General features: G+C 37.0%; 8 protein-coding genes across 16 annotated transcripts; 6 read left to right on the top strand and 2 right to left on the bottom strand.

The window, feature by feature from the left end:
- Positions 1 to 9,239: 9,239 nt before the first annotated feature.
- them6 (thioesterase superfamily member 6) lies at positions 9,240 to 12,873 on the top strand. The gene is made up of 3 exons (XM_082173912.1): positions 9,240 to 9,332; positions 10,596 to 11,100; positions 12,624 to 12,873. Coding segments are annotated over exons 1-3 (618 nt in total). The 5' UTR covers positions 9,240 to 9,330; the 3' UTR covers positions 12,735 to 12,873.
- A 1,952-nt stretch (positions 12,874 to 14,825) lies between these two features.
- Positions 14,826 to 18,424, top strand: LOC309501726 (protein THEM6). Of its 3 annotated transcripts, none has more exons than XM_082173914.1 (4): positions 14,891 to 14,924; positions 15,213 to 15,262; positions 15,363 to 15,867; positions 17,610 to 18,424. In XM_082173914.1, the coding sequence occupies exons 3-4, from the start codon at positions 15,367 to 15,369 to the stop codon at positions 17,715 to 17,717; spliced, it is 609 nt and encodes a 202-aa protein (XP_082030040.1). In that variant the 5' UTR covers positions 14,891 to 14,924; positions 15,213 to 15,262; positions 15,363 to 15,366; the 3' UTR covers positions 17,718 to 18,424. The 3 variants fall into 3 exon arrangements, with proteins under 3 accessions (XP_082030039.1, XP_082030040.1, XP_082030041.1); XM_082173915.1 differs by lacking the exon at positions 14,891 to 14,924 and adding an exon at positions 15,048 to 15,066; XM_082173913.1 differs by lacking the exon at positions 15,213 to 15,262 and having other exon boundaries at positions 14,826 to 14,924.
- A 1,244-nt stretch (positions 18,425 to 19,668) lies between these two features.
- ftr67 (finTRIM family, member 67) lies at positions 19,669 to 28,923 on the top strand. Its single transcript, XM_082173370.1, has 7 exons — positions 19,669 to 20,350; positions 20,431 to 20,526; positions 24,547 to 24,780; positions 26,294 to 26,447; positions 26,571 to 26,630; positions 27,628 to 27,714; positions 27,857 to 28,923. The coding sequence occupies exons 1-7, from the start codon at positions 19,754 to 19,756 to the stop codon at positions 27,910 to 27,912; spliced, it is 1,284 nt and encodes a 427-aa protein (XP_082029496.1). The 5' UTR covers positions 19,669 to 19,753; the 3' UTR covers positions 27,913 to 28,923.
- LOC309501330 (uncharacterized protein) lies at positions 21,081 to 24,540 on the top strand. Its single transcript, XM_082173369.1, has 2 exons — positions 21,081 to 22,203; positions 22,495 to 24,540. The coding sequence occupies exons 1-2, from the start codon at positions 22,174 to 22,176 to the stop codon at positions 23,857 to 23,859; spliced, it is 1,395 nt and encodes a 464-aa protein (XP_082029495.1). The 5' UTR covers positions 21,081 to 22,173; the 3' UTR covers positions 23,860 to 24,540.
- A 138-nt stretch (positions 28,924 to 29,061) lies between the features above and the next one.
- On the top strand, positions 29,062 to 39,274 carry ftr87 (finTRIM family, member 87). Its single transcript, XM_082173368.1, has 7 exons — positions 29,062 to 31,975; positions 32,064 to 32,150; positions 33,798 to 34,031; positions 34,229 to 34,388; positions 34,507 to 34,566; positions 34,683 to 34,736; positions 38,405 to 39,274. Exons 1-7 carry the CDS (start codon positions 31,400 to 31,402, stop codon positions 38,953 to 38,955), a joined length of 1,722 nt encoding a protein of 573 aa, XP_082029494.1. The 5' UTR covers positions 29,062 to 31,399; the 3' UTR covers positions 38,956 to 39,274.
- A 1-nt stretch (position 39,275) lies between these two features.
- eef1da (eukaryotic translation elongation factor 1 delta a (guanine nucleotide exchange protein)) lies at positions 39,276 to 51,399 on the bottom strand. 3 transcript variants are annotated; one of them, XM_082173371.1, is made up of 9 exons: positions 51,272 to 51,399; positions 46,194 to 46,314; positions 45,780 to 45,851; positions 42,001 to 42,066; positions 41,467 to 41,554; positions 41,087 to 41,187; positions 40,777 to 40,974; positions 40,483 to 40,677; positions 39,276 to 39,403 (listed from the first exon to the last, which is right to left on the bottom strand). In XM_082173371.1, exons 2-9 carry the CDS (start codon positions 46,305 to 46,307, stop codon positions 39,365 to 39,367), a joined length of 873 nt encoding a protein of 290 aa, XP_082029497.1. In that variant the 5' UTR covers positions 46,308 to 46,314; positions 51,272 to 51,399; the 3' UTR covers positions 39,276 to 39,364. The 3 variants fall into 3 exon arrangements, with proteins under 3 accessions (XP_082029497.1, XP_082029498.1, XP_082029499.1); XM_082173372.1 differs by lacking the exon at positions 45,780 to 45,851; XM_082173373.1 differs by lacking the exons at positions 42,001 to 42,066; positions 45,780 to 45,851.
- Positions 51,400 to 58,776: 7,377 nt separating this feature from the next.
- ghrhra (growth hormone releasing hormone receptor a) lies at positions 58,777 to 79,419 on the top strand. Its single transcript, XM_082173108.1, has 13 exons — positions 58,777 to 59,076; positions 59,684 to 59,792; positions 63,547 to 63,654; positions 67,025 to 67,125; positions 67,550 to 67,647; positions 67,811 to 67,943; positions 69,862 to 70,015; positions 71,310 to 71,370; positions 71,563 to 71,632; positions 71,749 to 71,840; positions 72,961 to 73,090; positions 73,214 to 73,255; positions 74,787 to 79,419. The coding sequence occupies exons 1-13, from the start codon at positions 59,035 to 59,037 to the stop codon at positions 74,940 to 74,942; spliced, it is 1,296 nt and encodes a 431-aa protein (XP_082029234.1). The 5' UTR covers positions 58,777 to 59,034; the 3' UTR covers positions 74,943 to 79,419.
- Positions 77,623 to 114,899, bottom strand: adcyap1r1a (adenylate cyclase activating polypeptide 1a (pituitary) receptor type I). 5 transcript variants are annotated; one of them, XM_082173070.1, is made up of 15 exons: positions 114,695 to 114,899; positions 112,329 to 112,432; positions 108,002 to 108,107; positions 96,733 to 96,840; positions 95,632 to 95,732; positions 94,827 to 94,924; positions 93,675 to 93,807; positions 89,371 to 89,524; positions 89,080 to 89,140; positions 87,879 to 87,948; positions 87,665 to 87,756; positions 86,643 to 86,726; positions 83,536 to 83,665; positions 82,469 to 82,510; positions 77,623 to 81,146 (listed from the first exon to the last, which is right to left on the bottom strand). In XM_082173070.1, exons 2-15 carry the CDS (start codon positions 112,422 to 112,424, stop codon positions 80,922 to 80,924), a joined length of 1,500 nt encoding a protein of 499 aa, XP_082029196.1. In that variant the 5' UTR covers positions 112,425 to 112,432; positions 114,695 to 114,899; the 3' UTR covers positions 77,623 to 80,921. The 5 variants fall into 5 exon arrangements, with proteins under 5 accessions (XP_082029196.1, XP_082029197.1, XP_082029198.1 ...); XM_082173071.1 differs by having other exon boundaries at positions 77,623 to 81,133; positions 114,695 to 114,898; XM_082173072.1 differs by lacking the exon at positions 86,643 to 86,726 and having other exon boundaries at positions 114,695 to 114,897.
- Between the last annotated feature and the right edge of the window lie 6,997 nt (positions 114,900 to 121,896).

Raw genomic sequence — 121,896 nt, 5'->3', positions numbered from 1 at the left:
AAACATAGGCAGAGTGCTTTGTAGGAATTATTGTAACACCAAACTGAATTGAGAAACCAAACTCGTTTTTACCCTGGAGAAAGAGGTGGGCCATGACTAAAACAGCTTTGAAGGATTACAGCATTGAAAAAAGTCATATTTTGGAAAGAAAACATGAGCAATGGTGTATAGACAGATGTTTTCTTTTTGCTAATCTTCAGGGGTTTTGGGGAGGGATGAAAACAAGGGCTTTAGCATAAACAGCAGAACAGAAAGGCTCAGACACACACACACACACACACACACACACACAGTCAGACATCTGTCTCTATACTCTCTGCTCGAGGTCAAAGAATAAGCAGATTTGACTGATTAATGTTGTGCACTTTTATCTCTCTCTGTGTGTGTGTGTGTGTGTGTGTGTGTGTGTGTGTGTGTGTGTGTGTGTGTGTGTGTGTGTGTGTGTGTGTGTGTGTGTGTGTGTGTGTGTGTGTGTGTGTGTGTGTGTGTGTGTGTGTGTGTGTGTGTGTGTGTGTGTGTGTGTGTGTGTGTGTGTGTAAAGGCCCGTTCACACCAAGAAAGGATAAAGATAACGCTAACGTTCTGTTTATAGGCCATGTTCGAAAAGCAGAAGCTTCAAATAATAGCATAAAATAACTTCCACTGTAGTCTGAATCAATGAGTGTGCACATAGCATGAGATCGTTGTGATTTATTGATGTATGTCATGATGAAACAAAGAAAGATGGTCAAGTTATTCTGATACATATTTCATGATTTATAGGGGAGCGCACAAGCCTACTGAATGTGTATGCGCAATACCTTTTATTTGCAGAGTACTTTTATTTATTTATTAAAGAGATGCAATAATAGAATACAAACAACATATCACATTTAAGATCAATATAATTAGACAAGGTTATACATCTCATAAAACATTAATTACGAGTGTACAAAGTAAACAATAATAATATTAGCATTACTTTTACTTTACAATACGGTATTAGAACAAATTGAAGTCGTTCAAATGAAGGAATATTTCCAGCCCATAGACGATTATTTAAAAATAACTGGTTTGATCATCATAAACGTGTCATATCCTCCAGGTTTGAGTGCAATGATTGGATACATAATGCTGCACATTAAAATGGAAGATTACACACATGGTAGGTTAAGCATTTATGAACTGCTTGAAATACTGATGTTTATTGTCAAGTTCAACCAAGTTAGTTACATTTTCTTGTCAAAATTGGGGACCGTCCATTGACAATAATGCAGGTGGAAATTCGATGACGCTACTAATCGAAGCCGGTGTGACGACATGCAGACTGTGATAAAGGTCTATTCTAACCGCACAGAGCATTAAAGGTGATAGTATGCCCCTTTTCACAAAATGTAATATAAATCTATGGTGTCCCCAGAATGTGTCTGTGAAATTTCAGTTCAAATTACCCCCAGATCATTTATTAAAGCTTGTCAAATTTGCCCCTTTTTGGGTGTGAACAAAAACGTGTTTATTGTGTGTCCCTTTAAATGCAAATGAGCTGCTGCTCTCAGAAGACTGCCGATCCTTTACACGAGCTTCGGATACAATTACAAAACACGCAAATCTAACTCGTCCAGAAATCTCCGAAATAACCAGTAGTGGAGTGCATCCTTACAGAGAGACTCAGGAAGAGGTTGCAACATTTAGACGCACCTGGACGTTTCTGAATGGTTAGTGGATAGGCTATACATTTACGGTGGCCGAGAGAGCTCAACGCGCTGCAACTGAAGAAAACACATGCAAATAGAAAAACACCTGCAAATTAAGAAAACATCTTCATCAGTTTCACAACACATGTGTGCTCCAAATACTCACAACACAACCAAATACAGAAACGCGCTACAAAAGTTCACAACACAACCAAATACAGAAACGCGCTGCAAATAGGACAGAACACATGTGTCCGGGGAAGCCAATAAGTGACGGACCCGGCTGGGACGTGCTTACAGCTGTCTACTTTTATTATTATTAATTTTTTTTTGCAAAACATACAGAGATGACACGTTTATGACATACAACTTTGTATACAATATACAAAATGTATTTACAATATGTTCAATGTCATAAGAATACTAAAAAGAACAATGAGCTGAAGACTAAAATAAATAAATAAAAAAAGAGAGAGAAAAGGAACATGAGGGAAAGACATTAATCTATACATCAGTTACATTGTACACATTTTGTCATGTTATGTTAAAATAAGTTTCATAAGAAATGTTAGAATGCAGCTAGGGTCCAAATATGAGACAGCAAGTTTTAAAGTTGAGACACTCACACACAGATATAACGCATATTTTAAAAACGTTGTTGTTTAAAATGTATATTTATTTGCAACAGTTATGTTAACAGCAATAATACTATATTTCTGGTAAGAACAGCTATTCAGCCTATGGAAGTAGAATAATGTCAAATGTTTTTGAAATAAAAACCCTGTTGAATTGCACTACTTGAAAAAAATAGGCATTGCATTAACCATGCTTGCATTTTAATGCATTGTATTTTTAGTGCTTACATTTTTATGGGCTGAAATTCAACATGGTTGAATATTTAAGCTGTGAATATTTCAATTAAAAACATTTCAAACACCTTTTCATTATTAAAAATGCAATAATACATATTCACCTTTCATATTTCACTTCCAAAATATTCAAACTGTTTAAAAATACAACCAATAATATTCAACAGGCAATTTTCGGTCCATTTTATTTCGCTTTGCAAATTCGCTTCCACAAATTCAGTGGTTCAAATTCGACAGTAAATTCAACATTGACGTCCAGGAACTGCAGGAAAAGCAGTAGATTGCCGAGCATACTCTCCATCTGCTGTTAGTCGACCTCACCGGCAGATGGTGCAAAAGCGCTTGTTGTTGACGAAGACATTCATTCATAAAATGAAAATGATTATCTGTGTCAGTATATGCGGAAAAGATGATAAACACACAAAAGCTGTGTTTATGTTTCATTCAATAACTTCATTGTTACTTTCCCTGTGTATTCTACATGTCATCAGCTTTCTCTACCATGAACAGGATTATAATCGGTTTCCCTCAATAGGCTACCTCATACTCAAGGATTTCCCTTCCGTTGATAGTGATATGAAAGACCAATCTTGCACCTTATTAGGGAAGTAGGCTGCTGTAGGCTATTATATAGGCTACAGGCAAGAAGATGGACTCAGAATATGAACTGAACGCGCAAAGTTTCATGCTGAGCGTTTCGTGATATACTGGCATAAAAATGTATATAGTATGCATACGTGTATTGAATTAGCTTAAACTGTCACAGCACTTGCATATTGTCCTCCTATTGTTAGTTTAACTGTAAATCGCTTTGGATAAAAGCTTCTGCTAAATGACTAAATGTAAAAATTGGCTTGACATTGGACATTCGCACATTTAGGGACCGTCTCTAAAGTTGCATACAACATTGGCATGTACGTTTCTAACTTCAATAGCAAACTTAAATGTATTGAATAATAAATATCAAAAATCCAAAGGGTGCGCATTATGCCTGACACTAAATAAACACTTTACAGTTGGTTTTATGACTGTAAGTCGTTCTATTCAAATGCTATCGGAGTTAGAAACGTGTATACCAAAGTCGTATACACTTTAGAGACGGTCCCTAAATGTGCGAATGTCCAACATCAAGCCATCTGTATGCCAGTCTATCACTGGGAAACGCTCAGCATTAAGCTTTGCGCGTTATTCTGAGTCCATCTGCTTGCCTGCGAGTTTGGTCTTTTACATCACTGTAGTCCATTAAGCTACGTTAAGTTGTATGTCCAGCAGGGGAATCCTAAGTATTGAGGGAAACCCTAATAGCCTGCATGCAGCACATCGCCACAATATAAAGTTAAGGCAACTAAACAACCAAGAGAAATATATGTCAACCTCAAAAATGTAACATTGGATCTGTATATCCGCATCGGGGAATAACATTATAATCTCGTTCACGGTAGAGAAAGATGCATGTAGTCTACACAGGAAAAGTAACCGTGAAGACACTGAATTTAACATAAAACAGCCGTCATAATAATCACAAATACACTTACATTGCTGTAAATGAGTTTTATGAATGAATGACTTGTTCTAACTGTTGCTGGTCTTCAACACGCGCTTTTGCACCATCTGCCGGTGAGGTCGACTAACAGCAGATGGAGAGTATGCTCGGCAATCTACTGCTTTTCCTGCAGTTCCTGGACGTCAATGTTGAATTTACTGTCGAATTTGAACCACTGAATTTGTGGAAGCGAATTTGCAAAGCAAAATAAAATGGACCGAAAATTGCCTGTTGAATATTATTGGTTGTATTTTTAAACAGTTTGAATATTTTGGAAGTGAAATATGAAAGGTGAATATGTATTATTGAATTTTTAATAATGAAAAGGTGATTGAAATGTTTTTAATTGAAATATTCACAGCTCAAATATTCAACCATGTTGAATTTCAGCCCATAAAAATGTAAGCACTAAAAATAGCCTACAATGCATTAAAATGCAAGCATGGTTAATGCAATGCCTATTTTTTTTTCAAGTAGTGCAATTCAACAGGGTTTTTATTTCAAAAACATTTGACATTATTCTACTTCCATATTCAGCTGATGGACACGCGCTGCGTTGTCATGGGAACATCCCAGGTGAAAATAATGAGGAAAATATTACGTTGTCTTTCGTTGCTCCCTTCATCAACATAATGGCACACAAGTGCCCCGCTCCCTCCAAAGTGCCCAATTCAAGGGCTCTGCCGTCTGCCCTTTTAAGAGAGTAGGGCATAGGTAAAGCTCACGAGCAATAAGCACGTCCCAGCCGTCCGTCCATCACTTATTGGGTTCCCCGGAAACATTTCCGTTGTGTTCTGTCCTATTTGCAGCGCGTTTCTGTATTTGGTTGTGTTGTGAGTATTTGGAGCACACATGTGTTGTGAAACTGATGAAGATGTTTTCTTAATTTGCGGGTGTTTTTTCTATTTGCATGTGTTTTCTTCAGTTGCAGCGCGTTGAGCTCTCTCGGCCACCGTAGATTCATCTGTTTCTGATGGATTTCCCTTGAAAATAAAATGAATACACTGCTCTCTTGTCTCATCTGAGGGTGGGACTCTAAATAGTATGCCAACGACAGAACAGTTTGCTGCTTTGCTTGAACTTTTGCCTTTGCGTTAGAACTGGTTACACTGTTGTTGCTTAAGAACCAAATGGCCAGTAGCAGTTTTAACATTGGAAACGTGCAGATTAAGGAGCGGTAATATTATAATAATATCCCCTTCCTACATCAGAAGGGGAGCGAAATCGGCTTATTTTTTTACATGCTTGCAGAGAAAGGCTTACCAAAATAAAGTTACTGGGTTGTCACTCTTCAAGGTTTCTGGGTTGGTAGATGCACCGGGGACCTGATTATAGCACTTAAACAATGAACAAATCAGATTTTTATGATATGTCACCTTTAAAGTCGACTAGTAGATTAGGTTGTGCACCCCCCTAGTCCACACCTCATCATGCGAGACGACTTTATATGAATAACCAAGGACCAAGGTTTCTGCAAAAAATCTTCTTTACTCTTCTACTGAAGAAGAAAAAGACACTTACATCTTGGATGGTCTGTGGGTTAGTAAATGAACAGCAAACTTACATTTTTGGGTGAACTATCCCTTTAAATCGCCTATTTATCTGAAAGTCCAAGCCACTCATTTCAACTCACACACACTGTAACAAATTATTGTGATTTTTAACGGTAAAAGACTGTAGAAATGCTGCAGTGAAAAACTGTTAATTGGTTAACAGAAAGTTTCCTTACTATATACTGTAAATAACTGTGATAGATCTAATGGTACATTTAATGTAATTTTACTGTAAAATACCGGTGGTTTTTGGAGGTGAAAAAGAACAAGTCATTGTATAATTTACAGTGAAAAAACATAAATTGACATTCCCACAATTCTCTGCGTGACACTTCACATTTGATAATTTTTTGTTGAAATAACTATGTTTTGTCATAGTTTTCTTAGTTTTTTTCTAATCAGTAATGTACATTAGGGTTTTATGTTATACTTTAATGTTGTTAAATTAATGTTTATTGCTATAATGTGTGTGTTTAATGTTTGTGTGAATGACACTGCGCAGTTTCTATATATTAATATGAATTTTCTTGTGGATGAATTGCTTGTGATGAGTTTTGATTGATCATGTGACTCTCATTACTGTTGTGATTGTTGGTTGTCAGTGTATTACAATGATACAAAACAGATACTAATACTTCAATAGGTTGGTAAATGAACATTATATCAGATAATGAAATACGGTTTATTACTGTAAATTTTAAGTTAAGTCTGTAAAACCTAAAATGTTGCTACTGTATTTTTTACGGTACATTTCTGGCAACCACAGATGCCAATTTTTTACCGTAAATTGAACGGAATAGTTTTTACAGTGCACGCAAACACTCACAGCCCATCAACGCCGTCGTCTGTAAATAATCCTCACTGCTTTTCAGCAGCTACCCCTCAATATGCTCATTACGATTTCAGAAACACATTGCAGCACAATCGATACATTTCCATTAACGTGATGGACGACTGTTTTTCAAATGCTCTCCTGTCTCAACAGAATCACAGGATGCCGTTTATGAGACAGAAGTGTCATGACTAATGTTTGCTCCTCAGACAACGGCTGTCTTCCTGGAATTTCAGCCCATTTAACTTCAGCCGATTATTCACATTCAGACACACTGCAGAGCTATTATTTTCACGTTAAAGCTTTGATGAATTCATGTAGTAATGCCTTATGCGAAAGGAGAATGAGGGAAAATGGCTACAGTAATTTTCCGTTTCTTTCAGACGTTCCGAAGGCCTGTTCATCCCTCTCCGTCACTGACAATGCCAGACTCAATCTCCTATAATTCATCATTCATATTGACTTACAGGACTTCACAGAGGACACAAACTGCAGCCAAAGCAGGAACGAATCCAGCAGATATGAATACCTGAATTCATAAAATGACAAGGAACCTTAACATGTAAATTTATGCATCCCACATGCTCATTCATTTAAAAAAAAAATGAAAACACATTAGCAGCCTGGATGTGATGTAGTTTTTAAATAAGTCATTCATAACATGAATTCTGTGAGAATTTTCTCAAACAAATGCAAATCTGCTCATGCTAGGATTTCTTAAGATAGTCAATGCATCCAAATTTGAGCTATGAGAATCATAGCCTACTTAACGTAATGTAAGCAGCAAAACAGTATGGTTGTATTAGTTACAGCATAGATCTACTGCTACTACTCACACACACACTGTATGCACATTTTCTGTAAGAATGCAAAACCTACAACATTTGCCAAAATGTAGCATACATTATAAACAGTGTAGTGATTTTCCCTAAACCTAACTATCTGGGTCTCGTCTACATATCGACGTCCCCGAACGTCTACTGTCGACAAATCGACGATCCCTAACGTCTCCAATCGACGCTTAATATATAGTCTACCTAACTAACTTGCTTCCCTAGCAAATGTCCTTTAAATGCTTTAATCACGGCCGGAGGATCTCTCGAGCAGTTCTCAGAGAATCTCCTCCAAGAAGAAGCAAGGCCGGAGGATCTCAGACAAATTCCATTGAGAATCCCACCAACTAAAAGAATTCAACAGTTTTTATAGAATAAAGAGGTATGGCAAAAATGTCATACTGCATTACATAATTTCCCCACAATTTGATTGGTTTTCATAGACAAACCCTTCTGTTACCAGGTAAAGCAAACTTTTTTTAATGATTACTTCATTGTTAATCACAAGGTTCAATTTTAGTCATCTGTCTAGTTTCAATTCCCAAACTTGTTATTTATACACTCACACAACCAAAGTCAAAGGGGTATGGTAAAAATACAACACCCAAAAACACAGGACAGAACGTTTTAGTACATTGTGTTTCAAAGTGTTAACATGTTAGGCCTAAAATGAGAAGTAACGTTAGATGTTAGAGACATGGTTAGTTTAATATACAGTTCACTATTTTATCTATTACAAATCTACCACAACAGCATCCCACAATGCAACGCGAATGTTGATGATGGAACCACAATAAATACCACAATCTCTTATCTGAAAAGGCATTTTTACACAAGATTAGCATAAAAATAGACGTATTTATTTCTGAGACTGAAAATACCAACTCTTATAAATAAATTGAAAATGTAACTGAATTATTACTTTACATAGGCTGTATATGAGCAATAACAATTCAGATAATTTCTACCATTTCTTTTATAAATAAATCTATTACAGATTTAAAGAAAAGAAAAGAAAAAGAAAATACATAATACAGTTAGAACATTGAACGTTGCCAAGGGAACACACACACACACACACGCACACACACACACACACACACACACACACACACACACACACACACACACACACACACACACACACACACACACACACACACACACACACACACACACACACACACACACACACACACACACAATAAATAAATAAATTCTTTCTACATGATTAACACGTGATTAACACATGACCAAACACATCTTACAACAAATTGAAAACAATTACAATTTAGCCTAATATCAAATAAATAAATAAATACAATAAAAATCTAAAAGTTATACAAACAACATAACCAAAACGTTGCAAAACAACATGACAAGGACACAGACACTACAATTGTATTAATACATACAGACACTGATATATAAAGCTTCTAAATACATGGATTTTCTTTAAATATTTCTTCATAATATTTAAGAAATCTTAGGGTTTTTAAGGAGATTTAAGAAGTGAGTTTAATTCAGTTTCAATGTGGGTATAGGATGGAATACCATTTGCAAACTTCTGCTTATGAATGAAGAATTTGGCATTTAAACAACAACAAAAAAAAAAAAATATATATATATATATATATATATATATTCTCCAGGGGTCTATTTTTACTATTATCAGTGTATCTTTTAAACTGAAACAGAGTGTAACATTGGCAGAATCAAATATGTGAGAACCTATGTCAGACCAAAATTGTTTGGATAGGGCAACCAAAAAAACAGATGTTTATTTGTTTATTTGTTTATAGAATTATTACAATTGACAAGGTATATTTCATGTACAATTTTGAAATGTATTTCCTTTTCCTTATTGGAAATACAATATGTTCCAGGTAAAAGCCAGGCCCTTTTCCAATCTTCTACCAAACTCCTTCCGGACAGTTTCACGTTACGTCATATTTAGGGGGCGTGTCATCGTGCGTTCAGTGGAGACGTACAGAACGTAGAGGAGCAGCTGTGGGAACAGCGTGGACATGTAAGTGCTGTGTTTGACACTTTCACTACTGTTGATTTACTTCCAACGAGTAGATTTATCATTGTAAATGTGTAATCGATTTCGCAAAGGTTTACACAGTGCACAAAGTTGACAGATTCTGTTCAAATGACAACTCTAGTTTATACAATAAAATAGTTAACCCTAGTTAATGCATGAAATACAATGAGCAATATGTGTTACAGTATTCATAAACCTTTGTTGACTTTAGCTATAAAAATAGAGCTGTTCTTTGTTAATTCATGTTAGCTCAGGTCTATATTAACAGATACAACTTTTGATCTTAACTAAGACATTAACTAAGATTAATAAACACTTTAGAGCTATGTTTTATTGTTAGTTCATGTTAACTAAATGTAATGGCTTATTGTAAAATGTTACCACAAAAGCACAAGTATTCTGGAAAGTAAATAGTTGTAGTTTTCTCTCAAACAAAACACCTATGTTAAAGTGTTAGGGTTAGATTTAAAGTAAAGTGGCAATGTGGATTTTAATCAGTATATCTCACCAATGCAATCATCAAAAACATTACTCAACATTACATTACTCAAAATATATTTATATATTAAAATATATCTTTTATTTTTTTTAAATGACAAATACATTCTCTGGTGTCTGATACTGGAAATACGTTTAAAAAAAAATCTCGTTAAAACGTGTTCACAAACCAGCCTAACTAGTTCAACTTGAATGAGGCTTTTAGCAAAAACCTAAAAATCTCAGAATCTTAAAGGGATAGTTCACACAAAAATGAAAATTCTGTCATCATTTACTCACCCTCAGGTTGTTCCAAACCTGTGTACATTTCTTTTTTCTGTTGAACACAAAAGATGATATTTTGAAGAATGTTGGTATTAACCAGACAGTTGACGGGAGCCATTGACTTTTGTTTTTCCTACTATGGAAGTCGGTGGCTACCGTCAACTGGTTACCAACATTCTTCAAGTTAGAAATATCATCTTTTGAAAGATACTCGTACAGGTTTGGAACAACTTGAGGGTGAGTAAATGATAACAGAATTTGAATTTTTGGCTGCACCATCCCTTTAAGATGAGTGCAAACAGTCTTTCATGCAACTTTTTAATAACAAAATATTGTAATAATAAAATATTTTTAATGCTAAAATGAATTAAAATTGTTGTTTAAAATAGTTTAAATCACTGATATGGCATGTCAGTTGCCCATGCATATGTTTAATATGTCTCTTGTGTATTCTGGCCTCAATTTGACTTCTGTCTATGGCAGGGAGGACACACTGCTGTGGATTCTGGGTGTGTTGCTACTCCTGTTCAGCACACTGGATGTGTGGTACTATATACGGGCAGTGGTTGTGGTGGTCAGGGCCTGGTTCCTCTCACCTGTATTTGACATCACAGGAGAGCAGACCGCTGGCGGACGAGTCCTTCTCCATGACGTTGACCTTTGCCATATGAACAACGCCCGCTATCTACGCGAGTGTGACTTTGCCCGTTTGTCTTTATACACCCGCAATGGGGTGTTCAAGGCATTGAGAGCTCTAGGGGCCACCATGGTTGTTGGGGCGAGTACCATCCGCTACAGACGCCCACTGTGTGTCGGTGAGGCGTTTGAGCTGCGCAGTCGCATCATCACCTGGGACGACAAGTCATTTTACCTGGAGCAGCGCTTTGTGTCCTGTAAAGATGGGATGGTCTCAGGTGTTATGTTCTGCAAACAGAATGTCCTGCGCAGCAGCCCGGACAAGATCCTGCAGTACCTGTGCAAAAGAAAGGTGAGCAGCTTTAATAGATTCATTAAACCTTTTAACCCTCTGTTGGTCATCGGTGAATGTGATTTCACCAAGTACATCATGTTCCTGGATCAACATTTCAATCATCCAGTCAGATTTTAGGGACAGGTTTACAATTTATGTCAAGTTTTTAGACTAATAACCTGGGTTTGGTGCTTCTACATCAGTGTTGTTCACCTATCATTTCCCTCTGATGTTAGCGATAAGTTGTGGGTAGGGATAGGGTTCGCAGAGGCGGACTTAACCATCAGGCAAAGGTAGGCGACCCCCTTGGGCCCCCAAAAACCAAAGGCCCCCTGACATGCTTTTTATATACGAGATGCGTGTTCATCCACGTTGACCGTGCTTCTTGTGTATCCTGCTTGTAGCAAATGAAAATATCATGCATCTGAATCTAAATACTGAGCAACATTGCGTATTATATTTTTATTGTTTTAAAATGACACTCACTGGTTTCTGTGAAGGACCCAAGTAGAGGATGCATGTGCAGTTTCTGTGCACAACTCTGACATTTGTCCTGCATTTTTGGTTGAAATAATCCTTAAGTGTGTAAATGTATAATTTCCTATTCATTATTTTTTTCAGTTTCATTTAAATTTGTAGTTAAAATAAAAATAAACGTGTTTTGAAGTTTAGATGAAAATGACCCCAAAGCACCACCTAGTGTCCAGCCTACTTTAATACTGGTTTAACCTGTTTTAACATGAATACTTTTCACTGGGGTGAATATTATAGGGCCCCATTCCTATTTTTTTTTTTTCTGGGGCCTCCAAATCACTATATCCGCCCCTGAGGGTTAGGACAAAATTTTTGGACAGGAATGCTGTTCCTTAGACAGGAACATGTCTTTCTTGGGGAAATTACGGTGACTGGTGGTCTTCTGTCATTTTAGACTAAATGATTTCATGCTTTATATATTTTTTACTTCATTGGGATCATTTAAATCTTTTGTGGCACTTGCTACTGTATATAAACACACAAAAAAATTGATTTGAAAACGTAAATGGTCTTAAAAAATACGGAGCAATTTTTGGGGTACAATCTACAAATCAGCCTTGATGAAATAGTCTTTGTTAATGTCTAAATGTATGCAAAACTTAATAAAAAGTAATTATGTCTGCAAATACTCTTATAAGCAACTAATGAATACACAGCCTTATATATACATTGTATTACCGGTAATTGAAAATATGAACTGATTTTATATAGAAATAAATGGTGCATAATTAGAGGTGAATATTATATAGTACCATAACCACCCCCCACCCCCCCCCCCCCCCCAAAAAAACAACAACTAAATATTAAAGAATAAATATTATTTAAACAAAAAAAAGTACATTGATTTTATTAAAAATAGATAAGCTTCCATCTTTTTTGAGTGTGACTCACCCCTAATTGAGGAATACCAGAGAGTTAAAGGAATTGTTAACTTCATGTTCCAATCGAATATGAATTCCTGCATTTTGAAAACATTGCAGCCTGACATTTATAATCTGACTTTCTAGGTTGAAGTGCCAGAATTTCCTGAAGACCTGCAGCACTGGATCAATTTCATCTCGGCCAGCAGTAAAGCCCTCAGGGGAGAAAGTCAGCTCGATAATAAAAAGAAGGAATGATGGCTCACTGCCTTAAATGAACTCTTGCTCAATGGTTTACAAAGGCGAAAGAATGTTCTGATGCTCATACATTAATGTCTCAGGTGTTTGGATACTCATGCAAAATAAAAATGTGAGTTCTGCTGTACTCTAAAAGCCTCATTTGTGCCACGTTTTGTCTCATGCAAGCCGGAAGATTGTGAATATGTAAAAATAAATTCTTCAAACAATGGATGAATAATATTTTCTGGTGTATTTCACGGTTTATTAACGCCACCAACTGGACTGGAGTGGAAACAATAATATTTAAGGTGAGACACTACTGACAAAAACACTGTTTTTTTTTTTTCATGCATCTGTTAATTTGGAGGTTTTGGGCTTTTTAGCTTTCTTTTTTAGCTTTTTTTGTTTTCAGATTAGTGCAAAGAAAACATCGAAAATACACTAAGTGTATATTTTATTGCACTTGTAAGGCCCGCTATATTGGCCCAATCTGCCGGTTCGCCAGTACACGGGGAAGGTTGTCACGTGTTCTGTCCTCACTCATGCAAAGTATTTGTTGGTTAAATTTGCAATACATTAATCATATGTATTTACTCGTTAATTCATCTGACTCCATAAATGAAAGGTTTTAATAATATCTGTGCCTCACTAAAAGTGAGCGAATGTTTGACTATTCCTTTTAACCATTAAATAAACAATGTCAAACCCAGTTGGAATAATCACATTGTAGCAATTTAATATTTCAGATATCAGAGATCAATTCCACAATCAATTCAAATATCTAGAACATGGTTATACATTGGTTACCCCAAAGAATCTTACCCAGCTTGTACCTGAGATAGAGAGAGAGAAAGGGAAAGAGAGAGAGAGAGAGAGAGAGAGAGAGAGAGAGAGAGAGAGAGAGAGAGAGAGAGAGAGAGAGAGAAACCACCTATCCAATTCCACGTCCAGCCAAGAAGAAGAGACAGAGAGAGCCAGAACACCTTCCTTTATCCTCTGTCCAGGTGACAAGGGGGATGGGGTGAGACCACCCTCAAATGGCTTCTATCCCACAGAAGGGGGGTTGCCTTATCTGGCATTATCTCTAAACCATTTTCCTATGAACTTCTATAAACCTTATTTCCTTTTATTTTATCTATCTGGATATGAGATATCTGTACCACTCACTTTGAGACATTTCAAATGACACCAAAAACATAACAGTCAATGTTGAATATTCACATTAAACCATGTTCTTGTGTGAGCTCCTAGTTTCTGAGAGGAAGAAAGGCTGTATTGGGGGAGGTCAAATGTTAATCAGCCAGCAGGGCCCTTTTGTCCCATAAATCAGGCCTCAACCAGTATTTTCAGTCTTACACACTTTATCTATTTGTGTCTGTAGTTTTCAATTACATTTTCAATAATAGCTGTTTTTTTCTCTCAAAATGTAATCTCCACTTCAGCTGCACTTACATACACCAAACTTTAGTTTTATTCCTATCTATATCCAGAAGGTTTTTACGTAGGGGGTTGTTCATATATAATTTGCCTGATTAAAAAAAAAAATAATTGGTGAAAATTACATTTTTTTTCTTCTTCTGGTGGTTGACAGTTATTCTGATCTATGGAGTGATAAAAAGAGAAATTCAAAATCCCCTTTGTAAAAACCTTTAACTCTAATATGTCGAATTTTGAACCTGACTTGATTTTTGTTCTAGAAATGTATGCAAATTATTGCATATTTAATTAGATAATGCCTCATTTGCATATTTTAACAACTTTTTGGAAAAAGTGTAATACAAAACATGTTTGCAATTCTTAATGTATTCAATAAACTAGGGAAGTGTGGTGATATATATATATATATATATATATATAGATATGTACTTTTTTTACCCTATTCACCTGGGGTGTCTTTCCTTAAAAATAATTAAAATGTAGGCTAATATATAAAAACTATTTCATGAATATGTTACAATCCTAATGCACATTTACACATGTCTTAATACACATTTCAGAATGAAACTATTTAAATGATCTCAAAATTTCTGTAACCACCATTCAAAATATTTTTGTTTTGTCTTGGAAACCTGTTTTATAGTGGGATGATAAAAATCTGGCGTCATGTAGTGCGGCCTACTGCCTAGTCACGTGATCTCATTAAACCAATCAGAGCGCAGTATCTGTCATTGCGGAAGTGCGTGAAGCCGGTTTTTGGGTGTCCATCGCGTGAGTATCAAGAATATCATCTTTTATCATCAAGATTATGCTTATAAACATTGATAAATGCACCTAATTCATCAATTTATATGTGTTTAAACGCAAACCAGTAGACCTGGGATAGGTTTCGTTGCACTATTGTCAATGTTCTGTATGTGCGTTTTGATATTTAATCTAAATGTAGATGTTTCATTCATTTCCGAAATGAATGAGTGAATGTTACATATATTCTAACAGCAACTCTTACATTAACATTTAAAAAAATTACCTAATAATGTCTTGCGTCGCATTTTGTAGCATCTGAAGCCAGTCAGCATCGCTTTTCTTTACTATCAGAGCAGCTAAATGTAAAAAAAAAAAAACTCAATTAACCCCGTTCTGTATCTCCATCTGACGTTCGTGAATTCTTCATGATGTGAATAATTAATACTCTTCACTGTGTAACAGAATCATGCTGCTGTGGATTCTGTCCGGGTCTCTGGTTCTGTTCGGCAGTTTTGACGTGTGGTACTTCCTGAGAGGCTCGTGGATGGCGATCAAGTGCTGGTTCCAGGGTCCGGTTCGAGATGTTCTGGCCGAGCAGGTCGTTCACGGACGGGTTCTGCCCCACGACCTGGACTTCATGTGTCACATGAATAACGCCCGCTATCTGCGCGAGTGCGACTTCGCCCGCTTTGCGCACTGCACCCGGAACGGGCTCTTCGGGGCCGCGCGCGCGCTCAACGCCACCATGGTGGTCGGGGCCACAACCATCCGCTACAGACGCTCGCTGGCCCTCGGCGAGGCGTTCGAGCTGCGCACCCGCATCGTGTCGTGGGACGAGAAGTCCTTCTACATTGAGCAGAGATTCGTGTCTAAGACAGACGGGTTCATTTCTGCTGTCATGCTGTGCCGACAGAACGTGATTCGCGGAAATCCACAGAAGATCTTGGATTTCCTTTGCAAGAGGGGGGTATGCATTTTTCTAACATTTTTGTGCATTAAAGCAGTTGTTTTTTATCTTTTAAAAGACACTGGACCTGTCCTCGTGTTAGTGACCCCATCCTTCCATTTAAAAAGCAGTTATATGTTTTTATGTATAAAGACCCAATTTATAACATTTTTGTTACACTTTATTTGGTAGCACTTTAGTTTAGGGTCGAATTCTCACTATTAACTAATTGCTTATTAGCATAGGATATTGGCTGTTTATTAGTACTTATAAAGCACATATTAATGCCTTATTCTGCATGGCCATATTCCACATCCCTTAATTCTACCCAAAACTTAAACTTTAACTACTATCTTACTAACTATTAATAAGCAGTAATTAGGAGTTTATTGAGGCAAAAGCAATAGTTAATAGTTCATTAATAGTGAGAATTGGACCCTATCTAAAGTGTGACCCTTTATTTTAAGGTGATGTAGTTACATTGTACTTAAATAAGTAGCCAACTGAGTAATATTAATAAACTACATACTTACTATAGAGTTAGGGTTTTGTTTTAGGGTTAGTTACTTGTAATAATGCATAATATATGCAAAACTTACTCTTATAGTAACATGCAACAACGTCACCTTAAAATAAAGTGTTACCTAAATACTCATAAATATTGTTATAAAAATTACATTACCTTTACGTTACAGTATAAAACCCCATGCTAGAAATTTTTTTCATTAATATATATATATATATATTATATTATATTATATTAAATATTTAGCTTCCATTTTGCTACATTACATATTTTAAGTATTATTTTTTTCAAGTTTCTATTATGTTTTTCCGGTAACACTTTACAGTAAGGTTCATTAGTTAACATTAGTTAACTACCTTATTTAACATGAACTAAAAATGAACAATACTTCTTCAGCATTTATTAATCTAAGTTAATATTAATTGCAACATTTATTAATATGTTATTAAGATCAAATGTTGTATTTTTGTTAACATTAGTTAATGCACTGTGGACTAACATAAACAAACAATGAACAGCTGTATTTTTATTAACTAATATTAACAAAGATTAATAAATACTGTAACAAAAGTATTGCTCATTGTTAGTTCGTTAGTTAATACATTAAATAATGTTAACTAACAGATAGATAGATAGATAGATAGATAGATAGATAGATAGATAGATAGATAGATAGATAGATAGATGCCTTTATTCATCCCCACAGGGGAAATTCAGATGTCCAGCAGCATATAGTGTGTGTTGTCTACCAACAAGCATTCTCACTGCAATACACTCATAAAAACACAGATGATAACAGTTAATAAAAAAAGTTTTAAAAAAAAGTCACAAAACAAGCTACTGTCATTAGTAGTAAATAATTAATGCACTTCAAACAGATCCATTATGCAGTCTTATGGCGGCCGGAACAAATGACCTCCTGAACCTCTCAGTCCTTAGTCCCTAATGAACCTTATTGTAAAGTGTTACCGTTTTTTCTAATCCCTATAGTACTGTAGGCTACTGTTTATTTAAAATGTTTTTTTTTTTGTTTTTTTTTACTTTATTTGTAAAAAAAAAAAAAATCATATTTTTGTTTATTTAGTTTCTATAAAATTGATAAAAAAAATTTTATTTCTCAAAACTTTTTCACGGATCCCCTAGCACTCCCTTGCGGCCCCCTGGGGGTCCCGGTCCCAGTTTGAAATTAGTGCATGTATGTTCCTGTTTGAGTAACCTATATGTCTCTAATTTGAAGGTGGACTGCCCTGACATTTCAGAGGATCTTCAGCACTGGATTAGATTCATCTCTGCCAGCAGTCAGGCTCTCAGAGCAGAGAGTGGACTAGACGAGAAGACCAAATGATCATATCTAAAACTCTTACCGTAAGCCTTCCTTGTGCATGTAAGTTTCCCGTGATGCTAACCTTGAATCATGTAGCTTATCTTTAAATGTCAGTTTTAAAATTACAAAAGGGTTTTCTGGTCCAAAACCTGTGTTGGAAGCTTCAGTGTTTACTCTATCATTACCAGCCCTTTGTAGAGTTTATTTTAGTTCAGAAGTATTGCACTCTCATTATTGTATTTACAAAATCCACTCCAGAAGCTGCAAGGAATGAAACTGACAAAAAGCAGAGCATGTTTCTCTGTTGACAAAGAGAACGCATGAACGAATGTTGAAAAAAACTTGAATGCTTGGAGCTTTTGAACGCTCCCATGACCAAATACGCACATGAATGGAACGAAAATCACTTTAAAAGGATTTGCACTGAATATTTTAATAGTCGAAAAGGTAAATTGAGATCTGAGCGTGTTGTTTTATCATATCACCTCATGGATTTGTTGTGCCGGTCAGATACGTTAATATAGTTTACCTATTTAAAACTGAAATGGTTTATTATTATTATTATTATTATTATTATTATTTGTGAAAAGGGAACATGTATTTATTCAAGTAAAAAAATCTGAGATTTGCATTATTTATTTTAGAAGAGTCTTTATGTAAAGTTATTTAACCACCTGTATTGAAACCTGAAGACTTGCATTATGAAATAAAGTACTGCATCATACATATTGTTTGTATATGTTTCTAAGTTATTAGAAGCATTTGCTTATAAACACTGTTCATGTCTCTGTATCAAGTGAAAGCAGCACTGCTGCCATCTAGTGTCGTGTTACACTCTCAAAGTGGAAAGTTGAATTAAAAATGTACATGAATTTCAGAATGTCTCTGCATTTGTGTATTTTTCACCTATTTTGAATGAACGGCAGCAGCACTGGAGATAACATATAAAACCTGATGATCATGTTCTCCAGCATGATTTGAGATGTTCCAGAGAGCATCTTATGCTTCAGTGTAAGCAAGAAAATCTGACAAATTATGTATAAGGCGTTTTTCTAATCAGTGTTACTTATTTCGTTTTATCCGACCAGAGAACTCTGAACAATCGGAAATATTTTTTATTAGTTTTACGATGCAATGTTTCTTTGTTATACTTCAACATTTTTAATAATTTAGTTTATTTCCAAATTTAAATTAGATTATTTTCTTTGTGGACCTTGCAGTGTATATTCAATAAAAATATAAGATATTAAAGTTTAATATATGATCCTAAAAGCAAGCTTTTAAAATTGTTTTTTATATTTTTTAAATGTTTTTACTCCTTTTTATTTATTTATTTTACCTTCTGTTTCTCTTATATATAATAGAATAATTATATTTAATTGAATTAATTTACCCTTTTAAATAATTTTTTGGCAGTAATTAATTTTATTTTTATTTTATATATATATATATATGAGAAAAAGAAGGTAAAATAAATAGAAAGGTGTAAAACATTTTATAAATTGTATTTATATTTATTTATATAATCATATTATTATTTATATATATATATATATATATATATATGTATGTGTGTGTATATATATATATATATATATATATATATATATATTATATCTTATTTTTATTTTGTATTGTTACAAATAAATGTATATCTGAATATAAAATATATATTATTAAAATATAATTAAGATATATAAATTAAATAAATGTATTTAATTATTGTTTTAACTATATATATATATATATATATATATATATTTATATAAATATTTTACATTTTATATTCAGATGTAAATGTGTGTGTGTGTGTGTGTGTGTGTGTATATATATATATATATATATATAATTATTTATTTATTTTATGTAAGATTCACCTTCTACTTCGTAACAGAGCTGAACTCTGTGTTTTCTGACATGCTCAGTTGTTGTGAGAGCAGCTGTTCCGCCCCTCCCCCTCCTATCAGACTCTGGTCACATGACTCACTTCCTGCATAAACAAAGCTTGCCTGGGCTTCATTCTGCTACTGGGGCTGGACGGCAAGAATCCTTTCAAAATGGCGCAAGCTGGGGTTTTCCTGGAGCATGACCAGTTCAACTGTTCTATATGCCTGGATGTCTTAAAGGACCCTGTGACTATTCCATGTGGACACAGCTATTGTAAAGGCTGCATTAAAGGCTACTGGGACCAGGATGACTATCTGGGGATTTATGGCTGTCCTCAATGCAGGCAGAGCTTCGCTCCCAGACCTGTGCTGGGCAGGAACACAATGCTGGCTGATGTGGTGGAGAAACTGAAGAAGACGGGACTGCATGCTGGGCCGACCCCGTCCGATCCCACCCAAGCTGAACCTGGAGATGTTGAGTGTGATGTGTGCTCTGGGAAGAAAAACAAAGCCTTTAAATCCTGCCTGGTCTGTCTGGCGTCTTACTGCGAGACTCACCTTCAACCTCACTTCGAGTCTCCTGCCTTTCAGAAACACAAGCTGGTTTCTCCTTCAAAGAAGATACAAGAACAGCTCTGCTCTCGGCACGATAAACTACTAGAGGTGTTTTGCCGCACAGATCAGCAATGTATTTGTTACCTTTGTTTGACGGATGAACACAAAGGACATGACACTGTTCTAGCTACAGCAGAGATGAATGAGAAAAAGGTAAAATTGTAGAGCATTTCTAGAGTGTGATTTTTACGTGTCAGAACAAACTATTATGTAACCTGTGTTTTTCTTCCCAGAATGCTCTGGCGGAGATGCAGATGATTTCCCAGCAGAGGATTCAGGAGAGAGAGAAGGAGCTGGCAGACCTGAGGCAGGCTACACAGACGCTCACTGTGAGTGCTTTCTGTTTTCCCATCACAAACTTCACTGAAGGAGCTCAATCCGTGGAAACCGCTAGCTTTTTAATTATAGTACATTCATTGGGGGCAAATAACACAGCTGTCTAGTTTATTTTATATATTAAATGTTCATTGTGAGATGAAAGTCTAATGTATTTTATAGTTTTATGTACACTGCCGTTTGGGATCAGTGAGATTCTTTTTTTTTTTAAGAAATGAATAGAGCAAGGATGCGTTAAATTGATCAAAAATGACATAATGTTACAAAAGATTTCTAGTTCAAATAAATGCTGTTCTTTTGAACTTCCTATTCTTCAAGGAATCCTGGAAAAAAATCCCAATTTCAACAAAAATATAAAGCAGCACAACTCTCGACAGCACAAGTTTTCAATATTGATAATAATCAGAAAAGTTTCTTGAGCAGCAAATCAGCATATTAGAGTGATTTCTGAAGGATCATGTGACACTGAAGACTGGAGTAATGATGCTGAAAATTATATTATATTTTTTATATTATATAATTATATTTATATTATATTAAATTATATTTATAATATATACAAATATTCATAATATAAAGTTATTTTAAATTGTAACAATATTTACTGTATTTTTGGTAAGACATATATTATTGCTCAAGTACAGAAACCTATATCGAGGCAAAATCAAACAAAATGATTATTACTTTTCACAAAAAGTGGACACAATTTGTGTTATACTTTATTCTTTTAAAGCTCTTGCCAATACTTTAAATCACAGTAATGTAATGAAAGAACAAATGAAAATGAGATGAAAATATTTATCTTGAACTTTGTCATGGAAACTAGCATGTATGAACCTTAATCAGTTAAAAAGGAATTTACGCTGTAGCCACACTGGATGAGCAGTTTGGAAAATGGATGGATGGATGTTTCAGTTGCAGGCGCCATCTTCTGGTCAGACGCGGGAATTCACTCAGTGCTCCACTCTCACAGTGCATTATGGGTATTCTCTAGCTGTTGAGAGTATATTGGTTGTACTCGTTATTGCGGTGCATTATGGGATTGAATGAGTGCACTCGATAATGTCCACTATGGTTTCAGACACCACTACAAATGGCTGTCCCCTCACATAGTGCCATATTTAAGGGTATAGGGGGTGATTTCAGACACAGCCCTAGACTAGACTGCCTAAGACTGAACTAAAAGATTCAGATCCAGAGGAAACCCCTTTAAGCCGCAGATCCAGACCAATACCCATTGGTCCATGAACCAGGCAGTCCATGACTGAAACAAATAAAATGCTGAATGTATTTCAATATTCATTTAAAACGCTCAAATTGTTTTCAACTTGTTTTTATTACTTCTGTTTTTTCACAAAAATATCAATACACTCATACTCCTATGCGAGTATCTGTTACATCTTTGACTACGAAATGTCTCAGTTATATGGTCTCAAATCCAAGGCCATATAAAGACGAATAAAGATTTCTAAATGAGTTTTTGCTCTTAAAGGGATAGTTCACCCACAAATGAAAATTAGCCCATGATTTACTCACCCTCAAGTCATCCTTGGTGTATATGACATTCTTCTTTCAGACGAATACAATCGGAGTTATATAAAAAAATTGTATGGCTCTTCCAAGCTTTATAATGGCAGTGAATGGCTGTATATTTTTTGAAGTCTTTAAAAGTGCATCTATTCATGATAAAAGTGCATCTATCCATGATAAGTGCATCTATCCATGATAAGAGTGCATCTATTCATGATAAAAGTGCATCTATCCATGATAAAAGTGCATCTATTCATGATAAAAGTGCATCTATTCATGATAAAAGTGCATCTATCCATGATAAAAGTGCATCTATTCATGATAAAAGTGCATCTATTCATGATAAAAGTGCATCTATTCATGATAAAAGTGCATCTATCCATGATAAGAGTGCATCTATCCATGATAAGAGTGCATCTATCCATGATAAGAGTGCATCTATCCATGATAAAAGTGCATCTATCCATGATAAGAGTGCATCTATCCATGATAAGAGTGCATATATTCATGATAAAAGTGCATATATTCATGATAAAAGTGCATCTATCCATGATAAGAGTGCATCTATTCATGATAAAAGGGCATCTATCCATGATAAAAGTGCATCTATCCATGATAAAAGTGCATCTATCCATGATAAGAGTGCATCTATCCATGATAAGAGTGCATCTTTTCATGATAAAAGTGCATCTATTCATGATAAAAGTGCATCTATTCATGATAAAAGTGCATCTATCCATGATAAGAGTGCATCTATCCATGATAAAAGTGCATCTATCCATGATAAGAGTGCATCTATCCATGATAAGAGTGCATATATTCATGATAAAAGTGCATATATTCATGATAAAAGTGCATCTATCCATGATAAGAGTGCATCTATTCATGATAAAAGGGCATCTATCCATGATAAAAGTGCATCTATCCATGATAAAAGTGCATCTATCCATGATAAGAGTGCATCTATTCATGATAAGAGTGCATCTATCCATGATAAGAGTGCATCTATTCATGATAAAAGTGCATCTATCCATGATAAAAGTGCATCTATCCATGATAAAAGTGCATCTATCCATGATAAGAGTGCATCTATTCATGATAAGAGTGCATCTATCCATGATAAAAGTGCATCTATCCATGATAAAAGTGCATCTATCCATGATAAAAGTGCATCTATCCATGATAAAAGTGCATCTATCCATGATAAGAGTGCATCTATCCATGATAAAAGTGCATCTATCCATGATAAAAGTGCATCTATCCATGATAAGAGTGCATCTATTCATGATAAGAGTGCATCTATCCATGATAAGAGTGCATCTATTCATGATAAAAGTGCATCTATCCATGATAAAAGTGCATCTATCCATGATAAGAGTGCATCTATTCATGATAAGAGTGCATCTATCCATGATAAGAGTGCATCTATTCATGATAAAAGTGCGTCTATCCATGATAAAAGTGCATCTATCCATGATAAAAGTGCATCTATCCATGATAAGAGTGCATCTATTCATGATAAGAGTGCATCTATCCATGATAAAAGTGCATCTATCCATGATAAAAGTGCATCTATTCATGATAAGAGTGCATCTATCCATGATAAGAGTGCATCTATCCATGATAAGAGTGCATCTATTCATGATAAGAGTGCATCTATTCATGATAAGAGTGCATCTATCCATGATAAGAGTGCATCTATCCATGATAAGAGTGCATCTATCCATGATAAGAGTGCATCTATTCATGATAAAAGTGCTCCACACAGTTCCGGGAGGTTAATCAAGGCCTTCTGAAGCGAAGCGATGCATTAGTGTAAAAAAAAAATTACGATTTAACTCGTTACAAAGTAAAATTCTAGCTTTCGGCCAAACGAACATACGTAGGTGACGTCGTAAGCGCAACTTACGACGTCAAATGTAGCGTAGTACGTCATGGCGTATAGCGTAAATATCAGCAGTACGTCTCATTACTCGCATAAGTTGCGCTTTAGACTTAAGTAAAATCCAGAAGTTAGTTATTTTTCTTTATAAAGTTTTAAATATGGATATTTTACACAAACGCATCGCTTCACTTCAGAAGGCCTTTATTAACCCGCCAGTGCCGTGTGGAGCACTTTAATCATGGATGGATGCACTTTTATGGACTTCAAAACAGAAACAGCCATTCACTGCCATTAGGAAGCTTGGAAGAGCCAGGACATTTTTATATATAACTCCGATTGTATTCGTCTGAAAGAAGAATGTCATATACACCTAGGATGACTTGAGAGTGAGTAAATCATCTAATTTTCATTTTTGGGTGAACTATCCCTTTAAGTTTCAGTGAATGTTCTGGTTGGAAGGAGTTCTGAAAGTTACAGTATGTCTACATAGTACATCAAACTCTCACTTCAAAAAGAGCAATACAAATCCTGTTTTCCACGGCGTGACCCCTTTAAAGTTGAAGTCATGCGTTCTGATTTGGCTTTTGTCTCCCCTCAGCTCTCCGCACAGTCAGCCCTTGAGGAGAGCGAGCGTATCTTCACAGAGCTGGTGTGCTCTATCGAGCGACGGCGCGCTGAAGTGAAGGAGCTGATCCGGGGTCAGGAGAGGGCGGCAGTGAGCCAGGCTGAAGCGCTTCTTCAACAACTGGAGCAGGAGATAACAGAGCTGAAGAAAAGACACAGTGAATTAGGAGAGCTCTCGCAAACAGAGGACCATATCGCCTTCCTTCAGGTAGTGCTGCTGGTTATTCACAAATTGCTTTCTTATCCAAAGTTAAGTGCCTTATCCAAGCACACAATGGTGGTTAGTTCATGAAGCACATTTTCAAACCTAATCAGTGTCTTTAAACACTAAGCAACACTCACTTACTCCATAGGGAAGTTTTATGGTTTGGATTTGATTTTTCAGGTACAGATTTTTCACGTTCGTATGAATAGTTCAGCAAAAGATGAAAATTATTTCTTCACCTTCATGTTGTTTCAAACCTGTGTGAGTTGATGCAACAAAAGAAGATATTTGGCAGAATATCTGAGCTGCTTTTTCCTTATAATGAAAGCATATTGCAGCCGGAAGCTTTTTAAAGTCAAAAAGGCACCATTAAAGTAGGCTCATTTTGTGTTCAATAAAAATTTGTAGCTCCTAAATCTATTTTGTATGGTTTTCTCAATTTTGATTTAACATTTTGCAATTCAGACCTTTTATTTTTATTTTAGAAGAAGAAAAAAATCTGAATTGCAAGATGTTTTCTCAAAGTTGGGTCTTTATTTCTCACAAAAAACTCAGAATTGTGACAAAATAAAGTCAATAACTTAACTTGAATTAGGAGATGTTATCCTTAAATTTGCGATGTACACTCATATATATGTAGTATTTGTGTTGTGATACAGTATATAAACTCATAATTCTGAATTGTGAGATTTTTATTCAAAATTGCAAGACATAAACTCGGAATTGTGAGAAATAAAGTCAGAATTGTGAGATGAAAAGTCGCAATTAGCTTTTTAAAAATACTTTTATTATTCCGTGGCAGGAACAAGCTTCCATACTTTTGCACTTCCAAATACTATATTTTTTTAGGATTAAAGTTGGCATGAAACAGAAGTTGCAATTAGTCTTTTCTTCCTTTTTTTGACCAGGGCCAGATTTACCTTATATTATGACATAGGCAAAATACAAAAAAAATATGACAATATAAATGTTGTCAAAATGTACACAATATAAAAAAAATCACATAATATAAATAAGTTGTCACAGAATAAGAATTTGTGAATTTGTCTTTTATTTACCCTTGCGTTGCAAATAAGCAGAGTCGGCCCAAACTGCGTGCGGCACTTCATTCACTTTTTTTCTTACAGAGATTTAGCATTACAGTGAAATAATTAATATTAATAATTAAAATATATATTATTTCGCCTCATTGTAATCGAAATGTGAGCATACAAAATTGTCCTTTGGACTGTTTGGTATTCCTGGTTTTCACTGGGTTTCACATGGTGAACCTTTATTTAAAACTTCAAAGGACTCAAAGAGAGACACAGAATTGAGATTGCATCAGTCTGTGCTTTAATCTGTCATCGTGTGCTGAGATGAAAACTGGCCTTCGTGAACTGAAACCAGTATCAGAAATTGGATTTGGGTTGCGTACGGTTTTTGATTCACACAAGCTTAAAGTCAAACCGCTGCCTATGGCTAACATAGTTGCAATCATAATTTTTTTCTTTTTCTTTTCATTGTTCTTATTCAGAACTGCAAGTCTCTGTGTGCTCAGCCTGTTCCTGTTGACTTGCCAAACATTACCTGTGACCCAAACTTTGGAACAGTGATGGCGGTGGTGACAGAGTTTCAGGCTCTCCTCGAGGACGTCTGTCAGGGGGGATTTGTCAATATCTCAGAGAAAGGTAAACAGCCTTGCATTGTGTTTTAAATGCCACATTTCAAGCCATTTAGAACTAAATCAATATTTCATTGTATTGTGAAATTACTCGTAATGCTCAATCTAACACTCCTGTTCCGGTTTGCAGTGAGTGATGTTACTATTATTCAGAGCACTAAACCAAACACAGATTCAGAGTCAAATGAAGGTAAGAGTCCATACAATTAAAAACGCCTTAAATCAAGTCTAGACAAAATCCTGCTTATAGAATCTGTTCCAGAACCTAGTGAGCTGCTTCGACGCCTGCTGTCTACACACTTAGTGTGAAGAATATTTGTCCACTATGAAGAACCTTTTATGGAATGGAAAGTTTTCATGGATGTTAAGGATTCCTGAATAAAGAACATTTTTTTTTATATAAAGAACTCGCAATTGATTCCAACAGAATCTGGCGTTAGCTTGTTGTTGAACTACTAATGCAAAATTGTGATATGCATTAAAAAAAAACATTGCACTTTGACTTACTGTGTATTTTAATTCGATTTTACTATTGTTATCTATACTTTTTAGATTTCAATTAAATAAAAATAGAACAGTAAAAACAGTAATATTGTGAAATATTATTACAATTTAAAATAACAGCTTTCTATTTAAATATATTGTAAAATGTCATTTATTCACTGAATTTTCAGCATCATTACTCCAGTCTTCAGTGTCACATGATCCTTCAGAAATCATTCTAATATGATGATTTGCAGCTCAAGAAACATTTCTTATAATTATCAATGTTGATTTTTATTAATTTTTTTGGTAACCATGATGCATGTTTAAGGATTCTTTGATAAATAAAAAAAAGTTCAGAAGAACAACATTTGAAAAATAAAAAATGTTGTTACATTTTAACTGTCATTTTTTTAATCCGTTAAATGCATCTTTGCTTTTTACAAAAGTATCGTTGTTTCTTAAAAAAAAAAAAAAAAAAAAAAAAAACTTGTATAGTGATACCATTATTTGGAAATGTAGATTATGACTTAAAATGCTGTAGGCAGATAACTAGGTTTTGGAACAGAGCTTAATAATCAAAAACTTAAGAGGATGTTTCATTTTAATATAATAAAATATTGTTAATACTTCATTCATTTCATGTGTCAACTACATGTGAAAAAGCTTACAGTGCTAACAGGATACTTTTTTTTATTTCAAAGCTTTAGCACCGTTGTTTGGCCAGCCTGTACCGATCCCTTTTACCGTCAGCGTCCCGACAATTGGTGTGTTTCCATTCTCGTCATTTGGTGAGTATCAGGAAAAGATTTTATTCTATAGTGTTGACCTTAGACATGAAGAGATTAAGCTTCTGACCACGGTATCATCTTTGACCTCTTAGTTTCTGTGTACGGTAACTCATTGTCTTCTCATCTTCTCTTTCCTCTTCAGGATCGAGAACACAAGGTCCTCGTCAGAGACTACAGCCGCGTCGGAGACGAAGGTAGCCTGAAGTGCGGCCTGAGAAACGCCGGAGTATAACTCATTGAAGAGGCCAAAGTCGGTTTGTCTTAGTGGTTTGGAATATGTACATTTTCATGGTAAAAAATGTAAAGCTATATTAACCACAAACTCTTATTACTAAATAAGACGGAAATGTAAATGCAGGTGCGTTTCAGTGTCTGCTGTCCAAGTCTCAATGGTATAAACTTTAAACTTACAGAATGTTAAACTGTATATCTTATAATTCCAGATGTGCTTGGAGTGAAAGTTAGAATATTGTGTGTTCCAAACTTTTATAGAGGCCATATTATGCTCTTTTACAAAGCCTTGATTTTGACGTTTTCATGCTTGAATGTTAAAAAAAAGTAAACATTTTCACAAATTTGATATTGTTGCTGCTCCTCTCTTCCCAGTCTGTCAGTAACGCTCTGTTTAGTTCCTGTCTCTATGAAGCCCCTCCTTCTGAAAAGCAAACTGTGCTCTGATTGGTCGGCTTGACCAGTGTGTTGTGATTGGTCAAGCGCTTCGAGCGTGTTTCAGAAATGTCCCGCCCCTTACCAAAACCGTGAGTTTTAACAACTAACTCGACGAGGGCTCGTCCCTTTATTCTGTGTATGCCTCGGGTGGGAATTATTTAAATGAGGAATATAGTGACGCGTTTCAATGAGTTCAGAAACAGTGACACTGATATAGAGAATAACTCCCACTGGAGGGACATTACAGATCAAAGAAAATGAACATGTAAAAAAGCATAATAGGTCCACTTTAAACTAATTACCTGTTGACTAAGCTATGATTATAGTATTTTCTTAAGTATTAATCATACACATTATTTAGAGTGCTATATTGGTGTAACTTATCAGTGTTTATCAACTGATGCCGTCTATATTCATAGAAGTGTTATTTTAGCTTCATATGTCTGAACTGTATTTGTGTGTATTAAACATTGTTTAATTGCAAGTATTTTTAAAATTATGGATAAAAAAAATCATTAAAAATAAAGTTTATTACAAGTAGTTTGATGGCTCTGGGATTTTACTGTGGAACCAATTGAATTTCACACACACAAAAAAGTACGATTTTTATTTTTCTGAATGCATGGAAGCGTTCCATGATGCAGTGCGCTTGACTTGAGCTTTCATTTCCTGTGTGACGACTGAACCAGAGACGATATCAACCACCGTTTTTACTCACTCTCACTCACTCTCTCTCTCTCTCTCTCTCTCTCTCTCTCTCTCTCTCTCTCTCTCTCTCTCTCTCTCTCTCTCTCTCTCTCTCTCTCTCTCTCTCTCTCTCTCTCTCTCTCTCTCTCTCTCTCTCTCTCTCTCTCTCTCTCTCTCTCTCTCTCTCTCTCTCTCTCTCTCTCTCTCTCTCTCAAAAAAAGATTTGAGGAAACAATTATCTGAACATCTGGATCTGAACAGATTTGCAAACGGAGTTGCAAAATCTGCATTAAAGGGAAGATAAATCTGCTCGTGAAAAATAAACTGTGCCTGTAATTATGAAGATGGATTTTATAATCTATGTCTGTCACATGAGCTTTACATTTGCTTTCAAATGAACAGCTTCTTTGTAAATAAACTTGTTTTACATGTTAATCATAATCATCTCTATATTGATGATACGTGTAATTAACACATTATCTTAAAGATCTTTTAAACATAATACTTATTTTTAAATGCTTAAAATTAGTTTTGAGGACAAATGTAAAATTGTGAAGATGACCTTTATGCATTTTTTTTTTTTTCTTAAAAAAAAAAAAATTAAAATTTGTATTGCCTCTCCAAAAAGTAGTTTCCTTTTACAACTAATGTAAAGATGGAAAATAAAGTTAATTTGTTAAATTAATTTTCTCTAACACCTTATGCAAATCAGTTGTGTATATATTAGCTTGAAGGCATTCACTTAATGCTTAAGTAGAACAGATCAGGTTAGCAAAGAGAAATGTCAATATAGATTTTCAAAAATGTAATGTGTAGTTGCAAAAGTGTTATGAAGAAAAGGTTTATTAGTATGATTAGTATATTTCTCACCATCCTCAGAAGTTACAGCACCTCATATAGAGACAAAATATAGTGTCCAAAAGCGTTGTCCGGCAAGAAATTTGTTTTCAATGACCATACAAGTTCAATTAAACCATCAAAATATGAGGAAAATATTTTAAATATGAGTGAATAACAAAACACTAAACTTGTTTAAGGTTCTGACAAAATTATTTGGGCAAAAAAAGGCACACTACATCTGCAGGTTTTATTTTACTACTAAAAAAAAAAATGCTTAGAAAAACAAAGAGCTCACAGGAAAAGCATACATTGACTACAACATAATACGTTATTAATATTTAATTGGTTCTCTCTTGTTTTTGCATGCATTCATTATTTCTTTGTATGTCAGCCTGGCAAAAAAAATTATGCCGGCACAATTTGGCAAGTTTCAGTGCATTATCTCAAATAAAACAATTGACTCCAAGCACAACTACGCATTATGCTTATAAAATCGCAAAATTTACACATTTGTAATAATATTTAAATAAAGGATGATGTCAATTTTCCTAGGCTGGACATCACTTTTGGCCACTAATGTACCTAATCTTGAGTTGCCATGCAGTTGGACCTTGTAGTCTCAATCACGAAAAACAAAACAAAAAAAACACTCTTAATGAATCATTGAAAAAGACTCAGTTACCATTTTGAATCAGTCTAATGAATTCTTTACTGTATGAACTCATTGAATCCACCAGAGCCGCTACTGAATCAACACATGACTCATTTACTGAACTGTAATTTCCATGTGATATGCATCATTATCTAATAAAGAAATAAGGAAGCAAAAGAAAGCAAAATATATTCTCTTTTCGTCTGCAGATTATATATCACACTCATGTCTTTATTCATGTTTCCCATAATAATACTAAAACTATGCACCAAATGTGAACAAAAAAATAACAAATGCACTTATATTATATTCTAAAATGTTTTTGGTGGGTCTTAGCATGAAAATGTTTGGGAACCCCTGTTCAATGAAATGAGACTAAAGCATATATGTTTATAAATTGATGGATACTTTCTCAAAAATGTGTTTTTATGACAACCACAGACTATTTATATAACGAGAAACAAAACCTATATCAGTAGAAAGCATGGACTTTCCTCCTTTTTTTTTTCTTTTCTAAATGCTTAAAACCCACAATGTGTTTCTCAAAATGATGGAGCAGATCACAAAATATAATGTATGTATACTGCATGTAAAGCAAGTTTACCCACCTGGAATTTCGATTTGCATAAAAGCAAAGAAGTGGCCCTTTCCTGTTCTTGTGTGTGATTGGCTGCTTCAGGCTGTTTCGGACTGAAACCTGATAAGCTTCTACTGTACCTGCATTATGTTCACGCCCAGTTTATACACAAACAATCATTGTTTCGTCCTCTCTGTCCTTGGCGACCAGTTTACTGCCTTTCATTTCACTCTCCTCTGACTGTACACATGTAGGGGAAAATGGCAGGAACAAATATCTCTGTCGATAAGGACCAATTCTGTTGCTCAGTGTGCTTGGAAGTGCTGTGGGAGCCGGTCACCATTCCCTGCGGACATAGTTACTGTATGGAGTGTATTAAAGGTTACTGGAGGAAATGCGAGTTAAAAGAGGAATACAGCTGCCCTCAGTGTCGACGCACCTTTAGTCCCAGACCTGCGCTGTCGAAAAACACCATGCTGGCTGATGTAGTGGAAAAACTGAGGAGAACCAGCGTTCAAGATCCTGGTGCGAATGCAGAGGATGTGGAGTGTGACGTTTGCACAGGGAAGAAACACCGAGCTGTTAAGTTCTGTGTGAAATGTCAGACGTTATACTGCGAAATTCACATGAAGATTCACAATGAAAGGAATCGCAGTAGAATGCATCCACTTATTGAAGTAACAAAACAAGCGCAGAAAAGAATCTGTTCACGGCACAATAAATTGCGGGATGTTTACTGTCGCACAGACCAACAATGCATTTGTAGTTCGTGCTTAAAAGACGGACATAAGGGGCACAGTGTGGTGTCGGTGATGGAGGAGAGGACGGAAAAACAGGTAACGAAAACTGTAAAGAAAATCTTTGAATTGCACAAAACAGAGTTTGAAGATGGCATAAATTCTCACGTGCATGGGTTTCAAACAGAAACATCTCGAGGAAGCGTGGAAGAAGTCAAAGCAGAGGTGCAAGGAACGAGAAAAGGAACTCAGAGACATTGTGAAATACGTCAAGGTAGGTCTACTGTCGTTGTGCTGAAAATTTCAGATAATGAAAAAAAAAAAAAACACTTCAGAGGAATGGAACAAAACTTGGCGGTGAACAACATATGAATGAGAAATATGAAAACAGAGCAATTTTTGTGGGATTCAAACTTACAAATCAGCCACAATGCAGGGAAGAAAAATCCAGCAATGAATGTGTTAAACTCTCTAAAACATCTAGGTCTGGTTTCACAGACAGGGCTTAGATTAAGCCAGGGTTAGGTCTTAGTTAAATTAGGACATTTAAGAAGCTTTTATAAATGTGCCTTAGAAAAAAGAACATTACTGGTGTGCATTTTGAGACAAAACAATGGCACAGATATATTTTAAGATATATCAGTGCGAGTTGCTTTCAGTTAAAATGGCTCAAACATTTTAGGCTAAAGCCTTGTCTGTGAAACGGGACACTAGAGAGCAAAAAAGACTCTCTCACACACACACACACACACACACACACACACACACACACACACACACACACACACACACACACACACACACACACACACACACACACACACACACACACACACACACACACACACACACACACACACACACACACACACACACACACACACACACACACACACACACACACACACACACACACTTATGAACTGCATATAAATCAAAATGCTGTATCAATAATTATGTCTGAAAACACAAACTAAGGATTACACAACCCTATATATGTATAGGGTTATACACAAGAGTGTTTCTTGTCTTCAATAAGTAGGCCGCCCACCAAAAAGTGTCCCAATTTATTCACTTTTTCAAAACTCTTCCCGCAGTGAGCACAACAGCAGTCTATGTGCGCTAAACTGTGGATCATTTATCATTGCTTTGGAACAAAATGCATTCAGTGACTACTTCTTTCAAATGGTATGAATTCATTTCTTAGACACAAACACCATCAAAATTACAGGCCAGTACATTTCTACATTTGCTACATTTCTAGAGTAATACCATATCAAAATGTGTTACAAATCTAGATGTTAGATGTAGCTGAACACCTACACAGGTGTTTCATTACCATCAACAAAAGGGGAAACTTAATTTTGTACTGTAATGTAAACATGGATCATGTAATAGCAGAGTGTGTCATTCTTGTTTTGTGAAGACATTTCACAAAACAAAACATTGTGTAATGCTATTTGTTGTTAGTGTTTTTTTATGTCATTGTTTTATGAATAATAAAGTATTTATTGGGCGACAACCTTTGCCGGTTGTGTAGAAGAATGAGTTGATGTATGAAGTGTTTTGGAGGTTTAGTGCATTATGGATATGAAATGAAAGCTGAAAGTTAGTTAGAAGTTCTTTGTGAAGAAAATTGACCTATGTATTGAGAAATGTATCCTAATGATTGTACATTTTTAAATGGAATAAATGGGGCATAATTTAGAGATAAATATGGTTTAGTAGCTTACCATGAAATGCTCTCAAAACACAAAATATGAATGAAAAAATTACTAAGGAAGAAAAATATAGCACATTAATTTTGTTTAAAAAAGATACATTTATGGTGTTCGTTCTGTTAGACCAGCGAACAGTGCGAGTGTGACCTGTACGTGAACAGAGCCAGAGGGTTAAACGACCCTTTCTGTCATTGCAATAGCGTTCTGCACAAGCGTTTGAGGAGGACAGTGAGAAGATCTTCATCAGACTGCTGCGCATCGTTGAAAAGAAGCATTCGGAGGTGAAAGAGCAGATCAGAGGTGAGGAGAGAACAGCTCTCAGCCAGACGGAGAAGCTTCTAGAACGACTGAGTCAACAGATAGTTGAACAAAGAAGAGGAGAGGCCGAGCTAGAGGCGCTCTCAAACACTGAGGATCATATCCATTTCCTACAGGTGAAGTCTGAAATATGAACTCTATTTGTTTGTTTGTGCTGGAGGTTACGAAACTCCACAAGAAACAATATGTGAAGAGCTGAAGAAAAGAAGTTGCTTTTATTCTCTTTGGGGAATTTGGGCCATGCAGCGAATAAAAAGGTGTGTTTGCTTGTACATTAACGCACTAACTTTACCCGTCTGACTCACCTGTGCAGAACTATAAGATGCTCTGTGCTCCACCTGACACTGGAGGTCGGCCCAGCATTGATGTCCATCCGTACTTCCCTTTGCTGATATTGAGAAAAGCTCTCACAGAGCTGAGAGATAAAGTCAGCGAGGTCTGTGACAGAGAATCGACAAAGATCTCAGAATTAGGTGAGTATATAAACACAGATCCGCAAGATCTAGTCCTCCAGATCCGACACCTGCTTTGAATTCTATAATCTGCGGATGCACAAATGGCTGTTGACAGCGAACACTGTTATATTTACAGTTGATGAGCACGATCAGTCAGCTGAAAACTCCCTGAGTTGTCCGTTGAGCACTGAAACAGGTACGGACACTCACATCCCTCCCAGCAAGTGAGTCATCAAACCACATCAACTCACCCATGTTTACCGGTGTAAGTTAAATACATCTGACATAATTCAACTCTCTGACCTTTTCCAGCACATAGACATTTACAACAGACTGAGCCGAGGACCAGAGGAGATTTCTTACAATGTGAGTTCTGATTAGCACACATTGGTTATCATTTACAAGGTAATGTACATCCAGCTGGTTGTTATCGCAAAATAAACCCTGACAGGTTGTTCAGAACCTCCGACACGAAGCTGAATGAACATTATCTCGCTTATCACACGCATACTTTGTACATAAGTAATTTTGAGTTTAAATATCTCAGCTCATTATACCATGGTCTGCCTGAATACACTATTTTTATTGGCCGGAAGGTGCGCATTAAAACTGTTTAATGCACAGGTAGTTCCAGTCAGTTTAATCAACATTCTATATTAATGCGCTGCTTTAATTGAACACACACCCTTTATATTAGGCATCTTTTTAACTTATTACTTACTTGCATCAAAAGTAAGTACAATATACTTATTGTGTTCATGTTGCATTGCAGAACACTTCTTCTGCTACTGAGGTGGGACACAGGTAAGGTTAGGGACAGATTTAGTGATATGGGTTTAAGGATGAAAAAGGGTAACTATAACAGTGTAATAACAGTGTAATTATAGCTGTAATTACATAAATTAATTACATGCAGTTAATTATAATAAGTGCAATGTAAAACATTTATGTAGATAAGTGTATTGTATAAAATGATTAATTTAATGTTAGTACACAGTTAAAAGGCACCTAATAAAAAGTGGGACCCTTGATTTTGATTGGCTGGAAGGTGTGCATTAAAACCGTTTAATGCACATGTATTTCAGTTAGTTTAATTACCGTTCTATATTTAAGTGCTGAGTTCAGTGAAGCGTGAAGAGATCACACACAAATACATTCCAGTGCACAGAAACTTGATATCAACACTGCCCTGTAACTTTTATGAATAAAATAGCTTCGCTACTAACGTTACATTATATTTCTCAGCGAGGCGGTAACATCGCTGTTTTTGAAGTTATTAACCTCACAGCTTGTTAAGACGCTGAACAGATGCAGGTAATTCACACACGCTATAATTTATTTAAATAAACGTACCGCACTACTATATCTGTGTCTGATTCAAAGCAGGCAGAATAGATCTGACAAGCCATAACTGATGAAAGTAACCATCATTTTTACTTTTCCAATCAAATATTGCACTGCAAACATCAATGTCAGTTTTAACATACCAATGATGGCAAATGTCCGCGGTATAAGCGTGATAATCCATGGCTAGCTGTGCATTATTAACTGATTTAAATGCATTTCAATTCGAGAGGTTCTTTGCAAGGCAAGCTGTGCATTAAACGATAAATGCACAACCTGGAGGAAGTGGATTATGCCTTACTTAAAAGAAAAGGTTTCCTCAAAGAAAAGTTTGAGCATAGACCAACAACAAGTTCAAACAAGACAGGTATTTTAGGAATCACATACTATACAACTTTTCACCACATAAAGGGACAGGATATTGATTTGAGAAGAAACAGTTTTAAATCTTACCTGTTTGTTATCTTACAATCGTTCAAGCAACACTTCAAAAATATTTTTGGAGGGCTAATATTAAAGGCACACTATGCAGTTTCCGTTTTTCTCAAACAGCGCCCCCTAGAGTCGCTGTGGAGTACTTGTATTTAATGTTACTGTCGTAAATACCACTCACGCAGAGCCGTCTCTACACTCTTCCGACCGCGCTTTCTTCGTCGACTCTGCCATGATTCGCGTCTGAAATGCGTGTCTTCCATAGAGGCCGCTTCATATGTCATGCCAGCCCGTTCTCATCCCAAGGCGTCATATATTGACGCTTTTGACATTTCGTCTACATCGAACGCACATGGCACCCTTTAGCGTCAATATGAGACGCAGATAGAAATGGGCCAGAAGGCGCCTCCTAGCGGTCTAACCCTATCCCTACACTACACCTAAACCTACCCATAACCGAACAAAGCTCTGTGCGTCTCATATTGACGCTAAAGGGTGCCATGTGCGTTCGATGTAGACGAAATGTCAAAAGCGTCAGTATTATGACGCCCAAGGATGAGAATGCGTTGGTCATGCTCGAGTTCATGTGTAGAGTCCCTGGCAGGGCCGGCTCTAGGTTATTTGGTGCCCAAGGCGAGAGTGCCAAGACAGAGGCTTTACTCCCTTCAAACTTAAATTGTCAATGTTTCAGTACATCACTGTTTGAAAACACTAATTTCTTGTACCTTTTATAAAGGGCATTTTCCCCCTAATTGTATTAAATGTATGCTCCATCTTTCATTTCAAATTCTTAAATTTGATCAATATATTCAATTAAATTAATAAGACACTAGGCTGTTACCAATCAAATTAAATAATTTACATTGAAAATGTATAACTGTATTAAATTTGATTATTTTAAATATTTTTGAATATACAAATAAGGAATGTTGAAAAGAATGATACTTTATGAAACTAAACCGCCAGTAGGAGGCGGCAGGCGACCGTCTTAATGAGCGAGTCACTGAGTCATTCATTCAAACGATTCGTTCAAACGGCTGATTTATTCAGAATGAGGCATTTATGAATGGGTAATTGAATCTTTGACTCAAACGATTCATTCAAAACGCTGAATCATTCAGTAATGCAACAAGTGTTGCTGTGAGATTCGCGATGGTTCTGCTGTGATTTTTGTTTGGAACTATTTTCGCTGCTGAAACAGAACAAAAACAGTCATTGTGTCTAAAATGTAAGTGACTTAATTTTAACTATTTGTTTATTGAAGTATTGTGAAATCAGTCTTGGTTTCAATCTTGATGGCATTCAGGAAAACAGCTCTCTGGTCGTGTGTAGCCTAGGCTATTGTTTCTTAACTTTAATATGTTATAAATAACTGCGCGAGCCTCAACAGCGCAACATTGTTACCGTCAGTACTTTTACCCCATCATTTAAAGCGCTAAAACCAGCTGTCAGATGTTTTCGCGCCACTCCCGGTTGCTGAGCAACGCGCGTGAGTTTGACAGCTGTCAGAGTGACTCAGTCGTTTTTTAGGATTGTATAATCTAGTAAAAGAAATGGACAAATACAAGCAGTGTGTGGACAGTGCACAGTAAAAGTGTACAGCGTGTGCGCAGCTTTCATAATACGATATTTAATTAACTTTTTTTATTTTTATTATTCTGCAATTTTGCGCCCCGTCCAGCAGATGGCGCCCCAGGCGGCCGCCTGTGTCGCCTGTCGGCAAAGCCGGCCCTGGTCCCTGGTGATACTTCTAGCAAAGTTTCATGTTGTGTCAAGCCTTTATAGTGTTTTAAAAATAGCGATTCTTGATGCTATCATAGAAGTGCCCGAAATTACCGAAAATTAAAATACGGTTAATCTTAAAAGTGGCGTTTCCATTCTAATTATGTTTTTAAACTAAAGTTTGCCTCGGGTAGATTAACAAAAATACCCTAGGTTGTATTTTGGGCGAGAGTTACCCTTTAAGGTACAAATCTTGCATAGTGTGCCTTTAATACTGAAGCCATAGGTTTCATTTGACAGTAAATACAGTCGATAATTGAGGTGCAAGATGGCAGCCATCTGTGGTGTAAACGTGAGAAAGAAGCGCTGGCCACAAATGAGCGGTCATTATACAGCATTGCTATTGATGACGGTCATTATCTGGGAATAACTGAGTGCAGAATGTTGCAACTGACCAATCAGAATAAAACTTCAGAAAGCCATGTAATGTAAATTATTAGACGAGACTTATTAGCCAAGTATCTTTCCTCTTTCAGACTGCTGTGATTTGACGTTAGACCCAAACACCGCCAACTTCTTCCTCCGTGTTTCTGGAAATCACACCGAGGTCACGACGGTCCACGAGCCTCAGCCGTACCCGGATCACCCGGAGCGCTTCAGCGGCTGGGCTCAGCTCCTGTGCACTGAAGCTCTGTCTGGATGCGGATACTGGGAGGTGGAGTGGGGAGGTGCTGGAGGAGTTTCTATTGGAGTTTCCTACAAATCAATTCCCAGGACTGGAGGGAATATGGACCGAAAACTGGGATGCAACTCAAAATCGTGGAGTTTAGATTTCTCCGATTCTCTTTGTTTGTTCCGGCACAGCAAGTTTAGTGTAGAAATACACACTCGTACACCACACAGAGTCGGCGTGTATCTCGATCGCGGCGCTGGAACTCTCGCGTTTTATAGCGTCTCTCTGGCAGATGATACCATGTTTTTGCTGCATCGAGAGCAGACCATGTTTGCCCAACCTCTCTACCCTGGTTTCTGGGTTGGACTGGGATCCACTTTGAAACTCTGTCGAACTTTCAGCTTCTCAGCTTAGCAATTCATTATGTGCTCTCATTTTGTTTAACAGACAGTTCACCCAGAAATCAAAAGCACGTCATTGTTCACTCACCTTCATGTTGTTTGTTTTCTTCCAACGGCTTGCTATTGTAAAACCGCCCATGCAACCATTATGAAAAGGAGCACTCTGACCAAAATATTTCTTTGTGTAACATTTTTCCATTTCATTTCATTTTTCACTACATGTAACCCTTTAAATAAAGAATAATAGTTCAAATATGAAGCATGAATATAATGGAAACTTGTAAAACCGGGACAGAAATAAAGAGCATCCTAATAAAGAGTCAATACAGTGAGTTTGTTCACGTGGCTGAACAGTTTATTGGAAACCGTGTGATATAAAAGCAGCATAACCCAGTGTGAGGTGGTTCTTCGTGGTGAGAGGCTCAGATCTTGTTGAAGGCAGCAATATCGACACTCTGGACCTACAATATAATGAGGAATGAATGTAGTTTTGGGTCAATAAAACTAGATTTTTTAAAAACATTTTATACATCTTATCAAAGAGTAAAAATGTCACAAACATTTCCATTCATATTTAACCCAAACATAAAGTTAATTTACTGTTTTACTTTAAAATGTATATCGTAAGTAATTGAAGACCAAAAATGTATTAATTATATATTATATATTATATATATATAAATATAATATTATATAACTTTTCATTACAATTAAGTACATTTTTCCTTAACTTTTCCTGAATTATTTTATTAAAATTACTTTAACGCAATATACACACATTTGTAAATTGTTTATACATAAATATAAAACCAGAATTTCGCTACAAAACACAAAATGACAAAAAATAAAAATGATATTTTGCATTTAAATATATGTAATGCATATTAAGCTTAAGACTAAAATATGGTTTTGGTCATTGTGATAAATATGCATCAAATTTATATATTTAATTTCATATCATTTATATAATAAAGCGATTTACTTTCATGATAATTACGTAATTCTTTCTTCAGAAGTTTTCCTTTTATTAAAAATTCTGTAATGCAATAAATACACACACCTAAAAAATTTGCAGTAAAATACTGATTTTATAATGACGAATAAATAAAGTTCAATTTCTTTTTATAAATTGTATTTTTATAAATTGTTATATATTATATATATATATATATATATATAATGCATAAATTAAGGCTATTAGTCTAATATGGTTCGTCAACGTGGTGTTTTTTCATTATAATTTTTACAAATATTTTATACAATATAAATTATATAATTATCTTAGTTATTTTCATGAAAATCAAGTTAATGTTTTCCTCCATTTTATAAAAATTACTGTAATGCAATAAATAAATCAGTATTGTTCTACAGCATATAAAACAATTACTATAATAAAGTAAATAAAATGTAAAAATGCTAAAGTACAATGTCTGGACACATTACAGTAATGGAAATTGCAAAAAAAATAAAAATAAAATAAAATGAAAGTGACCAGAATTTTTTTTTAATCATGATTCAACCAAAAACATAGTGCACTTACGTAGTCCTCATATTTGGTGATCTCCTCTTCCAGAATGTCTGTTCCTACTTTATCGTCTTCTACCACACAGTTGATCTGCAGCTTTTTGATGCCGTATCCGACAGGAACCAGCTTAGAAGCTCCCCACAGGAGCCCGTCCAGCTGTATGGAGCGCACACACTCTTCCAGCTTGGACATATCGGTCTCATCATCCCACTGATCAATGAAAGAAACATGATATATTCAAAACTAGAACTCAGCAGGAAGAAATTATACTTGATAGGTTAAAGATTGTGTGCGCTGAAGGTCTCGTACAGGTTTGACGTCCAGCAGGATGGATGATTTGGCGATGAGGGCTGGTTTTTTGGCTTTCCTCTGGGAGTACTCCTTCACCCTCTCTGCTTTGATACGCTCTGCCTCCTCATCTTCCTCATCACTGCCAAACAGGTCGATGTCGTCATCATCGTCAGCACCGTTATGTTTCTCAACCTTGGGCGTCTGGACAGGAGCAGCCTTCAGATAAAACAATATACATGGTATGTAAAGAATTATGGTTGTATTTGCTTAAATGCACAAAGGCGGCCTCATTATTATTGACTTCAAGATGGCAGTATCTCACAACTACCTTGGTGACGGTAACAGACTTTGAAGCCGGCGATTGGCCTTTCTCCAGCATTGCCATTCTGGACTCCAGTTTGGACAGCGTGGCTCTTAGATCATCCACCACTGATAAACCAAACACACCATTAATCTCACACTGATCACAATATGCTCAAACTGTGTCAATCTGTTCCAAACCCTAGTGTGTTGAATCACTGTCCACATAGGCATTTTATGTTGATCTTAGAGAGTAGGAAAGCCTGTGGGATTTGTGCATTAATGGACATTCCCACATTGCATCGCTAACAATCAGTGTGTCTACGGTGTCAACTAGAAAATTGCTTTCAAGGTAGGAAACTTGCTAGGTTTTGGAACAGCCATATCTCTGTCTTTTCTCGTATGTACCTTTGTGCAGATTCTTGTTGTCCAGTTCTAGACTCTTGAAACGAGAGACCAGCTCACTCTGATCCTCAGACTTACTGGCATTCTGACTCTGCAAATCAAATGGAGGAGAACTGAACATTAGTGAATTACATCTCATAAAGAGCTGACTGCTAAAATCACACCATGCAGGGCTGCGACTGCAGACATGCCCAACAAAAGGTTGGTCAACCAATTAAAAACCACAGGAAAACACGTGAATGCATTTATAGCAGGATCTGATGTTTGAAACATTGAAATAAACAAAAATGTCCCACTTGATTTGCATGCCATTTACTTTGGTGAAGGCTAAAACTTTAAACCAATGCATGAAAACACAGTCATGCATGACGTCTGTGCCCTTAATGTGTAAAAACCTCCCATAAAAACACTAGTCACACAGTGAACAGGCTGTTTTGGATGAGTCAAACAGAAATGTGTGTATGATCCACGCTGCTCCAGGCTCCATTCACATGCTTTTCACACAGATGAGCAACTGAACCGCCCCAGAGCACTTACAGTCTTCCTCTCCCGTGGTTTTTGAGCGCGCGTGTGCCCTTTACTAGCCTGTAGAGAAGTCTTCACCTGAGAGATTCACATTTAACCACCACAACCAGAAAACAAATCAGAAGAGAGACAGATAAACGACTATAACAGAAACTGAGAAACTTTTTCCCCTCGCAATTCTGACTCTTTTCTCAGAATTGCGGGATATAAACTTGCAATTGCGAGCTATAAAGTCAGAATTACAAAATATAATTACTTTTCACGCAATTCTGACTTTTTCCTCGCAATTCTGATTTCTTTTCTCAGAATTATTAGATATAAATCGCAATTGCAGTCCAATTCTGAGGTGATTTTCTCTGAATTGTGAATTTATATCTCAATATTCAGACTTTATATCAAGCAATTCTGAGAAAAGAAAAGTCTGAATTGCGAGATAAGTCGCAATAACTTTGGAAACAAGCTTTCATAGAGAAGAGATGCATGCATTAATTGTTTTCATTGCCATTCAGTTTTTGCTTCGCTTTAAAGGGTCATGACATGATTTTTTTTATTATAAATGTTCCTTGCGGTTCACTTATATTACGTTTTTTTTGCACAAAAAGAATCTCCTTGTCAGTAAACAGACATTATTGGCTAACGTCATTGCATAAGAAACGGTATCAGCGCCCACTATTACACACGAGTAGGTGTTTTGAATACATTATCCATATAAAACCATTTACAGACAGACATTATGAAACCATTTACATACGGTTTGTAATGAATCTGCTGTCAGATCAAAACAAAATCCTCCGAACAAACATATAATCCTCTGATGCGATCCAAGACGCCATTAAAGGGTAACTCTCGCCAAAATGCAACCTATAGTCTTTTTGTTAATCTACCCGAGTCAAACTTTCGCTTAAAAGGATAATTATAATGGAAACGCCACTTTTAAGATTGACCGTATTTTCGTTTTCGGTCAAATTGCCTTTTGAATGGGAGTGCATGGGGGGGGCACTTCTATGATAGCATCAAAAATCGCTATTTTTAAAACACTATGAAGGCTCGACACAACATGAAACTTTGCTCGAAGTATTACCAGGTAGATGATCATCATCATCTACACATGAACTCGAGCATTGAGAACATTGTTTACTAAAAAGAAAGGTTTTGAACAACTCGCTGTAGCTGTTGTTGTTTCCGTCCGCAGGCATTTTGTCAGTCAAAAATAGTCGATCTCCGAATGCAACGTTACAGGGTGGAGAGTAAAGATGGAAAGCTCCTAAAGCTTAGTTCCATATAAATTCACGGATAATTTGTTGTTTTGTCGTTAGTGAAAATCAATATTGACCTTGTATTTGAAAAAGGATGCTCATACAAGAAACAATCCTAAAATTCAAAGTCAGTTCATTCGCATTCGGAGATCGACTATTTTCAAAGTTTCATGTTGTGTCGAGCCTTCTTAGTGTTTTAAAAATAGCGATTTTGATGCTATCATAGAAGCACCCCAAGCTCTCCCAATTTGACCAAAAATGAAAATACGGTCAAACTTAAAAGTGGCGTTTCCATTCTAATTATGCTTTTAAACGAAAGTTTGACTCGGGTAGATTAACAAAAAGACCCTAGGTTACATTTTGGTGAGAGTTACACTTTAAAATAAACCATCCACTTGTTCCTGACGCTGGTATCCTTCTGAAGTCTCTACAGAAATTAGCAAATAAACTGTTTAAACCGGACGCGTCAAAGCGAACGTTCTTTCACTCTTTCATTCGTCCTGTTGTAAGCAGATTATGTCAGAGACTGAACGCACATCTGTATACTGTATCCACTAGACAGCATCAGTGATTATAATTGGTTCTATTTGCGTTTGACCCAACGTTAAGCAACTGAACGCCAGTGGGCGGGGCCTGTGATGAGATCATGTATACCTATTAATCAATGCCGGTATATGCAAATGTATTTTGCCTGCGTGATTTCACAAATCCCACACTATCCAAACAAGCCAATTTTGGAGCTTGATTAAATAAGTACTTTGTTTATAACGAGGAGGATGTTTTAAGCTATGAACCTTTAAGCATGATACTTTTAACATGAGGTACAATTAAAATAAGGCAAATTTGATTTCTCATGTCATTATCCCTTTAAAGAGGTAAATAGGTTGCTTAAACAATATATTTCTGCAACCGTGCATTGCCCTTTTAATCAAATTACAGTTGCACACATATCTTTGCAGTTTTTCAAGAAGAAAATAAAAAAAACATGCAAGCATATGTTTGCAGTGTACTTGTGAGGTCTGCACGCTTGAATCTGAGTCAGACCAAGAACATGCCATAAAAGCATAAACCACAAACACACACTAACATCTTCAGGCAGCTGCAAAGCAACCTGCTTCCTTTTATTATAGTATGAATGATGACAGATGAACAAGACTGAGAACGACAGAGCACAGCACATGTATTGCAAAATGAACAGGCACATAAACACATAAAGATGTCGGTGAACGGAAGGAGATCAAGCTAGACCACTTGCATGACAGAACAGTTTGCTATAGATAAGTGTTTTTAGATGCACACAGTTGGATTATATAAAAGCTTTGATGTGTCAATCTTAGTTGATGTCTAGAACGCATATGCTTTGATGATGCGGGAGGTGTAAAGTAACTGCTGACAGAGGAATCAAATACTGCAGAATCAGCGAGAAGAGACCGTGGGAGATTCTGTCTGTTTCGGGAAAATTATGAAGCCTTTTAGGTATTGAAGCAATTCAGTTTAGAATCTGTGCACATGATTTCATAAATTTACCCCAAAATTAACTGGATAAACCTACAGAAACAAAATGGTTCACAAGGAAAATAACCAAAACCAAGTCAGCTAATAGAGTGCAGCATATCAAAAAAATTTTTTCATTGGTCAAATGCGACAATGCCAACTTCTGTGCCCAAAAGTATTTTGTCCCAGACTAAAATGCATGTTTGAGCTGTTTTAACAAAGCAAACTGCACTGATATATCTTAAAATATGTCAGTGCCATCGTTTTGTCTCAAGAAGCACACCAGTAATGTTTTTTCTCATTCTAAGGCATGTTTATTAAAGCTACTTAAATTTCCTAACTGAACAAAGGCCTAACCCTGGCTTAATCTAAACCCTGTCTGTGAAACCAGGCCATAATGTGATCAATTTTGAACTCAAAAGTTAATCTTTTAGGACAGAACAAAAACCCACATTACTTTGTTGATTCACTTTTCTCACATTTTCTGTTTACTTGAGCAGCCCAAAATAGCATAATTAACTCACAAGTTTGGGGCAGGACAGTCGGAAATATTATTTATATATATAAAAATAATAATAATTTCGGTTTACGTTTAAAAACAAAACTTAATTTTTTTTTATATTTTACAGGTCATAAATTGTGTACACGAGTGAGTAATCTGCATGTAGTTTACTAATCCATATCTGCAGCTTATTTTGCTCTCCCTGCCAAAGGCACAGAGGGGGATCCGTACACATGCTAAAATAGCACAGGGATATTTTGGGAGGGCGAGCGTTTGTACTGTAGCTCCAATCTTGTGGGTGATCAGCAGCTGAATGAAAAACTGTCCTGTTCATTTCACCTCCAACTTGGTTAAAGTTTCATGACGTAGATTTAAAATCAGCCTTTCAAAGTGGTCCCATGCAGGACGACAGTTACAGACCGTCAGTAATCACTCTAGTTAAATGCGGTTCACAAGAAGATTACAGTATGCTCCAAAAAATGATTAATACCAAGAGTTGAGATTATGATGAGTTCTTTCATTTTGGGGGCAGTACTCACTCCGGCTAGGGATTGCTGGATATTCTGTCGGGCTTTAGCAATGTCCTGCAGGATGGCACTAGAATCTCTCTCCTGGAAGGGTACAGCGGGGTAAAAAGGCCCATGTCAAACAAACCAGCAAGAGGCAGAGAGTGAGCATGCAAGCAAGCAAGCAAACAAACAAAGGTGAAGTACATAATGAAGCGCTGTCAGTGCAGTGAAAAGAAAAAAGCAGAAACCTGGATAGTTTGACATACAGCAGCTGAGTAAACATGTATTCATGCCTCACCATTAGGATTCTGTCACCCTCATTCATTGGGACAACTACAGCCTTATACCGGCTTGTATGACAACCCAAATGAGGAAGTTTTAGACCCTAAAACTGTGCTGTTGAAACTGCTTCGCTACAGCATCCTGATCTCTAGTGGTCAGTACCTGAGATGTCTGAGGTACGCCGTTCTTGGCCTCGTAGAAGCATCTCTCGGCCTCGTCGTATCTGGACTTGTCGAACCAGATGTTCTCCTGGGCGAGTCCCTGAAGTCCACTCATTGTGATGCTAACACGGAAAAAGTAGACGTGGAAGTTAGAATTATAGTTTGTGTCAAAGAGCAAACATACAACTTTAGAAAGAGACTTTAAGTTAAAAGAAAAAAGTCAGAATTCAAAATGCAAGTCTTCAATGCATTTTTAAAGTAATTCATTCATGAGTAATTGTGCATCACAAATGCATTAAAACATAAGCAAATATAAATCAAGCGGAACAAGCCGAGCACCACGTGCCACATTTCCTCTCCTGTATTTACACATTATGACAGCTTACAAATTCTCTAGAATCAATTAATTATTAGAGTTTTTTTCTTGCATTCAAGCTAAATTCTTGGCAGCCAATACAACCGAATACATTTTTTTTTCTCAATTTAAAAATTCCATTTTAATTGGTGTTTTTCTATAATAATAAAAAAAAGAAGTCAGAATCTCCAAAAGTTGGAGGAGAAAAACAAAACTTGTTGAGCAAGATTAAACTTTCAGTGACCATGAAGGACTAGCTAACTGCTGGTTTAAATAAGGCAGCCATAACTAGCTAAATACAGCAATTTTACTTATATTGTTGCTCACTGAGAACAAGGAACATAACAATAAACAAACAAGCAATGAAAAGAAGTTATATTATGAACAATATAATATGCTGACAAAATAGGAATGTTTGGCGATATATAACTATACTATACCAACTAATAAACTCATACATTCTGTAAACACCCACTTTATGCCTGGCTAACCTTATGATGACGAAAAAACTACATCGTCCAGGTCTTGCATTCACGTTGATTTTGTAGAATGGTTATTTGGATTGATTGTCCAAGTCCCTTCACCCACTAAAACTCCTTTCATTTATTTTTTGCTGACACTGGCTTCAGACAACAGGACAGACTTTGCGTGCTAAAGCCCTCGGATTAGTTTCACACTGATCAACTTTCACCCAGCAGCCAATGGTGACACAAACCAGTTTGAGGCTTTTGAAAAGAGAAAAATGATCTCAAACACACTCAAAACACACAAAAACACACCGTTCAATAAGTAAAATTTCAGAGTTTCTTTAAAAAAAAAGTAAATTGTCCCATGCCCCTAAACTAGCCATACTTGTCCCTTTTATGAGGGGCGCGCTCGGTCTCGGAGAAGACCCTCTTCCTGTTACTTTTAGGGAAATGCCGATCCCTCTGGGGTTCAGACGACGAGCGCTGGTGGGTCGAACCCCGCTGCTGTGGATGAGACGCATTGGAACGGGTGTACGTTTGGTTCTCCTTCTCTTGGGATTGTTGTGCCCCGTTTCGTTTAGCCCTGAAGACCAGGGTGCGGGGGATTCGGTCTTTGGAAGACGAAACTGGAGGGGTCCCGCTCCCAGCGCTCAACGAGGTCTGATAGGCATCGTTGGCCTGCTCATATAGGCTGCTGTTGAACCAAACCTTCTCTCCTCTAGTGCCCTGAGAGGTCAGATCATGATGGAAACGACCTTCTTCCGAGCCTTGATTTTCAGACCTGGAAGAACGAGTGCGGTTTCTCTTTCCGTCATTTGAATTGGGCAGATTCCTTGTCTGTTCGTGTCTAGTATCTTCTTTGGCTCGAGACCCCAACTGGTTCTCCATCCTCTAGCTCAATTACAGCATATAAGGAAAAACAAATAAAGGTACATGCTAAAGAATTAGTTTGAGCTGATGTTAGACAGTAAATGAGGGCAGAGATGGACACAACCAAGCGCATCCAGAAGCCTTGCAGAGCAGCCGGTTTACACCAGCAGAAGTCCGTTCATGAGGGAAACGTTTTCACAGGGATTCATCAAGGGAACCAATACATTACTGGACGTTTCGCATTCAGACAGTGTGACTTTATTCAAATTTCGTATGAGATTGTGCAGTCTGGCCAAAGATGACATAATTAGCTAAACTGTTGTTGTCCCTTTGATAAATAAATGTAAAATAATATTTCACCTTTTTTTAAAGCCATGCAAGTTGAGATAAACAAAAATGTACAAAACGAACAGAAAAAAAGTTTGCTTTTGCCCATATCCAACAAGTTTCACAAAATTACAGCCAAATGCCTCAATATATTCTGGCTTACTTTCAACTTGATATATCAAGTAGGCTATTACATGTGTGGCATACTGTTACGGTGACCGGGAGGAGACATGTTCGGTTCACTTAGTTTTGTTGTGGCCACAACATATAAACTCGTGGAAATGTCATATGTTTTTGCCACGAGATATTAATTCGTGGGAACGTCATATTAAATCGTGGGAAGTTGGGAACGTGATAAATCGGGGCCACGAGATCATTTTGTTGAGGTAACGAGTCATGTCGTGGCCACGTGATGTAAAGTCGTGGCCTCGAGATCATATGTTGTTGAGGGATTCAGAGGGAATGATATGTTTTTCTCATGGCCACGACTTCATATTTTGAAAGAACGACATTGGTCAACACTGTAACCATACACAGCAGTCGGAGATGGAGATGACTGGTGAAATAACACTTTACTTTGAATTAGGAATGTCATATAAAGATATAGTGCGGTCTCTGGCATTAAGACATGGGTATGTAAGTGAAAAACACCTGAAACGCATCCTTAAGTGGAATGGGCTTTTTCGTCGGAAATTTGCTGGCTTGAATGAAATACTCGGGTCACGAATAAAGTCCCGTTTAAAGGTGAACTAAGTAACTTTTTTTACCTTAACTGAACAGGTTCGGAGTCATTGGAATGGTTATATTACTTATTTCGGGTTGAGTGGTGGTCGTTTCGCACCCCCCTGGTGCCCGTGAGCGGAAAATACGCACTTGCAACTTTGAGCCGGCGGGTCGCCGGCCGCTGCGTCAGGAAGTATCGCGTGATATCAGGTCTCGCGATGTAAACAATTGCTTTACGGCCAAAAGAAATCTGCTAAACTGCTGTCATTATTGCGCTCCCTCACGCTGTTCGAACCCGAATGAAGAAGACGTTTTAAAGAACGTCCCGTCTGCTTTGATGTCGTTGATCTATAGCCTCTGGTGTCTGAGAATCAACAACGAGTTTTTACAACAGTGTTGTCAAATATCTATTCCGAAGCTGTGGGGGGAGCTCTAGAGAGAAACCTGCGAGCAAAAAGCGAGAATACAGCGAAGAAGTCCCGAAGCTACTGAGTGCTGCTTTAAGTGGAATGGGCTTTTTCGTCGGAAATTTGCTGGCTTGAATGAAATACTCGGGTCACGAATAAAGTCCCGTTAAAGGCAATGAACAAAAACAAATTATGAGAAACTTAAACAAATAACAAAGTAAATCATGACCTGGGTAAAAGGAGGAGCCATTGTCGCGTGTGAAGATTCGGTTCCCACATGTTATAAAACTCGTAGCCACGAGAAACGGATGTCGTTCCCTCAACATACGGTCTCGTGCCCACGAGATATTATGACGTTCCCTCGAGTTTATATGTTGTGGCCACGACAAAACTAAGTGAACCGAACATGTCCCCTCCCGGCTCCCGGTCACCGTACTGTTGATTACAACACATGTTTTAAGCAACAATCATTTTAGTAATAAATGCCATCTGACAAGTAATTGGAGCCACAGGAAAAAACAACAACAGAAACATGCACACAATCCCAACGCCTTTCACTAGAAATTAACCTCAGCTGTGATGTGAAGTAAAAGCGCAGAGAACTCTAAAAACAATCAAATTAAAAGGTATAAATATTTACAGTATTTTGCCAGTTTTGCACAAATAAATGGTGTAAATAGCAACAATCAAGTTGAAAATAGACGGGAATATTCCATTACCATGTTTTTTCCATTACCAAAGTCCCTACCTTATAATGGTGAAAATTTGGTCATGCCAAATTTCAAACTAAAACTAAATCCAACTTCCAAAACTACGGACAATCCATCATTCAGGTTACAAACACACCATGCATTTCTATTACAACAAATGATGTAGCAGCCAATAATAAGCTTTTATGCTAAGTTAGTGTAGCCTACTTGGTTACACAGTTTCCAGTGTCACCAAATGTCATCACTGAGCATGTTTGCTATGACATATGGAGTTAATTTAACATTTTATTATTTGTCATCTCCAATCAAGTTGTATTATTTGTATCACTTTACAATAAGGTCCCATTAATTAATGCAATAACAAAAAATAAGCAATACATTATTTATTAATATTTGTTAACGTTTGTTAATAAAAACACAACTGTTCATTGTTAGTTCATGTTAACTCCGGTACAAGTTGATTTTAATAATGTATTAGTAGGCTAAATGTTGAAATTCACATTAATAAAAGCTTTAGTAGTATTTTTAGGATTTCATTATTAGTTCATGTAGTTAAGGTTCCATTTGTTAACATTAGTTAAAATGTAACCGGTATTTTAAAATAAAATATTTAACTGTATTTCAGATAAATAAATTGTTATGAAATTTGCATTAGTCTTTGAGATGAAAAGAATGAGAAAGAGATGTTGAATAGAAAGATGAAGAAACTCATTGCAAGTTACCATGTGACATAGATGTCCGTTTTATTTATGCTCAATAAAAAGGGGAGTCACTGAGACTGACTTTGGCTTGAAGGACACGAAAAGCAAATAAACCAGAGTAACAACAACACGTCTAACCCAGATTTAAACCAGCAGAGACCTGTAGGTCAGGATTAGATGACACACACAGATCCGTTACAGATGCTTCATATGACCCACCCTGTTTATGAACATATGAAACACAAACTTCAACATCATGTGTGCTGTCTGTCAGTATCAACTCCAGGTGCTTCACGGAAGCTTTATAAAGTCATGAGTTAAGATACTGTATGATCTGTAATGATGTGTTTGGAGTGGGATCAAGTTCAAGGAGTTTTAAACTCTGCAGCGGATTAAACTCATGGGTTTCATACGCAGCCACGTGGCGCGACACGCACAGCGGAACACTTCAGCAACAACACGATAAGAGTGAAACATATTTACCACTATCGTGTTAGTGGAAACTAAAGTTTTACTTACTTTCAAAGAGTTTGATAAGTGACAAGTGGTTCGAGCTGAACTTCTCCGCCGGACTCCCTATTACAGAAAGAGACCGAGGAAGTCGGGTAACACGAACTTATAGCTGATAGAGGGGTTTCCTGGTAAATGTCATTGTTCATATGCAACGATGCAATGCAGTTTATACGATTTTAGCATTGTAATATACGTCTTTACTAGAAAAGAGTTGATTCTAATCTGTACAATATGTACAAATATGTAAATATTCATGAAAGTGCCAGTATTTTATGAATATCACCCCCCCAGAGCCGAGATGGTACATTCAGGTACGTTGCACCGAAACATTCCGTCCTCGTGCCCCGAACTAACAGCTGCACATAATAACTCAACAAAATTTGGATTTATTTTTTAATTCTCTTGACTCAAACGGCAAAATTCTGTGTGAATCTCCTATTCAAATTAAATATATTTCTGAGTTTATCGATAAGCTGAAACTAAATAAATCTCCTGGAAATGATGGTCTGACGACTTACAAGAAATTCTCAAATGTTCTTCATTTCTTCTCCAAGTGTATTAAAGAGCCTTCATTAAGGAACTCTCTCACCCCACTCAGGGCGTTATATATTTGATTCCAAAACCTTAAAAGGTCCTTGCTCAACTTGAAAATTGGAGACCTATAATGATTACAAAATATTAGCCATGCTTTTTTGCTAAAAGAAATAAATGTGTTCTAGATAATCAGGTTTCAGAAAGACTTCAAGACATGTTAGACTTGTTCTTGATATTTTAGATTACTAGATCCCTGATGACAGTTTCTTGTTTTTGCTTGCTATTTATAAAGCTTTTGATTCTGTTGAGTTTCTTTTTATTCTTAAGTCTTTGAGTATTTTTGGATTTGGTCCCAATTTTACCAATGCAATTTACACTTTGTATAATAATGCCAATGCTTCAATTAAACTACAACATGGTACGTAGATTTAATAGATGGAGGCATCAATCAAGGCTGCCCAATATCGCCTTATCTTTTTCTTCTCCCTATGCAATTAGCCATCCACTTTCAAAATAGTCATTTGGAAGGTATCTCTGTTGCAAACCCATATACATTAATAAGTCAGTTGGCTGACGACACAAATCAAGTTTCTTTAGCCTTAAATATAATTCATATTTAGTGGTTTAGTTATATCCACAAATGTCAACTTTTATTTAATACACATTCCACTGATGTTAAATGTGACATTCCAATCAAGTCCGAAGTTAAATACTTGGATATAATTATATGTAAAGATAATATATATATATATATATATATATATATATATATATATATATATATATATATATATATATATATATCAAAACTTAACTTTGAACCTCTTATCCTTGCTGTTCGACGTAAATTAAAAGATGATTATCTCGGGTTATCTATCCCACAATGGCTCTGGATGTTTCTGTGGAGATTTGTAGAACGCAGGACAAAATTATTTGTTTGAAAGTTTTGAGTTAATGGACATTTCCATTAAACCACAAGGTTAAATGGATGAAGTCTTTTTTAAACAATTCCAAGTCTTTTGGGAATATTATCACGTCATATTTTCAGTTCAGTTGGAGGTTTACATTTTTTTGTTGCACTGCAACTATGACATCTCTAAAATACCCTTAACTGTTTCTAGTTCTAACTCTAAAAACACTAAGACTCTGTTATGGTGTAAAACATTTAAGCTAGTTTAATATTATTTTTGTTTTTGTTTTGTAACCCTCATTATTGTTTAATAGTTTATTACTTGTTTTTGTTATTGTTGCATAATAAAAAAACAGCTGCACATCAAAGCTTCAAGTAAAAACATTGCATTAACATTTTTACGCCTTATTTTGTATTTGATTATAATACTATTCTCTCTTTTCTGTCACTTTTCTGTATTTGCCAATAAAGGAAAGAAATACGTTTTTTGATCAATAAAATCCTTAAAATTTTTCAAGTGTTCTGTTGAGCTTTTTGCCAACAGTTAGAAAACAGTTAATTGCCTGGAAATAAAGAAACATCTGCTGTAATGAATGTTGTTATATGAGGATGACACCAAGACACCATATTAGATTTATTGTTACGACAATACTTTATGCATGTAATGCAATGGGATGTCTTTCTTTCAGGTTTCTTAAAGAACCAATCTTACCAAGAGTGGGGTTTGAACCCACGTGAACATTTGTTCATTAGATCTTAAGTCCAACACCTTAACCACTCGGCCATCCTGGTGTGCTGCAATTATTGTAACAAACACTGTTGGGTTTTTTTTTTGTATCCTTATTCATCCCCACATATGTCAACAAAGAATGGTGAAATAATATTGACAGTTTTTAGTAGTTGTAGTCAAGTTTTTTTTCTCCCCCAGTATCCTCAATATCTCTTTTCATTCTTTTACTTTTCAAAATCTAAAAGCAAAACCAAAGTCTAAAAATCCAAATAAGTGATTTACGGTTAAAACATCAAAATTAATATTGATATCACGTAAGCTAACGCTCAGTATAGTAACAACTTTAGTTAGGCCTATTTTTATATATATATATATATATATATATATATATATATATATATATATATATATATATATATATATATATATATATATATATATATATATATATATATATATATATATATATATATATATATATATATATATATATATATATATATATATATATATATATATATATATATATATATATATATATATATATATATATATATATAATACTTAAATTACAACGAGCAAATTCTTTCTTTCTTTTTTTTAAAGTGCACAGGAATGTCCCAGCACAGACTAATGTAAGGACAAAAAATTCACTGTAAAGTGTGCTTGAGTCCAAGTGCAGTGCTTTGTCTGGATACAGAATGTTGTGGCCTTTAGTGCCTTGAATTTAAGACCATCTGAAACGCCTCTGGTATTGTTCAGTCCAATAAATAACAATTACCCCATTAAAATGACAGTATCGATGCTAGCTCAATTACCAACAATTTACTAATACAGACCATTATAAGTCAATAGTACTTAACCTTTAGAGCATAAAGTGACTGTTAGCATCAATAGACAATTATATTATATAAGATAGCATCATGTTACTGATACGGTCTGCCAGGAATAAACTTACACAACATTTTAGTTTTAATAATTAGAAATGCATGGCAGTTTTAAATCTCTCATAAGGAGTCTTGTGAAATTTATTTTAATCACAAATATGGGAGCATTTTATATCATCGGTTTGATTGTTGACCTTCAAGAATCTCTCATCTTTGAGTATGCAGTTCTTCAAGATTGCTATTATTGTCACCTAATCTCTCAATTTAGAGAGCTTTTCTACTAAAGCTTCTACCAGGAGTGGGGTTCGAACCCACGAGGACATTTGTCCATTGGATCTTAAGTCCAACGCCTTAACCACTCGGCCATCCTGGTATACAAAGAGTGTTCGAACATAGATCAATGTAAGGGGAAATAATTAACTATAAACTGTTCTTAATGGGATCTGAGATCTCCATATCTGATCGGATTGATCTGGTCAAAGCAGCTTTTTGGAGTGGAATAAAACTGTGTGATGTTCCTACAACATTGCATATGCACTAAACACTACTGTTGTTCAGAATATGGATTAAATCAAGTCTAAACCGTATGTACAACCCCAGTTTTGAGCACAGTAAACATCTAGCAGGAGTGGCATTCGAACCCATGTGACATTTTGTCCATTTACGCCTTAACCACTCGGCCACCCTGGTCTCAGACAGCATCTAATATGGTTGTCTTTCAAACACAGAAAAATGGAAAGGAAAACAATTAATCATAAAGTGTCCTTAACTAGGATCACCACATTAGCTGACTGATCCAGACAAAGTAAAGTAGCTTTCTGGAGTGGAGTAAAAGCATTTGGTGTTCCTTTGACAAGCCACTTTTATTCACAATCTGGATTGAATCATGTCTGAGAATAACCTTTTGCCATATCTAGTTTTGAAGAGCTTTTCTACTAAAGCTTCTACCAGGAGTGGGGTTCGAACCCACGAGGACATTTGTCCATTGGATCTTAAGTCCAACGCCTTAACCACTCGGCCATCCTGGTCTACAAAGAGTGATTAAACATAGATCAATGTAAGGGGAAATAATTAACTATAAAGTGTTCTTAACTAGGATCTAAGATCTCCATTTCTGATCGGATTGATCTGGTCAAAGTGGCTTTTTGGAGTGGAATAAAACTGTGTGATGTTCCTACAAAATTACATATGCATTAAACACTACTGTGTTTCAGAATATGGATTAAATCAAGTCTAAACCTTATGTACAACCCCAGTTTTGAGCACAGTAAACATCTAGCAGGAGTGGGATTCGAAGCCAAGTGGCCTTTTGTCCATTTACGCCTTAACCACTTGGCCACCCTGGTCTCAGACAGCATCTGATATGGTTGTCTTTCAAACACAGAAAAATGGAAAGGAAAACAATTCATCATAAAGTGTCCTTAACTAGGATCACCACATTAGCTGACTAATCCAGACAAAGTGGCTTTTTGGAGTGGAGTAAAAGCATTTGGTGTTCCTTTGACAAGCCACTTTTATTCACAATCTGGATTAAATCACATCTGAGAATAACCTTTTGCAAACTCTAGTTTTGAACAGCCTAAAGTGTCTACCAGGAGTGGGGTTTGAACCCACGAGGACATTTGTCCATTGGATCTTAAGTCCAACGCCTTAACCACTCGGACATCCTGGTCCACAAAGAGTGACCAAACATAGATCAATGGAAGGGGAAATAATGAACTATAAAGTGTTCTTAACTAGGATCTGAGAGCTCCATATCTGATCTGATTGATCTGGTCAAAGCTGCTTTTTGGAGTGGAATAAAACTCCATAAAAATGGAATAAGAAAAGTGTGAGGTTTCTACAACACATATGCATTAAACACTACTGTTTTTCAGAAAATGGAGTAAATCAAGTCTAAACCGTATGTACAACCCCAGTTTTGAGCACAGTAAACATCTAGCAGGAGTGGCATTCAAACCCATGTGGCCTTTTGTCAATTTACACCTTAACCACTCGGCCACCCTGGTCTCAGACAGCATCTAATATGGTTGTCTTTCAAACACAGAAAAATGGAAAGGAAAACAATTAATCATAAAGTGTCCTTAACTAGGATCACCACATTAGCTGACTGATCCAGACAAAGAAAAGTAGCTTTCTGGAGTGGAGTAAAAGCATTTGGTGTTCCTTTGACAAGACAAGCCACTTTTATTCACAATCTGGATTAAATCATGTCTGAGAATAACCTTTTGCAAACTCTAGTTTTGAACAGCCTAAAGTGTCTACCAGGAGTGGGGTTTGAACCCACGAGGACATTTGTCCATTGGATCTTAAGTCCAACGCCTTAACCACTCGGCCATCCTGGTGTGCATCTACAATGCTATTGTTCATGGGCTTCATCGTTCGAGATGACTGAGCCAGAAGGCCTTTCTGGAGCCTTCAAACAGCATATTAGATGCTGTTTGAGACCAGGATGGCCAAAGGGTTAAGGTGTAAATGGACAAAAGGCCACAGGGGTTTGAATACCACTCCTGCTAGATGTTTACTGTGCTCGAAACTGGGATTGCACATACGGTTTAGACTTGAACCGTAGAAACCTTCCTGCAACCCTTTACAGTCTGGATAGATGGATGATGTTACTAAAGATATGTTGTTTAGGTTTGAGCTTTCTCATCTTACTTCAAGAGAGTATCAAACATAGATCAATAGAAGGGAAATTAAGTGTCCTTAAGAATTGCCACATTCTGTCAGATTGATCTGGACAATGTGGGTTTTTGGAGTGGAGTAAAATCATCTGTGACAAGTTGCATAAAGTGGATCTGGATAATTCTAGATAATGAAACCTATCAATGTGATGGCCATTTTTTCAATATAAAATCAAAAATCAACCTCCTCAATGAAAAAGATAGAGAAATAATTTAGAAAAAAGTATTTGGATGATGTAATAAAAGGCAATTGGAGGAGTCTACCATAGTGATTTTTTTTTTAATTTCTAAAAGAGAGCAAGGAATGTTAATACTAAATCCCCAAAAATACTTTATCACAATAAAATAAAAATACTTAACCATAAACGTAATTACAAATGTGGGTTAAATGTTATTATTTTGGTGTGTTAAACATTGTAATGTTATGCTTTCTCTCTGTAATTACTGTAAGCAACCCCATTTGCCAAGCATTTGTTATAGGGATAATAACAAATGTATTTTAAGTACAACATAATTTTAGTTGTTTTGTAACCATTTTTTTACATTTCTATGTCTGTGTAAGAGTGGAATTCCTGCAGTGGTTCAAGCTGCAAGACTGCCGAATTACTAAAGAAATGTTATTAGCAAGATGTTTATGTTATTACCACATTTCTTGTCTATTCCACCCACTGCTACTTATACCAACGACAGAAATAAGCGCAGTTACAATAGCTTAATATGTGGGAGAGCGTTGCTATAGAGAGTGACAATATTTGTATTGCAATATATAACACTTCAAAGTCAATACCAAATCAAAGCTATTTAGCACATTAGTTGTAATTGAAAAGGTTTAATGACAAAATATGGTTATAGTTACACTTAAAATAGTTACAAAATAGATGTATGAGATGATGATAACTTATACCATTAATCTTACCCAGCATGTAAAATGTTACCTGAGAGAAAAATAGAGAGTGAGAGAGAGAGAGAGAGAGAGAGAGAGAGAGAGAGAGAGAGAGAGAGAGAGAGAGAGAGAGAGAGAGAGAGAGAGTAAGAGACAAAGAAAAGAGGAGGTAAAGGAAGAGAGCCCCAAGAAAGGGACCCAGAGAATCAGAGAGCCAGAGCATAAAAAGACAGAGCATGCAGTTACGATCTTGTTTTATCCTTTCTCAGACCATGTGACTAAAACCCAATTGTGAGACATTCGAACTGACCAATCAGATAATTACAACTTCCCCCACCGCACTAAAGGTGTGACAATTCATAGACCCTCAAAGTACAAACATCTTGGCTTACACAGGCCTTGATCACTATGTCTTTGGGGATCACTGTGTCTTTGGGAACTCCAAATGGTCCTTGTGGTAGAAAGAGGGGGTGGAAAACAGGAAAGCAAATGTCTTTGTTAGTTTCAAATATCTTGGATTATTTTCAATCCTACATCTGTTTATGAACCTTGGCTTTCATTTGCACCTATTGTGTAATCTTACTGCCTGTTCCACCAGAGATATTCAACAATGAATGAAAACTGTGCCGACCAACCCCTGTGCCAACCAATCCTGGTCTTCCCTGCAAAATCCCTAGAAATGGCTTACTATCTTTTTTACCAATGTTGTTTTCAATTATTCACATTTTGACAGACTACATTTCCTCTCCCCTGAATCACATGCCCCTGTTTGACAAACTAAAAATAGATGTTTTCTCGTATTAAAGATTGATGCATCAAGCATTTGTTTGTCTACAAAAGCATGAAGGATAGCTTACCTCAACAAAATCCCACACATCTCTGAAAAGATCAGCATTTCTCCAGATGCATTTCACAAACAGCTGCTTATATATTCAGCTGTGAAATTAGGTTACATTTTAAAGTCAATCCGCCAGTGCGCGCTCCTCGAGCCATGATGAGGACGCGCACACGCGCTTCAGTGGAAGAGAGAGAGCGACTGTGAGTGTGAGTCCAGTCTGTCGAGTCTGAATTGAGCAGATCACTCTGTTGGAGGAGTTACAGGGATATTTTGTGTTTCTTGGGTCATCACAGTGACTTTAATATGACGGGTCTACTGTGCTTATTCGCGACTTTTTGGAGAGCTGTAAGTATTTAATGTTATACATTTTCTCCATATGACCATTATATAAAAATACTTTTAATAGACTGCTTTCAGAATGTACTGAACCTGCCTATTCATTTTTTATGTCTTGCTCAGATTTCTGCAAACAATTGCTGAGTTATGTGCATCTGTCAGAATAGGCTACATTTATGGAAATTTGGTTACAAAGACATCCGTAGTAAAAACGCTAAAGGAAACATCATTACATGGAATCTAGAATTCTGAAAAGTGAAAAAACGTATGCTTTCTTTTCCACTATATATTTAGCAAAGTAGGAAAACTGTACCAACTGTTTAATTTTTATCCCAATACGCTTCTTTTGTATTGACTTCAAATTATAATAAAAACACTTTTTTTTTCTTTTTTTTTTTTTTTTTTCTATAGGGTCTTATTTTTTTCGGGGGGAAATGTAAACAAGTGTGAATTTGGGCAAGATGGGAAGCATTACTTCTTTGAAATCATTTTACATTTTTGCATTACTTTACAGTAAAAGCTATGAACCAATGCCACCTACTACTGCAAACATCTTGTAATCCACTGTATATATGTAGACTATGATTACAGTAATGTGCCTTTTTTTCTCTCATAGGTGCATGCTATCCATCCAGATTGTGCTATTATCTCCCAGCTTATCCAAGACCAAGAGATCTGCAACAAAAATAGGAAGAGAGAAATGAAGAACCAGTCCCAACAAAAAGGTTGTACTGATGAAACATTACATTACACTATAGTGATATATTTATTATATTGATAAAAATGCCCACTCTGTGTGTGTGTGTGTGTGTGTGTGTGTGTGTGTGTGTGTGTGTGTGTGTGTGTGTGTGTGTGTGTGTGTGTGTGTGTGTGTGTGTGTGTGTGTGTGTGTGTGTGTGTGTGTGTGTGTGTGCGTATATATATATATGTGTGTGTGTGTGTGTGTGTGTGTGTGTGTGTGTGTGTGTGTGTGTGTGTGTGTGTGTGTGTGTCTCTGTGTGTGTGTGCGTATATATATATATATATGTGTGTGTGTGTGTGTGTGTGTGTGTGTGTGTGTGTGTGTGTGTGTGTGTGTGTGTGTGTGTGTGTGTGTGTGTGTGTGTGTGTGTGTGTGTGTGTGTGTGTGTGTGTGTGTGTGTGTCAGCAGCTGATGTGTTCATGCTTAGCTTGGCCCGGTTAACTAAAGATGAAATTACCATGCAGAAAATGTAACCATGTTACTTTAATTGAATATAGTGAGGGAAAGGAAGGAAACTGTTGAACTACAGAATTTACCCACATTAGATCTGTCGTTTCTGAAGAAAGAGCAATTCTGTAGTGTCATTTTAGCTGATTACTACTGAAGTGTTGTCCTTTTTTAATAGGACTTTAATTGTTAAATAATATACAGACAGTCGGAAAACAGCTAAGCACTGTGGGAAATCTCCCGAAAGAAAGCCCCCTCTTTAGACCAGTCAAGCATAATCTCTGAAGTGACTTGCAGAGTTATTAATTATTTGAAATGAGTTTCGATTGGAGTTCTGATTACGTTCCTTCCGAAGACGTAAGTTCTATGAATAGAACTTTTTTGAATGAGATTAATGCAGACAGATGGTTCAACCCACAGGACATACGATAATTATGTTACATGGCAGCTTAAACCTCCGGAGATCTGTGTCCTTACAATTTGACAATGTGTGAGTTGTAAAGGAGATTGTGTGAAATTGTATTTCTGCAGCACATGTTCATATTTGCTTTATTTGAGCTTTAATCAAACAAGGTAAAATGCAACAGTATTGTTACCTACCTATGAATCAAAATCAAATTAGGACTCCATGCTGGTTAACAGAACATTTGCTATGCTATATTTGAATTCAAACAAAATTCAGCAGAACAGAAAAACTTCACCCCAGGATTTAAGATAATAATAGTAATAATAAATAGAAATTGGAATGATTACAATTTAATCAAATTAATTAATCCCAATTAAACTTTTATATCAATATTTGCTGGGGGAAAATAAGTGTGTTTGGGCTAATGTCACACGACAAGCTCTTGTATTCAGTCTGCAGCATTTTTAAATTGCTGATCCATACTCACAGACTGTCTGTCTGACCGACTTTGACCTGCAGACTTTAAAAGGACATGTCTTCCCCTAAGCAGGAACATACAGAGACAAAGCTGTCAATGTCTTTAAGGCGAAATGCAGTATTTTCTTAAAAAATGAAGCTTACAAACAGGGTCTTCCAGCCTGATGAGCCATAAGACCTTTAGAAGATTGTATGAGGCCATAACATAACCCAGGAGGGATGCACTTTGCCTTTGTTGACAATGGTACACTGATCTAAAAAACCCAAAAACATAATCAAGCATCAGGAACTCATCTAACAAGCAAGACAGAGCAGGACTCTCGAAGGGACTCTGGAGTGGACTCTGGCTTGCAAACAGGAATGGAGGAAGCCGAGAGGCATTCGCTGCCCAGGCACACAGGGCAACCATGGTGTAAAAGGTTAAGACTAACCTCTTGGCCATGGCAGGACTGACAGGGAAAATGGGTGTCTCAGGAATGGCCTCCATGGCCGTGAGTGATTGATCAGTTGGCTCAGGAGAGACTGGAGCAGAGGTAGCCAACAGGGAGGTGTATGCAGCCCAGACAGACATAATGGTGGCAGTGTACAGGCCATGACGGGACAGACAGGAAGAGCGGGCTGCTCAAGGAAGGCCTCCACAACAGGGAGCTCAGGGACCACTGGAGTCAAGTCCTTCAGGACCATCGGACTTGGGACCACTGAAGTCAGGTACACCAGGACCACTGGACTTGGGACCACTGGAGTCAGGTCTTCCAGGACCATCATGGGACGACCGGAGTCAGGTACTGCAGGACCACTGGAGTCAGGACCTCCAGGACCATTGGACTTGGGACCTCTGGAGTTGGTTCCCCCATGAATATTGGACTTGGGCCCACTGGAGTCAGATCCTTCAGGACCATTGGACTTGGGACCACGGGAGTTAGGTACTCAAGGACCACTGGACTTGGGACCACTGGAGTCGGTTCCTCCAGGATCATCGGACTCGGGCCCACTGGAGTCAGGTCCCCCAAGACCATTGGACTTGGGACCAACGGAGTCAGTTCCTCCAGGACCATCGGACTTGGGACCACTGGAGTCGGGTCCTCCAAGACCATCAGACTTAGGACCACCGGAGTTGGGACCAGTGGATTCAGGTACTCCAGGACCATCAGACTTAGGACCACCGGAGTTGGGACCAGTGGAGTCAGGTACTCCAGGATCATCAGACTTGGGACCACCGGAGTCAGGTCCTCCAGTACCATTGGACTTGGGACTAACGGAGTCAGTTCCTCTAGGACCATCGGACTTGGATCCACTGGAGCCAGGTACTCCAGGACCATCAGACTTGGGACCACCGGACTTGGAACCACTGGAGCCAGGTACTCAAGGACCATCGGACTTGGCAGACCTGTTCTTCCTTCTCCAATTCCCGGTCATTGGAGGACTGGGGCTTCCACTGACTGAATGAGGAATGGAAGGACAGTCAGTTTGGGAGGACCACATGCTGCATGGGGATTCTGACTCATTCACACTCAATTGTCTAAAAAAATTGGCTTCATTAAATTGAGAAAGCATCTTCCAGATAGTATCCATGCCACCATGTATACCTGCCAAGTGTCTGCAATCTGTCCAAAGACTTGCAATTCCAAAGACTTGCAATTGCACAAACCATATTCATGAGTTAATTTGCAAGGAAGCCATGCCCTTGATGTATTTTACCTTGTGTTTTTTTCCCCTCAAAGAATTGTGATACCCCCAAACTGAGTATAAAAAATTAATGTTGCTATGAATAGCCATAGACATCTAGGTCACTTTGCAACAGAAGTCTTGAGACACTGTTTCACAAACAACCTTTCACATTCTTTATTACTCTATTTGACTGTTCGAGCTTTTCATCGTTTTAATAGACTGGAATTTGTATGGAATGAATGCATGCAGATATTGACTAGTGTACAGAAGCTTACTGACCTTTGAAAACTGGATGCATGTCTAGCTAATGAATATTCAGTGACATCATATTAAGGACACTAATAGTTGTCAAAAAGTTGCATTTACTTACGGTCCATATATGCCTTTAGGCAGCAAACAGAAAAAAATGTTTTACATGCAGATGGATGAGCAGTCAATAAGAGTTCATCAAAGGCAATCACTGGCCTACACATGTTAGCAAGATAAAAGACTGTTGTTAGACTTGGATATAAATGAACCCTGTCTATAAGATAATATGGGCTGACTGGGCAAGCTGGTGCTGCTCTGTTAATGTAGATGGATCAATCACTAGCTCACTTGAATCATTTTGTGTCAATCATACAGTTTGGAAACTTCTGACAATGGAAATATTGGTCGAGGAAAGGAAGAGTGATAGAATTAATTTAACATATACTATATTGTCAACAGCTTTTGAAAACAGTTCCTCTGTGTGTCTAAGGTTGTGGGACGGATTGGGATGGGATCCGCTGCTGGCATACAGCCAATTCTGGACAACTCATCAATGTGTCCTGTTCGGAAGTCTTTCAGCATATATCTAACACTCAAGGTCAGATCTATCTATCTATCTATCTATCTATCTATCTATCTATCTATCTATCTATCTATCTATCTATCTATCTATCTATCTATCTATCTATCTATCTATCTATCTATCTATCTATCTATCCATCCATCCATTGATCCATCCATCCATCCACCCATCCATCCACTGATCCATCCATCCATCCATCCATCCATCCACTGATCCATCCATTCATCCGTCCGTCCGTCCGTCCATCCATCCATCCATCCATCCATCCATCCATCCATCCATCCATCCATCCATCCATCCATCCATCCATCCATCCACTGATCCATCCATCCATCCACTGATCCATCCATCCATCCATCCACTGATCCATCCATCAATCCATCCATCCATCCATCCATCCATCCATCCATCCATCCATCCATCCATCCATCCATCCATCCATCCATCCATCCATCCATCCATCCATCCATCCATCCATCCATCCACTGATCCATCCATCAATCCATCCATCCATCCATCCATCTATCATTTCTTGGGCTCTTTGTCATTGCTGCCATTCTTTAACATCAGCTGGTGTGAGCTTCAGGCTTATTTCGTTTGAAATGTTTGTCAAACAGCAGCAGATTACTTTTTTTCTAAAGGCTGGTGCAATAACCATAGCTGAAAGCTGTCACAGTTCTAGTTAGGGGTTGTAATATTATACGGGTCAGTAGTCTTTAAAGTTACAGGGCTATGATTCTGTGAAATGTTGAATATGCAGACAGAAAGTCACAGAGCCCTTGAGATATTTGGATTCAGCTTGAACTGCGATGACCTGTGCATATAGACTCAAGCATGGATTTTTACAGCTGGCTAAATTTAGTTATTTAAATTTGCTAATGCAGCACAATTCATGAAAAAATTTTCACAGCTTAATTTCATGGCATGCAATCAATTTAAATTCCTAAAATGGAAATTTACTTAATTCATTTGCATTGGGACTACATGAATAATTTTCATTGGCCATAACTGGATATATAAGATGACAGAAATAAAAAAAAGATGTATAAAAGTGGAAATAAAAGATGACAGAGATGTTGGGCGGATATTTAGTGCTCTACTAAGTTAAAATGAGGTTATTTTATTTTTTCTTGTCGCATGTCCGAAAAAAGAAAGTGCTTCACAAATAGCCACAATTTTAACATGGCTCAGTTCTTTTCATTTTCATTCTGTGTGAAAGGCATACCACAATCATAATCATAATTTAATTCGGACTGCAGACTCTGGTAAAATATAACACTTTGCCAGTGCGGGATAGATTCAGCTGCAACGAAAAGCTGTGAAGGAAACAAGATCGATCTTTCGATTTTAAAATTGATATCGACATCAAATGAGGATTGCGATGAATGTGAAAGTCGATCATTTTACCCTGCCCAATTTTACCTAGTCCTTATATAAGATTAATCTTTAACTCTTATCAGCGTTTCCTTTGCTGCTTGTCAGTGTTTTCATAAGAAATATGATTGTCTCCTTCTGACAACAAACAATATAGCATTTTTATAATCCATAATTTCATCAAAATTCTCTTCAACAAGGAAATATGACGTCTGTTACTGCCACTAAATATTAAACATCAGGTGGTATATATATAACATCTGTGTGATTACTTTTTCCCTAAATCCGTAAATGAAGGATTAAATCTAGTCTGGTTTTGTAAATGTTTCAAATCCAGGAGTGCTTACAGATCAGGATGTTCAGATGACAGTGGACACTTACCAAAAGGTCTTAATCAGGGCAGACAGACACCATATTTCAAAATGAGGATGGAAGGAATAGATGTAGTACAGATGTACACATATGCAAGCACACAGCCACACACACACACACACACACACACACACACACACACACACACACACACACACACACACACACACACACACACACACACACACACACACACACACACACATTTCAAATGTCTATGCCTATATCCTCTTTTTGAAATATGGTGTGCCATATTAACACACACACACACACACACACATAGACACACACACACACACGCGCGCGCGCCAAGAAATCCACGTCTCAGACAGCGGGCGAATACTGAATCGAGCTTTCTTTCACATCTTCTTGTGCTTGAACAGACATATTCAAACAAAATGATGCCAAAATTCCAATCTTGGTAAGTATCTCTCGGTCAGTTATGTCTTAAGTGAACGTAAACAGTTGAGAAATAAAACGCATGTGTAATAGTATATTTGATCTGTGCATTAGCTCTTGAAGTGACAGCGGTCTAACATTCCTGCTGCTGTTTGACTTTAATGTTACAGTAATCAAACAACAGTCACTCATTGCTCTTGACTGAATAACTTTTGTAACTTTAATAAGGATTAATATATGTTTCATGGCTGGTAAAAAATATTTATTTTATTTTCTTAAATAATCTGTCTTTAGCAGGTGTGGCAAAAAGTTAGTGTGTGTGTGTGTGTGTGTGTGTGTGTGTGTGTGTGTGTGTGTGTGTGTGTGTGTGTGTGTGTGTGTGTGTGTGTGTGTGTGTGTGTGTGTGTGTGTGTGTGTGTGTGTGTGTGTGTGTGTGTGTGTGTGTGTGTGTGTGTGTGTGTGTGTGTGTGTGTGTGTGTGGTCCTGGCAAACCCTACATTATGGGGACAAAATGTCAATAGAAGTCAATATCCGAAATACTTGCCCTTGTGGGGACAAGGGGCCCTTTTTTGGTTCCCATGAGGAAAATAAATCATACAGATTGGTATTTTTTGAGTTTTCTGTGAGGGTTTAGGGGTAGGTTTAGAGTTAGGGGATAGACTATACTGTTTGTACAGTATATAAAAATTAATGTCTATGGAAACTCCCCATAAAACATGAAAACCCAACATGTGTCTCCATGTTCTTATTAATTTCCAGCTTTATTCCACACTTTATAATTTGAAAGTAGTTGCTGGTCGGACTCACAGTGCTGTTCAGATGCTCAGGGTAAAGCAGGTGAAGCCGTGATGCACATATGGGGGCTGCAAAACACCTGTTCTCTCTCAGGAAAAGCCACCAGCATCAGGCTTTATCCCAGTTCTAGTGATCATGTTTTCCCCTAAGCATTCTCCAGGCTTCTGTCGGTATTTTTGGAAGTGTTATGAAATGGGAATTGTGCTTACTGTTCTCTGAAATGAGGGCTGATCAGCAGGAGTCTGTAACAACTCACAAACTTGAGACTTATTTGGCACTCATGCGTATGAGAGATTTTAATGACTATTTATTGTGATCAAGACAAAGGCCCTTTAACTGGGTTTCTCGAGCAATAAGGTTCAGTGAAATTTTACAAAGCCCGTCAGGGACAAATGGTGCTGTGTTGTTATCTTTAAACCATAATTCTTTGCTGTCTGTTCGGCAGGTTTTATATACAGGAACTGCACGGCTCGTGGCTGGAGTGACCCATATCCTCCGTATGACGAGGCCTGTGTATTTGAAGATGATTCAGAGTCGGGGACTGTGGTGAATATATTCCCATAATACATGCATGATTGACAGCAATGACCAAAATCCTGAAAACATTAGCTGTGTGGAGTGGCTCAGTCTGATGAATGACTTCCAGTGCATGTAGTATGTGTACTTCCCATGATGACCACCAGTGGTCGCTGTGTTTTTTTCCTGTTCTTCTAGGATTATTTTTAAACTAAGCAGGTCATCGACCTCCTCATACTGAAATAAAAACAAAACAATAATTACACTGAATATACGTAGTCATTTTTGGCCTTTAAGATTTGGAAGGGCTTTCCTTTAGACAGTTTTAATCAAAATCTAAGGTATTAGTTGCTGACACATAATGAAATATAAATCTGGTGGAATAGTTTGACTTGATGCAGTTTGTCTATTGATGTAAATTACTTTTCTCTCAGACTTGGCTTTTATTTTTCAGACAACTTACCTATCGACTTTGAAACAGCTGTACACTGCAGGATACGCAACATCGCTTATATCACTCGTTACAGCCGTCACCATATTCACATGCTTCAGGTAACACTTAGATATTATCTTTATGATATCCAAAAGCAATTGTGATACACAAAGTGGAATCAGGGTGAATGAAAATATCTGTAAATATTCAGCATGCAATCTTCAGAATAACATTATATTATTTTAAATTATGCAAGTACCCATCATGCTCTGTTCATTACAGGAAGTTTCACTGTACCAGAAACTACATACACATCAATCTGTTTGTTTCCTTCATCCTGCGGGCTAGTGCAGTCTTCATCAAAGACACCGTTCTGTTCTCAGATGAAACTCAGGACCACTGTTTAATGTCCACGGTGAGTGAGAATGTCTCTGTACGATAAAGAATTTTACACAGGTTCACTTTCCTCTCAAAAAGTCACTATGCATGAAAGCATCTGCTATAAGCATTAATGTGTAATTTTAATGTGAATGATTAAATTATTATCCGGAAGAGAAATCCCAATCATGGCAAGATGAGAATTCCTTGAATCCCTGAACTCTTAATTGTACGATATTTGATTATTTTGCAGTAAAATTCATTTATATAGTTAATTTTTAATCAATTACATATAGTTTTTTTTTATTGCACATCATTGTTTCTGTTATTCAAGGGATGTGTAGCTTATTGCCTCATAAAAAACATTAAGTAGCCGACCGTGTCTTTTTCCATCAAATGTCTTGGAAGCTGGTTGGTTAAGTAAGGACTTTGTACGGAAGATATATTTTTCAATACCTATTGGAAATGAAAGGGAAAAGTTGTTCCTAATCTTGCTCTATAGACATTTGAATTTGAGTCCTTTAATTAGATTATAAGACTTCACTTATATAAAATGGTTTTATTTTATAATTATTTATATACTATTATAGTTAAATGAAAAAAGTTCACTCAGGCTTATTCAGCTCAAAAAAAAACTGAGGTGCATAAGCTGAGGCCTACGATCAATCAGTTCCAAATAGATATACAAAACCAGCCTAGAAATCTAGACGCACCCTAGCGGCAGCAAAATGTATTTTGCAGCCAGGGTAGTCTAGCAACTCTCCGTTGACTTTCGGAGCTGTAAAAACCTAAATTGGGTCAGGCCAATCACATCGTGTATAGAGTAGGTGGGGCGAGCTTAACATAATGACGACAGAGTTGCGACGGTTCCCTGCTACTTGAAAACAAAGAATGGCGGCTGCTGGCGAACAGTCTTTCGAATCGGCTTTGGCCGCGACTCTGGAGGACTTGGAGTTAAGTTTTTCTTTGAAAAAGGAGCAAAGAACGGCACTTAAGTCATTCTTAAAAAAGGAAGATGTGTTCGTAGTTTTGCCGGCCAGATTCAAAAGTTGAATCTATCGACTAACGTTAGCTCCGCTGTTGGGAAAACGCTCTGGTTGGTTGAAGCGCTGTCCTATTGCGTGCAGAGTGAATTTGAAAGACAGCCGTTTATCCCGCCCCTCGGACTGAGCCGTGTCTATGGAGAGTTGCCAGACCTAACATCTTGATGTAGGTCTGGCTTGCCAGGCTAATACAAAACCTGAGCTAATTGAAAGAAAACAAGTTGATAAAAACATTAAATTCAATATTTGGCAAGATTTATAAGCAATTATTTTATTTAGGCTGGTCATTTTTGCCTGGGAACACCACAAGTGTCAAAATTATCAAAAAAAAACTTTGGAGAAGATGTTCTATACCTATAACTATAATGATAAAGATATAGCTCTAAATATAACATAAAAGCAGAGTTCACATTACAATTATAACGGCACAGAGAAACAATATCATTGGAATCACTTTCAGAATTTTTTTTTTTCCCAGCTGATGAACAATAAAGGTTGACAGCCAATCAGAATCCATTCCACTGTAAAGACAAAACTGCAGTTAGCTTAGAATAAACAGAGCATTATCGTTCATTGATGTGGACGCTCATGTAGTTATTGTTATGGTTTCCTTTATAGTTATCGTTCTTGATGTGAATGGGGCTTTAGTCAACTGCGATAACTTTAACTAGCATTTTCAAGAAAAAGACAGTCCTATACAGGTCAAAATGACTGGGTTATGTTTATTTAAGTTACATTTTTATTTATAATATTTTATTTGAGCTTTATTTCAATTACCAAAAACAGTTATTCGTTTTTTAATTGTATTTAACACTGCTATGAAAGCAAACCTTTTCATGTTTAAATGAGGTTGATGTGTTCCACTGCAGGGTTGTGCTCTCATTCTGTACCTGTGTGTGCTGTTGTTCACAGATAGCGTGTAAGACTGCCGTAGCCTTCTTCCAGTTCTGCATCCTCAGTAATTACTTCTGGCTGCTGGTGGAGGGCATGTACCTGCAGACGCTCCTCGCCCTCACCTTCGTCTCGCAGAGGAAGTACTTCTGGTGGTACATTCTGATAGGATGGGGTTGGTACATCCTGAAAAATGGCTTCCAGAAAGGCTGTGTGTAATCAGATCTCCGGCAGTCTGCCAGGATTTGAGTACTAGAGGAACTATGAGTATACAAATGAGCAGTTTGTGTCACCAATGTTGGGGAAAGTTACTTTTAAAAGTAATGCTTAATAACATTGTGTTAACCCGGGTTGCCACTGTACAATTTGTAATGTCAGATTGTATGAACATAATCCCTGCTGTAAGCCATATTTTGCACCCGACGCACAGCGGACTTTTCCCTCCACAGACGCACGTTGGTAAATTAGGGAATGAACTTGCGCTCCTGGAGGCGGTTCAGCGAAAAGAGGAGGCGTGTTCCGGCGCAAACGTTCCCTGGTGCTATTTTGCAGTTTCAGAAAACAATTCCGCCACAGACCAGGAGAAACATAGTCTAAAGTCAGTGACGCGTTTTCAGTGGCGTGTTCAGATGCTATTTTAAGGGCGCATGCTTGGCCATAATGTAGCTTTGCACAATGCACATACACTTTGCTTCTCTCATCTATGCACAGACGCAGCAGTTCCCATTTTTGCAAACCATTCATAATTACAAGGAAAAATATTCTGCATGAGGGAAATCATTGTGTTGTCCATGAAGATGTGAAAAAATAGGCATAAATCTAGCTTACACATTTACCAAAATTATTATACGCCTGTTTAACCGAAGCTAATTTGGGTGTGTTTCTCCATCCCCATACAATGTCACTTCTCTGTGTTTTACGGCCCTGACGAGAACGTCGGTCTCCTCGGCTGTGAACCGCTCCTGGCGCTCGCCTGGCAAATCCGCTGTTATAATAGCAGGTCGCCATGGAACAAGCGCACCTGCTCTTAAAGGGAATGTGAGATGACGCTCTCATTGGTTTATTTCACGTTACGCCCAGACCACATATATGAGTAATGTAGCTACTTCAGACCAACCCATTTTAGATTTGCGTCGGGATTTGCCGAGATCCGCCCACAAAGTTACTTGCATTTCGCGTTTGATACTTGCGTTTCAGATCGTTAAAATAGGGCCCATAAAGTATTTTGAGTTTGCAGAGGTTCACTCACTGTTTTTAATTATTTTGAGGAATACTGAATCTGTTTTTGTGTAAGTGCAGTATCAAGTAAATACTAGATACTTGAAAAAGTAATCTGATTACATAAGTCGCGTTCCCCCCAACACTGTGTGTCACATTACTGAGATCTGTTAAATCTGTTCTGAAACAAATGATATGTTAAAAACCTGCAGGTTGTTTTTCTGTGAATTTGGTTATTTTTATTTTTTTAGGCGTCCCATCAGTTGTGCTGATTGTGTGGGTGTTGACCAGACAATTCTTTGATAACAGAGGGTATGTCACATCTTCAACTTTAAAATGATCATGAAACTAAACATAAATTACCCTATTTACTTTCTCAATGTACTTTCCTGGTCTGATTGTGAATTATTTATTGGAGAAATGTTTGTCTTTGTAATATTTAATCAAAAAGTATAACTTTTTTTCCCCCTTTTTGGTAAATAAATAATTTTCTCATGTTTGCAGATGTTGGGATGACACAGATAATATGAACATCTGGTGGATCATTAAAGGACCGATCACAGCATCACTGTTTGTGAGTTATGATGTTGCTGTATGTCAGATTTTGAGATTGACAACATTCATTCAAACAGATTCATTCATGTTATATATATATTCTACTGTTATTGTAGCTCTTTCTCTGTCTGACAGGCTAACATCATCATCTTCCTAAATGTGATTCGAATCTTGGTTCAGAAATTGAAAAGTCCTGGAGTTGGTGGCAATGACACGGGCCACTTCATGTGAGTCAAATAATAATGTGCAAGGAGTGCTGAAAATGAACGTTTTGCCAGACCTGTTAATTGTGGGTGAATTGAAAACAAAAAACAAAAGACTGTTTTTTCTTTCTTTTAAATATTTCCTTTTTTCACGCCAAATAGTTGTTCATTTCATTAGAGTCTTGCAGCAAACAGCATATAACAATATAGCCTATCACTCAGAATTACTTACCAGCCAGATTTCTTGTCTTTCATTATAAAATATTGTGTGCAATCATAATTTTGTTAAACTGCAGAGAATATTTCACTACAGAATTTGCTGGAGTTATGCAAGTCAAATAAAAACTATATTTTGACATTTTCTTGGAAAAAAACATTTGTTTGCCTAAAATGCACATTAAACGGGATTTAGAGAATCACATATAGAGGGATTTTATTCTATATAGAGTATGTGTGCTATAGGTTCTTGACATTTTAGGAGAAACGACTAAAATTATTGCATAATACTGTCATGTTTAATGTGTTGTTTCAAATTTTTCTAGAATTAAAGTATGTTTTCAAGCTGTTTAATTCCTAAAATTGAATCAAAATGAAAAAATAAATTACAACTAAATTAAAACTAAATCCATGAAATAATTCCATGATGGAAACCCTAAAAGGTAAACATTATGTATGCTGTTCCAGATGAAACCAGTTTAGAATCAAACAGATGGCATGTGTTAATGCGAGTGAAACGCATATCTGCAAAATGTCTGTTCATTAGAATACGGCTTTACACGCTGCCAGGTCGTGCTTCATGCATGAATAATATTTCGCTCGACGGTTCATGCAAAGGTGAGTTTCTATTTTAGGCCCCGTTGTGTCTCAATACCTGTACCTCCTGATAATGCGATGTGTATGCAAAGACGAAGAGAAATTGCATTTAGCCCATTATCCGGAGGCTTATTAGTTTCTGAAAGTTCAGATCCGTCTTTCAAATTTGATTATGTGTGATTTAACTTCATACTGGCACTGGGTTTGACCTTACAACCTCAGCATTTATGAACGCACTAACTTTTGGTTATTCTCTATATCAAAATAAAGGGATGAGGCCTGATTCAGTGGCATTAATATTGACTCATAATTATCTTTGATCATCACTCAGGAGACTGGCCAAGTCCACCTTGTTTCTGATTCCTCTGTTTGGGATGCACTACACTGTGTTTGCCTTTCTGCCGGAAAACACGGGTGAAATTATCCGGTTCTACATCGAACTCGGCCTGGGCTCCTTCCAGGTACAGATGAATTAATATTTTATGAATAGATGATCTGCTAAGTATTACTTTACAGATTCAATAATGCGGAAATGTCTGATTTTATTCCCGAAAGTCTTTTTTTTTTTCTCTCCCTTCCCCCAGGGCTTTGTGGTGGCACTTCTTTATTGTTTTCTCAACGGAGAAGTAAGTATTCCCAATAATGGAAAACTTCAACATGATATTGATAAAATATATATGGTATATAGACGTTTAGAAAATGTCTTTAAGATGTTTAAACTGGCTTTTTAAAGATGATTAGCAGATGCTTTCCAGACAAGGTGCTCTATATAAGACATCTTGGAGACGTAGGCTATGTGTGCTTTCTGGGCTATAATACAATATCGGCAATCACAGGCATTCGCATTCGGACAGGATTAGATTGAGTTTACAGAAAAAATGTAGGTATTTTGCCCTGGGATTTTTACTGAAGTTGTGTGAGAAAAACACTGACATGGCAGATTCGGACGTGGTATTGACTCACATCCTCCATGAAATCTAGTCCGATACACAACACAGTTTTCTGTGAAATCTGTTAACTCTGATTGCCCAGATTTCGGCATTAAGTGTTGACTACTACTACCCTGGAAATCCAGACCTAAATCTGAAAGATTAATGGTCTGGCATCGACTAATGAAAATCGGCCAGCTCGAGGGGCGCCACCAAGCATGCATTTGAAAATCTCACTGCACGCAATTGGATAACACTACGACCAATCACAACAAGATATCGCTTAGCTACCAGCGGAGCTAACTGGTAGATTAGACTCGTATCCGGTCGAAAAAAAAGCAAAAACGCCCTTCTTGCAAAGGAACGATTCGAGCGCCGTCTTATGTTCCTCTTTTAGATAAAAAGCCAAGTCTAACTCGTTCATTGTTGCGGCCAAAGCCGTTTCAAACAACTGGTGTTCATCCATAGCCATCTTGCAATGTTTACTAATGACTTCGACGTCACAGCGCTGTCGTCTTCTGTTTAGCTCGCCTCTGGCCCGCCTATATCAGATAACCCGATGTGATTGGTGCAGCTCGGATACAAGGGCATATTTAATGAGCATCATTACTCAACACTCAATCATTACTCAACAAGGCACTGACGCTTGCTTACAGAACTATCACAGGCTCAGCTCCCTCCTACTTTCACTCACTCCTACGAGTCTACATCCCTACCAGACGTCTCGTGGTTCCATCACAGAAAGCCACAAAATCACTTTCCAGAACATTCTCATTCACAGTTCCATGCTGGTGGAACGCTCTCCCCACCCTCATCCGGAATGCAGAATCCCTGACAACATTCAAAAGACAGCTGAAAACCAATCTCTTCCGTGAGCACTTAACCTTATAGAAAAAAAAAAATAAAAAAAAATGTCCTTTCCCTTTGAAACATCACTTATCAGGCTTATGCTACTCTGAATAATACCTGAACTTCGTATTTTGAGCACTTCTTGCGTTGTTGTTGCTTTTGCCTCTTTATGATGACTCGCTGAATTTTGTCCTAATTTGTAAGTCGCTTTGGACAAAGGCGTCTGCTAAATGACTAAATGTAAATGTAAATGTAAATGTCAACACCAGGGTAACTCGCTGAGCAACTTGTGCTCTCGCGAGAACTCTGGATTTCCAGGGTAGACAACTACAGACTAGAGGAGCATTAAGTGTGAGCAATGCTTTCTCTCCTCCTTCAGGTACAGGCAGAGTTGAAGCGCAGGTTATGGACGTGGCAGACCCAGACTCATCTGAGCCCCAGTAAAAAGCGTCGGGTCACTGTTACTCAGATCATGATGCATGAGACTGCTCATCCAGAGACTGACATCTGCAACGGCTACATCACGTCTGTGTGAACACGCCTGGAGGTTGCAGGTGGAACAACATGCTGAAGACTTCAAGAGCTTCCCGCTCAGCTCTGGAGAGTGGAAGACGGTCACATGAGAGGAAACAGGTACCCGTACAGCACTTATCAAAGGTCATGTTGAAAACACCGGAGTTATGGATTTGTAAAACTACAACCAGATGTTAGAGTTTGTGACACAGCAAGTGTGTGGAGGCTTGATTTGATTGGGGACCAGTTGATAATGAAAGTGGCTTGTTCCTGAGGGTGGCTTTTTTTGGCAAATGGCTGATTAACATTTGAAAAATCTGATTGTATCAGTATTTGATTTTGGTATGCAAATGAGAATGATTATAAAATGTTAAGAATTTTTATTTACATCCTCATTCCAAGTTAGATGAGCTAGATGGTAACTAGCTAAACTGATAATAACACAATTCATATTTATCAGTTTGGAGGCATTTCATTTTCACAGTTATTAATAAGCTATTTATTATTTCTGATGGCAGGATGTGCCATGACTCTAAGGATACAGGTTTTTCTTACATGCCAATGCTTACTTATAGCTGTTTTAAACTTAAGAATTGTTTTGAAATGAACACTTTGCACATTGACAGATTAATAGTGCTTATCATCATATCGATGTATTTAAATGCTACTGTGGGATATAATTTTGTGAGTTTGATGTTTAAGTGTACACTTCTGTTCCAAAGATTGGGGTCAGTAAAAAAAAACTTTTTTTTTTTTTTTTTTTAAGAAGTCTCTCCTGCTCACCAAGGCTGTCCTTATTAAATAAAAATAATGGAAATATTGTGAAATATTATTACAATTTGTTTTTTATTTGAATATATTTCCAAATGTAATTTAATACTGTGATGTCAACACTGAATTATCAGCATCATTACTCCAGTCTTCAGAGTCACATGATCCTTCAGAAATCATTATAATATGCTGATTTGCTGCTCAAGAAACATTTCTTATTATTTTCATAGTTGTAAACAGTTCTGCTGCTTCATATTTTTGTGGAAACCGTGATAAAAAAAAATTTGTAGAAAGTTCAAAAGAACAGCATTTATTAAAAAAATTAATCTTTTGTAACATTATAAATGTCTTCTTTACTGTCAATTTTGATCAATTTAATGCATCCTCGCTGAATAAAAATATCCTATTAATTTCTTTTAAAGAAAATCTTACTGACCCCATACTATTAAATGGTATTGTATGTCTGCAGACATTACAGCTGAATACCAATATTAACTGGAGCACTTAAGACTTTAAAAAAGGGAATCTTCAGAAATGTCAACAGTTATGTTGCGATGTTACACTGAGAACAATGTTTACAGCTTTAAAAATATGTATTGTACTGTAATTTATTTATTTTAACTTTGTACCCCTTTTAGATATGCTGACAGTTTATTTTTATGTTTTTCCCGACTGACACAGTTCTTAATTGTTTTGGTTTTGTATGAAATATGTATTAGATCAAATTACAGCTGACTATTTTAATATTTAATATATTTATGCAAATATTTAAATGTATCCAGTTAATTTGACTATGCAGGCTGTAGCATAGCTTATTTTTCTGTTACTACTTTTACTATTTAACTTGATTTTTTTTCTAATAAAAAAAATGCATTTGCATGGAGGTGTAGCCCTTTCCTACACATTTGTCTTTTTGTCAAATTTAAAGGTGCAGTAAGCGATTCCTGAGAAACACTGTTGATATTTGAAATCACCTCGAACGGACACACCCTTCCCTTCATTGCTCCGCCCCCCAAATACACGAACACACAATGCAAGAGTGGATGTCTCCTTATAATAGCTGAAGCAAAGCAAAATAATTTTCAAAAATGAAGCGATGATGAACGAACAACAAGGAAGAAAAAAACTGAACATACAGTACACAAGAGTATATATAAGCAAGAGTTGGTTGTTAGTCGCCAACAGCACACCAGCTCCAGTCCAGACAAACAATGATACTCAGAATTGTCCTGTTACTATAGCTAACATTACAACAACAGCATATCTTGGTTCTATGAAACACAGTAAAACCAATGTTACTCACGTATGGAGAAGTAACAACGCAACCTCGGGGTCTGTTTTCAAGCTTTCTTGCTTCGGTCGTTCCAGCGCTGGAAAGCTTTTCTAATATTAACTCGGGTCCTGAAGCTCTTGCCTGATCATAACCCTTCTTTTTCCAGTGATATTCCTCTGACCTTTTCTCTTTTGTAATGCCTCTCAGCTATCTCTCTCTTCTTCGGTTTTATGGTGGGTGGCAACAACGTTAAGGTGCATTATCGCCACCTACTGTGTTGGAGTGTGGACCAGTTTACCCAGCCATCTCTCTTTCTTCAAATCTCCCTCTTGCTCACTCTCTCTCCTCCCCCATCATGAGTGGACACGCCCCCTACTGCTGATTGGCTCATTCACTATCCTCCCCCAACATGAGTGGACACGCCCCCTGTTGCTGATTGGCTACAAGTGTGTTGTGCCGCTCGGTCAGATCAACGCAGACACACAGTGTTTCTAAAATCGCTTACTGCACTTTTAACAAAAATAAAATCAGGGGTGTTTAGCATTTTCCCATTTTGCACAGTGCAGTTTGCAGCCAACCATATTTATACTGTATCTCTCACACACATTCAAAGACGACACATGTATACATACATTTAAAAAAAACTACACACATTCCATAAATTCAAGAGTTGTATGTCAAGAATGGAATTCAGACACGTACAAAAATGTTCACAGGTCAAACATAGACATCATCTCTACATCAAAGCAGAAGAAACAGCAGGCAGCTTTACAGAGCAGCTGAATGTACAATACAGTTATTGTCCGGGTGTTACATTCAGACTGAAATGGGTTAGTCCACGACATGAAGACATATCAAAGACACAATGAAACTTCAAACCTACACGACCTCGTTCCTCAAAAATACAGCGCTCAGTTATTCTATGAAATTAAAGCGTCATCTACTGGCAGATAGATGTATTACAAGCACAAGAAAACACGTCTGTAACAGCTTTGAGACATGGTCGTTACCTTCTGAGCGCTCACACTCAGAATGACGGCTGGTGTCAAGAACATAGAAAGCAGCAAAATTCTCTCTCTCTTTTTTTTTTTTCATTTTCATGCAGATATATTGAGAAAGAGACACAGAGGGAGCACGGCCCTCCCGTTACTATATCCAAACACATATGAAGCTCTATGTCGTAAGGTCACATGATCCAAGCAACATCTGACGCTCTGTTAATGACACTCTGTTAGGATTTCACAATTTATTTCAACAGACAAGTTCACTATCACTGAGAGCTTGTTCAAGATCAATAATATTTACAGACTAAAAAATTATGATAAGACAAAAATGAGAAAGGTCAAAGAGTTTTCATCACCGGTGAGCACTCATGGAATATTTGATTTAAAGACTCCCCTCGTCTGCCATTGGTCGGCAAACAGATACAGCCCCGCCCCAAACTCATGCCATTGGTTGAGCTAATGTTGCCGTGTGTGATGCTGAAAACAAACATGTTTTTTTTATAGCACCAAAGAGCCGTAGTGTTTACAATTTTCAAGCAGAAGCCAGCTACAAATGACTTATAGTTGTCTCTATTAAGAATAAAACATATACTTTACATAAAAATATTACTTTTAAAGGAACTGCAATTGTTGCCTCAACCGGGGTGGGGCTATTTTTATTCGGCCAATGAAAGATGGGGAGAGTGTATGAAACCTGTCATTATTTTTGCACTTTTGTATGGTGATTCTAGAACAGATTACAAATTACACACTTCAACTTTAAAATAACTACTAAGGGGGGAAAAACATACATTTTCCACCTTGTTTAAAAGAAAGATTTGTGCAATCTACACGACCATTACTTTTACTGTACATTTCAATAATTTCAACTCTGCCTCCAATATGACACACCGACAACTGAGCTGCAACAAAAGCATATTGCACTTCAAAATTGGCACGTTCATGATCACAGAAGTTTTACATACATCATTAGTACTCCATGTTGACTGCAAGTGTTGGCTAATGTAAAGAGAGAGTGCTGGTACATCCATCATTTACTGGCACATGTGCGTCTTTAACATACAGAGGATTTACACTCTAGAACTTCACAGCAGAGAAAAATACTGTACTGGAAATAAACAACACCGTTAGCAGAGGCAGTTGACACTTTATACACTGATGCACATTGTTCTCGTGATCAAACATGTAAAATGTGAGGGATATAACTAATTATGATTGTCAGTCAGTGGTGATGCAGTAAATTTGGTTGGCTTCATAGATTGACATCAGAGATTGTACTTGTAAAGAGTTGGGGTTAACTTTCTCTCAAGCTTTAAAAGGGTTCAATCCAAAACGAATTAAAATCTGTCATCATTTACTCATCATCATGCCATTTCAAACCTGTATGACATATTTTTACCATACCATAAAAAGTCTTTCATATGACTTCTGCACCGTTTATGGTAGTAAAACGGCGCTTTGTTGGCCTTTTGGAGCTTGACGTAATTGTATATTTTCATTCTAAGAGGATAAACATTCAAAAAGTCAGATTTTGGAATGACATGAAGGTCAGTACATGATGACAGAATCTACAATTTTGGGTGAAATACCCCTTTAACACTATCACATTTCATTCAGATGTCTCCTGTCAGCCCTAAAAAGCATTTATAATGCACCTGATAGTAACGTAATGGCATTGATTTGCGCATCTCAAAGCTTTAGATATGACTATATATGCATTCTAATACCACATATAAATTAATATATTCCTACTCGGTATAAATGAAAGATTGTAAAAGCAACCTGAACACTGAATCTGTTCATCTACACAACTAATTTGACTAATAATTAAATCAATACCGCACGGCACTGGTTGTTTAGAATAGATCCATCAAAGCTATTTTTGTGACCAACAGGCACTTCAGAATAAATCGGAGGGAATTGTGGGAATAGCTTCCTCGCTCCGGTAAATGTTTTTTTTTTTTTTTTTTTTTGACAATCCTTGGTTTGTTTAAATTGGCTCTGTGTAGTTATAAACCATTCGCATGACAAGAAGAATACACTGTCTAAAAGCTAAATCGAAACAACATTTACATATAATCTAACGTCATGAGTCATTCATAAGTCTTTATATTATTGACATACTCTGTACTTACGGCTGATTGTAAAAAAATATGTTTTACAATCTCTCTGTGGAGAACACTGAATCAAATACACAGCATTTGAACGAGCAACACGAAGTCTGTACATTTTCTTTTATAGTGTAATTCTGATAAACACAGTAGCTTGCTGATAAAACAATACTTAAATAGTCACGTTTTGGCACTTTATGTTATTATTTTTTCCTTGATCTTATCGTAACACTGAATTGTAACCCGTCTCTCTGTCTCCGATTAGACACTAACTAATGTTCATCATAACTAGAAAGCAATGTGCTATTGGTTTGACAAAAATGAATGTATGAACGTTTCTCTGACTACATTCTAACCTCAAACGATTCACATTCTCTATGGCTCATTATGCGATATGAAAATTCACTCGAATTTCTGCTGCGATCTCATTTTGGCGTTTAGGGCAGCGGTGTGCAGCGTACAGCCCCCCTGCTCTGCATTATTATTGACTGAGAAAGAACGTACAACTCTTGTGATGAAATAACATTCTTTTATGCTCATATTTTCTTATTAGATTAATTAGAAAGCCTTCAAAAAGTTGCGTTATGGTCAAAAAGCTTTCTAACCTGAACTGCAACTTTTGTTAGCATTAGCTCAAAACAGTTTTGGCACTTTAAATATATCCCTGGACAAATCTTTTCTAACCGATAATGGGTGATGCGTTCAGGATCTTGTTTGGAATCTTTAAATACTTATCCAGAGAATTGATGAATAATTAATAGTTCTTCTCTCATTGTGAATGGCCGGCCCTACTGCAGGTGAAGAGGGTGAGTTGAGGGCGGGGCTTTAGGGACGTGGGCCAATCAGGCGCTCAGGTGGGCAGGTTGAGGTTGACCGTCTCGGCCAGTGGGCTGGACATGCGTATCTGTGAGCTGCTCTTGCTGAGGATGGACAGCTGCGTGCCCCCGTTCACCCCACTGCTCGCTAGCGAAGGATGACGCTGCTGCTTCAGGTCCACAGCAAAGTACCTGTTCACCGTCCAACTCCTCCATTTCCTCTTTATCTCCGACTGCACCTTTAGGGAGAAACTTGAAAAGGTCATTTTTTAATGTACTCAGCTGTAAGGGTGCACGCGTTCTCCACCAGTCCACACTCTCTCCCTCATGCTTTGCACAATGTCCTAGCCAGATGTGACGTGACACGTTTCAAGGCATCGATTTTGCTATCCTCGCAGAAGGTGAAATCATAGCCAATCAGAAGTTATTTTATGTTTTATGTTCGGACCAATGAGATTTCACTATGTGCGGGGCTACCTACAGCAACGCAACAAATAAAAAAAAACATTAACTGACTAAGGGCCCTATCTTGCACCCAGCGCAATTGACTTTGTACACCGACGCATGTATCATTCCTATTTTGCACCCGACGCACAGCGGACTTTTCCCTCCACAGACGCACGTTGGTAAATTAGGGAATGAATTTGCGCTCCCGGGGGCGGTTCAGCGAAAAGAGGAGGCGTGTTCCGGTGCAAACGTTCCCTGGTGCTATTTTGCAGTTTCAGAAAACTGCAACTAAAGTCAGTGGCGTTTTCAGTGGCGTGTTCAGATGCTATTTTAAGGGCGCATGCTTTGCCATAATGTAGCGTGTGCACAACGCGCATAAACTTTGCTTATCTCATCTACGCACAGACGCAGTAGTTGCCATTTATGCAAACCATACATAATTACAAGGAAAAATATTCCACATGAGGGAAATCATTGTTTTGTCCATGAAGATGTGAAAAAATAGGCATAAATCTAACTTACACATTTACCCAAATTATTATACGCCTGTTTAACCGAAGCTAATTTGGGTGTGTTTCTCCATCCCCATACAATGTCACTTTTCTGTTTTTTACGGCCCTGACGAGAACGTCGGTCTCCTCGGCTGTGAACCGCTCCTGGCAAATCCGCCGTTATAATAGCAACCCGCCATGGAACAAGCGCGCCTGCTCTTAAAGGGAATGTGAGATGTCACTCTGATTGGTTTATTTTACGTTACGCCCAAACCACACCTATGAGTAATGTAGCTACTTCAGACCAACCCAATTTAGATTTGCGTCGGGCGTAAGAGTCATTTATCCCGCCGGTATAATAGCAACCGCGCCCGAAATCCGCCCACAAAGTTACTTGCGTTCGGCGTTTGATACTTGCGTTTCAGATCGTTAAAATAGGGCCCTAAATGTCTTTTTGTGTGTAACATGGATGAAATTGATCGCTTGTCACTATCGCGTCATGCCTGGTTAGGATATGGTAGTAACTAAAAATAATTGTTTAAGTAGTAATATTGGAACATTTATAGTGGAAATGTATTGTTTTCTAACCAAAAACTGATTGCATGCATTTGAGAATTTCAAATGAAATACTCTTACCTCTCCATTCAGAAAGCAGTACAGCACGGCCACCACAAAACCCTGCATTGAGTTAATATTATTACTAAATTGCATTAAAAGTGCATTCAATTAATTAAAGATGCATTCAATTGTTTAATAGTGTCAGTAAAGACACTTGTAAAGTAACAAAAGATTTCAAATAAAGCTGTTCTTATGAACTTTCTATTCATCAAAAGAATCCTGGAAAAAACAATGTATCACGGTTTCCACTAAAAAATGATTAAGCAGCACGACTGTTTTCAACATTGATAATAATAAGAGCAGCAAATCAGCATATTAGAATGATTTCTGAAGGATTGCGCTGAAGGATTCTGATTTCTGAAAATTCAGCTTTGCATCACAGGAATACTCAACATACATATTAACATATATTCAAACAGAAAACAGTTCTTTTAAATTGTAATAATATTTCACAAAATTACTGTTTTTACTGTATTTTTGATCCACAGCCTTTGTGAGTATGAGATGCTTCTTTTAAAAACATTTTAAAATCTTACTGACCTGAAACTGTTCGTGTACACAAAAAAATGGGTCTATTTATTCAATAAAGCTCCAAAACCTATAGTGAGCTGCCTCGTTGTCTACATAGGTGACTACCTTCTAAGGCAGCATACTAAAAATGAAACAACACAAATAAAAAGGAGTGAATTGAAACTCTCTACATAGGCATAAGAAAAATATCTCTCACGCGTGCTACACTCCGCAAACCCTAACATAAGCATGTTGTTAAGCTAATGGTTTCAAACAAATACATCATACTCACGAATATTGGTTATATACAGTATTTAAGACAGAACTGGATACGTTTACTGAATAATATATGCTTTCCCTTGATTCTTGATTTTTGAAATGCATTCAGGAATTGCCTAAACCGCAAAAGCTTAGTTTCCGATCAAAGAAATGGCAGCATGTAATATCGATGCCTAATATCAATGGGATCGCAGCTATAATGAAGCTCATAGGGTTTGAAACAGAGAAATAGTTCCCACAGAGGTGTTTCTAAAATACAAGCTAAAGTTGCTGCTGTAAAAGCAGATGCTCAGTACCTGGAAGGATCCCAGGCCCAGCTCAAAGACCAGTCGCTCCCGCTTGCTGAAATCCTCCGGGGAGAAGGCAAACACAGTGTAGTGGATTCCAAACAGAGGGATGAGGAGCAGGGTGGACCGTGCCAGCCGCCTGTCAACACACACACACACACACACACACACACAGCGCTTCAGACGGATGATTGAATCTCTCACCATGTCAACACACAGTTACTGTAATACACTGGAGATCAGAGCCATCCACAACAATCCTGCTCCATAGGAAAGATGGTCTCTTTAATAGATCTATAGTTTCTCCTAGACAGTAAATAGAGACCTGCTTCTCAGATGTTATTCCTGAGCAAACAACCCCAATAATCTCACATGTGTCTTCTCTAGAATAGACTGTGATCTCAACAATGTCTTTACAAAATACCAAAGTCTGCCATTAAAAGTCCTGTACAGCCTGACATATTAAATAATTTTTTTATTATTTTTTTTATGGAATGGCTTATTGAACCTTCAGACAATATGATATATAGTGAGAATATAGATCTCATACTCAAGGAGGAAGAAAACAACTATGATATCTTGTAATGTAAACCAATGAGATCTTTATAACAGTATAGCATAAAATGCATATAAATATCAGTTGTCACTCATTCCCAGTAATATGTCTTAGTGTGATGATATTTAAATGCTTAGTTTTATGAGCTTTTATTGTGGAGGGGAAGACATATCATTCAATGCAATACAATAATGACTGAGAGATGAACGTATACTGTAAACGTTCCTCAAAAGCCTGTTGTATCATATTTGATAATCACATCTTAGCATGAAAATTCTATATTATAAATATATAATATAGAAATATCAAAATAATATATCAGTAATACATAGCATGAGATTACTTCAGTCAAGTAAGTGTTCATCTTGAAATATTAATAACAATATAAAAAATATTTTTGTTTACTTTATAAAATCAATAAATATTTAAAAGCAAAAAGACATGTGGACCAAGACCTGAAGGTGGACATTAAACTACAGAACGCATGTGAGCATGTTAATATTTTAGAGGCCTTAGAATTGATCAAATATGATAGGCTTCATGGATAATATGAACTGAAACGTTTATCATCAGAAGAGCAGTATAATAATAAGTATACTTATATATATTATAGATGTACTCATTGTCACGTTTCAGTCCAAAGACGATGAAGAAGATTCAAATAGAAGTGTTTTTCAAAGAAACCGAAGAAAACTCAGGTAATCCACAGATGCAAGAACAAACACCCGAACAATACCGGACCATGAATGTGAAGTGGAGAGGAACTTAAAGGGATAGTTCACTTAAATGTTTTAATTCTGTCATCATTTACAACACCCTCAAGTTGCTTCAAACCTGTATGAATTTCTTTTTTTCTTCTGAACACAAAAGAAGATATTTTGAAGAATGTTTGAATGTTGAGGGATTTTTTTTCTATTATGGAAGTCAATGGGGTCCATCAACTTTCTGGTTACCAACATTCTTCAAACTATCTTATTTTGTGTTGAGCAGAAGAAAGAACTTCATACAGGTTTGAAACAACTTGACGTTGAGTAAATATGAACAGAATTTTCATTTTTGGGTGAATGATTCCTTTAAATACACAGAGATAATGAACTGAATACACACAGGTGTGCTCGTCAAATGAATGTCCATGACAACTGATTTAGTGGCGGGAAACCAGAACAAAGGAAACGGGTAACAGAAGAGAAACAAACTAAAAGTCCATGAAAAAGAAACTAAAGCTAAACTGAACATAATGGTGACATTCATATGCATGTCAACAATAATTTCATTTTGTTCCCCTTAGAAAATATAGGAAGAACTAAACATCTGAGATAAAGTTGACATTGCAATAAAACAACTGAGAACTCAACTATGCATTAATAATGGATTTAATTTTCATCTATTAAATAGCTTGGAACGGCTAAAAATGCTCCAAAAAGTTTTGGCAGCTGTGTTTTGGGATCATGGTTTGAGCTGTTCTGCACTGGCTGAGCTGGGAGACCATTTTGGATCAGCAATAAGAGATCTGCCATGTTCCAAAAACCATCTGGACCACCTTAAGATACGGTATTTATCAAGGGTCAATAACCATAACTACTTGGCTGATTTGAACAGTTCAGGTATAGTCAGAGAATGTCTAATAGGAAGAGAATTGGCACTCTCTGCTTACTTTCGGTTTCTGGACTGGCTGCAGTAACACGTCTCTGTCCATGCGGGGGCGCTCGCAGGCGAGTGCAGAATGAATGGAGGTCTATGGCGAAAAACCCTCAAAATCCACTTTTCTCAGGATATAATTTTTTGTCTAGTAATTTGAATGTTGTATTCGAAAGGAGATGCAAAGAAATTACACATTGCTGGGTGTTAGATTTTTTAGAGTCACTTATTTGGTTTAAAAAGTCTTTTAAAATGTCAATGACGTCAGAATGCTAGCGTATAATGGGCAACAACAACTCAACCTGTAAGAAATCGAAAAGAAATAAGTACTCGTTCATTCAACTTTCGACCTATAACCCATGTTGAACTTGCAAAACCTACAATAAAATCAGAGATTTCTCAACGGCAATCGGGTGAAAGAGACATTTAGCCGTCTAGCTCCATAGACTCCCATTCAGTCTGCACTCGCCCGCGATCACCTCCAGTGGAATTCTAATGGAACTGCAACCAAGATCGATACAATGGGGCTAATAGGAAGTGCCAAGGCTCTCCGTAGACGGGCTCTGGTATAGTTCACCTTGTATAAACCAGACTGGACCAGCCTGAACCACCAGCTCCAAAACACAGATGCAACTGCATTTTTCAGCAGGTAAAAGTCCCATAGCTCAAACAGTAAAGCATGGCACTAGCAACAGCATGAGCATGGATTCGATTCCCAGGTGAATGCAACTGATAGAAATATATGTAAACAAACAGGAATGCAATGCAATAAAAGCATCTGCCAAACATGCAAATGTACAGAAATTAACACAAAAACTATCAGCGGGGAATATTCACAGCTTAAAAACAAAAATGCACATTTGTTGGCCAACACAGACTCACACACACACGCACATTCACACAAACAAACACACACACTTACAGCGTGATGGTAGAAAGCTCTGACATCCAGCACGAATGCTGGGCGGCCTGTGTGGGCTCACTGAAGCATTTCTGTGCACAGCTGCTAAACACGACAAAGACAACAAACACTCTTTAGGACAGAACACACACACACACTCACACACACACACTCATAAAACTGACCGCACACAACAAACCTCAACACTGAGAGACCTCAAGGACATTTCATAGCTCAAGCACAATACTGTTTTCCAAGCAATTACAATAAATAGGGCTTCGAAAGCTTTAAACATAATGTCTTCATAATCCTTCTTGTGCACTAGACTATTAAGACCCCAAACATAAATTAAAGTCACTCTCAATAGACTTCAGGGTTTCCTTCCTGTAGCAACTCCAAATTAATGGGTTCGATTCCCGCAGGGAAAACAAGAACTGATGAAAAGCATACCTTTAATGCAATGTAAATCGCGTCTGCCAAATGCATTTATGTGACTGTTAAGACATAAGTCCTCATACACAATATGGGTTATGGCTTATCCAGAAAACAAAAACAGTCATTGTAGTTGATTTTTCACTGCCACACGTCACCTCGATCAACACAACAATGATTCCTCCTGGATTCTCTCCTGGAATCGGCACACAACTAAATTACTGAACATAAACTACAACAATAAAAAAATAAACGGCCTATGGAGATTTGTGACACTGTGGAACATTATTCACACATTCTATTATTACACCCAATTCCAAAAGGAATTCTGTATGCATGCAAAATGAATGCTACTGATTATACTATCAACACTGAAATGATTTCAACTGGATAATGACTGTTTGCTATTGTCTTTTTAGAGCTGCTATACATCATTAAATCGTTATTTTCCTGTTTATCACTATAAAACTGCTTTGAAACAATCTGTATTGTATAAAGCGCTATTTTTTTTGTATAAAACTATTAAGACTTTCAATCTCATTTCAGCCACCAATCAGACACAACACACCAACAGTACGCTGTTTCCATGGTGACTGAGGCAAGCTACTCACAGGTAGATGCTGGACTCGTTCCCGCCAATGTCTGGAGACTGCAGCTTCTGCACCAGGATTATGATGATTCCAATGAAGAGGACAAAATTAATCTGGAAGCAAATGCATGCGTTTCTTATGGCTCCCATTCACATACATTCATAAATAAATATATACGTTTTATTTATCCATGATTTAGCTTCTTTTTTTTTCTTATTCAAATTTCTTGGCTTACCATGATTGATGCCACAACTGGTCCCTTGATCACCCACCAGAGGGCAGTATTATCATTCGTGTCCCAGCAACTGCAGAAACACAATTGATTTAAGAAACTGGCTATTGGTCGTATTGGCTATTTTCCTGACATGAAATGACATACAAAAATGTATTGTTAGTTTTAGTGTTCTTTGTTGAGTATCATATTTGATACACCAGGCTTTTATGACTCGTATAGTGAGAATATGGAGCTCATACTCGAGGAGGAAAAACACCTCAATTTTATTTTGGTGCTGATATTTATATGGCCAAACAGTAAGATGAAATTCTGGTAGCTTTCAATGTAAATTAATGAGATCTTTATAACAGTATAGCAGATACTTACACAAAATGCATATACATATCAGTCGTTTTTTATTATCAAAGCTCTGTATAGTTATCATATAATGCAATGCAATACAATGATGATTGAGAGATGAACAAATAAACGTTCCTCAAAAGCCTGATGTAGCCTATCATATCTGATCCATTTTAACAGCATTTTAAAGATAATTATGTATTGATAATCAAGTAAAACTAAGTTGCTTCTGTCCATTTGTGAAATATTAATAAAAATACAAAAGTTATTATTACATTTACTTTATAAAAATCTGTATTTCACAGCAAAAAGACATGTGAACCATGATCTAAATTTTTTTTTTTTCATGATAATTTAAAGGCCTTAAAAAATGTGCATATCAGATATGATACAGCCCTTATAGGGTTAATAAATGTCAAATTGTGCATTATTATATCACATTACAGAAGTAAAATGAGTTGCACCTTTATATGTTGATCATGTTCAACTCATTACTGACTAAAAAAAACAAATTGTTTTACACAAACCTGGATTAAACCATATGCATCAGATGGCACTCGCCGAATTAAACATGCGACATAGTGAGGTTATGTAACAAAGTAGTAGAATCTCATTTAAAACGTTTAATATTCCATACTGCATACATTTGCTTTAAATAGTATGCAGTATACAGTATATACTGTGCAATTATCATTACACTTGTATTCCTTTTTTTTGCATTTGTATTCCTTTACAAACATAGACTCATTCTTGTGACTAGTGACACTGAATGCTAATAGTTTAGTTCAGTGCCAGCATCTGCGTAGGTATCAAAGCAACAATTACAGTATATCACTTTTTGTTTATGCGGCATTACACGTACCCAGAATCATCAAAATGAAGACGCAGAACAGCCCATATGGTCACACAAATGGTGGGCGTTCCTGAAAGTGTGAGAGGAAGAGGACATTTGTCAGACCTCAAAGCTGTTCTCTAATGCATTTAGACCTTCAATATTAATGTATTACATATGCCAGCACAACAAATCACATCATAAAGAGCCAGTGGCCAGTTAACACATACGCTGCACTCCATTTCCTTCCATATCTATGAGTGTGACACATAATCAATCCCGTAACAATCCGCTTTCGCATGATGCATGACTGTGACATACCCCAGCCGATGATGGTGTACCAGTAGAAGTAGCGTCTCTCAGGGAAGAAGGTTTCCACCAGCAGTGTGAAGAGATAGAGACCTTCGATGAAGAGCCAGAAGTAGTTTGACATCACACAGTAATGGAAGAACACCATCACTGCCTTACACCCCACCTGAACACAGAGAAACACATTTAGAAAAGCCAGCGGATCCCTGTTAGTAATCCATCAGACGAGCTCATTATAGTCGCAGTTTTCAGTGTCCTGTTCCCGGAAATGTATAAGCACGTTCAATAATATCTTGGTTGCATGCCGCTACTTTAGCCATGAAGAAGAACTAAACCTGGACTAGAGCAGAGCAATACTATCATCAGTGAGCAAAACAGATGGTTTCAAGGTAGTCACATACTAACTATTCATGTTAAATTAAAGTCAGGCCATGCAAATGTTTTGTACAGAATTTTAAATGTTCCCGCCCTCACAACACAGCAGTTCCTTCAAACAACACGTCTTAACGATACGATACAATACGATAATACTTTATTGTCAGATAAGGTCTGATATTTGGCAGAAAAGACACCACAAAAAAAAAAATTACACTGGCACCAATTTGTGCTTAAATCACCCTAAATTGCTAAATAATATGCATTAATTGGGAGAGTAAAGATTATTTTCCAAAAGCACAAACATTACAATAACATTGGAAAAGAATTGTATACATTATATTCAAAGTTTGTAAAAAAAAAGATTTGTTATATCTAGTTTTTTTTGTTTTTTTAATCAAATGCACTCATATGTATTTGATTCATTTTTGTAATGGTTTTGTGAAGTCGTAAGTTTAATATTGTATAATTTTTATCTGTTTGCTATTTGCAATTTACAATTTTTTTTTTAGTGTGATTTTTAGCGAATTGTATTAAAACCAGTTAGGGTCAGTTTGACTCGCAGTCGCAAACATCATACAAATAATGAATTATAATAATAATAATGTAACCACCCACAACAATTAGAAAACAAAAACATACAAAAATCTATATTGTCCCCTTTTTTAATTTCTAGAAAATATTAAATAAGTGAAATTTCAATATTTTGACCACTACTGTAGGAAATGTCCAAAGTTCACCTTAATTCCTATTCCGATATATTTTAGAGTAAAAGAGGATGTTCAACAACAACAACAACAAAAAGTAGGACATCGTGAAATTATTTAATTGCAAAAAACTGAAACTGGCCATTTGATTAGTATGAATTAGGGATTAGTTGATTAGATGATTAGTATCAAAGGTTAAACAAGCTTAAGTCGTTCAAGCTGGTTTTTAGTAGCTGATGTGTTGCTGGTTAAGAGTGCTCTAACCAGGTAATGCATCAAACAAGCCTAATGACCAGCTTAAACCAGCTATAAGCATCTGGATCAGTGATGCATCCTTTCGTCTGAAAGATGACATGTACGCTGTGCATTTCCATTCACAATATATAGCCCTCTATGTGTCAGAACACTCTGACGTCTTTATGTTCATCAGTTACCCTCTGAACCAATTCAAAGCTAAGTGATGTCATTACCACGGCCTCTGATTGGCTGGGGGAAAGAGCTCAAAGCCCTCATTCAGGTGTATAATGAGAGCGTGCACGTTTTGATAAGCTATTCATATGCTAATATGGAAATAATGGAATATTTCCAGAGCTCGCTGAACTCGGCTTCATGATAATTACAGCTGTTTGTCAGGCACAGATGGGGGAAACAGAACATGTTGCTGCAGAACGTGGGCTTGAACATAAACGGATCGAGTTATTATTAGTCTGTGGGTTTCACATGCAAATTGCATCCAAGACCAACAGTTCAGTCTCATATTCATATGTATCCGTTTGTGGGCGATTCACCGTGAAAGCAAATTTTTATTTTAATTAAGCCGAAACATTTAACCGGAAAGAACATTTATTTAATAATCAATTACTTCATCAAAATTAATTACAGTAATAATCAGCACTCAAATAAATAATGAGTTGTATATAAACAATTCAATTGCACATAAGGCCGTTTTTTATTAATTATATTTCTACTACAATTCATTGTTGAAATATAAACATTTAAATGGTGGCTGTAAAATAACTTCTTTTCATGAAAACTTTCTATTTCAAATTTTTTTTAAACATTAATTAATGAAGTCAAAAGGTTAAACAATAATATAATGAATATGTAATATATTTAGCAAAATGCTCTTCGCTAGAGTTATTTTTCAAGCTAACTATTGAGCTATGGACATTAAATGGTTCACTAATAAACAGCAAGTTCTGTCATGAAACTCTAGATTGCGCTGACAATTACATTGTTACATCATTAACTACACGGCACAAGCTAATTGGTTCATGTTGCATCTGCAGCCAATGAGCTTGCTGCTCAACATTTAAACAGTTGGTCAGTGTTTGCTGTAGCAGTTTGCAGCGCGCTTTCCTCTGAAACCCTCCACCTTCCCCAGCTCCACCTGTATAGATCTGCTACAGGTAATTTCATATATTCTATTTGTGCAGCAGCAGTATGTCTTAGGCCGTGTGTCCACCAAAGCGTTTTTTTTCACGCGGCTTGCATATTTTTTCAGTTGTTTTCAATGGGAGCGCCACGTTTTTAAAACGCCATGAGCGTAACGAGGCGCTGAGCGTCTTTTTCACGCTGAAGCGATGAGCGTTCAGCGTTTTTTACAGGTCGCTGAGAGTTGAAGAATGTTCAACTTTGGGTAAAACGCAGCGCTCATCACAGTCATTTTTTACCCAACCGTCCAATCACAGTGGAGGAGGGGCGGGACTAATACCACACCAACCAACCGCCACATTCTGCGTGTACAACGTCAACAGATGACAACAACAAGCATAATGTTAATCATAGCATAAAAATCATTTAAAACAAGAGCCAGAGAAAATACATTACATTGTATTGACATTTTAATATAGAATCAACACAGAAACAAAATATGTGTGAACTGAGATACTAGTAAAACTTTCTCGAGGCAAAGTATTTTTTGATTAAATGCAATACATTTGAATATGTATTTTCTCGTTATTTCATCTGACTCCATAAATGAAAAGGTTTTAATGATATCTGTGCATCATTAAATGTGAGACCATTTGTCTAGGGACCACCTACCTTTGTGAGCCAGTTATCCCTAAACTCTTAAAAACCTTATTACCTTTTGTTTTACTTATTTGGAAATGAGACATTTGTACCAGTCGCAATGAGACATTTCAAATGATACTAAATATGTATAATACTCTATGTTAATCATTCACATTAAACCATATATTCTTGGCTGAGTTTTTGGTGATCTTTGCATGGGGGAGAAGGAGAGGGGGGATAAGGGAAAGAGATGTAGATTAGGATGACTCGGAGGTGAGACTTTCGTCTCGATAGTGCACAAGGGGGAGTTCAAATGTAAATTTCCAGAGAGGTCCTTTGTCCTCTCAGGGTTTGGTCGCTCTTCAACCAGACTGTCCGGCATTTTCTAATTTCTCAATTCTTACAGTATGGACACACAAAACCGACGCCAAAGAACTAGCGCTGATGAAAGCCGACTGTGTTGTCACCTTGGCTTGCATCGGGGGGAAAACAATCTGTGCTTGAACACACCGAAAGAACTACAGGCTACTGTCAGCTAGCATGCGCATTCAACGCCTGCGTGTAAAGAAGGTCTATTTATCAGATATATATATAGTCTATATTACCCAAAAAGGAAAATGAAACTAAGATTGCAGGTACACAAACCATAAACAAAGCAGTGCTTGCTTACCATTGTGAAAATAAATCATGCTGATCACGTTCTAATTTTAATTCATATTAATATTAAAATATTCACGCAGTGAAATGGTCAGGTAAGATGACGTATAATTAGAACAGCCTTCTGTCTGTGCCGTCATGACTTCTTTGCTTGCTTTCATCACTTTTTCTCTTATTCTTGTGTGCACTGACTTGTTTGCTAAACTGAACAGCCAATCAGAGTTCTCTCTCTCACCGACGACATCGATTCTTCATGTTGAATCGGTCCAAAAAACCCGGCAGAGTCTGACTAGAGCCAACGGTGCGAAACACAACGAAAAAACTAAGTTGGCCGTCGCTCAAAAACGGCCCAATGTTGCCGGAAACATTTTGCCATTTGGCTTGGTGTCGAAAACCGTAAGTGCAAAAAGAAATTAGTAATATTTAGCTGGTGATGCGCTCTCAACTTTATGTCAAATAAAATGGATTCATTGTGTAGGCTACAAGTGAACATCATTTTAATCAGATTTGTCAGTGTATTCATTAGCATTAAAAACAAAATGGCAGATGTGCATTACTCACAGTGTGAACAAAGCAGTGGTCACTGTCCTCCTCTGCGTACAAAACCCCATCTTTAATAAACACAGAGATGGCTCTCAGCATGAAGGACACAAACAGGTTCATGTGGATGAAGTTCCTGGTGCAGTGAAGTTTCCTGTTGACAGACGTTCAAAGGAAGGATTACGCCATTATATGAGATTGAAATTCTAATGTGTTTGGGTGGGAAGCTGAGGGTCTGTATCAATGACTGTGTAAACACTCATCAATAGTTCTTTGAGGCCCTTTTCATAATTTACATTATACGTAGGTTCTTCAGATCACTCTATTTGGTTTCAGGGTACTTTAAAGCACCACTACATAGAAGGATTTCTTTTAAAAAAACGAAAGAAAACAAAGTACTTTGTGTATCTCGGAAAGCTTCTTCAATTGAACCAGGCTGTAAAATCCTTTTTCATTGAAATTGGAAAACGGTATTTTTGAAAGTTATGGGGACAATCATAAAAAAAATTAAAAAAAAATTCTGGGTGATAATACACACCAAAAAGAAAAGAGAAAGAGAGAGAATTTTTTTTTATATATTTTGCATAAAGAATATGCTACCTGTATTTATAAGATATCATGGTAACTCCATGTTTTAACATTCATCATATACTTAGAGTTTGACCAGTAAATAAATTTTTTAGAAATGCTGTTATACCGATTTATGTTACGGTACAATAATTTTGAGATCGATTAATTCAAAAAGAGTTTACATTGCTGGATATAGCAAATAATGGCAAAATAAACATGTTAAACAAGATCAATTATATATGCTTAATTTCACGTTAAGTATTCAGTTAATCGATTGCGATTCATTTAAGGAGGAATCGACAAACAATTCATTAATATAATTTCTTATCCATTTATTTCCTTTTATTTATACATACAGTATATATGACCAGAGGTTAAAATGTGCTTAATTGTTGAACATAATGTGACAATGTCACAATTCTTGACAAATATGACATGTTCTTGACAGTTTTCGAGAGATTCCCCCTAAGAGCCCTTTGCAAGCTGGTTGGATAATTTTCCATTAAATCTTCCTCAAGTGACCAGCACAAAATTACATTCTCAAGAGAAACATGATATTATGCAAAGGTCAATGTTGTGTGATGACACTGCTTTAAAACTGACCTGAACCGGCACAGAATGACCATAGCTGTGGTCAGAGACACTAGAGACGTGCTGTAGCCCACCGTATAGAGAGCCTTCACAGATGCGTAGTACATGTCCTTGAAGGGAAGAGAAAAACTAAATTACTTTTGGTTAGCAGCCATTTTGCAAAGGTTTTTTTTTCTTCCATTTCTTTGAGTTGAATACAGAGCATGCACTGTCCTAGAGTAAATACTTACCACAAATTAGATGAATAAAGTAAAATACTATGCAAATACGAAATTACCACTAATACGAATTGGTCTAATTTAAAGGTGCAGTAAGCAATTTCTGAGAAACACTGTTGATATTCATTGCTCCGCCCCCCAAATGCATGAACACACAATGCAATAGTGAATGTTTCTTTCTAGCTGAAACAAAGTAAAATAATGCTTCATGAAAAACAAAAGCGAACGAGTGACAAGGAACATGAATATCCAGTACACAAGAGTGTATACAAGCAAAAGTTGGTTGCTAGTCGCTAGAAGCACATTAGCTCCAAACAAACAATAGCACTCAAAACTGTCCTGTTACTATAGCTAACATTACAACAACAGCATATCTTGGTTCTGTGAAACATAGTAAAAACCAATGTTACTCACGTATGGAGCAGAAACAACACAACCTCTGGGTCTGTTTTCAGGCTTTCAACAGCGTTTCTCAGAAATAGCTTACTGCACCTTTAAATAATGGGGGTCTCTTATAACCCTAAATAACTATGGTGGTTTTGACCATCATGATCCAAATGGTTTCTATCATTAAGATTTCAGTCAGATGAAATACTCACAGAGTTGGATCCATTGTAACCGATCATACAGGCATCAACATAGTGTGGAAACGGTTCAGACCAGCCGATCTCCGTACAGTTTCTGCTGATCTTGCCAAGCCCTGAAAAGCAGTATGGCAACAACCAGAACAACCATAAATCAAATGTGTTTCTCACTTTTAAAGGAAACCTGTAAGCAACTGCTGAAATTTGCTGCTGTCAGCAGAACTACAAGAACAAAAGCGTACATACATCACCACATACATTTATATTGACTGACTCATGATCTCACATATAGCCTAAAGTTCACTGTTTCAGTCTGTTATGCCTGGTTTAGCAGTGTTGCTGTTTTGCACCATAAATAAGGGCACAAACATTCACATTTTTTGACAAGATACAAAATACAGTTTTATAGCTGAACTCTTGTTTATGTTTATATATTTAACTCATTTTTATTATACTATTTATTCTTATCAAAATAAATTATTTCTGAAGGATCATGTGACACTGAAGACTGGAGTAATAATGCTGAAAATTCATCTTTGCATCACAGGAATAAATTACATATATGTGACCCTGGATCACAAAACCAGTCACATGTCGCACGGGTATATTTGTGGCAATAGTCAAAAATACATTGTATGGGTCAAATTTATCGATTTTTATTTTATGCCAAAAATCATTAGGATATTAAGTAAAGATCATGTTCCATGAAGATATTTTGTAAATTTCCTACCGTAAATATATGAAACATTTCTTTTTGTGAGTGAATGCTTCACAATCGCGAACATAAATGGACAACTTTAAAGGAGATTTTCTCAATGTTTCGATTGGTTTTTGCACCCTCAGATTCCAGATTTTCAAATAGTTGTATCTCGGCCAAATATTGTTATTTATAAACAAACCATACATCAATGGAAAGCTTATTTATTCAGCTTTGAATGAAACATTTAAAATGAAAAAATTGACCCATGTGACTGGTTTTGTGGTCCGGGGTCACTAGGTATACCAAAATATGTTGGTAACACTTTACAATAAGGTCCCATAAAGAGCAGTATTTATTCAATATTTTGTACTTGTAAGTATAGGGTTTTTAAATACATTACAATGAATGTCTCTCACCCTCCTCTGGACTCATGAAATCAAAGAGCTCGGGACAGTTGACCTCCACGACCTCACCGACACCGGCCGGCTGCCAGCAGGTCAGATTGTCCCACTCCCATGGACACTCTGAGAACAACACAACAATTTTCACATTAGTGCACCTCACATCTGACAGGAGCTAGTTGTTTTTGATGTGTAGGGACTGCTTTTACCAGAGATTTAAAGGCCTCTTTGAAAAAAGTATGGTAATAAATAAAAAACACTCAAATAAAAATAAAACAGTTTACAGCTTGTATAAATCTCATTACAATGTTTGCAAATTATTTATTTTTGTACCATATATAATATGGTTTTCAACATGAACCATGGTATTATCTGACCTACCCTAGAGTCCCAAGTAAATAGCATGGTAGGCCTATATGATTATAAGAATAATTCAAAAGCAAATTGCTATAGGTAATACATTACAATAAGGTCTCATTTGTTAATATTCGTAAAAGATACTGTACCTGATATTTTTTTCTTCTATTTGTGTAAAATGGTTTAAACCCCAAATAATAGAATTTAAAAGCAATCATCTGTGAAAAAAACAGGCTTTATGATGCCATCTACTGTTTATTATAGAGGATTGTAATAGATGAGAAGCTCGTTCCAGGGACGGAAAGTTTTGGCCAATAACATGCTCAGGAAAAAGGGGGTTGTGCATATTGAACTCAGGGACAAAAATTATAAAATGAGCGAGTACATCATGAATCCCTTTTCCAAACCGTGTTTTTGACTTATCCTGAATCACAACGGTCCACCTATAATAAGTACTAAATATTAATACTAAATAATACTAAATATTCTGACTACTTTAGACTGGTTCGGGTCGTACTGCTTACTGCGTATTACGGAGTAATACCTACGTGACTAGTCATAGACATAAACAGAGAGAAGTAGCTCTGGCTAAAATGTTCTTCCACAATATGCATGCAGTTCTGTTTATTAACCGCTAGAGCGCCAAGAGTTAAGGACTGTAGCTTTAATGTATTAACTAACATGAACTAATAGTGAGCAATATATGTTTTACAACATTTAATCATCTTTATCAATGGTAGTTAATACAAATACAGTCGTTCATTGTTTGTTCATGTTAGTTCACAGTGCATTAACTTATGTTAACAAATACAGATATTTATTAATAAATGAATTAAATGTTCAAATGAACATCAACTAAAACTAATAAAAGCTGTAGAAACCTTACTCTAAACTTAAGTATCGGTAACACTTTACAGTAAGGTTTCATTTGTAAACATTAGTTAATGCTTAGCTAACATGAAGTAACAATGAGCGATATATATTTTAAATCATTTAAGAAAATAATTGCTTATTGTTTGTTCCTGTTAGTTCACAATGTTTACAAATACAGTAAATGAACATTAAGAATACTAAATGCTTTAAGTAATGTTCACTGTTAGGTTATGTTAACTAGTTAACTAACAAATGAAACCATACCAGATACCAGTAAGAGTTTAGGTTTCATTCATCAAAAACCAAGTCTTCCTGAAAACCCTAATGCCGAATTACATCTGGACTCCTGACATTATAACAGATGTCTCCGTTTAATTCTCAATTATACCGAGGCCTTTCTAAGATTAGCTCTTGAGGGGAAGCCAAGGTGAATGTGAATGTAACCAGCAGGGGGCATCAGCACGGGTCCTGTGACTCAGCGCCTGCCCGAGGAGGACGTGAACATGATCAATATGTGATATGGATCAGAATCCATCACATTCAGAACTGCATTTGACTCCTCGTTTCCCTTAGCTCATTACAGAAATGATTCTAGAATTAATTACAGAAATGCTTCCCACTCAATCTAGTGTGCAAAGAGAGGATGCAAAAGATGAAGGAAAGAACGTGGAGATTCTTGATGCTGTCAGAACATCAACAACTGCTTTTGAAATGAAACGTCGGCAGATTTGGATTTGAATGTGTCTATTTCTGTTCATTAACATAGAAGCATTTATGACACATTCATTTATTCTATTGCAAACCGTTTCATTCTATTGTAATGAAAGAAAAATTCAAGATTGAAACATTATTTCAACTGATTTTCAACAGTAGAAATGAAAACAAACATCTCCAGAGTTTCAGAAGAGACCTTTATGTCTCAGACTCAGATCTCAAACTAAAGGCAGAGATCTGAACACTCTAAATATTAAATATAAATAAATAAATTCTGAGTCTCAAAATGAAGACTATTACGAACTAAATTAAATAATGAATGAATGAATAATATGCTAATTATATAAATCAATTCTAATAATACTATAAATACAAAATAAATAATAACAATTAAATAAATAAATAAATAAACACATGCACGCACGCACGCACACACACACACACACACACACACACACACACACACACAACACACACACACACACACACACACACACACACACACACACACACACACACACACACACACACACACACACACACACACACACACACGCACACACACATACGTTGGGGTTCCTTGTTTTATGGGAACTTTCCATAGACATAATGGCTTTTATACTGTACAACCTGTATATTCCATGTCCTAACCCTAAACCTATCCATCACAGTAGACATTCTGCATTTTTACATTTTCAAAAAACATCACTTATATGATTTATAAGCTGCTTTCCTCATGGGGACCAGAAAATGGGGACAAGGATTTCGGATATTGCCAAAATGTAGGTTTTACCTAAGCCAGACACACACACAAGCACCAAGCACACACATGCGCGCGCACACACACACACACACATAAAAATACAATCCGGATTAATATAATAAATCTCTAATATTTGTTTCATTTGAATCATAACTGAAGCAACATTTAAGAAATAATTTTCTTCTGGGAACTCTCCATGGAAAAATAACATTTCTCTACAGCTCATTTCACAAAACTGATCAGTGAAAACTTATATTAACATAATTATAATTCATGAACATGTGGGTAGATGTTTTGCTAACTCACATGAGAAAAGAACAATGAATCACGCTGTTGTTCAGAGGATGGAATGAAGTCATAGTTACTTTGGCCAAGACCCAAGAGCCTGATTAACTAAAAGTTGTACATAAAGTTTGATTAGGGTCTCTAGAGCAACGTTCAGTTTCTCCGCACACACACACACACACACACAGGCTGTCTGTTGTTTCTATGAGAGTTAATATGCGAAGTGAAAGTGGAGAGCACTAGGTTTTGTCTGTCAGGCGGCGCATGTTCTTTCGCACAGATCTCCAACCAATCTAGACATAAAGCCAATTACGTGAAAGGCCAAACGAGAGCTCGCTAAACCAGCGGGAGAGAGCAAGAGAGAGACGGAAGAATAGTGAACTAACCAGACACAGATAAAAGTGTTCAACTCTCTAAAGCGAACAGCTTTAGATGAACACATCTGCTCATATATGAGACTGACTCACTGCTATAAAGGTCATTGCTAAGATCGTAATCAGTTTATTGGTGAGATTTTGCCGATTGGACTCGAAGACTAATTAAAGTGTGACGTCATTGATGAGTCATGAGCCTAAAGGGCATACTGCTGTTTTAGCATTAACGTCATTAGAGCGTCATTCATCCTAAAGAACATTTCAAAAAGGATTAAACAAAACACAAATGTAGAATAAGCTGTTAGTATACTAATACATTTGAAGAAGCATTCAGTATGCAATGACGAAACAGTAGTATAACTAAAAGCAAAACTATTAAAAATCACTTTCAGCAATTGAAATAAAGCTGAAAGAAAATGAAAATATATGAAAACCTTTTTTTTTTTTTTAAGTGAACAATGGAAAGATGCCTTTACAACTGACTAAAATATATAAGTTGAAGTATTAAAACCACTCAAACTAAAACTGGCATAAAAATACACTTAGGCTACATAAAACATATTTTAAAGAAATAAAAACAAACACTATAACACCTGAAAATATACAAATAAAAGCTAATTCAAAATATTAATAAATACTACAATAGTATAATAAAACTAATAGACTATATAAATAATACCATGAATAACAGTCACATGAGCTCATTTTGCATTCATTTAATTCAAAAGTGTTCCCATTTATCATCTTTCAAATTTGACATTATATATTAAGATCTTTTTTTATTTTATTTTATCCCGATTCTGTGTAAAATGTCTAATCTTTTGGTAGCAGTGTTATTTTAGTATCATTGAGGAACTATTTTAGGCCTGGTTTCACAGAGAGGGCTTTGATTAAACTAGGATTAGGCCTTAGTTAAATTAGGACATTTAAGTAGCTTTATAAACATGCCTTAGAAAAATGACTGGTGTGCATCTTGAGATAAAACAATGGCACTTATATATTTAAATATATATCAGTGCAAGTTGCTTTCAATAGAAACAGCTCAAACATGCATTTTAGTTTGGGACTAGGCTTAAAGAGTTAGTTCACCCAAAAATGAAAATTTTGTTATCATTTACTCAAACTCATGTCGTTCCAAACCCGTAAGACTTTCGTTCATCTTTAGAATACAAATGAAGATCTTTTTAATAAAATCTGAGAGATTTCTGTCCCTCCATTGAAATCTACGCAAATATAACTTTGACGCTTCAAAAGGTTCATAAAGGTATCGTAATACTAATCCATATGAATTGAGAGGCTATCTGAAGAGACTCAATCGTTTTATATGATGAACAGATTAAATTTAGGCTTTGACTCACAATAAACATTGACCAGCAAACAAACCGAAGCTCAACCAAACCTGCTTGAAGCACGAGAACAAACCTCTTCATGAAGCTCAAGCGTGCTGCGTAACACGAGAATGAACCTCATTGGTTCTTGCTGAAGCTCAAACGTGATGCGTAACACGAGAATGAACCACATTGGTTCTTGCAGAAGCTCAAACGTGATGCGTAACACAAGAATGAACCTCATTGGTTCTTGCTGAAGCTCAAATGTGATGCGTAACACAAGAATGAACCTCATTGGTTCTTGCTGAAGCACAAACGTAATGCGTAACACAAGAATGAACCTCATTGGTTCTTGAGGAAGCTCAAACGTGCTGCGTAACATGAGAATGAACCTCATTGGTTCTTGAGGAAGCTCAAACATGCTGCGTAACACGAGAATGAACCTCATTGGTTCTTGAGGAAGCTCAAACATGCTAAGTAACACGAGAATGAAACTCATTGGTTCTTGCAGAAGCTCAAACGTGATGCGTAACACAAGAATGAACCTCATTGGTTCTTGAGGAAGCTCAAACGTGCTGCGTAACACGAGAATGAAACTCATTGGTTCTTGAGGAAGCTCAAACGTGCTGCGTAACACGAGAATGAACCTCATTGGTTCTTGAGGAAGCTCAAACATGCTGCGTAACACAAGAATGAACCTCATTGGTACTTGCAGAAGCTCAAACGTGATGCGTAACACAAGAATGAACCTCATTGGTTCTTGCTGAAGATCAAACGTGCAGCGTAACATGAGAATGAACCTCATTGGTTCTTGAGGAAGCTCAAACATGCTGCGTAACACGAGAATGAAACTCATTGGTTCTTGAGGAAGCTCAAACATGCTGCGTAACACGAGAATGAACCTCATTGGTTCTTGAGGAAGCTCAAACATGCTAAGTAACACGAGAATGAAACTCATTGGTTCTTGCAGAAGCTCAAACGTGATGCGTAACACAAGAATGAACCTCATTGGTTCTTGAGGAAGCTCAAACGTGCTGCGTAACACGAGAATGAACCTCATTGGTTCTTGAGGAAGCTCAAACATGCTGCGTAACACAAGAATGAACCTCATTGGTTCTTGCAGAAGCTCAAACGTGATGCGTAACACAAGAATGAACCTCATTGGTTCTTGCTGAAGATCAAACGTGCTGCGTAACATGAGAATGAACCTCATTGGTTCTTGAGGAAGCTCAAACATGCTGCGTAACACAAGAATGAACCTCATTGGTTCTTGCAGAAGCTCAAACGTGATGCGTAACACAAGAATGAAACTCATTGGTTCTTGAGGAAGCTCAAACATGCTGCGTAACACGAGAATGAACCTCATTGGTTCTTGCGGAAGCTCAAACGTGCTGCGTAACACAAGAATGAACCTCATTGGTTCTTGCAGAAGCTCAAACATGCTGCGTAACACGAGAATGAACCTCATTGGTTCTTGCGGAAGCTCAAACGTGATGCGTAACACGAGAATGAACCTCATTGGTTCTTGAGGAAGCTCAAACATGCTGCGTAACACGAGAATGAACCTCATTGGTTCTTGCAGAAGCTCAAACATGCTGCGTAACACGAGAATGAACCTCATTGGTTCTTGCGGATGCTCAAACGTGATGCGTAACACAAGAATGAAACTCATTGGTTCTTGAGGAAGCTCAAACGTGCTGCGTAACACGAGAATGAACCTCATTGGTTCTTGCAGAAGCTCAAACGTGCTGCGTAACACGAGAATGAACCTCATTGGTTCTTGCGGAAGCTCAAACGTGATGCGTAACACAAGAATGAAACTCATTGGTTCTTGCAGAAGCTCAAACATGCTGCGTAACACGAGAATGAACCTCATTGGTTCTTGCAGAAGCTCAAACGTGCTGCGTAACACGAGAATGAACCTCATTGGTTCTTGCAGAAGCTCAAACATGCTGCGTAACACAAGAATGAACCTCATTGGTTCTTGCAGAAGCTCAAACGTGCTGCGTAACACAAGAATGAACCTCATTGGTTCTTGTACGTCAAGCAAACATGCTTGAGCATCCATTTATCACAACTGATGTGTGGTTGATGAATGTTTATATGTAAATAAAAGCCTAAATTAAATCTGTTCATCATAAAGTGATCAAGTCTGTTCAGAAAGTTTGGATTAAACCGCTCAATTCCTATGGATTAGTTTTACGATCTCTATGAACTTTTTGAAGAGTCAAAGTCAGGTAGTTGTGCAGCTGTCAATAAAGCGACAAAAATCTCTCAGATTTCATCAAAAAGATCTTCATTTGTGTTCTGAAGATGAACGAAAGTCTTACGGGTTTGAAACGAGTGGTGAGTGAAAGGGTGAGTAATTAATGACAGAAATAAAGCATTTGGGTGAATTAACCCTTTAAGCCTCGTCTATGAAACTGGGGATCATTTTAGTATATTTTATTTTATTTCATTTCAAGTAACAAAAATGTTTTTATGGTTTTAGTTTTAGTTATAATAATAATCATGTTTTAACCAAATCAAATAATGAATTAAGAATAAAATCAGTAAAAAAAAAGTTGATACTGCTTCCTTGTTATACATCTGTCAATTAAACAGCAATAATGATGATTATTTGTAGCTGTGCTGTCTTGCTTACGCTAATAGTCCAAATGACACTAGTATCACTCTCGCTCACTATCTCTTTTGTTTTCTCTCTCTGTCTCATTTTGTCTCTCTCACACACTTGATTTTTCTGTCTGCATCTGTCAATCTCCTTCTCTCCCCCCTCTTGCAAACGTGGCTGTTTTATTTCCGGCTGAATGATTTTCTGCCTGCGCAGCGATGAGCCTGCTGTGCTTTAAGGAACAGGAGAGGATGAGGATCAATGAAGCAGATGTAAACAGGCTGCACACAGAGGTCATTCCTCCAAAATACTCCGAGACGTGGCCCCTGAAAGTATGCGGATACTAAAGTCACTCATGTGTAAAAATGTCACTGCATTATATGCACAAAATATCAAACCAAGGAGTATTTACTCTAAAGATGGATTGCATAAGCACACATTTCAAACGAAATATTTCACAACAGAAGTTTGTTAGGCCATGTCAATTGATCAAATGCATTTAAAGGTGTTAATGGCAAGTCTCTGTACTCAGATTTACCTTGAGCATGATGAGTATTTGCTACAACATCATTCTGCCCCAGTAAGAGCTTTCAATATAACAAGGTCTTCAATTACTGCAGTTTTAATGGTTTTCACATATCTTGAAACTGACGCCTAATTCTCAGCTGGTAAGCATGTTGCTCTCCGTTGCGGTTGAGGGTACTATTGTCGTCTAATTAGCTTAACCGCCCCCAGAGGATGCTGATTGGACGGCTAAAATTCGCCAAGAGTTTAATGGGTTTGAAGTGAAACGTGAGGGCGATGTGCCTCAACACACGAAGCCAAACATTTTACCTCCTTGTACATCAAATTTGTTAAAGTTGCTAGTTTATTTTGCACTTCACAGTGCATTTTCAATTTAAGACTGTTATGGAAAACTTTGGTAACACTTTACTTAAAGCCTTTATGTGCTATGCATTATAAAGGAATTCATAATGTATGTTATAATGCACTATATCTTACCATAAATAATTGTTACCAAAGTAAAAATACATTATAATATTTGCAGATTCCTTGTTGCATCTGAAATTGATTGTTTGTCATGTGTTTTAATTAATTATACTGTCTAAAGATGTTTTCAATTTATAGATAAGAATTATAATGTATTATAACTGTGGTTACAATTATTCATGAGATCATACGATGCAATATAAGGTGCATTACAAGGCATACAATACATTCATAATGCATTATATAAAAAGGCTTTAAATAAAGTGTTACTAAACCTTTTATATTACTTAACATTTAGGTTCATATACACTGCCATTCAAAAGTTTTTTTTTTGTTTTTTTTTTTAACAACTCCCTTATGCTCACCAAGGCTGCATTTATTTAATAAAAAAAATACAGTGAAAACAGTACAATTCAAAATTACTGTTTTGTATTTGAATATACTTTCAAATGTAATGTATTCCTGTGATGCAAAGCAGATTTTTCAGCATCATTACAAACATTTCTGATTATTATCAATGTTGAAAACTGTTGTGCTGGTACATTTGTTTTCGTGATTCTTTGATGAATAGAAAGTTCAAAAGAACAGCAATTATTTGAAACAGAAATTTTTTGTAGCATTATAAATGTATACTGTCAGTTTTGATATTTAATGCATCCCTGGAGAACAAAACTATTCATTTCTTATACTAAGCCCAAACTTTTGAATTGTAGTGTACATTTAAAACACAGATTTCACCTAATTTTTGTACATCTGAAAAAGTCTAAAGAGGACCATCCCAAACCAACACATCCACTCGCTGCGGAAACAAACAGCTTAAAACCAGTCTAAAAGGAAATAAACTCTATTTACAGCTGATGTCTGAAAAGAAAAGTAGAGTTTGCTCTGAAAAGAATAACAATGACAATATACATTAAATGCAAATGGCACAGCACTGCGCATCTGGTTAAGTTGCATTGTGGTGGTTATTGAATAACACGCACGTTTTTGCACTGAAATTCCACATGCAAACTTTCACTGTTCAGTCTTTCTAGCAACTCAAGCTGTTTCACACCTTATAATCTGTTATTTTCTGCTCCAAACAGTCCGAAATATCTGGAGTGTCCTTGAGGCTGTAAACATATGAGTCAGAGTCAAAGTGCTTTCTCTCCATCTTCCTCTTCCCCCCTCGGCCCATTTATCCACATCTCGCTGTATGAGTCCTCCAGCTCTCACAGAAATAACTTATCTTCAGTGTAATTGCTGACGGGTGTCACAGCCCTGCTTCCTGTTTACCACAACACCTGAATACCTCTATGGGGACGGATGACACATTTAGTGCATGGTGAGCAAAATGAACCCAATATATGAAAGTTCTAGGTAACTCAGTGAGGAAGAGATGGAGAATCATGACTAATTCGTTTTAAAGAAGGGCCGATAGCAAGAAAGAGCTATGAAGTACAGAATGGAATACATGCGACTTGATGCACTGCATCTGTTCCGAATCATTTCCATGGATCAAATTACTCAATTCAATGAATCGGTTAAAAAAAAAGTTCTCCTGCATGGTCCCTGACATCCCCGCCTGGCATATTACAGGCCCTTAAACAATCCATTAGAGAAGCTTTTACAATATTACTGTTTTTTTCTGTATGTTTAACCAAATAAGTGCAGTCTTGGTTAGCAAAAAAAGACTTCTTTCAAGAACATTACCGACCTCAAATCTTACTGACCTCAAGCTTTTGAACGGTAGTGTACCAAAAAGGTTAGCAAGTTTTAATAAAATGCTACATAACGTTTTTAACTGTAATCAGCTATTAAAGCTACGATATGTAAAATTTTTGTAATAAAATATCCCAAAATCACTTGCACAGTGTGATGTATTTCCTGCAGTTGTGTACTTACAATATCCCAAAAGTTCCCAAAGATTTTTAATTTCAGAGAAATTCCAGTTTTAAATAATAGCTTGTGCATGTTCACTTGTCACCTGTCAATGATGTAATATCCGCGTTATCCCTGGTTTCCGCTCGTACTGCTATAGTAACCATGGCGACAGACGTGGACAACTGCGTTACGTCTAGCGGCACGCTCACGCTGTTGTTGTTTCGTTCAAACATTATGGATCATGGCAAGCGGACTTTGGGACAAAAGGAGAACTAAAACGAGGATCAGTATCAGTGTGGCGTTTTCGAGATGCCGAGAGCTCCACGTCCACGACTAACTACGACTTGACAGAGACGCGCAAATGTACATAAAACTAATCAATGTTATAAAGCTCAACATGATGAAATGTTAGAATATGATCGGTATGTTATTCTAATGTTGATCTAGCTCACTGCTAGTCTCATACAGACTAACTAACACATAGAAGAACATTATAACTTTCAACACACTCAAATGCAGTTTAGTGTGATAGTGTAGAGCAAGTGAAACAGCGCTGCGTTACCTCAAGTTTCATTCGTTATAAACTGACCTGCAGTAATTCTGCACTTGCAGGTAAGTTAGTTCGGTAGAATGAAATGTCCTTATTCCTTTATATCCGCGGGACTCGCGTGTGGCGCTGATATCTGTCTCTCATTAGCAATCGTGCCCTGCTTCACACCACAGTTATGTTAAAAACATCAATGTATTCACTCATCCATAAACATTATTAGATCCTTCGGCATAACGGCAAGTTCCATAATTCCGCTTATGCGTCATCAATCGACGCCTTTGTTATTGTAAGAGGTTAGCGACCCCAGCGGCGAAAAAATTTACATATTGTAGCTTTAAAGTAACTTATTTTTTTGCCACAACAGTCAAATCCTTTGCTCACTTAAAATCCTCTCACTATCAGCTAACTGATCCACGGCTCGTTGTGAGTTCGACATGCGCAAAAGAGACGGTTCTGTTTTTACGCAGTCCGACAAAAATTTGTCTAGAAAGAGAACAATAACACTGATATTGTTTCCTGTTCATCTTTCACTATAATTGGAAGGTCAAGTCAAACGCATTGCATCATGTCTCTTACCAAAGTTTTCGTCATCTTTGCGGTCATGTAGAGCGATTCGCTCCAAGCATCTCTCCTCCTCGCGCTTGATGACACAGTTGGGGATCTCAGAATGTATGGGCCACATCTGGAACAACAAAGATTCAAAATAAACCAAAACCACACAAGAGCAATACCAACAAACAGCTGCAATGGAGAGGATGAATTCACGCCAAAAAATAAATAAAATAAAATAATTGGGGGTAAATCTTTTTTTTTTTTAAACGTTCACATACTTTATCTTTTATAGAAGTTGTGTTATTTCTGTCTCTGCCATACATGGTTTGATACTGGGTTGGATTGAATGTCCATCTCTGTAAAAATCCAGCTAAAACAGGTCATTTTACATGGTTTCTAGCTGGTATAACTGGTTATAGGTGGATCAAGCTGGTTAGAGGTTGTCCTAGACCACCAAGAACCAGCACCCCAAACCAGCTGCTACAATTCAAAAGCCAGTTTAAGCTGGTATAACCTGGTTTGATATCACTGTCTAACCAAATATCTATTTGTAACCAACAAGAAGACATGGAGTACCAATTATGTTTGTGATATGATACATGTTGATCAGCAAGCATAAATATAATTGATCTAAACTGTAAAGCAATGTGTGCAGCTGAGGTTTCTTGGACACATTTCTGTTGCATATAAAAACAATGATGTGTCTGTAGTTGGATGTGAATTATACAGCATTTTATAATTGATGGGGGTCAATTTAAATGAGTTTGAGTTTGAAGTTTATTTGCTGGTTGTACAAGCACATCCAGTACGAGTGCATAGGACTTTTTGAGCAAAGCTCTTAGAGTCAGCAGTAAAATAAATAAATAATAAATAGAACTATTAAGGCTATACACACAATAAATAAGGACTAAAAAGTACAGTGCACACACTATAGACATTGCAATGAAAAACACACTATAAAACAGTTACTTCCATACGAGAATATTGCAGATTTTGCTCATTTAAATCTATAATGAAGTTTCAAATAATGATTCACTGTCCATTGATCCTAACGGAAGGCACTTGAGCAGCCAACTGTTGCCATGGTTACCTCCGACTGCAACTGAGGGAAAATACATGCTCTGAGTAACTTGTAATCTTGTGGTTACTCAAACGTCATTCTGTGAAAATCCTAACATTTCGACTGTAATGTGTAGCTATAGGCGTGGGCGATATGACGAAAATCTTATATGACGATATGAGTAATTTTATTTCACAATAACGTCAATATATCACAATTTAGTTATTTCTGATTTAAATAAGGTTTTTATATAACAACTTTTTGATACCATTGAAATTTCATAATTCTCATCACCAATTTCAATATCACAAAAAAAAAAGAAAAAAATAGCCTATAAGTAAAAAAAAGAAAAAAAGAAAAACTCTCAAGCTTACTGAAGACAAGTAAACAGTCAGTGATAAAATAAGAACAAATAAACAAATTACAAGCAATAGGGCTAAACTACAACAAAGACACAAATGAAATAGACCTACCTGAAAAACTTAAAGCATATAGGCATAAAAACTACATAGGCTACTACATGAATTGTATAATGTAATTGAATGCACAAAAACACACTGCTGTCTAGTTTTGAGTTTTGTTTCATATCCTTCATTTTGAGGTTTTGTTCCAGGTTCTTGTCATGAGACTTCCTTCAAGGTTCCTTGCCCTCATGTGATCCTGTTATGTGCCTATATTGTTTCATGTTATGTCATTGGTTCTCATTGGGTTGATTGTGCACGTGTCCCTTGTTTGTGCTTTAGTTTCATTGTTCGCTTGTCTAGTATTGTCCCCGTAACCGCCGTGCGGTGAGTTTTAAGTCAAGTTATGGTCAAGTTTAATTTTCAAGTCGAGCCAAGTCTTGGTTTATTTGTATTTGTTCATGTTTTGGATCAATAAAAACTGCACTTGGGTTCTCACTACACTCGCCTCCAGTGGATCTATTACAACTGCATAGTCTTTACTGTGAAAAAAAATTAAATAAATAAATATATATATATACATATATACTGTATATATTCTTATTAAAGTTACAAAGCAGATATATTAGGCCGCCGTCACTTTAAGACCTTATGGATCTGATATACTGATACACATGCGCTTTCTTTCTCAACTATTTAAATTCATTTAAAACATAAATGGCTGTTTACAAGGATACTTGCAAATGCAAAGACAGGCATTTTGGCACGTAAATGTGTGTATTTGACCGTTCAAGCTCATTAAGTCGGCAAAAAGAACTAATTTCAGTACTCGCGCGCTGTATATACCGAAATAAGTTCCTTTTCGCTGCTTATTGCACTTCAATGGGTTAAAACGTGAGATTACTGTGGTCTTTTTCCTCAAGAAAATCATCTGAGAAACAGGAGACTATAGCAAACATATTCCTGATGTCTAAAAGAAGATTCTAATTTGTTATTTTTCTGTGTGCTATTAGACAAAGAGTATATGAATGGCCACTTTTGGAAGTGTGTTATCTCTCATTCTAAAGGCAGAAGCTCAACATTTCACATGCATGTATTTATTGATATACTGAGTAAAATGAATGACATGCTGAGTAAAATCTCATGTTTGAGTCATTAAATGCAGTAGATTCACAGAATCCAGATGGCTCAGTGTGGTCAGCTGCAACAAAAATGGATCCATCACTCATTGAATTATTTGTGTTTCAGGGAAGATTTTATTTTTGTTGGATGACAGCAGACAGGATCTTTATAGATTGGATATTTTGAGGTCTGACCCCTTCCCTGACCCCTCCAACTAAGCCTTGAATGTCCCAAAGGAAGACAAAACTAATGGTTGGGGATCGAGGGGGACCAAAATATATACAAAAAGTTTATTTATCTAAAATATTTAACGCTTCATAGTTGTGGGCGATATACTGCTTTGTCTTATATGGCGGTTATGCTCATGTGACGTTGCCGTGCTGCGCCGTCATGAACATCATTTACAGTTAAAAAACAGGTGATTTTCCACCATTCAAACATTTTTTTGTCTTTATTTTGATTGAAAAAGACCATTATAGATGACAGATTAAAGATAAGATGCTCTCACTGTATGGAAATTACAGAGAACTAACAGAAATGTTTCCACAGAACTCGAACTGTAGCTGTACAGTAGCTATCTTCAAAACCACAGGATGTGCTTTTCTACCTTTTTTTTTTTTTTTTTTAAATCAGTGCTTGTGTGTTTTGCCAGTTAATCATTTCAATGTGCTGTTTATAAGGTGTCCTGTGGTTGGTTTTAATGTGGTTGCCAGGGTTATTAAAATAAAATAAAAACTATGATAGTATATAAAAATACTAAAATAACACTGGTTTCTAGGGTGTTCTGAGTGGTTGCTAGGACATAGAGTGCATTAGTTCCCACCAACTTTGTTCAGCGATGATGTTCAAAAAAGTATTTGTTAAAGCGTTATAAGCCATGAACAAGCCAATCAGCCACGATGTGAATCATTACATTACAAACTTTGATTTGAAGCAAAAAAGTTTTTGAAAATCAGACAAAAATGCATAGGTACAAGACTGTGTACTACAGTCTACAAATAACTACAATCCCATGAAGCATTGAGAACAGCGTAATTAAAAACGATGGAAAAATATAAAACTACTCATATAAAAATTATAATATATAAAAAAACTATATTTTAAATTTACTGCACAAATATGCATATATATTTCAATATTTAAGTGTTTTGAGAGTGTAGGTAGATCAACGCAATTACATAATTTGCAGTGCTTGGCAGTGGGCGGAGCTAAATAGATATTTTGGTGTGTCTTGCTTGTTTCAACCCTCTGATTGGTTGAATTTTCTGTACAGCATCATGGGTAATTTTTATTTTTATTTTATTATTTTTTTTACCACGAGTTCTGCTGTTAAACATAAATTATTTTAAAACAATGTGGGCCAAAGGCTTCAACAAAAGCAAATACTATTGATTAAGAACCTTGTAGGTCACAGTAAGGCTGTCTATATAAGCTATAAAAATCAATTTCCCTATGGAAAGTTTTTACCTCTGGAACCCGACTGTTGCTCTCTATTGGAAGCTGGTGTCTGTGGTTTTCTGGATGGTTGCATTAAGTCTCTATGATATTCTGGTCTCTAAATAGGTGTACCAGGCAAAATCATAATTTCTGATGTTTAATAATAAGGGTTAGGGGTTTGCTCAAAACACTAACTTCCAATGAGAAACCAATAGTGATTCTTGCCATTTCAAACTTCACTGATCGTCACATTTGTAAAAATATAATCATGTGAATCCATGAGAATACAGGCCCAAAGAACACATAAATACATGATCATCTCTGCTCTTACCAAGCTGATGATGAGGAAGAGGACGAGGAAGGACGCTCTTGCCGCGTGTCTATGCATTCTGCTCACGATTGTTCCCAGAGATCTCACGCACAGCATTATAAAGCCTAAAAGAGAAGGTACATTGTTTTAAAATACACACACACACACAGAGAGAGAGAGAGAGAGAGAGAGAGAGAGAGCTGCTTCAGTACTATTGGCTACATCATAACACACTGCACCAGAGTAGCTGATGTTCAGTCTGGACCTAACCATCACTGCCCAACACAACCCATCACTGAATCACCCCTACATTCTTTATTATAACCCCATCTCAAATAATCAAATCTCTGATCGCTGAAGTGCGCAGGAACGATGGGGAGGGAGGGGTTTACGGGAAATGTGTGTCGACCAGATTTACTGATCCACAGCGAATCTAAGGAGGTATAAAAACCCTTAAGACGAGACCCGTGCGAGGATAGTGAGCGGTCTCCGAGCCCCCGCTGTCTTACTCATCTTTATTAGTTCCCTCAAAAAATGAATAAATGGATGAATCATAGCGAATAAAACACACAGAACGACCACAGATTCAATTACATGCAGCCGAAGAACTCCTTTCTTGCATGATCAGAAAAACAAGAATTCTATGACACCAGTGATTTAAGAGCAAAATAATCTGATTTCACACCGAACCTCTGAAGGTTTGTTCTGGTTGAATGTGAATGCTTTACATTCACTGAACTCTCCTTTGGTAGAAAATGTACATCTTTTGCTTGCAAATACACTCTTTATATGCTATTTTTGTAACCCTATGGGACGCAAACAGGCACTTCAAGGAGAGAAAGACAGAGTGTCAATCAAACAGAAGGTTTTTTTTTTATATATGGATGCAAAACACACTGAGGCTCTGATAACCATCATAATGAGAAGCACAGGGCTGAACACGGCTCTGTTTTGAATGGGCTCTGTGTCTTGAAGCAAACAGCATCTGGCAATAACAACGACGGTCATTTAACAGTGTATGTTCTTGTATATTTTTATAACGCTAATGCTATTGTGATCTACTGTATTGCTGTAGCCTATTAATGGTGAGGCATCTTTTCCACTACACAAAAAGATACACTGTAACACAAAGAGAAAAGCATCGCATTTTCAGCACCAAACCAACACAGAGTGCTTCATATGTTCTTCATATGGTACTTCATATGGTTCATAATGCCAAACCTTTACAAGGTCAAATGTGTGTAAGGATGCTGAATAAAATAGAGGTCAATACATGATTCAATTTGATTCGTTCTGAGGCAATCATTTGAAAGGGAGTATGCAGTGTTTTGCATGGATGTGAAGGCAGTATTAACGTGTGCTGTGACTCACTTGCATGCCTTCATACTCACTGCAGAAATCTGGATTGATTTACTGATGATACATGAGAGTTCCATCAGAATTGTCTGATTATTGGCTTTACACTGGCGCTTTGCTTTAAACGACACATGCAACATTTCTCTGGCTAAGACACGCATGAGTTTGGTTCATGAGGTGCATATCAGTGTGTTGCTGTTTAGATCATATTTCACCCCAAAATGAAAAAAATGCATAATGCTATTGAATATACTGAATGTTTATCACACTTTAAGATATTTGAATTATTTTCATTACACTATAACACATTTTTACTCCCTTTGTTGTCAGTGTTAGCCTCAAGAGGTTTTACTTCTGAGTTTGAATGTAATTGTCATTATTCTTAATGATGGTTCTCATTAGATTCTCATTACTGTAATAGAGTAATGAAATCATCCTGTCTGGACAGTTTTTTTATTTTTTATTTAGATCAGTAGGCTATACGTTAAAGGTAGAGCCTCAATGTATCAACAATTTACTGTTTAAATAATATAGAAATATTTTCTGCATTACAGTCAATTAAAATGTGATGAATTGTCATTAAAATAAGGTCACAGTTGGAAAAAAAACGTTTTTATTTTATGTTTTAATTGCGATGTGAAATGTATGGACAAGCTCGTGAGATTCACCCATTATAGTTTTTTTTTTTTTTTTTAAACGCTCATATGCTGAGCAACGATTTGCGTCAATCATGTTTGGGATGCATTGAAATGCATCATTTTAAAGTGATGATGTTGATGAATCGGTGCATTACAGAAATCATCTTTAAATTACATAACTGAACATATATCAAACAAAGCAAAGCTCAATAATCTCTGCGGTCCCTGAATATTCACTTATCGTTTATTCATGATTAATCCGCTGAACCGACTGAGAAACATGTCGTTGATAATCGTGCATTATTGTGAACGGAGGTCGCCCACATTCAATGTAACGCAGAAGCGCTAGACAGCGATCAATGACTGAAGAAACGCGAAGAAGCGCAAACTCACCATCAGAGAATGGCACGCGATGTAATCCTCCTTCTTCTGTATAACGGCTGCAAATGGACGGTTCGCTTCGTGCACCTGCGATTGCAACTTTGTCATCCGCGTCTCACATCGACAGACTGAAGTAATGAAGGTCTGTAGAGCACTAGAGGAGCGTGAGACTGAAGAGAGCTCGCGTGCGTGTGTGTGTGTGTGTGTGTGCTCGGTGATTCCCTCACTGCTGACAATCACCTGCACTGAGAAACACCAGCATCACTCACATTATTAAACCATCACACACTATTATCCATCATCACTGAACCATCATTCACCACCAGTCAACATGTCACAATTTTTCAATAATTGGCATTATGCATTCAATGCATTTTCTTGTCTTTATTTTGTGAATTTCTAATTGTGGCATCCATTAACTAGTGACTAGTCAATCTCTAAGATTGCTCTCCAAGACTGAACATCATTATAATCTACTAACTAGTGAACAATTATTGTTTATCATTGCTAATATCGCTCTCCAACACTGAACATCATTTTTATAAATAAACCATCTCTCACCATTATTTACCATCATTCACCAACAGTGAATCAAGGTTTTTAGTGATTGTGATCATTCATACCATTATTCATCACCACTAATATTGCTTTCCAATATTGAACATAATTTATATAAATAAGCCATCACTCACTTTTATTCATCATTATTCAACATCACTGAACCATCATTCACCAAGAGTGAACGCTTTACAATTATTCCCTATGATGAATGTATTTTCTTGTATTTCTCAGTTTTGTGGGTTTATAACTGTGGTTTATAACCCATTAATGAAACAATCATTATTCATCATCACTGATATTGTTCTCAAATACTGAACATAATTTATATAAATGAACCATCACTCACCATAATTCATTAACACTGATCACTTCACAATTTTTACGCTAATTGGCATTATGCATTTTCTTTTCTTCCTTTGTTTTGTCAATTTCTAGTCATGCTTATAATCCATTAGTGATCGATCCAATCAGCCTTCATCATCACTAATATTGCTTTCCAACACTGAACATCACTTACATTAATAAACAATCACTCATCATTATTAATTATTAATCACCAACAGTGACCACTTCACAGTTTTTGACCAATCAGCATAATGCACATTCTGTGCAGTTTCATTGAAGACTGTTTTTATGTGGTTCATAATCCATTAACAAGTGAACAATCAAACACTTTTATCAAAACTAACCATCACATAACATAATTTAAACTATCATTAATCATCATTGAAGATCCCATACAATACCATCACTCGCCATTACACACAATCAGTGAACCGTCATTCAACACAGATGATTAATGCCTCAGTGGAAGTAAAAATCATTCTATACGGTCTTCTGTACATAAAACGTTAGCAGTGCATGTTTTCTAGTGTGTGTTTCTGTGAGGTCTAGTTATAGAAGAGTTGAGGTTACTTTTGGAAATGGTTGATGTATGAGCTGGAATTTGTTCCACCATTGAGGCCAAGAATAAAGAAGCTGTACGATCTGGACAAGCAGGAATCCATCATGTGGAGAGAAGCGGAGCAGATCACAGCGGTCCGGCCGGGCTTCACCGTCTCTGATCAGTCATAAGAGAGTGTTGTCTTCTTTAAGTTCTGTCTAGCTGTGCTGTTGTCTCTCACTCTGGAAAAAAAAAACTTCAGCATTGAAAAGTTTGAGGTATTTATTATTTTTTATTTTTTTATTTTTTTTATTAATACTTTATTCAGTGATGATGCATTCAACTGATAAATAGTGGCATAAATACATTTTCAGTGTTATAAACATTTACATTTACATTTAGTCATTTAGCAGACGCCTTTATCCAAAGCGACTTACAAATTAGGACTAAATTCAGCGAGTCATCATAAAGAGGCAAAAGCAACAACAACGCAGGAAGTGCTCAAAATACGAAGTTCAGGTATTATTCAGAGTAGCATAAGCCTGATAAGTGATGTTTCAAAGGGAAAGGAATTTTTTTTTTTTTTTTTTCTATAAGGTTAAGTGCTCACGGAAGAGATTGGTTTTCAGCTGTTTTTTGAATGTTGTCAGGGATTCTGCATTCCGGATGAGGGTGGGGAGAGCGTTCCACCAGCATGGAACTGTGAATGAGAATGTTCTGGAAAGTGATTTTGTGGCTTTCTGTGATGGAACCACGAGACGTCGCTCGTTGACCGATCGTAGGTGTCTGGTAGGGATGTAGACTCGTAGGAGTGAGTGAAAGTAGGAGGGAGCTGAGCCTGTGATAGTTCTGTAAGCAAGCGTCAGTGCCTTGAACTTGATGCGAGCAGCGAGAGGTAGCCAGTGCAGAGAGATGAACAGAGGAGTGACGTGGGCCCTCTTGGGTTCGTTGAAGACAAGACGAGCTGCAGCATTCTGGATCATCTGTAGGGGTTTGGTTGCACATGCTGGGAGTCCAGCCAGAAGGGCATTGCAGTAGTCAAGCCTAGAGATGACCAGGGCCTGGACGATAAGTTGTGTTGCATGCTCAGTTAGGAAAGGCCTGATCTTCCTGATGTTGTGCAGTGCAAACCTGCATGATCGAGCTGTCTTTGAAATGTGATCTGTGAAGGTCAGCTGGTCATCAAACGTTACTCCAAGATTTCTGACCGATCTTGATGGGGTGATTAATGATGACTCTAGCTGGATGGTGAAGTCGTGCTGTAGAGATGGATTGGCAGGGAGGACGAGAAGCTCAGTCTTTGCCAGGTTGAGCTGCAGGTGATGTTCCTTCATCCATGTGGAGATGTCCGCCAGACAGCTTGAGACCCGTGCAGCTACTGTGGGATCATCTGGTTGAAAGGAGAGGAAGAGCTGTGTGTCATCAGCATAGCAGTGGTAGGAAAAACCGTGTGCCTGTATGATGTGTCCCAGTGATGTGGTGTAGATGGAGAAGAGGAGGGGACCAAGAACTGAACCCTGGGGAACCCCTGTGGTCAGCTGATGTGCTCTGGATACCTCACCTCTCCATGCGACCTTGAAGGACCTACCTGTGAGATAGGACTCAAACCAGTGGAGTGAAGTTCCTGTGATGCCCAGTGATGAGAGGGTGGACAGAAGGATCTGATGATTCACCGTGTCGAAGGCAGCAGACAGATCCAGGAGAATGAGGACTGAAGATTTGGAAGCAGCTTTTGCAATCCGTAGGGCTTCTGTGACTGACAGTAATGCAGTCTCAGTTGAATGTCCTTTCTTGAAGCCAGATTGGTTGACATCCAGCTGGTTGTTTAGAGACAAGAAGGATGTTAGTTGGTTGAAGACAGCTCTTTCAAGTGTCTTCGCAATGAATGGTAGGAGAGAGATAGGTCTGTAATTCTCTACAAATGATGTGTTTAGGGTTGGTTTTTTGAGCAGTGGAGTAACCCGAGCCTGCTTGAATGCTGTAGGGAAGGTGCCAGTGTGGAGGGATGAGTTGATGATGTGTGTGAGTGATGGTAGAAGTGTGGGAGAGATGGCTTGTAGAAGGTGTGAGGGGATGGGGTCAAGCGGGCAGGTTAACTATACTATACATAAACTATACTGAATATACACTGAAGCACTTAAAGCGACAAGAACAGAGTACTCATCCATCGTTAGTGATGGTGCTGCAATCCGCAACAAGATTTTAAGACTTAAAGGGTTAGTTCACCCAAAAATGAAAATTCTGTCAGTAATTACTCACCCTCATGTTGTTCCAACCCCGTTAGACTTTCGTTCATCTTCGGAAAACAAATTAAGATATTTTTGATGAAATCTGAGAGCTGGCTCACGCCTTCATAGGCTGCTAGGTAATTGATATCTGCCAGCCCAGAAAAGTTAGTAAAGTAATCGTTAAAATAGCCCAAGTGACTACAGTGGCTCGACCTTAAATTTATCAAGCGACGAGAATACTTTTTGTGCGAAAAATAAATAAAAAATAAATTTAACAACTTTATTCAACTACTCATTTTCTTGTGTGTGGGCCTCTGAGTGAGTTCACGTAGTGTAACAGTGCAGCGCTTCTGGGTTGTACTTCAGAACGTATAGCTCACTATAGGCCAGCATCACACGCATTACACACATGACCAGCGTCGGCCAATAGTGAGCCTACGTTCTGACGTACAACCCAGAAGCGCTGCGCTGTTACACTACGTCAACAGCTTAGGAGAATGACATGGAAGAGAAGAGATGGTTGAATTAAGAAGTTATTTTTGGGGGGGTTTTGCACACAAAAAGTATTCTCGTCACTTATTATAGAATCGTCGCTTATAGAACAATATTCTTACACCAATTAAGCCATCAATTTGTTCCCCTATGCAGGAGTGTAACACGTTTCTTAGTTTCTTTATGGAAAAAATTGAGAGCATTCATAAATCTATCAGTTCGGTCCCTTGGTCTGCAAATTCTGATATATCCACTGAGTTTTCCCTGAAACCGCATTCTGTAGCTTTAAAATAGTCACTATTGATTGTATTTTGAAATTAGTGATGGCAGTGAATACAACTACATGTACTCTCTACCTAATCCCAACATCTGTTCTTAAGAGGTGTCTGTCATCCCCTCATTTTGAACATTTAGTTGCTGCTATTACAAAGTCTGGATGTGATAAGTCTGACCTATCAAATTACAGGTCTATCTACCCTTTCTTGCTAAGGTTGGAACGTGTCGTTGTGACAACTCCATTCCCACTTGTTATGCAACAAGCCTTTCGAACCTTTTCAGTCTGGGTTTAGAAAGGGACACAGATAGAGACAGCCATGGTTTGAGTTATAAATGACTTGCTTGTCTCAGCCGACTCTGGACCCTCTACCATCTTGATCTTGTTAGATCTGAGTGCAGCATTTGACACAGTGTGCCATTCTATCCTGTTAAATCACTGGTAAATGGTTGAAATCTATACCTTCCCCTTACTGATCGTTCCCAGTTTGTTGTCTTTGGGAAACAACAAATCTGAAATTGGACAGGTCTGCTATGGTGATCCTTAGGGATCTGTCTTGGGCCCTATATTGTTTAGCATTTATATGCTTCCTTTGGGGCAAATCATTGGGAAATAATATGGCTTAGGGTTATCACTTTTATGCTGATGATACCCATATTTACATTAGCTCCTGGCAATCTGAAATTACTGTCACTTCTGCAAATCTCTCGGAGTGTGTGCAGGAAATAACTTGATTATGGATGATAGTGTCGTATTGCAATCTACTCAAGATATAACCTTGGAGTGATTTTTGACACTCATCTGACATTAGACTCACATATTAAATCTGCTTTCCATCATCAGAAACATTGCTAGAATTAGGCCTTATCTCACACTGCCTGATGCTGAGGCTTATTCACGCATTTGTTACTTCCAGGATTGATTATTGTAATGCACTATTAGTTGGTTTACCTGCTAAAACAATCAAATGGCTGCAGTATATCCAGAATCCAGCTGCGTGTATTCTTACACACCATCACATCTGCACATCACAGGTGTGCTTTATTATAATTTGCATTGGCTTCCTCTTCAGTCGTGTATCATTTTTAAAACGCTTACACTAACATACAGAGCTACTATATGCATGGAATAGCCCCTTATTATACTGTGTCTGTGACTAAGTGACTAAGTTTAAGTTGTGATTAAGTTTATAAATAATAAACAAACTACAGCTGGTCCAAAACGTCTATTACGATCAAAATTCCGGCCAGTTGATAATACCTAGAATATCAAAATCGACTGCTGTCGGTAGATCCTTTTCCTATTTAGCACCAAAACTCTGGAACAGTCTTCCTAACATTGTCCGGGAAGCAGACACACTCTGTCAGTTCAAAGTTAGACTAAAAAAACATCTCTTTAACCTGGCATACACATAGAAAATTATACATTCCTATTATTTAAATCAGTTAAAGGATTATGAGGCTGCATAAATTAGGTCAGCCGGAAACGGGAACACTTCCTATAACACCTGATGTACTCGTTACATCATAAGAAGAATGGCATCTACGCTAATGTTAGTCTGTCTGCTTATTCCGAGGTTTACTATAATCAGCTGGATCTGGGCCGTATCCAGATCAGATGGTGGACCTGTGCCTAGACACGACCACAACGCAATGTGTCAACTAGATGCTCCCCTGTGATGGTCTCAAGGTGACTCTGGAGGACTTGGAGTTAAGCTTTTCTTTGAGAAAAGAACAAAGAACGGCACTAAAATGTGTTCGGAGATTTGCCGATACAGAAAAAGTTTAATCTATCAACTTACTCCATTGGTTGGAAAATGCTCTGGTTGGTTGTAGCGCTATCCTATTGCCTGCAGAGAGAATTTGAAAGACAACCGTTTATCCCGCACCTCGGATTGAGTTGTGCCAATGGTGAGTTCCCAGACCCAACATCTTAATGTGGATTGACACTATTATACAAGAACTGAACTGAGCTGGACGAAGACATCAGGGTTTTCTCCAGAGTGGCTATAAATGAACTAAATTAATAACTTTTTTACAACAAAAATGAAACATCACTGAACTTACTTGCTGGACTGTGACACTATCTGTTATCTCTGTAAAGCTGCTTTGAAACAATCTGTATTGTAAAAAGCGCTATATAAATAAATGTGAATTGACTTGACTAAGTCACCCTGTACAATACGCACCCTGTCTTCTCGTTCCCTTCATTCTGCTGATTCTCTTACTCTTCAGCAGCCTCCGTGTAGATTAAAATCTATGGTGGGAGCTGTCGCTGCACCCAGGTTATGGAATGCACTTCCTCTTGCTGAAATGCTCGTTTCAAGAAGTTGCTTCAAGAAGCCAGTTTCAAGAAGTTGCTAATAACCCATATTTTTAAAAATCGCCTTCATGGATTCCGATGATTAGTATTCTATTGTTTTCAATAGAAATTAAACGCACCCTTGTTGAGCATAAGAGACCGGCAGGAAAGAAAAATCACAAATTAAATCTTAGGCTATATAAATTGTTCCTTCTAGACAGCTGTTTAGATTATTAGATTCAATAGAAAGCAAACATAGACCTTTGTTATAGTTTCCGGACTCCTGTTATTTCAGATGTGTCAAGAGGTTTTTGTGGTAAAAAAAAAAAAAAAACACACAAAAAAACAGGTCACATCCTGAAACAAAACCAGTTGAAAAACATTGCTCTAGATTTTAAGAAAAGTCTGCAATAAAAAGATCTCAACATGGATCTAAACAAATTACATGGTATACACATTTTATAGATCTATAATC

This window comes from Leuciscus leuciscus (assembly GCF_965113295.1).
Source record: "Leuciscus leuciscus genome assembly, chromosome: 6".
Classification (NCBI taxonomy): Eukaryota; Metazoa; Chordata; class Actinopteri; order Cypriniformes; family Leuciscidae; genus Leuciscus; species Leuciscus leuciscus.
Note: the sequence above shows the minus strand (reverse complement) of the source record. Positions and strands in the feature narration are given on the sequence as shown.

Coding starts and splice junctions, on each gene's coding strand:
- them6 (XM_082173912.1), top strand. Junction 11,101..12,623: donor AGTACCTGTGCAAAAGAAAG/GTGAGCAGCTTT, acceptor CTGACTTTCTAG/GTTGAAGTGCCAGAATTTCC.
- LOC309501726 (XM_082173913.1), top strand. CDS start 15,367: ATGCTGCTGTGGATTCTGTCCGGGTCTCTGGTTCTGTTCGGCAGTTTT. Junction 15,868..17,609: donor ATTTCCTTTGCAAGAGGGGG/GTATGCATTTTT, acceptor TCTAATTTGAAG/GTGGACTGCCCTGACATTTC.
- ftr67 (XM_082173370.1), top strand. CDS start 19,754: ATGGCGCAAGCTGGGGTTTTCCTGGAGCATGACCAGTTCAACTGTTCT. Junction 24,781..26,293: donor ACCATATCGCCTTCCTTCAG/GTAGTGCTGCTG, acceptor GTTCTTATTCAG/AACTGCAAGTCTCTGTGTGC. Junction 26,631..27,627: donor AGATTCAGAGTCAAATGAAG/GTAAGAGTCCAT, acceptor TTTATTTCAAAG/CTTTAGCACCGTTGTTTGGC.
- LOC309501330 (XM_082173369.1), top strand. CDS start 22,174: ATGGCTGTATATTTTTTGAAGTCTTTAAAA. Junction 22,204..22,494: donor ATTTTTTGAAGTCTTTAAAA/GTGCATCTATTC, acceptor ATCCATGATAAG/AGTGCATCTATCCATGATAA.
- ftr87 (XM_082173368.1), top strand. CDS start 31,400: ATGGCAGGAACAAATATCTCTGTCGATAAGGACCAATTCTGTTGCTCA. Junction 34,389..34,506: donor GACAAAGATCTCAGAATTAG/GTGAGTATATAA, acceptor TTATATTTACAG/TTGATGAGCACGATCAGTCA. Junction 34,567..34,682: donor TCCGTTGAGCACTGAAACAG/GTACGGACACTC, acceptor GACCTTTTCCAG/CACATAGACATTTACAACAG.
- eef1da (XM_082173371.1), bottom strand. CDS start 46,307: ATGAGTGGACTTCAGGGACTCGCCCAGGAGAACATCTGGTTCGACAAG. Junction 41,188..41,466: donor CAACAAGAATCTGCACAAAG/GTACATACGAGA, acceptor TTGGTTTATCAG/TGGTGGATGATCTAAGAGCC. Junction 39,404..40,482: donor TCACCAAATATGAGGACTAC/GTAAGTGCACTA, acceptor ATTATATTGTAG/GTCCAGAGTGTCGATATTGC.
- ghrhra (XM_082173108.1), top strand. CDS start 59,035: ATGACGGGTCTACTGTGCTTATTCGCGACTTTTTGGAGAGCT. Junction 63,655..67,024: donor GCATATATCTAACACTCAAG/GTCAGATCTATC, acceptor TCTGTTCGGCAG/GTTTTATATACAGGAACTGC. Junction 70,016..71,309: donor GTACATTCTGATAGGATGGG/GTTGGTACATCC, acceptor TTATTTTTTTAG/GCGTCCCATCAGTTGTGCTG.
- adcyap1r1a (XM_082173070.1), bottom strand. CDS start 112,424: ATGCTGTGCGTGAGATCTCTGGGAACAATCGTGAGCAGAATGCATAGA. Junction 89,525..93,674: donor ACCACTGCTTTGTTCACACT/GTGAGTAATGCA, acceptor CTCTGTGTTCAG/GTGGGGTGTAAGGCAGTGAT. Junction 81,147..82,468: donor ACTGCTTTCTGAATGGAGAG/GTAAGAGTATTT, acceptor GACCTTTTCAAG/TTTCTCCCTAAAGGTGCAGT.